The sequence below is a fragment of the Pleuronectes platessa genome, chromosome 8 (genome assembly GCF_947347685.1).
Source record: "Pleuronectes platessa chromosome 8, fPlePla1.1, whole genome shotgun sequence".
NCBI classification, from domain to species: Eukaryota; Metazoa; Chordata; class Actinopteri; order Pleuronectiformes; family Pleuronectidae; genus Pleuronectes; species Pleuronectes platessa.
Genome location: NC_070633.1, coordinates 23,943,581 through 24,074,889, shown reverse-complemented (window position 1 = coordinate 24,074,889; position 131,309 = coordinate 23,943,581). Strand labels below are relative to the sequence as shown.

General features: G+C 40.9%; 3 long non-coding RNA genes across 3 annotated transcripts; 2 read left to right on the top strand and 1 right to left on the bottom strand.

Annotated features, from left to right (window-relative positions):
* The first annotated feature begins 306 nt into the window (after window positions 1-306).
* Window positions 307-2,475, top strand: LOC128446097 (uncharacterized). The gene is made up of 2 exons (XR_008339547.1): window positions 307-509; window positions 1,150-2,475. It is a non-coding gene; the product is annotated as an uncharacterized LOC128446097 (long non-coding RNA).
* A 21,014-nt stretch (window positions 2,476-23,489) lies between these two features.
* LOC128446534 (uncharacterized) lies at window positions 23,490-108,787 on the top strand. The gene is made up of 6 exons (XR_008339589.1): window positions 23,490-23,601; window positions 24,007-24,189; window positions 107,228-107,314; window positions 107,442-107,506; window positions 108,288-108,435; window positions 108,668-108,787. It is a non-coding gene; the product is annotated as an uncharacterized LOC128446534 (long non-coding RNA).
* Window positions 108,788-110,452: 1,665 nt separating this feature from the next.
* On the bottom strand, window positions 110,453-113,373 carry LOC128446182 (uncharacterized). Its single transcript, XR_008339555.1, has 6 exons — window positions 113,255-113,373; window positions 112,666-112,848; window positions 111,961-112,047; window positions 111,769-111,833; window positions 110,840-110,987; window positions 110,453-110,607 (listed from the first exon to the last, which is right to left on the bottom strand). It is a non-coding gene; the product is annotated as an uncharacterized LOC128446182 (long non-coding RNA).
* Window positions 113,374-131,309: the final 17,936 nt, after the last annotated feature.

The following is a 131,309-nucleotide window of genomic DNA, read 5'->3' as shown; positions in this document are numbered from 1 at the left end:
ATAAGCGTTACTTTATGCGGATGACTCTGAGACAGGAGACTGTGTGTCGGCTTGTAAGTTAGTTTCGCTAGCGGGCTAGCGATGCTAACTAGCAGCTGTTCAAAGGAGCATTACGTGTCCTAAAGCTCTTTCTTCAGAGTAGTGTTGTAACGTGTTACAGTGAAAAGTAACCGTGTCTCCCACCTTCAGTATTTAAATCGTTAATCTCAGACAGACTTCACTGAATTCTTTTGTTAAATATGAGTAAATCATAGCCTTGTAACTTTACTAGAACAGACAGTGTCATACAGAATTGTAGGCTAATATGCACTACCTATTTCCTAAGCTGAAATGATTATGATCTGATTAACTTTGAATTAATATTTTATTATTACCATGTAAAAGTCTGTTAAGCAGATAACATGGCACATGTATGACTTAACATATCTGTGTATTTGTGTTCAATGTTCCTCTAGGATGTCCAGCGTGAGACACAACTTGAATCCAACCAGACTGAACACTGACTCCAGGTACAGACCTGTTTTCATTACTTACAAAGTATTGCACATAATACATAATGTGTTAAATTATAATGCAATACTTTTAATGTGAAATAGCTCCATACTAAACATTCATTGTCATGGTAGTGCACGTTTTAATCCAAAAGCATATTCAAATACATAGTTGAATATCCACCGAAAATAAGAATACACACTTTGTTCATATGTAACTCTAATAAATACTGTATAAGTTATATTTTGCTCCGGAATTGAACTGTGTTAAAGCGGTTCACATGGAAAATATATGTTCAATTATGTGAAGGGTGATTTTCATTACTATTATACTAATGGAGATTTAGCACTTGCTACACATTGTAAGAGCAGCTGTGCAAAGGAGCACTACGTATCCTAAGGCTCTTTATTCAGAGTCACAGTGTTGATGTCCTGTCACGTGTTACAGTGAAAAATAACCGTGTCTACTAGTGTTTACATCGTTAATCTCAGGCAGACTTCCCTGAATTATTTTGTTAAATATAAATACATTATAGCCTTGTAACTTTACTAGAACAGACAGTGTTCATAGAGAATTTGAAAATGATGTACACTACCTATTTCCTAAGATGAAATGATTATGATCTGATTATTTTTATGTTTCCTCTCATTTTATTAGGGACGGACGAGCCTGAAGGACACAGCTGTGATGACCAATTGACCATGTTTTGTCTCTTATGGCAAAGCAGAAATATTAAACACTGGGTTCTTATCTAAAGTGTATCAAATCAGAAAGCAAAAGATACACATTGTTGTTATAAGTTTTTATTATTTTAACCAACCATAATGAAGATAGAAATTAATTCTTATCCATGCCACTTAGCAATGACTGCCACCACCAAACAGTTGCAGGCCATCTTTATTTAAGGGAGGAATTTAGAAGTGTTGTGTAGCTTCTGATGATGATGCAGTCGTCCACGTGTTGACCACCATGTTGCTGCTGACGACGTCAGGTGCTGCAGTTCCTCATCTATGAAGAGAAGAAACGCACTGTTAAAGAATGTTTTGAGTTGTGTATGAAGCACAACAGATTTCAGATAGAACCGTTGTACTGTGGTCTGGGTTTGTATCCTAATGGTTAAATGCACATATTTTAAGTCGCTTTTGATAAAAGTACTGAAAGAAATACAACATTGTAAAAATAGATAAAATGTCTTTCTACCTCATCTGTAATATTCAAGGTGATAATCTCCCACAGAGCTATTGATAACAGTCCACAACAAGTCTCTCCACTTCCCTCAGTGTGAAAACATAATTATATAATTAATTTGAGAACTGTTTACAACACTGATGTGTGGAGATTCAAATCATATCTAAACTGTCTAATTCACTGTAAAACTCCATGACATTCGCAGGCCATCTGTAGTTAAGGGAGCAACGTATGGAGTGATGTGTAGAGGGCAGAAACTTGGACTATGGGCAGAGAAGGTCTCTGGTTCGTCTCCGGTTCGACTCCACGGAGAGACAACAAAAGACAAACCTGGATTGATCTGTCCAAAAATCCAAGAGTCTCCCTACCCTCTCTAGTGCCCCTGAGCAAGGCACCTCACTCCCCCAACATCTGCTCCGTGAGCGCCGTACATGGTCGCTCACTGCTCTGTGTGTCCTGCACCAGATGGGTAAAAAGCAGAGATTAAATTTCCCTACCTGCATGAGTGTGCCTTTGCATGTCTGTGCATTTGTTTGGGACGAATAAATGGATCTTAATCTTAATCTTTTAATCTTAATCAGTTGTCTTCCAGTTGACCAGCATGAAGCTGCAAATCTCCACCATGTTGCTGCTGAGGACATCAGGAGCTGCATTAATGAGGAGCAGAAGCGCACTGTTATGAATGTTTTGTGTTGTGTATGAAGCACCACATATTTCAGATAGAACCGATGTACTGGGGTCTGGGTTTGTATACTAATGGTTAAATGCACATACTTTAAATCGCTTTTGATAAAACGTGAGAAAGAAATACAACATTGTACACAGATAAAATGTCTTTCTACCTCATCTGTAATATTCAAGGTGATGATCTCCCACAGAGCTGTTGATAACAGTCCACATCAAGTTTCTCCACTTCCCTCAGTGTGAAAACATAATTATATAATTAACTGGAGAAGTGTTTACAACACTGATGTGTGGACATTATAATCTTATCTATACTGTCTAATTGACTCTACAACTCCATGACAGACTAAATTAACGATGTGAAAATAGTAATGGTGGATATATCAGCCTGTATCAGAATAATGTTGAAACATAGTTATTATCACATGCAACTTACACATGTAGCTGTTGATATTAACTTATTAAAATAAAACAAAGTCACAGCCAAACATACGACTCTGCAGTTAACTTGCTTCAATGTGTTCATTAGACGTGTTAAATAAACTAACTTTTATAACAATTTTATATTAAAAAAGCCTTGAGGCATGTAAGTATATGGTGCTAGTTAAAGCAATAGGTTTGGTTGTATGGTTTCAAGGTTACTTACCTCTAGTTCATAGAGCCTCCTGCTGGCTACAGGAAGTGAAGCAATAATCCTTGCCGCAGTGCACAAACGCATGCAACGCAGAGACGAGCGCTTGGTCATTGAACGTTCTCTCTTTACCGACCGCAACAGAATAGAAATTGCCTGTGCTCGGGCCCGTTAGTGCTACAACGTAGCCCTAGTTTATATTTGTTTTTGCAATAATTACCTATATATTAAATGCAAGATCTTACTGTGAATACCATGGAGTCTATACATGACATCTCCATTGTCCCCCAAAATAAAGCCAAATAGTTGTTTGGCCAAAGGATTATGGCGATTTTATCTCTTTCCTTTAACAAATCATCTCCTTCCTTCTCCTTTGCTGCCTAAATGTTCTAATCTCCTCATAATCTTAATCTACCTGGCTGTATTCTGAATAATCCACGTGTCTGTGGTTGTGCACGTGAGCCTGACCCGATCCGTCTCTTTAATTGAGGTCTTATTCCCATCATGTCCACTTTGATTCAGCGTTTGGAAGCCGTAGACGATCTCTTCATTCATTGTGGGTGCAATATGTCCCACTTCTGTTCCATGTTAAATTTATAACCTCCCTCTCCTCCTCCCTTTCTTCATCGGCCCTCGCCGACACGTCTAACTTGTCTTTTTATCTCGATTCTTTGCACAGGCATTGTGTCCTCTGGCAGTCTAAGTAGCTCATTGTTGTGGGGAGAATGTTCCCTCGTGGGAGACACAGCCGGTGAAGAGTGGATTGTCTCAGTGAGATGCATTTTTACTTTGTCTGTCAGTTGTGATGAGGGATAAGAAACACTGTGTTCCTTTTGAGACGCCGCGAATCAAAGACGGGGAGTTGTGAAACGCCTCGTACAAACCATTTCTTTACATATAGTTGTTAAGGGGGGAGAGTTAGGGAAAGATAAAGTTATATCAATTCCCGAGATGATATAAGACCTTGAGGAATGTAAACCCGTCCATCCAGAGTAATATACGCTCCCCGCTGTTTGTCATAGTCACCGAACACTAAATGTGAAATATGGCCGTCCCTCCGACATGTGTATTGGGATTTGAGTTGTTGACATGATGCAGCACTAATGTCACAAAGAAAAATTAGTGTTATTTAATCGACCTCGGCAGAAAGCAGCAATCTGTGTGTGACCTTGACGCTGCAGTTTAATACGTGAAGAGCTTCACGTATCAATTTACAGTGCGCTGCTTTTCTTTTGTACATGCACCAGTGGAGGCGGAGCAGCCGACATATGAAGTACAGAGGTTGTTCATTTCATGGTCACATCATCGGGATGGATGGTGGAGACGGGGGATGGGGGGGGTGTACATTTAGTTCAAAGTTAGAAAACTGTGGGGAAAGCCCATCCTACAGCTTTCTCACTAATCTTCCATTCATCCAGTTAATAATCAATCAGACTCATATCAGCTAAATAATAGTTTTCATACACTGAATAATTTTCTATCTATAAACCGATTGGTTGATTATTTCAACACTAATTAAAGTTATTTAATCATTAAATCGAGGTTTACAAACCTATAACAAGTTTTTAATTGTTTGTCAAATGTAAACATTATTAACAAAAGGAAGTCAGATATTATATGAATGTGACTTGAGTGTAGAACTGGGGATAAGAAGTATTTCATTTTTCTACATTGTTTGTTTTTTCAGCTTTAACATTTGCAGCATTTTCTCATATTTGGGTTTGGATCCACTTCCTCCTTTTGTACAAAATTGAAGGCAGACTATCTCAAACTCCTTCTTGCACATTCAACGCAATTGGGATCAGCACAGTCGTGGTTGTGGAGCTGTGGTATCGTGGTCATTAAAAGCTCTCACTTCCTCTGTGCTGCCTTATAGGAGGTGAGCAAATTACATCACAGAAGACACAGTACGAGGTAAAATGGAAACACATATAGACTAAATTATGATCCCTCAAAATGCACCATTACTTCAGTCCATTTTTCTCATTTGATCTGTTTTAGGTTCCAGCTGTGAAGTTACTAATGGAAGCGCTCTGGAACAAAAGTCACACAGATTTATTGGATATTTGTTTACCTGATACTTTTATTATCCTGACGTCCTGTGGAGAGAGTCAGCACAAGACTCATTAAAGGGATAGTTCACCCAAAAATGGAAATGTCCTCATTATCTATTCACCACTATGCCGATGGAAGGGTGGGTGAATTTTTCATTTTTGGGTGAACTGTCCCTGTAAACTTCCTGCAAAGAAAAAAATCCAACAGAGTTTGTTGTTGTTTATCTGCTCCTCTGGATGCTACACACAGTTCACAGTCCCTTGTTTGTTCCAGTGCTGCAGTTTTTCAAAGGAGCTTTCAAGGGGCCGCTCGCAGTTAAAGGAACCCGGGAAGAAAAGAGGTCACAGAGTAGCTGAGCTCGCCCGCTGCAGAGCCACGAGAGCCCACCAGCAACTCCCACTCTGTCTGTGATCTCTCCCCAATCGCTGTACCCCGCAGCAATCCCCCCCCCCCCAGCAGCTGGCGAGGGCTGTGTGACCCCCGAGGGCTGGTCAGCCTCATGAGGTGGAGACTCCAACACAAAGGGGCCTTAATGATGGTCACAGCGAGAGGAGAAGACGAAGAAGAGGAGCGGCTCTGTGTGGTACGAGGGACCACTCACCACACTCACCGGCTCCTCGAGACAGACTTTCCACCGCGGAGCTGAAATACCATCTTCGGGGGAGAAGAAATCAATAAAATACACTCAGGCTGAGATCTGTGTATGTGACCTGCTTTGAGCCACTGTTGTGTTCTAAAATAGTGGAACAGTTTATCTCGACGTGCTTTTCTAACTTTTGTGTTGTCTCGGGAATTTGTGTGAGTACATTTCTCCAAAGAACAAAGCAGACGGTTTATTGACGGGTCCAAAGTCTGCTGCCAAGTATAAAACAGCAGATGACAAAGCAAACGTACACTTTCAAACTGTCACTCTCACAAGGCGTTCGGTGCATTTTTGAAGTGAGCTCAAAGGATTATTATTTTACCTGTGAAAATCCTTTGAAGCCTCCTCTTGTTAGAATATTTCTGTCCGTCCTTAACATTTTTGGTAATGAAGTTAAAAAAAAGCTCCAATCTCTCACACACTTATGAAAATAACGAGGTTCTGCTTCCTTGAGATTTTTCAAGGAAGTCCTGCTCAAACCCCTGCACCCTGAGATCCCACCAGGACACGTTCTCCACAGAAACTGGATGAATTAGCAATAAACAATAAAAAAGCATCACCTCCAGCTCACTAATGATTACCCTCGATCCTCCTCGCCTTCCTCCACATCGTCCATCGGGGAGAGGGAGAGTGATGTGGGGGGTGCCTGAAGTTTTCTGTTTACCCTTATTGCTTTTCCTGCCGAAGACAATATTATTATCTCCAGCTGCAGGCCTCAGAGCACACAACTTGTAAATAATAAACCAAGCCGGACAGAAGCTGTGAGGCCACTGCTAATCCTGGTATTATTCCACTTTTATTGTTGCTATTTGCTCATTATTTCTCATCTCCTCTGGCTGAAGGCAGCCAGTTAAATTATTTTCACCCTATTGTTTTCTTCTACCACAAAGGCCAAATTAGCATTGCGGACAGGAAACATTTAGAAATGCCTTTATTCCTGTTAAGCCCTCCTTTCCTCACTCTTGACCCCTTTAGCGCCCGCGGGGCATCGCACACTGTCACTGTGGGTGTTAGTCAACGCTGTAACTAATGCTGTGTCTAAACATAATTATGAATAATGTTTTTTATTGAGTTTTAATTCACAACATCCTACCATTTAGGGGAGAATCAGGAAACCGTAGGTAGCAATCTCCTGATCCGAGCCACAACCCTGTCAGATTCCCTCGTGGAAGTTTGTCGAATGAGAACGAGCTAAACCAGATTGATGTTTCACTCAAAATCCAATTTGAGTAGTTATAATCAGACGTCTCATGGTGGCGTTCGAGCCCCCAGAGAGAGCCGGCGTTCTGCTTTTGCTGAGAACGGCAGCGTTTCACCCGGGTTTGACTCTGTAACATTCTTCTTATGGGAGGAATGACTCTGACAAAGCCTCGGAGCTAAACTAGTTGTTCGCTTCAATGTGCTCATTGTTGCTCAGAAGACACCTAAGGATATGCAGCTAATGAAATGGCTGTGAAGGCTCCAACTTTATGGAACATTACTTTCAGAGCGGTATGAATAATTATTTTCACTCATACCACACCTGATAAAGCACACAAGAAAAATGAAACTCTAATTCTGCTAAACCAACTCAAAAGAAAACTGTTTAAGCTTTTCAGCTACTTTCAAAGGAAACTCCAGCGAATTCACTTATTAAAGCATTCGTCAAAAAAAGTTGTGCAAGGCCTTTTTGTGGCTGCAGAGGGAGCTGCACGAAATCTGATAAATGTCCCAAAGTGATGCCACTTGAGTCTGTATCGGTTTAAATTAAAGTACAACAAGTATAAAAATACAATACATCTAGGGGTGTGGAGTGAGAAAAGGGTTCTGAGGTATCTGTGGCTCGCGCCTCATCTCGGCTGAGGGCGTTTTAAAGCTCCGGATATGCTCCTGAAATTATCCAGAGGTGCTGTAAGTGAAACGGAGAATATCCAAGTGGTTGTTCCGCTCAACATCCCAGGTTTTTCCTGCCGGGCCCCTGGTAAAAACCTCTGAGAATCTCAGAGTCGGACGTTTCCAACATGCGGTGGACGCAAGACTGGAAGAATACAAAATCCTCAGGATGGAATAAAGGTATCATACACAAAGTTATCGACTTGGAAAGGCTAAAGAGATCTGACAGCCTTTGGCGATAAGGTCTGATGCCTGTGTGGATTTGCTGTAAACAGAAACATGGAATTCCCACAATGGAATTCATAGGTTGTATCCTGAATGCTCTAAGCAGACGCTGTCCCTCGCCTGAACGCTGCAGAGATTCCAACAGAGCTGTTGTGAACGCATCTTATCAGAGAATCTCCCGCTGTGTTGATCATATGTGCAAGGTAAAGTCTGGATAATAGACTTCATGGACAATCTTCAGAGGTCATGTCTGGAAACATCTCAAGGTCACACGCTCCGAGTATAATACACCCCCGTCTCCAGCTGGACTGTCAGCAGTTGATGTCGTGTTTTTCCTGAAGGAGGCAAAAATATAAAAATATTCAACGCCGTCGATTCTGATTTAGATTCCATGCTTTCATCGACTGAACGTTAATCACAAGATACATTTGTCTCTGTCGGTGTTTGACTCATTTTAAAATGAGCTAAACCGAGGGAGAGAGTGAGAAACTGATGTCGTGATGGGTGAAAAGCTGTAATGACGGCCGTCATTAGTCAGCACTTCATTCAATTAGGAGGGGAAAAACTAAAGAGCAGAAAATCTCAGTTTTAATGGTGATGTGTTTTCCCTCAGGACAAACAGGGGGGAGAGAGTTTTTTCCAGAAAACGGAGTGCACTCTTTTACTGGCTGAAAATTAGCAGGTAGGTTTATACCCTTTTCAGCCTCTAATAACACTTCTCAGTGGGCCCAGTATTTTATAAACCAGTACAGTGTGAGGCCGTCCTGGATTAAGATGACCTAACTGCACAGATCCGGAGTGAACATTGATTTCCAAGAGCTCGCATATCATCATGTAGCCATCCTACACCAGTGATGTCACAGTGATCACCGGGATGGAGCCACAGTGTCGAGGTCCATCTTTGATGTGTACTTTGACTTTTTTAGTTTGGTCGATGTCCCATTCGTTAACAAGGAGGAGGCCAGGTTTACGAATTACATGGCAGTCAGCCACCAGGGGGCAATCAAGCAATAAGGGTTTTCTTTTAGGGGGCTCTCGTGTCATTCATCTTTATAAACAGTTTATGAATTCTTAGTAAGATTTTACATTTAATATATACATTGTTTTACATTTGTTATATTGTTGTCATTATAAATATATATTCCTTATATTGTTTATAAACATTGTTGGACCAGTGGTCTCTGAGTTTCCGTCCTGATGTTCTGTGACGCTTTGTTTGGATTTTTATTTCCTGTTTCACTGAAGTTTCTCACCTTGCGTGTCTCTTTGTTCTTTTACTTCTTGTCTCTGTTTATTCTCCCACTCCTGTGATTGTCTAACCCCCCCGCCCTGATGTGTTTTACCTGTGTCCAATTATCACTGCCTCCCTGGTGTATCTCTTCTCAGTGCTCCCAGTCCCTCTGTGTCAGTTTCCTCGTGTTTTCAGAACCGGGCCTTTATTCCTCTGAGTATCTCAGTCGTTCTTTTTGCAGATGCCTGTTTGTCTGACCCGTCACAGCTTTCATGTAATCCAGTTTATCTTTATTAAAGTATCGTCTCTGCATCGTGCTGCGTCGTGTGCATGGGTCTGCATCTTGCAGCCTGCAGCAGCTTGTATGTAAAAACAGGAAATATGGTTGAATAATTGTTCACAATGAGCTCTGCTGTCAGGTATCAGATTTAAATAAAGTAGCTCGGCTGTTTGGCTGCTGAATAGGTATCGCCGCTGGTTTTTATTTTTCATATTCATTAAAAATTCAAAAGGTGCATTCATGCCAGAAATCGGGGAGAAGAGGCCTCATTGTAACGTAATTTCTTATTCACTCCTTTCTTCTCTTAGAGGAGGGTAAGGAACAGTAGGGAATATTGTGAAAATCTTGACTTTACTCAAACTGTCAAATTTACTCAAGACTGAATCTCGTTCGACGCTGCTAATTGAGAGGCAGCATGTCACTTCACAACCACTTAACATAGAATTTCAAGCGCAATTTCACATCGGCTCAGTAAATGACGTTGGAGACTTGTCGTCAGCTGCAGAATAAAATGCAAATGAAAAATGAAAAATGAAAAAAAATTGCATAAACAAAGTCGGGACCATCAATTATTTAAATCTGGTGCCGTCAGGGAGATTCAGCATCTCAGAGACGATAGGTCAGTTCAAAGGTGCGAGGTACAGAACAAGCACGTTCTTAAAAAGAGTTTAGTTTCCCAGATACCATCACCTGAGGCAAAACAAAACAAGAGCAGGTTGTTTTCACCATTTTGATCACATGTTCCCTTTCATGAAATGGGTGATAGCAACAAAAAATGATTTTGCTATAACAAACCACAGTGATTAGTCATGATTGACTGTCATCGGCACAAGATGTCAGCGCTCGTATCTGAGACACTTTGGCTTCATCTATGGGTTGTGGGAGTGAGTCGAGACCCCTCGTCCATCGCTACGTGAAGTCTATGACTAAAGACAATATCCTTCGATCTCCGCTAATAATGATTTAGGTTGTTATTTGCACGTAGAGAAGAGAAGTGAGATCCGATCACAGGAGACACATTCAGGATGCTTTCTAATGCTTTCACTGCACCACATCACCAGCAATCACAGGCATCTGCCACATCCTGTATTACATTACACAGCGTTCCTCTCTGGGGTTTGACGGCCCGTTGATACTTTATCGCCACCTAGATATTGTGGATATGGAATCAGGGTCTTACCTCGTATGAGACCTGCAGACTCGTACTGATTGTGCCCTGAAGAGGAAACAATTTCCTGGGACAAATTAGACCTCAACACCAACTGAGCATCGTTGGAGCCACGCTGGAGTAAACTAATAAATGATGATATCAAGGTAATTGTCACGTAAATTGATTTTTAAAGAACCCCCACAGTGCCAGCAGGCTGACCTTGACACAATGAACTACAGCATCTTTGTGAGAAGGTGTGTGAGACTATAAATATTGTTTTTTTTTACCATGGCCAGAGATAAATAAAACCTGGGTTTATCTACAACATGTCACTGGGTTCTAATATAGTAAACACCTCCAGACTTCCACATTGACAGCAAGAAATACAGTAACATACTGCCATAAAACTGTGGTGTAGCAGAGTTACTGCACATATTACAGCCATTGTGCCTCGTGGTTAAAAGAGGAGCCCTGGCCTTTTATTGATGGCTTCCTGTCACAGCCGTACCTTTTGAAGAAAGACAGACTTCTGGCGAAGTGGCTGCTCCTGTCACCCTGTTCAAAGGGTCTCTGTGCATCTTGTCACACTTTTCCCATCTCCCATTGTGGAGGGAGCCCTGGCTGGCAGGTCTCCATTGATCTGTTCCAAAGTTGTGATAATTGGGCCATTAAGATCTCAAAAGACACCCAGTGTGTGGCAGGGAAGGAGCCGAACAGTCTGCCGGGAGAAAGGACTCCCAACTTCTGTGCTGCTCTTGAGATGATTCCTCTGCTGTGCCACAAAACACGAGTAATAACAAGATGCTGTTTGTGCGTTGAGATATAAAAGGCAGTCGACTGGATGGAAGAGATAAGCAGTAAATGCGCTGCAGTAGAAAAAACATGTGCTGTTGACTAATCCATAATAATTTTATATTGATCTGCAATTGGCAAAATAATTTAAACCTCTGCTGCCCGGGGAGAATAAATCGGTTTCAAGTGACTGTTTAGATTTGTAGTTGGAGAGTCGATCAAGAGACGGCAAAGAGGCAACATCAGAAAACTAAAATGACTCTGTGATCAAAAAACACAAAAAACACAAAACATTTTGTTGCGGGTGGAAATCAAAGGAGAGGAGTCGTCGTTCTCAAGTTGAAATTAAGCAAGTTTATTCAGAGGTCACAGGTCAGGAAAACGCGGTGTCCAGCAATTGAACATGCATGGGTCTCTAGTTCTATGCAGAAGGCTGCGCAGGAAGAAAGACGCTTAAACAGAGTGCGCACATAGATTATATCCTCTTGGAATATCGCGTGATGACGATGTCGTACGTGCACTCCGTTGTCGTGGTTACCAGAGGTGATAATGTTGCTGTATCAGTGCAGCTGCGTTAGTGTGCTGTCTAGGGGAGAGATTGTGGGTCAAGGTCTACTCACTGTCTCTGTGCGAACTGAATCAGGGAGCTGGGATGTGTGATATAAAGTGTTGACTATGAGTATGGTTTAAGGAATATATGTGGTGTATCAATATGAGTATGTATTATGTGTTTGGTGTATGTCAATAATATACAAAGAGATGGAAAACAACCAGAAAGAAACATCTACAGCCACAAAATGGCCTCAGAGTGATGTGAAATGACCCCAGAATGGCTGCAAATGACGCATTTCTCTTTCGGTCTCTGTCCTTTTCTTTCAAATGTTCCTACTCACTGGCCTGTTCTCGTCCACGGGCAAGTCCAAAACTCATTACTGCAAAACTGGAAGTTAACGTTCGGCTGTGCTCAAGCAAACACACCAATCTGGCTGGCCTGGCAGGGACGGCACGACACACCAATGAAAGGACAGGGAAATAATTTGGAAGAAAAATCAATGGCAACAGCCAACACCAGTGTGGCTCGGAGCCGTGATAAGGACGCTTTCTGCCCCATTAAGTATCTGCACTCTGGTGTTTTTCCCCCTCACAGCCTCAAATACTCATCACCCAGCTGTGTTAAGCAGCTGTATTATAAATTCATATCCCGCACACGCAGAACTCAGTTGGAGAAACAGAATATAGTACGTCTGCGTAATAAAATCAGTGGATTGCATATATGCCAAGGCTGCACACACAGTGCATTCATGGTGATAATGCATATCTCCACAGATTAGAATATTCTCCAGACATAAGAAATGTTTTTTTGGTTGCATGCATAGTACTGTCTACTGATCCCGTACTCGTAAAGTTAAAAGGGAATTCTGGTTTATCATGTACGATCAGTTATGATCACATTCCTATCTCCAAAGTTATATTAGTAATCTGGGAGTATTGGGAGAAGTGTGAGTGGGAACAGGAGGTCAGGTGATGAGGGAGGAAGACGAATAAGCAAAGATGATCTAAACCTCCTAATACGAAGGAAAAAGTTCAAATCTGAAAGTTTATTTTCTTTTCCAAATGAGTTAATTTTTGTGGTTTGTTGAATCTTCCGCTTGGAATTGTAGAAACGTGGTTTTCATAAAATTAGCTTGTAGAAATATGCCGTGCTTGTTTTGATATTCAAACATATTTCAATATTTGCATGCATTATTCATTGTTCTGGCTCAGTAGGAGACTCTGCAGCCGGCGTGTTAACAGAAGTTCTATACGTCTGTCGAGGGACATCTTGGTTCCCCTTTCTGCTGAAACAAGGAAAATAAGAGTTTTATAACCTCCTTTGTTTTATTAACTTCTCTTGAGTCAAATAGCAGGAATTGAGCCATTTCATTAAATGCTGATTGAATCACTGTTCTGAGTTCTTTTTGCTTTTGAAATATTAGATTGTTAAGGTGATTTTGAAAATGTTAACAGTTAAAATGGAGGGAGGGAGTTGGAATTAACGGCTTGATGGATGACTGGCACCTCACGTAGAATATTTGTCACTGCAGTTCTATGTACATATTTAGCTTCATATACATTTGATGTGTACGTTCAAAAGATGTGAAAAGACAGTAATTTAACATGTCAAAATAAAAGAGTACAATTCAAACCGATACATGTAATACCCGAGTACTATTTGCTTGTGTGGGTTCGGTTTGTGTCCAAGGCCCGTGGTCATGGTTTCATACATCAGCTGTGCTATTCAGACCTCAGATCAGATCATCCAGTAGTGCTAGAAAACGTTGTGGTCACACTTACCTTCGCTTTGATTTTTTTTTGCCAGTCATGCTGCTCTTAGCCGTTTTACACTTTGCCTGAGCCCCAGGTTCATCACCCACCTGTACCCGATACCGACCGTGTCCAGCCTGGCCGTTTGTCCGCCTGTCCACGCCGGGGTCTCTGCCAGCTTTACCATCTGCCGGCTTTTGGAACAACTGTTTGCACCGTTTGTCTGCTTGTCCTGCTCCATGCATCAGAGCCCAGTGTGCAGGCCACAGGGTTCCGTTTATCACACAGAGCGACAGAGACAGAATAGGACCTTTTATATTCAAACACTTTACATTTACATCAGGAGCAGGTCCTCTCTACGGAGGCTGCCATGCTTTTTACAGTCGTCCAAACTAAACATATTTTGCGTTGACATAGAGGAACAATTTGTTTTTTTTCCGGTAATAAAGAAAAAACAGAAACGATATGATACAAGGTTTACAGCTGATTTAGTGTATGTAGCACATATCTGTATGAAATAATAATATAATATTTTGTATTTTAAATGAATATGATGAAAGGTCGTAGAACATGTCAGAAGGATTCTATGGTCGCACTTGATGACCTTTCCTCTCCATCTTTGAGGCTGACGTTGTAATTTTGCTTTGGCGCATTTCAGACGGCTGCACTTGCTTCCGACATGAGTTAAGAAAACATAAGACAGATCATAGACAGGTTATGTATCATGTGTTCAAACTGTGTCTCGTGACATTCTTTAATCTTTGTGAAAAATGACCTTAATCAATTGTTAATAAATCATCTTGACATTACCCCTTACCAGAAAGATCTCATTTTATATATTGCAATAAAGTAATAATAATAGTAGTTTCTACTTGCTCACTATGGAAGCTGATGGATTTATCTTAACAATATTCTGAGGTCATGACTTCAGTGCATAGACGTGGGTGTTCATAGATGTATCTGCGTTAAGCTCCATCAATCAAATGCCAGTCATTTCATATAGAAGAAACAGCAGAATGAAGCAGCAGCTAATGTAAAGATGTATAAACACAACTCCACAGCGGCTGCAGGTGACACACAGCACATTCTACCCATCATCTACTAGACTGCTCATTCTTGCATAGTCCCTCCTTAAAACGTTTTTAATTCCATAATGGTTCAAATTGAAAAACCTGGTCCCTGCTCCAGCCCATGCGGTGGACATGTGCACGTTTTACTTCATTTTGGATGTAATTCAGTGGATGTGCTTTCATTGGAGGGTTCCTATCACTACAGTGAAGAGACCTGGCAGGTGCGCGGGGAGACCGGCGCTGCCAAGCAGTTTGCCGTGCCAGCCGTTTCTCATCATTGTGAATTCCATCATTGTCGCGCCTCCGGCAAACATGGATGGTAAAATATCAGCCACAAAAAAGAACAAGCTAATGCAGAGCTCCTTGTGACCAGGGACTGCGTGGCCACCTTGCTTCTTGTGAGAACATGTCCGTCCATCTGCATCTTTCAAATATCATATCTCCATTTTAAATTAGTCTCCCCCCCCCCCGCTCCACCACCACCTCTCATTTAATTACATGCTAATCTGTTAATCTGAATCCCTGAACACATGTTGAGTATAGTCTTCTTCTATCACTTCTCTTCTTATCATCTTTTCCCTGCAGATATACAAACTCATTATTCACATGCATGTTTATTTGATGTATCTAGATCTGAGGTCTTCCTTTCAATATATCGATTTCACAGCAAGTCAATACCTCACAGCATCATCAGCAGTGGAGACTCTTATTCAGAAACATATAAACAAAACACTTTATGAGTTTCAGGGTTAAACTATCATTTCAGTGACCTGCTGACACTACAACACGTTGAATTCGACATATTTGACCTTAGTCTTTAAACGGCAGGTGTCCACATCTGCATGTGACTCATCTTCAACACGTCTTCCAGAGTCTTAGTCATGTCCATGTTTCAGCTACAATAAGATTCAGAGACCAGTTGAATTACCTGTTTGATTATTCTTTGTGAAACTTGAATATCACCACCTTATGTCTGTTTATAAGTAAAGTAAAAACCTTGTGTAATTTGTTTTCCACAAGTGAATGTTCTCTGTTTAGACAGGCGTGGGAAAATGTGTAAAGCAAAGGAAATGAATTAGTTAGGGCAGCAATATTTTTTTAAATCTTGATATCAACTCATTTAAATTTCTAGATAAGAAAGTTCAGTTGTGTTCAGGAGAGGAACAGTATCTCCATTGTTATTTTTATCAGACGGCACAAACATCATTTTGTGCATACTGTGACTATCACGCCTATTCAGCAAGAGCAGATATGGATATTAATATGAGGATTTGATAACATAACGTCTGAAATGAATCTGTTTGCAACAGCCACTCTGAGATACTGAAATGACTTTACGTCAGGAGAATGTTCACCCCTCAGAAAAGAGAAATCCAAGGTGAACCGTCTTCACATCATCGGAGCCGACAGTGTGCGCGGCGTTCCAACACAGCTCTTGATTAAGTGAGTCAACTGCCCCAGGGAGGACACTTTCCTCCTATTGACCCTACTGATGTGTCGTCAGCAATAATCTCAGCGAGTGTTTGATAGGAAGTGCTGCTTTCATCGGGCAAAGGCATCTCTGCTGCCTGACACTCTCGTCTCCAATGCTTCAAGAGAATTGCCAGATGACTTTAAATGAGGGCCAGCTGACACCCTTCAGCGAGGGTGGATGAACCAAACGGCGAGATGTCATCCGAGCAAAGCTATCAGCAGCAGAACATGAAGGACGGGAAACGACTTGTGGTTGAAAGCTCAGTTTGTACAGTTGGTGCAGATGCTTCTATCAAACTTAGTCAGAATCTCATTTCAGGCTTCACTTTGTAGATCATCAGGCTCATGGAGCTGCGTGTCGTGTGCTTCAGCCTCTTGGACTCATCTGCAACAGGATCTCATTTCATATATCAGGATTATTGTAGTAAATAACATTAATTAATATTAATTTATTCTAATTTTCAGTTTCGCAATTGTAAAAATGTTTTGCACAACCTCCTGTGCTGCCATCTTGGACTTTCTAAGAATCGAGAAATGTCCTCAATTGACTGACCTGGTTAAATAAAGGTTGTATTTAAAAAAACGAGTAAAATAACAATTGTATTAATAGGGTTATAAACATTAATAAAAGAACAAAAACAGAAGATAGTGAAATACAATCTGTGTTAAATAGTGTTAGTGGCACAAATTGGGACTTTAAAATAAAGGTTAGTATGACAACAATTTACAATGTGGACAGAAATCTGCAAAAGTGTTTCTTTCAGAAATATTGGAAAAATCGTCCTCATTCGAGCACAATGGTGACTTTGTGAGAGACATTACCTCCTGAGATTTCTACTGGTATTTTAAAACATTAATGTCTGTAATCAAGAGTCTTATCCACGATACAGAAAAGAAATACAGCCTCAGAACAGTTATTCTATAAAAATATTTATTTCATAAAATGTTCCTGTTCGTTGTGTTAATGGCACACACGACAAAAGCTGACAACACTGAACCAGTCACAGGCTTTTTACACATTTTGATTCAGAGTTGTGTTTAAAAAAAAGCCACTTCTTCAAAGCCTCTTTATTATATTATACTTTGTGCAGTAAAAAAAAAAAGTCTAAATGAATCAGCTGGACTACAAACACTTGAAGCAGTGTTTTCCTTGTGTGTGTGTGTGTGTGTGTGTGTGTGTGTGTGTGTGTGTGTGTGTGTGTGTCTCTGTTGAACCCAGCAGTTGTTCTCTGGCCAGGATCTCACCTCTTATAGCTGAAAATATCAACACCAGGAGATGAGAGGATCTTTTCTGATGATACAGCAAACAACACTCTGTATGATTGATTTTCATTAATTTCCAAATCTACCAGTGAGATTTGCAAAGCACAGAGAGATGATAGATTGTCTGTCCAGACATGTTTTTCCAGCGTTGAACTTTTCACACCGGCTGGATGTCACATTTCTTTTTCTTCCTCGCTCATGACCCGATGTGTCTTTGTCTCATGATCTAGAGTTGTGTCATACAGCTTTTCATTTGAGGGGCTACAGAGGTTAAGGAAAAACCATGATGCAAGTCGTCTTCCCCTGAGGTAACAGGAACAGAAAGCTTAGATTAAAGCGCAGAGGAGGCGAGAGGCATTAGCATTACAAGCAGTGGATTTCAGAAGCCAGACAAAGTAATATTAAGACTTAAAATCAGTGTTGAACAATTCTGTAAAACCCAGGATTAGGTCCACTGCTAAAGTTTGTTTCACATTTTCACTTTACACAATGTGCATTGGTACCTATGGTTGTGGTTTGGGTTGGGAAAGATGGGACCAACTTATGGAAGAGCAGATTTATAAAAATACCAACACACTATATTTAATATACAAAAATGAACAGTTTAATTAAAAAATTTTGCAGTGTAACCGTAGTACCTTTGTTCATGTACTGAGGTATTTGTACTTCATCCAACATTTAAAGACATTTAAAAAAACACAAAAAAATGGATAAAGATCTTTCTTTCTTTCTTTCTTTCTTTCTTTCTTTCTTTCTTTCTTTCTCTCACTTTTATCTTATGACCTTTTGAGAAACATCATTGAACTACTGGTTTAGATCAAGTACAACAGTAAAATGCTGCTACCTGTTTGTGAATCAGTATTAATAATGTAATGGATAGATGTATAAAGATAGACAGATAGATAGAAGGAGCAATAGATAGATAGATAGATAGATAAATAGATAGATAGATAGATAGATAGATAGATAGATAGATAGATAGATAGATAGATAGATAGATAGATAGATAGATAGATAGATAGATAGATAGACAGATAGATAGATAGATAGATAGATAGATAGATAGATAGACAGATAGACAGATAGACAGATAGATAGATAGATGTGTTTTTAGGTGGATAGATAGATTAAGATTAGATTTCTCTAAAAACACTTGAGCTGCAGGTAAAGTTTAATTAGCCTTTAACTGAGTACTTTTACAGTTTTGTACTGTTACTTTTCTTTATGTTAATTATCTTTAGGACCTCTATATGTTGTTACATTCACTGCATTAATAGTCTGTGTCCACCAGCTGTTTGTTGTTATATTATGCAGTAATATTCCTGCTCTGAATATACAGCACAGTGCAGCATGGGCAGCCACTTAATTTGTACATTATTTATTTTTGTTTCTAATTAGGCAGCTCTTGCCAGCTATGTTGCTGAAGTGAAGTGAAAGTTTTTATTTATTTATTTATCTTTATTCCCCCAAATTTAATTCCCTCTCATGCATATTAAGTAGCTCGCTAACAAGCGGCCCTAATGATGATCTCACTGGTCAAGTGAGTGCGATTCTTGGATGTCGTGGCAGGGAGACTCTGGCTCCTAATCCCGGCTCTGGGTGCGTGGGTGCTGTCATGTTGACAAACAGGGCTCCTATACCATTTAGCATATCTGTTCATTCAGCTGACATTTACTGTTGGGGAAGCAGATGGCCTGAGTCTCGGTTACAAGTTTCTGACACCCAGAGGATTCGCTGCTTCGATTACACCAGTATGTTCAGCAGAGCTTGTAAAGTGTGCGGCTTTTCCATCACTGACACATGAACACTATTAAAGCGGAGGTATTACAGGCTAAATCAGGCTTTAACGAGGGTATTTGCATGTATGGATCCTGCCATTAAATTCCCCGGCATTTATTTAACGTTCACAAAGTCACAGATGGTCACGGTGTCCAGAGGATTCATATGTCGTTCAGTCCTGTTTGCCAAGTTAACTTTCAAAACTTTGCAGAGTCTCCAAACTTTCTGTTTTGATTATGAGGATAAATGGACAAAAGTCAAGCTCAACTGAGCTTCTTCTCTTTTCTTGTAACTGTGAGTTTGTTCAATACAATTGTTTTCACTCTCCATGGGGCCATTTTGGAAAAATCCAAAACAAACTTAGGTGTTTCAAACACAAATGGTAAAGCTCAGTTTCATTACGGCAGAACATTTTTGGGTGTGAACCGAAATGATAAATAAACAGCATGTTAAATTTCATAAATTGACTTCCTGCAGGTTTGTTCCCTTCACATCCTGCTCAGCGACCCCGAGACCTTTCCTTATTCCACGTGGTCGCTTCTGCTGATTTGACTGAGTTGTGTGAAAGATGCTTGAATTAAAAAAATAAAGTAACAGCCCCTCATATCAAGATTGTAAAACACAGATTACAAATATTCCAATCCTTTAGTAAGCTGTCGTTGCCCTGATCTCGTTGAACGTGCGGGGGGGGGGGGGGGGGGGGAGCTGTGACCAGTGGTAATAAGCATGTGATGAATCCAGACCAACACTGGGCTTCTCTGGGACCCAGTGGTTCACTCAAGATGGAGAAAATTAAAGAGTTGTAATTATATTCTCCTGTGGGGGAGCCGCGGTGACAGCCAGATATTCATCAAGAGCACTGCAGCAGGTGCGACCTGCTCATGCTTCCACAGATTCATCATCTGGGGCCGGCTCTTCTCCTCATCTCTCCGCTGCTGAGCTCCCTTCCATAATCAAGCTGCTCGACTCTCATGACGCATCGATCATCCTCTCCTTCCAAACATGCACAGACATATTGAGCTTTCCCAGCGACCAGGTTTCTACAAAATCAGATTCAGGAGTCTTGCCAGTATGGAAAACACTATTGTCTCTGCCCCAGTTTCCTTATACTGCTATGAAATCATTGATGAGGAAAAGCCAACTCATGCTGGCTGTAGCCAGAAGCAGCTAATGCTGCAGGCAGCAGCCCGTGCCTGACCCTTCAATCACAACCGATGCATCTAGTGCGTCACACTCTGATGTGAGGGCTTTCATTGCAAATGTAAAAGGCCAATTTTAGCGCAGAGCCTGGAATTCAAGTTCCTGGGATGAACATCTTTATATAGACACATGTGTGATGTGTGTATGATGAATTTAAACATGTATATGTTGCTTTTATTTGACCTGGATATTTCCTTCGTGTTTCAGCTCTGTATTATTATTATTCTGTGGTGACTACTATAACAATGAAAGCATGGGCCTGAATATATTTTTGATCTTTACATAAGCAGTATTCATATTAAAGATGTTTCAGTCTTGAACTTGTGAGGATGTCCACAGAATTGGGTCCAGACTTTCTCCTGAGTTTTCCTTTTACACACAAACAACACAGCAGGGGATTCTCTCCGCTGGGACTCGTTCACAGCTCCACAGAAACCCCCAGAGCGTTCAGGTGAGCACGGGGGGGGGGGGACAGCAGCCTGATGCAGACGTAATATGATGTCTGCTGAGGAGATCACGTTAGATTGTTTTCAGCACATCGACACCAGAGTTCACACATACAGCCCCTCCAGAGATTGTCCAGAGGATCTCAGTGCAGGAACGCAGCTTGTGTTTTGAGGGTGAAAATACATAATTGTTTAAAGTCGTGTTATTTTTGTCAGCTTTGAGACGAAAGGTACATTTTTATGCTTTAGTCACGTGTTTTTATTTTAGTCGTTTAAAACTGAAATTGATGAAATCCTTTATTTAAACATCATCAAAACACTTGATCCGTTCGTCTTGTTCGAGCCATCAGAAGATTTGTTGTTGAGAACATTTTATTCCAGTTTTAGCTCAAGAATGAGACGGAGCATTTCAGTCAGACTTCAGCAAACTGCTCTCAAATGAGATTTCATCCGACTCATTTTGGGCTAAAATAAAATGAAAATGCAAATAAGCCACAAGGGTGTTTGGGCTGATGATATTAATTTAAGCAGTACATCCAGACATGAAAGAGAATAAAACAACGAAGTCAGAAAAAATAAAAATGCAACAACATTAGCAAATCCAATGCAATGTAAGTCTTGCGTTACGAGTCGATCATTGAACTTTCTCTTTGATAACACGAACTCTGAGAATCCAGGAAAAAGGAAACTCGACACAGTCACTCAGAAGAACAGCCCTGCAGAAGATTCACTCTTATAAAGTCTGGGTGTTTCAGGACTGTGGTAGGAAAAGTGTTTTATTTTTATCCTGTAATCTTGTTTCCTTCATTTTAATGAATTTGTAAAGTTAATATTTCTACAGTTGTCTCATTATGCTGGTTAATGCTCATTTTTGCCTTCATCAAAGAGATTATGTTTTCTTGGCAGCTTGTCTGTATGTTTTGTTTTGGTTCTTTTGGCAACATTAAGCAAAAACTACTGAACCGTTTTTCTTGAAACGTGGTGGGAAGATGAGATAAAGGCCAAAGAAGAACCTCTTTACTTTTGCAGCAGAATTCATTAGAAGGGTTTGGTTTTTTTATTTCACTTTCTTTAACATTGCATGATAGGATGTTTGACTTGCTTGAGATATGTGCTCCCCAAGTGTTACTCTTTTTTAACACTACATTTTACCGTCTGCATGAGGATGTATAAAGTCACCTTTTCAAACCAGAACAAATCACAGGAGCTGAATAATTTTTCGACATTTTTGTAATTTCAGGCTTTGACATCAGCAGCAGCAGCGAATGAAAGCAGAGAAAATACTCAGATATGAATAATCGACATTTTCTAGGAAACAAGACAAAACAGAGAGACAGGCAGAAATCACTCAAACGCTAGTGGAACATTGACCTTTGCTTGGGGAAAATAATTGAGGGATGAATAGGATTCAAAGAGACAACACAGTTTCTTTCTATCGACAGGTGCTGGTTTTAAAACTAAATCTCCGGCAACTGTTAAGAAAGACCTCCAGACGGATATTTGTGCGTACACTCCTGAGCTGAGCCGAACTAACAATCCATTATCTTACACATATTACACAACCAGCAGTCACCGCCTGTAAACATGGAAACGCTTCCCACAGAAGGAAGGAACATAATCATTTTTCACCCATCAGGAACTTATTGTACCAGGTGTAATCGCAGCTACATGAACAGCGATTAGGTTCCGTTGTTTCGCAGTCACTCTACACATTGTGTCTCTCTCTCACACACACACACACACACAAAGACACGTGATGAGTGAGTGATGAGAAGTTAATAGTTTGGTTTCGTGTATTAAGCCAAATTGTCCTCATTTAGACGAGGACCTGGCTTAGATCTGGACAGTGACAAAACCTCCTCAGTGAGACTTGGAGCTGCAGCACACATTTCGAGGGCGAGTGTTTTTCCTCTGTGCAGGGGAAAGGAAACAGATTTACAGCAACGTGCAGCCTCTCAGAAACACTGGGGCTCTCACGCAGCTCTCCTGAGCACCAGGGAAATTTGTGGATTCTACAAAAAAACCTCCTTTAGCCTAGAAGTGTTCACGTTAGAGGAGAATACAGTCAAGCCATAGCCATCGTGTCCCTCTTTATAATCCTTCATTTGCAGAAATCTTGCAAAGGCATTAGCGAGATGCTCAATATGCAACCCAGTCTCATCAGAAAATGTTCAATGGCAACGTTGGTCCACTTGGACCGACGTTACCATCTCACAATCTGGCCTCTCAGATTGTGAGATGGTAACATTTAGTCCTCCCATTGTTTTGCATTGGCGTGTTCTCACGTCACGTGACTCTCAAGCTCCCGTCTGCGGAGAGGAAAACATGGCGGAGATTCCTTGTTTTTTCAGATAAAAATATAATTTTGTAACTTAGTTTGGGCATAAAAATACATTCTGACACCATTTCTAGCGAGAAATGTGGTCTTTGCTTCCACAGTCTTCAGCCAGTTCGTGCTTATGATAAATATTTTAATAGTTATCACGCATGTTTTTATCGTTGCTATGATGGTTGCCATGGCACCACGGGCGCAGCTTGGTGTTTAAATCACAGTCCCTGCGTGGTGTCCTTCAGTGATCGTGAATGTTATTCATGTTATATAATAGTAATATTTGAGGCTAGATTACATCTCTAATGAGAAGGATCATGCGAGTCTGTTTATACCGAGGCCGGACCGAGTGCGCGAGCGGACCGAGTGCGCGAGCGGACATGACGTGTGGCTGTCGTAAAAACCCTATTTGTAAACAACCAGCCCTTTAACTCGGGGCTGCGTCATAAACACGGAGCGCTTGGAAGACCACGATGTCATCTTCCTTCTGTCAGGTAAGTAGTTTATTGTTTTTAAAGATCGTTACGATCTAGGTTTACAGTCCGAGTGCGGAGAGAGTCCGTCAATCCACACTATGGACGCTGTTCATCAGCTAATACGCCATTGTTAGCCACATGCTTCAGCCCACGGTAGCCTGTGCTACCTGGGAGGTGAATACATGGTTGTTGAAAGCAGTTCAAGACGCTTAGCTCATCATTGAGGGACGCTACAATATAAATATAAACATGAATTTGATTTATGAATGCTTTAGATTAATAAGGAGTGTATTTGTCTACCATTACTCCACAATATCAGATCAATTTGGTTTAATGTATAGTATGCAATATGACAATGTTTTCATGTTATGGAGTTGCGATTCATTTTATAAAACAATTGCTATGTTCTGTTTTTTAATCAAGGAGGATCAAAGTGAAGCTACAGGAGTTTCATTAACGTCAACAACTTGGACCGAACAGTTTGTTTTGCTTGATGAAGAGCAGGAAGGGCAGCCTGGAGAGAAAGAGAAGCCGGGTTGAGCCCACTAACATCATCCACGTACCACGAGGAAGATGAGGGAGAGAAATGATCCTACCATTAAAGAGGTACTTTTAAGTTACATACCAGAAAAAACATTTTATATAATTTGCCAAATATACATTTTTATTAAATCCCCAAAGTACACTTGCTGAAATACAAGTTAATATCACAATGAAAGAATTTTGATCAATCATGCTTCCCTGCTGTGATTGTTTAACTAGGAAAACAACTTTTTCCACAGGAAGGCAAGTAAATTTAAGGAATACATGTGCAAAGTTTTCCTCTGTTATGTATAATGATGACCCCCATCAAACATAATGTTAGCAATATTTACACCTTTTAATTTATACTGTTTATTTCTGTCTACATGTGTGAATTTGCCTTCATTAGTTTCAGAAAAGAGCGATGATGTATCGGTCAGTGGGCGGCAGCACGAGACTCCGCAAACTAGTCTGTAAGCAAAGTAGACGAAGGCATCGAGGTTGCGGCCGGCCATCATTGTTATTTTGCTTAAGGGACTGAATATGTTTCATGTAGAAATCATAGCATTTCCCTTATATCTACCAAAACTGCTTGTTTCACAGACTGCAGTTTTGTTTTGATCCGATGTGGTGTGCAAATACAACCGTATCTGCAATGGGTTGTGGGGCATTAACATTTGTAACTCTAATTTTGTTTTGACAGACTGTGAAAAGAACGTTGAAAACATCACCACTCTACAGGAAGACACAGTCCAGTAATGGGTGTCAGAAGTTCAGTAGTGAACGACAGGTACTGTGGGAAAATGTGTGTCATTGTTGTACAATGTCCTTTGACTCTGTTTAAACAAGGTCAACACAAAAAGGTTTGATTGTAAACTGATATCGGTACGAATTCATGTTATTCTCCTCGTCAAAAGAAACAAACAATCCAAATTACCTGCAGAAAGCCCTTGATGGACGCTTCAGCTGCATCGTCAGACTGGTGAGACAGCAAGATGCCAACTTTAATGCCAATTTATTTGTGTAACATTCTGTGACCAAATGTATAGATAACTTTTTGTAGATTGTAAAAATAGATAACCCATTTAGTACAAAAAAACTACACTAGAATTACCGCACTGCGTTGTATGACTCCGCTAACCAGAGCAGTGTCCGTCTACATATTTCTACATATTTTCTCTCATATAAATGACACTGTATCTCTTGACAACTGAAACCATAAGATGAGGTCAGTGTGGCCTTGACCTTTTTACTTTAAGACAAATACAAAGTTAGACAATCCGAAAACATGCAGTTATGCCTCCGGCGACTCGCTATTGCAGAGGCATTAAAACCGTAGTGTAGTAGATTGGATTTTATTGGTGTTACATTGGACATCTTGTATGGGTACACCAAAAAATATATTTGGTTTCACATTCTAGATGGCAATAAGCAGAGTCATCAACTCAGGAAAAATATTTCTGTAGAAAAGAAAGCCTTGTATGTGTGTATGTATACATACACACAAACGCACAATTGAGACGTTTTTGTCTTTTATCATATATTCTCAGGCAGTACTGACGCATTTACTGAGGGGGGACGTGAGGGCCTACTCTGCGTGCTCAGAGTTCAAGCCCAGCAGGCTGCAGCGGGCCCGACATATTCTGGAACAGCAGCACAGTCTTTAGATGACTCCTCTGAAGATGAAAACATGGCGAGGTACTTCTCCACTGATGAAGAACTGTGAGGGCTGTGATTAGCTACACTCTCTTGCTACAATGCTACTCATGCTACTCCCTGGCAGCCTTAGGAAGGCATTAGCTTGCTGTTGGGTAGCTGTTAGCTTCAGCATTTTTAGTTTTTAGTGGCCTGTCTGACGTTTATGTTAAAAAAAAATCAGAAGGAACCATCTTCATAATTTAACACTATGGTTTGTTTGTGTCCTTCAGTTCTTCTCAAGAGAAGCTGTGTGCCTCAGCTCCACGGTCCCTCCTGCAACCTCCGCTCCTGATGCTAACCTCATGTCTCCATCACACCAAGCAGCAGACCTGGATTGACAGACCTTTCTCCAGAGCTGCCCCCTCCCTCTGAAACCCCCCTCTCCAAAACACTATTTGTGTAGTTTTTAAAGTATTTTTTGCATGAGAATTGTTGATCATAACATTTCCAGCAGATGCCTTAATATAATGTTTGTGCACAATAAATGACATTGTTCATAACATATTGGTATTTCCTTGCACTTCTACACCATGGTATTGGCAGATAAGATGCTGATTACATTAAAGCAGTGAATGCTCTTCTTTAAGCAACATAAACAAACAATGATCCAATGGATCTGAAGTAGAATGGGCACATTACATTCTGTAGAGAATGCTTCAGTTATGGAAGTCAGAAAATAACTTTCTTTTTCTGAGGTTCCAGTCATTTATAGTCACAGCAAAGCACACAGGTCTGGTTGTCTAAGTGGCTCCCATATCATTGTTTAAGATGTGTAACATCAAGTTTGTGTTTCAGTGTAAAATTAGTCATTAGTCAAGAGTTCACCCTCTTGTTTACACTAAAATTAGGTGACCCAGATGTTTCACAATGCATCTGATAAGGTCTTATGAGAAACATTCTTAACATTAAAGAAATCAACACAGAGGGTAGCAATAACTGTTTGACTTTAATCAGTAGCTGGTAATCGGCAGCCTGACTTATTCAAACACATTAATACTACAATGAATGAGGCAGGGCCTTCTATCAGAAATCAACTATATCGTCACGTTATGTTTCTCTTGAGCACATGGAAATTACCTTCAGCTTCCACTTACTGTCACCTGAACCATACTGTTATTTCTGTATCTACAGTGACTTTTAGGAAAACATATACTAGAGGGCAATGTATAAACATTAATACATCTTATTTATATAGAGCTTTTCAAGAAGTGCAAGTACTAAACTGAGGGAAAGCTAATACAAACAATATATATATATCTTATTTCCATGTGCCAGGACAGCCTCACACTTGGATGTCAACCAATTTTAGAACACATTTGCTTATACTGGAGATCTTTTAAATTAATGTCCCAGAAATGATTTCTGATGGAAACCCCTGCCTTATTCATTGTAGTATTAATGTGTTTGAATAAGTCAGGCCGCTGATTATCAGCTACGGATTAAAGTCAAACATCTATTGCTATCTTCTGTGTTGATTTCTTTAATGTTAAGAATGTTTCTCATAAGACCTTATCAGATGGCATTGTGAAACATCTGGGTCACCTAATTTTAGTGTAAACAAGAGGGTGAACTCTTGACTAATGACTAATTTTGCACTGAAACACAAACTTGATGTTACACATCTTAAACAATATGATATGGGAGCCACTTAGACAACCAGACCTGTGTGCTTTGCTGTGACTATAAATGACTGGAACCTCAGATAAAGAAAGTTATTTTCTGACTTCCATAACTGAGGCATTCTCTACAGAATGTAATGTGCCCATTCTACTTCAGATCCATTGAATCATTGTGTGTTTATGTTGCTTAAAGCAGAGCATTCACTGCTTTAATGTAATCAGCATCTTATCTGACAATATCATGGTGTAGAAGTGCAAGGAAATACCATTATGTTATGATCAATGTCATTTATTGTGCACAAACATTATATTAAGGCATCTGCTGGAAATGTTATGATCAACAATTCTCATGCAAAAAATACTTTAAAAACTACACAAATAGTGTTTTGGAGAGGGGGGTTTCAGAGGGAGGGGGCAGCTCTGGAGAAAGGTCTGTCAATCCAGGTCTGCTGCTTGGTGTGATGGAGACATGAGGTTAGCATCAGGAGCGGAGGCTGCAGGAGGGACCGTGGAGCTGAGGCACACAGCTTCTCTTGAGAAGAACTGAAGGACACAAACAAACCATAGTGTTAAATTATGAAGATGGTTCCTTCTGATTTTTTTTTAACATAAACGTCAGACAGGCCACTAAAAACTAAAAATGCTGAAGCTAACAGCTACCCAACAGCAAGCTAATGCCTTCCTAAGGCTGCCAGGGAGTAGCATGAGTAGCATTGTAGCAAGAGAGTGTAGCTAATCACAGCCCTCACAGTTCTTCATCAGTGGAGAAGTACCTCGCCATGTTTTCATCTTCAGAGGAGTCATCTAAAGACTGTGCTGCTGTTCCAGAATATGTCGGGCCCGCTGCAGCCTGCTGGGCTTGAACTCTGAGCACGCAGAGTAGGCCCTCACGTCCCCTCTCAGTAAATGCGTCAGTACTGCCTGAGAATATATGATAAAAGACAAAAACGTCTCAATTGTGCGTTTGTGTGTATGTATACATACACACATACAAGGCTTTCTTTTCTACAGAAATATTTTTCCTGAGTTGATGACTCTGCTTATTGCCATCTAGAATGTGAAACCAAATATATTTTTTGGTGTACCCATACAAGATGTCCAATGTAACACCAATAAAATCCAATCTACTACACTACGGTTTTAATGCCTCTGCAATAGCGAGTCGCCGGAGGCATAACTGCATGTTTTCGGATTGTCTAACTTTGTATTTGTCTTAAAGTAAAAAGGTCAAGGCCACACTGACCTCATCTTATGGTTTCAGTTGTCAAGAGATACAGTGTCATTTATATGAGAGAAAATATGTAGAAATATGTAGACGGACACTGCTCTGGTTAGCGGAGTCATACAACGCAGTGCGGTAATTCTAGTGTAGTTTTTTTGTACTAAATGGGTTATCTATTTTTACAATCTACAAAAAGTTATCTATACATTTGGTCACAGAATGTTACACAAATAAATTGGCATTAAAGTTGGCATCTTGCTGTCTCACCAGTCTGACGATGCAGCTGAAGCGTCCATCAAGGGCTTTCTGCAGGTAATTTGGATTGTTTGTTTCTTTTGACGAGGAGAATAACATGAATTCGTACCGATATCAGTTTACAATCAAACCTTTTTGTGTTGACCTTGTTTAAACAGAGTCAAAGGACATTGTACAACAATGACACACATTTTCCCACAGTACCTGTCGTTCACTACTGAACTTCTGACACCCATTACTGGACTGTGTCTTCCTGTAGAGTGGTGATGTTTTCAACGTTCTTTTCACAGTCTGTCAAAACAAAATTAGAGTTACAAATGTTAATGCCCCACAACCCATTGCAGATACGGTTGTATTTGCACACCACATCGGATCAAAACAAAACTGCAGTCTGTGAAACAAGCAGTTTTGGTAGATATAAGGGAAATGCTAATATTTCTACATGAAACATATTCAGTCCCTTAAGCAAAATAACAATGATGGCCGGCCGCAACCTCGATGCCTTCGTCTACTTTGCTTACAGACTAGTTTGCGGAGTCTCGTGCTGCCGCCCACTGACCGATACATCATCGCTCTTTTCTGAAACTAATGAAGGCAAATTCACACATGTAGACAGAAATAAACAGTATAAATTAAAAGGTGTAAATATTGCTAACATTATGTTTGATGGGGGTCATCATTATACATAACAGAGGAAAACTTTGCACATGTATTCCTTAAATTTACTTGCCTTCCTGTGGAAAAAGTTGTTTTCCTAGTTAAACAATCACAGCAGGGAAGCATGATTGATCAAAATTCTTTCATTGTGATATTAACTTGTATTTCAGCAAGTGTACTTTGGGGATTTAATAAAAATGTATATTTGGCAAATTATATAAAATGTTTTTTCTGGTATGTAACTTAAAAGTACCTCTTTAATGGTAGGATCATTTCTCTCCCTCATCTTCCTCGTGGTACGTGGATGATGTTAGTGGGCTCAACCCGGCTTCTCTTTCTCTCCAGGCTGCCCTTCCTGCTCTTCATCAAGCAAAACAAACTGTTCGGTCCAAGTTGTTGACGTTAATGAAACTCCTGTAGCTTCACTTTGATCCTCCTTGATTAAAAAACAGAACATAGCAATTGTTTTATAAAATGAATCGCAACTCCATAACATGAAAACATTGTCATATTGCATACTATACATTAAACCAAATTGATCTGATATTGTGGAGTAATGGTAGACAAATACACTCCTTATTAATCTAAAGCATTCATAAATCAAATTCATGTTTATATTTATATTGTAGCGTCCCTCAATGATGAGCTAAGCGTCTTGAACTGCTTTCAACAACCATGTATTCACCTCCCAGGTAGCACAGGCTACCGTGGGCTGAAGCATGTGGCTAACAATGGCGTATTAGCTGATGAACAGCGTCCATAGTGTGGATTGACGGACTCTCTCCGCACTCGGACTGTAAACCTAGATCGTAACGATCTTTAAAAACAATAAACTACTTACCTGACAGAAGGAAGATGACATCGTGGTCTTCCAAGCGCTCCGTGTTTATGACGCAGCCCCGAGTTAAAGGGCTGGTTGTTTACAAATAGGGTTTTTACGACAGCCACACGTCATGTCCGCTCGCGCACTCGGTCCGCTCGCGCACTCGGTCCGGCCTCGGTATAAACAGACTCGCATGATCCTTCTCATTAGAGATGTAATCTAGCCTCAAATATTACTATTATATAACATGAATAACATTCACGATCACTGAAGGACACCACGCAGGGACTGTGATTTAAACACCAAGCTGCGCCCGTGGTGCCATGGCAACCATCATAGCAACGATAAAAACATGCGTGATAACTATTAAAATATTTATCATAAGCACGAACTAGCTGAAGACTGTGGAAGCAAAGAGCACATTTCTCGCTAGAAATGGTGTCAGAATGTATTTTTATGCCCAAACTAAGTTACAAAATTATATTTTTATCTGAAAAAACAAGGAATCTCCGCCATGTTTTCCTCTCCGCAGACGGGAGCTTGAGAGTCACGTGACGTGAGAACACGCCAATGCAAAACAATGGGAGGACTAAATGTTACCATCTCACAATCTGAGAGGCCAGATTGTGAGATGGTAACGTCGGTCCAAGTGGACCAACGTTGCCATTGAACATTTTCTGATGAGACTGGGTTGCAATATGATACTGATCACTCTGCAGCTGAACAATAGATGAAGGCAAGAAGACCAGTTCTCAATAAGAAGCATGTGCGTTTGAGGTGTATTCTGCAAAGAGACGCCAGAATTATCTGAATAATCAGATTAAAATCATCAATGGAGTTATTTTACACTCTGAATTTGGTACCGAGGATGTTTCACCTAGAAGTTATCTAAAAAAAGATCATCAGAGATGTTCACAAGTCAAAAGGTTTGACATTATTTCCATTTTTATTTCACCGAAATCAGTGTTTCTCATCTGACTGTGTTTGAGCTTCAGGGAACTTGACAATAGAGATAATGGTGCGTGATAAACCATTTTTCTGTCTGCAGCCACCGTGGCTTCATCTGGGATACGTTTTATATCTTCATGATCGACAGCATGACTGACGACGCCTCATGATGAGGGACGGTTTATTCTCAGCACAGACTCCAAATGGAGCCTGATTTTGGCAAAACAAAAATTTGGCAAACAAGGATACTTTAAAGGCCTTTTCTCTCTCTCTCTCCTCAGGAGAGGAGATGGACGAGAGATGAAAAGATGATTTTCATCCTGTGAATCAAAAATCTATATTTTTCAGAAAAATTATTCAAAGATATACAGGATGTATTTGTTTTTCTATTGTGACAGAAAATGTCGATATAGGTGCAGCAGCATTAAATTATCAATATTGTGTTTACAGATGTGTGTAAATATATATGTACATAACGTGCATTCAAGCCTTTGTAAGCCAAAAACATAAGGTATTTAGAAAGTAATAGTATTAAATATATAGAATCATTCTGATTTAAACTGATGGGAAAATACTATATGTACTGCTGTGGATAGCATCTTTTCTATTTTTCATAATGATCTGAAATCAGTTCAGTCAAAATTTAACCGAATCAAATAACCAAGAGATGACTGGATTAATAAATGTTTATAGCTTTTGTGGTGTTTTATAATAAGATGGTTTAATGAATACTCCAGACCATACTACAACTGTCGATAATTCACTTTTGCAAAAATTCACTTTTGCAAACATCATTAAATGAATCTTTTTAGATCAGCAATAAAGAACATATCGGCAAAACCTTTTCCTCTTTTCCATAATTCATATTAAAGAAGTTGAGTGTATCTCTCTGACCTGAGGGCAACTCTGCTGTGAGCTCAGGTACTTTCACCGGCTCCATATTATTCATCTGTCACCAATGCTAACCTGAAGTAATAAAGTGATGATAATTCAAGACTCAGCAATGAGACATTATATTTACATTTGAATGTAATTCCCTATTATACTTTGAGGGATTACATAGAGCAGTTATTGAATTTGAACCTCTTTTACATGCAGTAGAATTAGAACAGAACACTTTACAAAGGTATTTTATTAAAATTTAATTATGCTGTGTGTTGGTGTGCTAGTATTGGAGAAATGTTCTTAGATTACAAACGCGGCGTGGTTCCCCACTTCAAGCAGGAGGCTGGTCCAAAGTGGCCGGCCCACCTCCTCGTGCTGAGTGTGATTATGTTTTGGGGGCAAATGTTTTGATATAAACAAGAAAAAAATTGTCATTTTGGCCGCTTGTCCTGCATGAAGATGAAATACTGTATGACACATCCTGTCATTTGTTGTACTACCAACCTGTTAAGTGCTGAAAGTAAAGACGTGCAGCAATTGTCACACAACAAGAGCGTTCATGGTTTGATCTGATTCGGCCAGCAGGGCCTTTCTGCACTGACAGTTCTTGTTCTTTCTCTGAGTGCTGCGGTTTCCTCCTCTAAACACACGCAGGGCAGATTTACTGGCGACTGTTGGTGTGAATATGTTTGTCTCTATTTGTCAGGCCTGTGGTCGGCCGGCAGCCTCTCCAGGGTGTAACCCCCCCTCTCGCTCAGTGTCCGCTGCGGGTGGCTCCGGCTCTCCATTTTGGTGCAGCCCACCCACTGGTCTGTTCATTATTTTTTGCCAATTACTATTCACCTTTTCATCTGCTCCGAGCGACTGAATAGAAGACACATTATGGACATCATGGACAAATTGCCGAGCACAGTTGGATTTCAATAACAACACAATGAGCTTTGGCACAAAGCAAATCATCATACCTGTTACTGTCTGCTGGGCGACAATAAGCCTCATTGGTTGGCAATTGGCACAAGAAAATAGAACATCATCATGGCTTTGGCTGATTGCTTACATACGTTGTATAAATAGAAATACAATATACAATCAAACTGGCGGAGTTGTACTTTACATTCATGCAGTTTTCTAATTCCACTGAGTTTTTACCCCACAGCTTTAGTTACTTTTCAGGTGACAGTGTAAACCCTGTTTCTCCAGATGTGTTGATGTTAAATGTTAGTGATGAACTGAAGGATGAAGGTTTCCTCTAAATGTTCAGAAAATTCTAAAGTAAAAGCCTCTGGATCAGCTGGAAAATGCATCGTTACAAAGCTGAAAACAAGTAGACATTTTAGATGCAGACCGAGATTCATGTTTTTATATGTTGTATATTCGCTACAGAATGATCTCTGACCTGCTAATGGATAAGTGTAGAGGGAATGCTCTTTAACAATGTGTCTTCATCTTCAGGTACAGAACATGCCCTTATTTGGGCATGTGGGACGTCATTTAACTGAAGTCATGGGCGGAACCAACCTCTATATAAATGTGTGTACGACCCCGGCAAGTCAGATTTTCACTATTTGGTTTTTGAAGTCTCTGAGTTTCTAGAGCTCGTCCTGACCTGTAACTTCTTGTAATAAACTTTGTTATACTGCAAGTACTGGGTCCGCGGATTCCTTCCTTCAACATCATCTTCAAAACGACTCTGCTGCTTTTATTAAAGGACACCAACAACCTGATGATCTTATATAATATGATTCATTGCTGCAGATTAAACTATCCACAACTGCCTAAATAGTTCTCATGAGCTGAACCTCAAACAGCTACACAAACCTTAACAGCAGTAAAATCTAACATTCACATTAATGCAGTAGTGATATTAATCCTGAAGTCTAACCTCCATTACTTTTACTTTCATACTTAAATTAAATTTTTCTGACTATACTTATTGCACGTCGCTTTGGATAAAAGCGTCAGCTAAATGAAATGTAATCTAATGTAATGCAATACTTAAATAGGTCAACTTAGGTAAATTTTATAGGACTTTTACTTGTGGAATTAATATACTTTTACTCAACTAAAGGATCGTAGTACTTGCTACACAACTATTTCAGTCTTCATATAAACACAATCCTTACATGATCTATGACTCATCATCTGCGTGCTGTGTTCCGAGCAGCCTTGCACCACGATCTGGATGAGTACGCTGGAAGACAGGGAACAATCTACCCAGAGAGATTACACCACAGAACGAAGTAAAAGGCTGGTTATCTGACTGTTAGCAAAAAGGATATTGTTTTCCTTCCATTGCTCATAACAAATTAACACGTTAAAAAAAAAAAAAAAATCCTCTTTTCAAACATTCACTGAGGTGCCCTCAAGCAAGGCACTCAAATCCCAAATGCTGATGTTCAGTTGCCAAGAGAGGAGTCTGTGCCGGTACCTCCTGGATGTGAATGTGTAAATGTGTCTAAGTGTGGAGCGGGGCAGAACATTAAATCTACTCCACTGCTTGAAAAAATAAGAAATGTCAACAGTCGGGACTTACTTCTTCAGGCGTTATCTCCCCTCCCTCTTTCAAATCAAACACTTCCCTGAGTATTTATTTATTTTGATCCCACCTGTCTTATTTCACCCTGCAGTACATTATAAGTGAGGCGGAGGCCCCTGGACCTGAAAGGCCGGGCGGTGTAACTGACTCCCAGGGGTGCAGTGCCCGTAACCCAGGTCCTCTCTGATGTGCTGTGATTATAATCAGAGGTTTTACCTTTTGAACAACACGGGTGAAGCTGAATTCTTTGGCATTCACAAAATAACAGCGGTCACTTAAGGCCAACTCAAATTCCTGACATTTAACAAGATGCCTTAGGCGGGATTTGACTCAGCCTCACAAGCCTAATTGCAGTGTTGGGTAGCAAAAAAAAAAAAAAGCATATTTAGTCGGATGAAGAACTGTAAAGCAGCGTCAACAGCAATCTCAATTAAAAACACTTCATGAGCAGATATAGATTATAAATAAACCCACTCCTTCAAGCATTTGGCAAAAGTGAAAGAAAACTTCACATTGTCTGTTCTGTGTTTCTGTACCGAGCAGGAGAGAGTGAGGGTTCTGCTGCACGCCCCCCCCCCCCCCCCCCCCTCTCAACGTCAAACCAATGAAACATGAATCATAAGTGTTCAATCTCATGCGAGTCTGCATGTGAGTCTACAGCAAATTGCTCCTCCGTCTTTCCACACGGACCCGTCACCGTAATAAGACTTCAAATTGGATTAAAGGTCCATTCTTTATCCTTTGACAGAATTTCATTTCCATATCTTTTCTAAAGTGTCAAATTGAACCTCCGACCATACATCTTCACAGGAGATAACAGAGAATTGGGACAAACATCAGAGGTCCACAACAGTAATGGATGGATGATGGGGGCTTATAGGTCGCTACCTGAGACAACTGTGAATGCTGGTTTGGGTATTGTTACGCAGGCAGCTGTAGCATCTGCACTGAGTGTGGTGGGGTAGAGGGGGGGGGATGCTCCAGCAGTAATTATGCTTTCCCAGCAGTCAATCAGTGTGTATTCCTCTACCAGTCGATACCTGTCGCTGTCGGTGTGACACGCTCACAGAGGATGTGCAAACATTACAGGAGCAGGAAATTAAGCAGAGATATTTTCTAACACGCAAGAATGTGGGCTTTTCATTTTCCACCCGGGTCATCAGCAGTCATTATAGCTCCACTTCAGGAATTAAACCAATGCTTTCTCTGCTGAAAAAGAAAAGAGGAGTCTGTGTATTATTCCTTCTTCTCCCTTAATGGATGTTGAGCATAAGCCATCTGCGGGAGTGCCGGTAATAATTGGACATGGGGTAAAAGTCCTCACTTGTACAGTGTTGGTTATTACAACGATTCTGATGTAAGCAGTTTTGTTCTGGACGATCGTCAGTTTATATTTAAATCCTTTACACATCCTCCCGTGACAGGTGAGACAATGGAAAAACAATGTCCAGATCCGAATGACTGGAGACTGTGTCCTCGCAGGAATGTGTTCAATTACCGTGCCCGCAGTGCGTGGCTAATTGACTCCGTGCTGGCACAGTTAAAAAGTAAAGGTGCCTCCACAGGAAGGGAAAGGAAAATATCTTTTGAATCTGGTATTGATGATGCATTTGCAAACTTTTGTCATTATATTAAATACATACATACATTTGTACTGGTGGGGGTTCGCAATGCCCCCTCACACAGGAAGGTTCCCCGTTCGAATCCCTGGGGTCTTCCTGTGTGGAGTTCAAAACAACGGGTAATTACTGCATATGAAGAAGTGAAGAGTCGTTTGGCTCTGCATGTCGGCCCTGCTGTGTGCTGGCCACTTGTTCAGATTGCATCCTACCTCTCGTCTGACGTCAGCCGAAATTGGCTCCAGCTTCCCTCAACCCTCAAAGGATCAGCTCTATAGATTATGAATGATGTATGGATTGATGGATGCATAATTGCATGATTGTTGTTATGACTTTCAAGTCTGTACAAAGCCTTCTTTTCATATGGGAAGGTTTATACATCATGTGTGTTTTTAGCCGTTAACCCCCCCCCCATGCATATTAAAAGCTGACGCTACCATCAGGATAACACCAACACGGATTTTCACAAACACTTGTGTACCCTTGCTGCTGTCGAGGCTTTTTCCCTTCCAGTTCATATTGGACAGAAATCCTGCACGTGAGCATGAGAAATGGATTAAGTCCCCGATCTGTGGTCAAGCCCCATTCAGAGGGGATTGTGGTTGCGGGCAAAGCACTGACTTACACATGTGCAAGGAGGGGAGACAGCGTGGGAGCGAGCAAGAGAGAGAGGGAGAGAGAGAGAGAGATAGAGAGAGAGAGAGAGAGAGAGACTGCATGTTTGAGAGAGCGAGAGGGAAACTTTTTTTTTTTTTCACTTTAGTCCTCAATTGGTTCTGCTGCTTGTTGCCTGGTAACCACGATCCCCTTTGAAAGACACTCTTCCTTTCTCAAAATATCTCTAAAGATATATTCACACTCCGTCTACTAGACACTCTTATCAACAATAGGGCAATTGTCTCCATTTTGGAGAGACAATACATAATTCCCCCGGCCCCCCCCCCCCCCCACCCCCAAGATGGTCTTGTTTTGCTTGGGCTTCCAGCTCAGCTCCCTGAGTAGCCTCGGTGCCTAATGGAAGATAATGACTGCTTTCTGGCTGGAGAATGCTGGTTTTGCTGGTATGTTGGACGTAATTGCTACAGCAGCAGGTGACACATTGTTGGCTGGAGGTGAGCTGAACATTTTTGATAACTCACTTTAGGTGGTATGGTATATAGTGAGTGCTGTATGCTAATCAGCTGATTACTGTCAAATCAGACATTCCACGCAGTCGGCTTCGGCGGCAGGTCGCTTTTAAAATAGGGAACTCATTTGCTCTCGAAGCCATTTAAGAGAATAGAAAAGCAAGAGATGGAAATCAATTCAGGAGTATGGTATACGGAGGAGCATACAATATTTCGATTCATAGCACATCAACACACAGGCTCCTTATGAACTGCAGCAGAAGTCATCAGCTTTGCAGCACGTCTTTCATTTCAATACATTTATTCCATGAAACACGGATCAATCTTTAATGGAAACAGCAAGAGAATATGCTTTATGTCATTAATGTGATATAGTGGATTTCATTAGATTTTACTGAGAATCTTTGCTGGTTTCTCCTTTTCATAATTGCCGGAAACAAAATGTTCATACACATTATAGTCGTTAGTTAGTCCTGGTGAAATGTGGGATTTATTACCTTGTTAATTATTGAGTATATGAAGAATGAGAGATACCAACTTTGCAGTGTGAAAAAACAGTGTGTAGACATCTCTGTACTTGTGTTGTGAGGAGATCAGGGTGAGTTCAGGTGGTTAGTGACTGTGTGGGGTGATCCGAGCATTCACTCTCTTGCACGCCCAGCTCTTGAATATGATAATAAACCATTGCAGCAACAAAGACATATCCCCACTAGGGGATTAATTAAGCACCTATAGACCCACCAGCACCCTGCTGCTGCACGGCTGCCGCCAAACTGGTTATTATGATCAACAGCAGTAAAATGTATCAGCAGGGCTCACTGACACATCCCCCACTTTAGTTCTGTAAAACAGCTGGGGAGATCCTCACAATGGAGCACTGAAAAATCACATTTGCTCCATTTGTTCAAAATGATTATCATGGGAATTGAATAATACCCATTATAATATTTCGGTTTGAAACTCACCAGGCTTCTACTCTTGATTTGGCTGAATGCATAAAGCACAATGATGAAACTCTCTTCAATCAGAGGACACTATAAGCACTGCAAAAGTTGTAATTCAACGTACTTCAATTGATTCCTCCTCTGGTCCCCTGTCTTGACGGTTTTTAGTTGATGTGCAGGCCATGTGAAATATGATGTAGCTACTAACCTTAACTTGTTTTTATTTAAAAGGGTCAATGTACATTAATTGATATGAAAACAACAGTTCATATACATGTATTCTTTCTCTCCTACACTAATTGTATGTGCAGTTCCAAGCAGGTTGATGTTAGACAGAGAACAAACAACAAACAAACTAACAAATATAACCCAAAAATGTGTTGAAAGCTGTGATGCTCCTTAGTTCTATGGGCAGTAACATCTCTACTAGTTTCCTGAAGTGACACGAGGAGACCATCAGGATTCTTTGATCCTGATGGTCGTCTGGTTGTAGCAGCCAAAATGAGGAGCAGCTCCGTTTGATAATTATTCAATGCTTTATTTAATGATCTTGCTCAATGTTGATTATGCAGATGATTTGTTTGATTGTCCAAATTTGAGCTTACACACAGTTAAGTAATGTTGCAACCAGACAAAGATAATATCAGAGGTGCTATGGAACAAGCCCCAATGACATGGAGTTCTCTGGACTTGTGTACAGATAATTGTGTTTTCCTAATGTGAAAATATTTGGCGATTCCTCATTTAAACACGATATCCCTGAAGAGGCAGTAAAACTGCTCTGTGCCACCGACTATGTGACAATTTGCTCCCAAAAAGCTGGAACTAAAGTTTGGTTATTGATGGAACCGGTCCTTTCTGCCCGTAACCACTTGAATACTGTTGTGCAGATTCAATCCGCTGACTAACCTGTCAGGAGGTATAGATTGCCAGAGGAAATGGCGTGAGTGTCGACAGAGGGCTGGAGTGTGAGCGGATCAGACGTGGTTGTGATTGGGAACTTGATCAAATGCAACCGTGGTCCAGTCGAGAGAGGAAGCACTGTTCATTCCCATTGCTTGGGGCTGAATGGGAGACAAGTTGATTTCCTTCTCAGTTTGCCCCGTGAGTTTGAGGGATTCAAAGCCTGATTCACATCCGTGTTGGTAAAAGCCTTCTGCTTAGAATGTCTCCGCAAAAGACACGTGTGAGCTTAACTGAATCAAGATTATTCAGATTTTGCTTAATAAATCTACACACACCATAGAGAGCGAGTTATTTTTGTTCAGCAACTCATTAAAAACATGCTTGAGGCTATGTGATTGTATCACATGTTTTTGAGGGGAGTATAAGTGTTGCATGCTCAGAAATAGGGCATCGGATCCGGCAGTAAAGTTATTCTATAGCATGAGGGCTGAATTATAAAATACAAACTGTTCCCCCACGTCTGAGAGAAGAAATTGTTGAATTTTCACACGATTAGAATGGAAATTGTAAAACTGATACCCTCTTAGTTTCTGCCCCACTAATGGGACAACAACATCAGCTCTACTGTTTGCAAGAAGCTGGTTTATGAAACACTGTAACTGTTTGAAAAGCTGAAGAGATTACATTTTACAATAATCAAAAGTTAATTTCAAGCATACTATATGTTAAAGCATTCAGATAGTGTGATGATTCAAGGTTTTTACCTTGTTTTTGCACCAAAATCTAGAATTATAGATATTAACTTCTGTTACTTTACAGATTTCCCTTTTATTTTCAGCACAAATTCAAGTGAAGCATACTTTAATATAAGCAGACAGTTGAAGTTGTTCAATGCTTGGAACTTGGAATCTGCAATTAAATACACACAAAAACATACAATTATTTTTATAGTATGTAGTAAACAAGTGAGTCAGATAAATCAGTTCAAAATCACTGTTTCCATTGGCAGTGAAACAAACCCATTCTATAAACTACCTCTCCTGTCCATTCTAATGGAACATCTCAGCCATAAAAGCAAGTTCTCAGTTGCCATAAATGTCCCGATGCAAATGTTTTGGCCAATCCATGCAAATAGTTAGTAAACACACATCAGCCATCTGGGTGCAGACAGCAAATCTGTCTGTGTGGCTATAAGGATCAGACACTCTGCATGTAAGTGAAGCCGTCGTTGTCACATGCAAATGAGAATTTAAAATACATTGTAAAACACGATGTCCCTCGGTTGCAGTTCTAACTTGGGCCAAACGAGCATACAAATCATTTTAGAGTTGAATCATTTGTGTCGAGTTTGTCGTTTTCTTTGGTGTTTACATTTTTCAATCATTTATTTATTGACATAGTAATTGCCTATCATGAAAATGTACAAAATGATTTAAGCCTAGGAGGTTATGTTTTATGTCTTTCTGTTGGTTTCTTTGTGTGTTCCTTTGTTTTCCAGCAGTATTATGAAAAAGTACTGACCTGCACCTATAACATTTTGGTGCAGTTCTGGTTAAAGAGGAGGAATTCATTTCCTACAAATTTACATTAGTTATGTAAATGTGTCGCTTTTCCAAGAAATAATATGCAGATTTAAAAAATCAGACATATATTTATTGTGGTTAAATCTATGAGTTTGTACAAATTTGCGAGTAGATTATGAATCTTTTTTTTTCTTCCTTTTAGAGCTTGACAGGCGCAGAGGATTGTTTGGCCTTGGCTCTGTTGTGCATCATTCTAGTCACTTCTTTTGATACTGAGCACACACACACTCCTATACACAGCATTTCAGTGACAATTTCACAGTCCCCCTTCATGTTTTGAAACGAGCAAAAGTGGACTTAAGGTTGCAACGAGCCAACACTAAGCGCTGGATCCCAGCCGATACATGTACCTTGAAGTCAACATCATTATCCTCTGACACACCAGATGTAAGCTGCGGGTGTAAGTGCCATTGGCCGCATGTCTAATGCAGCATTCTGCAACCCTTCAAACCTGCGACCGCTTTCAAAAGCTCTTTTGCTACAACAACAAACTTTGAGCTACAATCTCTGCTGCAAACCAAAATTTGGATTGTGCAGTCACAGAGTCTGCATACATCTCTGCGGGCAATTAGAAATGTTCATGGTAGTGAACGCAGAACAAATTTGCACCAGTGCTATTTTTCAAAGGCATCACCTCTGCATCCCGGACTTAACGCTTTAAAAAGACAGTTGTGATTGGTTTTTAAAAACACAAACAAGCTGGATGATAATAGGTGTAGTCAGCTCATTCGCCACCGCTGACACAGCACTGTGGAGACATAGGTATGCCAATGCATGACAATAATCTATGGCTCTCCTTAAAGTCTTGCTTGTTTTATAATGACTCCAACTTTATTTTGAGTTGCATTGTAGACAGAATTCTGCTTATTCTCTCTCAGTTTTCTTGAGTATTAAAAAGCTGGGTTATTTTTATTAACATTCATCTACCCCACAGTTGTGTGAGTGAGTGGGCACTTGATAGATCCGGCTTGAAAGCTGACTCTGTGTGTGTGTGTGTGAGAGTAACAAGGAGGAGGTGCCCTTATGGCCCGAGTGGGATAATAAGGTCACATGCTCAGTGTCACCTCTCTATAATATACCTGTTATTAACCGAGCATGTTATTCCACCACTGTAATTTAAGAGTCCACCAACCTGTGACACTGAAGTTATACACGAGTGATCAGAGCACCACAGATTCACGCTGTGGCGTCTTCCATTGGACATGACTGAGCACGAACCAGGTAGAAAATGCTGAGTTTGGCTTGATATCAAACCACATGGGGGGGGGGGGGGGTGTTATGACAGTCTGAGGTTCATCACATCTTGACAAATGGAGTTGTTTACATCCCACATGGCGTGCCGAGGACATGGCACCATTAAGACGGATGGCCTTCATTTTTCCACACGTTCCCTCTCATCTCCCTAATAGAACCAGCGCGGGCTGTCGGGGGGGGGGGGGGGGGGGGGGATGTCGGGGAGGCTTTCATTTACATTCCTGGATAAGGATCAATAACGTTTCTATTTAAAAAATCAATCATCCCTTGTCAGCATGGATGGGATGTGTGATTCTTGGAGGTGTTTCACAATGGATAGTGTGTTTTTTAAGTGCAAATATGGGATGAATGTTTAAAATGAAGCAATGTAGAGAAGATTGTGTCTTAAAAATATAGGCAAAATATAAAATGGAAGAGCTCCATACAGAAATATTGGAACCGTTTTCACCTCTTTGCACTGAGTTGACAGAAGAACTGGCACTTTGTCCACTCCAGATTTAAAATGATGGTCTCTGAGACAAACTGGTCACCAGAGAATGTCACAGACCCCTCAGCCCATCTGTCAGGAGCTAACAGTCCTACAATCCACACTGGGAATTATAGAGCACTGACATATTTTCATGCCATTGTAGTCCGAGCTACCTGTCGAAGCAACAGAAATCTATTCGCCTCACAGAAGCTCGAGGAAGGAGGTTGACCTGAGGCGGGTGGGGCTGTGTGGTTAGTGCTCGTGGGCAAGAAGAGTAGGTGGATGCTCCATGAGCTGGACTGAGGTCACCATCAATCTCTCACCCAAAGGGACAGATGCTCAGGACTCCTCTGGCTGAGGATGATGAATGGTGGCTACCATAAGAGAGGAAACTGCTCCAATATTTGGTATTGTCTGTGGTGCTCCGATACTACACGTTGGACACAAGTATCTTAACAAGCCAGCAGGCACAGCTGTGAAATCCTCAGTCGTCCTACTTACGCAGTGGGACTTTGAAAGATCAGCAAGAAAAGACGTGTACGTCAGAAACTAAGTCTTCTTTCATATTGTGGATCATACAAGAACATTGGTTTAATGCTATTAATGTTCATTTTTACGGAATGAGTTAGCCATATTACAACACAGCACAAATATTAATCTGTTAGCGTCCAAGAGCCGTTCTACTTTATGTGTTAAAGTTATATGGGAGACGTCAGTCACAAAAGGTAAATGAATTCCATCCACCCCCGTTTCCGGGAGAAATCAGGTCAAGTAGAGAGAAAGAATATAAAATATGAAGGCTTTAAAGCAAATGGACAGAATTTAATTGAAAGAATGTTGACATGATTTAAAGAAGTGACAAGATTGGAAGTCCAAAATTTAGGCTTGAGACGATGCAATGGCTGATATTTTGGAATTGTCTATGACCCTATTGCCAAGAACAGAAATAAAATCAATACTAGGTTTAAAGATGACTTATAGTTGTTAAAGTGTCTATTTGAGTTGTCAGTTGGCCAAGGTGGGTAAAACTTTTGGACAGTCCACCAGGCCACTGTTGTGCTGGGATTTCCCCCGGTCCGCCCGATAGCCATGACAGATGGGTCCGATCGACACACTGTGAGCGGCTCAATGAAGAATCAACAGATTTAGTTATTGTGGGAAGAATATAAAAAGTTTTTTCTATTCATTATGAAACTGTAAAGGGACAAATTATACCGTGGCACACCGCCATATTTATTTGGAAACATTACCAACCCTGAACACAAAGCTTACTTCCATCAGTACACACAGCTCCTGTGGATTCACGCTTCATTAAAATTAAAAACCTAAAGACGGGAAGAACACGGGACAAGCTCAATATTGTCTGTCACTCAACGATGAGTCGTCTGTTACAAGCTTGTGGGAGGGAGGAGGCCATCCCTCGGCTTTTCAGAGGGAGATGTCTTGAGGGGTGCCACTGAGAGATGGAGAAAAATGACCCTTCATCTTTGATGGCAATGAGCGAGAGGGAGAGCTGACAGTTATCCAAACAGCTCTCCCTGCAGATCTGTGGCTCAGAATCCGTCACGCAGGCAGTGAGTGTGGTGAACTGGGAGGACAGTGACCCCCATGCCGACAAGGCCCCCAGAAAAGATGCTGTCAAAAAAAGAGACACTTTGCACGTAAGTGATGTCTGACTGCCTCTGGGAGTAAAGGGCTCTACACATGCAAGCATGCGATTCCATTTTTATCTAATAACTGAAAATACTGGCCCGTATTGATTTTTTGGTTTTACTGTGGCAGCAGCAGATGGAACAAAGGCACCGGTCGTGCTTTGATTTGAGCACCGTTAAAAGATAAAACGTCTGAGTGTTTTTTAGAAGTGTATTTACATTTGGTGTGGTTAGAGCTCCACACTTCCTTCGGCAGTACATAATAAATGGTATGTGTGACTTGCCGGTGTAGAGTGCTGCGTGACAAAGAGCTATTGAAGCACGGTGTTGTCAGAAACAATAAAGCATCACACAGTCGCACGTCTCTCAACACATCTAGTGTGTGACAGCTCTGCTTCCTATGCAAATTGCTCAGTCAAAGCAACAGACGACACTTCAGCAAGGTGACGACATTGAGACAAACAGGTTCAAATTAGTCATTATTGGCGCATGTTTACAAATAATACAAATTAAAGTTGAAAGTTGTAAATCCACCTTCAAAAGCCTGTTTTTACATATGTGGAGACTGTACGATGACAATGCAATCACCGAGCCAAACACAGGGCAGATGCTTCACAGCCTTTATCTCCACTCTGTCCTGAAAGGTGAACGTTGTGAAGATGGATGACACCACAAAGCTCCTCTGTGACCCAGCTGGGTTTGAATTCACAAGCAGCCCCTCAACTGGTTACCATTATTTTCCTCCGGCGTCATCAAATAAAATTAAGCCCTGCTGGTTCACAGAACAGCCCACAAACGTCATCCATCTTCAAAGTCCATTATGTCAGGCAACAGAACCATCAGGCCTCTAAATGGACAGTTTCTCTCAGCTTTGTGTTCCGATTGTCATTATCCAAGCAGTTTAAAAGAGTTAAAATGTTTTTTAAGTTTTTAAGGTAAATATTATGCAGCTTTATTTTGGAGATTTACAACTAAATATTTCCGATCATGTCTTTACGAGCTCACAATCTTATTTACCATAACTTAATCCCACATTGATGTTGGAGGAAAAGTACTCTGACATCTGCAGAGTAGTCATATCAACATCTGCTTATTTCAAGCGTCATTTACAGTAACAATCATAGAATCACTTCAGAATTGTTATTGCTATCGAGTTTTTTCAATGTGCCTTCTGTCTTTTTCTGGTTTATTTCATTTATTTTTTTGTTATCTGATTACAGGCGAGCAATTACTGATGACTAATCCGAGAACTAGAAGCTTCTAGTCTCTTGTGTCTTATGTCGCAGCTGTTCAGCAAAAAGTTAGAGTCTCAGTGGAAGTCGATCAATACGACTGAGTGAAAGCAACTCACCAAATGTGAAGTAAAAGGGGTGATTCCCTGAAGGATTAACTGTACCACACAAACTAAACAGAATATAATGCAGTTACATCGTCGACCCAGAAAGGGCCCTGCATTTTATTTTTGTGTAAATGCCATTTCATGACCAATTAAGTCAGTGGGCGTCACATGAAATTGTATATAAAAGCAAGGGTACTGTACAGAATACAAAATAATAAAAATACAATTACATATATAATTCGTTGTGTTATTTGTACCTTTTTCTTGCAATACACAGACATCTCTGTTGATTGTGTGCATCAATATTTTACTATTTTGTACCCTTGACCTTACCTTTCTTGAAAAATGATATGTATTGAGGTTATCTAAAGGAAGAACTGAATGTTAGAGTAGGGTAGATTGATGAGTTGACTCCATGAAATAGGACTGGAGCCTATGAACTGTACAAAACTCAACCAATAGCAGTTTTATTCTCACTTCTGAATACTGTTAAGAGGATCCAATGCAGAAAGTGCCCCTAAAGGTCAAGCCCGTAATTACACTTATTTTACATAAGCGGAGAGCAATGCAATCATCGCCTGCATGAGGGAAACCCAATCTCCCGGTGAAAACGACTTGGTCTCAGAACTATGCCCTTGCATTATTGCACTTACATTATCCACAGTGAGGCTCAAAACGCCTTTAGTGACCAGTGTCTCTAATTGATCTCTCTCTCTCTGGAGAGTGCTTAGCTGCACAATTTATAGGAGCGGTCACATAATGATGTATGGCTTTGTAAATGTATTCCTCCCTCCATCATGACCCATCTTACTGAAGATTAGCACAGAGTTAAGTTTTTTTTCTTTCTCCCTGGTCAAATACTGAGCAAGAAACTACTCGGTCTTGATTTTTGGTTTATTTTCCGGCTGCAAAAGCGACGGTCAGTTTTGTCACCTTTTTCTGATAAATTTGTGGATTAAATGCTTTTTGAGACAGAGTGAATGTGTTCCCCCCCCGCCCCAAATGATTGGCTGGCATGTGGGATTGGCAGCAAAGTGTTTTCTCAATGTTCAGTCCTCGGTGGAATGCCTCTCTCGGTCAACAAGTCAAAAACCTCCCAACCTCTCGAAACAATAATCATCCCACGGGACCTAGCAGCTTCTTTGTAAAAGCAGTATGTTTGTGTGCGACTCTTTTTGTGGTTCATGGCGAAGTTGCAATTGAAAACATATTTTTTTCCAACCGAACACGAGGTTGGAATGGATTTTGAGGGACACAGTCACACAATGGTGGCACAGAAATGACACTTAGAGAAATGGAATGTACTGTAAGTCGAACAGCACAAGCTCTGCGTACACTTTGCAGAGGCAGACAATAAATAGCAGCGGCTCATATTGATTCAGAATGAAATGTTCAGCTGTTGCTAAGAGACATACGTGGGACAAATTGGAGTTATACAAATGTCAGAATACTAAGGTGGTCAGCTTTTGTTTATTTCTTTTACTTGAGTGCACTTGAGATTATTTACTTTCAAAACCTCAAAACTAATTGATTAGAAAATAAGGATTGCTCTATGAGGACCTCATTGGCCTAAATAAAGTTAAAAGGATAGTCGGACAAAATTTTGTAGTAAAGGCTGAAGTCATAGTCAATTGTGGGTTGACTGAAGAGTGCCAATCGGTTAAAGGGTATGAATTTGGAACACCTCCCTTTTAAAGCAGTAAAAAATAGATACATATAAATGCACAAGAGTCTTTGTGAGAGGCTGTGTGAATGAAGTCATATTTTTCTTACAACTGCACCATGAAAACTGCTCAGCAGAGCTGTTAGAGCCTCAGCTCCGTTCTGGTGACAAAATCAGACAAACACCCTCCTCATGAAAATCTGTGCCAGGATGGCAGCATGAGTGTGAACCCTGAGGGTCCCTGGTAAAGACACCCTGAATCGCTGTTAAATAAAGTTTGCCCTTGTTAATTGAGTGTGGTTAAGAACCAAAGCAATAATGAAGGATTACTGATTGCCTACACTTGGGTATTGGTTCAAAATGCCATGCAGACTAGTTTGCTGTTTAGTGCCAAAAACTAAATTAGAGGCTGTTCTTAATTTTGGGTCTTGATTAACTTGTGGTGTTGCAGTTTTTTTGCCGCCTGTTAATTCATGTAAAATAACCAAGACTATTGAATTTATGAATAACATCATTACAAAGGGAGAAATCTTGTGCTTACCAGCCTACGGCTGATTTTCAATCATACAAGAGAACATAATGTTTTGAATATGACAATTATTCAACTTGCGTTCTTACTTAGTTTATATAAGCTTATTAAATATTATATGCATATCTAAACTGGAATGTTTCCTGTTGTTACCTTTAAATGTGTTTCATGCAACAAAATGAAATCTGTGCTAATGTTGTGCAATAGATTCATGACTCGTTCATTCATGAAGCTTTTTGCTGCTCCTGAAGTCTTTGTTGTCGTTTTAATGTCCTCTTAAGATAGTGTGTCATGTTGATACCTAGAGCAGTGTTTCTCACAGAATTAGATTTAATCTGTGGCAGCATGTGTGAGGAGGAAGAGATGGGGGGGGGGGGGGGGTTCAGGCACATGCACGCAGCACTCTCACACGTGTGCATCCCAAATGACAGGTACAGAGAGGAGAACAGTGTTATGCCAAGTTCCTTCAGCCTGCAGAGAACAGCTGACCGTTGTGGAAACATGCACAGCTACTAAAGCAGAAACTGCCGGTGTCACGCTGAGTTCTACCTGCCTGCTTAGGTTTGTCAAAAGTTTTATGGATTCTTTGACGGTCCAACAGACCAGTGATGTGGTGGGATTTCTCCCAGTGCTCCAGCTGGCCATGCTATTATGACAGATGGATCCACTCTCCATAGGTAATAAAGAAAGAGACAGTGGGGGAAAAGTAGAGCTTTGAGGGAAAAGATGAGAAAAGAATAGATACGAAGACTATAAATGTTTTCTATTCATAATAACAATCATGAGACAAATGAAATTATGTCAGGACACCACAATGTAGGTAATAAATAGTAAACACTGCCTAGTGGGAAAAATATGGACAAAACTCAAGTGACTCACCTAATTCAAGGTCTAAAATTGTCCCTTTCCATTTGGATCATGGCCTCTTTGCTGAGGTGAGGCCATGCAGAATATCAAGCTAACAAGAAGCCAGCTTGTGTATGTCTCGTGGTCAAGGGGTTCATGCTGAGCGGCACAGCACACTTTTTTTGCGAGTCATTTTTTGTGACTTCCCAGAGGCTAGTCTCCCAGATTAGCACAATGGGGATTATCCCGCCCAGCCTGTGTTGATCCCTTCACTGGCTGAGGGAAGCGATGCAACTGCACCCAGTGCAAGGAGGCATGTGAGGAGACACAACTGAGCAGCTTCTCTGTGGCCTTACACCGAGGACAGAAAGTAGACAAATCTGAAATGGCAGCGACAGACAAAATACAGAACTTGCTTGCAGATATTTTGAGGATCTCTGCAGGCAAAATAAATTGCAGCAGTTTTATCTGCTCTACTGACAATAAAATCCTTGCATCCACCTTTCCATTTTCTATACTTCTTATCCTTTTAAGGGTCGTGTGGGGGTTGGAACCAATCCCAGTACATTGAGCTAGAGGTGCTGTACACCCTGAACCGGTTGCCAGGGTATCACTGGGCTGATATCCAAACAATGGTTCACACTCACACCTATGGTCAATTTAGTGTCTCCAGACCGTGGGAGGAAGGCAGAGTGCCTGGAGAAAACCCACACAGACACAGGGAAAACATGCAAACTCCACACGGAAAGGCCAAACCAGACCAGGATTCAAATCAAGAGCAGTTTGCTGGGAGGTGAAACTGCACCACCATGCTGTTCTGACTATAAAATGAAACTCTAGGTTAAGAAATTTTAAAGGAGCGGTTTGAGAGCATGTTGAAGAAAGAGGACTAAATATGTGGATCCCCCCATTTGTCTGCTCCAAAATTGTATGTGGGTCATACCCCATCCCACCACAGAATGTCATATTGGTTCTGCAGGTCTAAAATAATCCTCGACAGACAGACAAACTAACAAACAGCAGTGATAACATCCTTGTCGGAGGTAATACATCTAAGATCTGGGGAAAGGAAATTGGTTGTGAGGGCGTTTGGAGCTCACAGGATGGTTTCAACATGGATCATACACTTACACAGCTGCATGATTCCCAACCGTTCACTACTAGAGGAGAAGAGAACGAGCAAACTGTGCGACCTGCTGACCTCCAGCCAGGCACCGATGTTTACGGTGTTACAGCCGTGAGTGGTGAGTGGTGTTACAACACCACACCTAGTTTACATTCACGGGTGGTACAGAGGTCTGTGTAGGACACCACCAGCCATGTGCATACAGTTCAAAGTAAACTCCACAGCCAGGGTCCATCAGTGTGTATTTTTTTTCAACAGTGAAGTGACAGCCTGTGCATTACAATGGCCTAAAAAGAATGCTTCAAATTTTGGTAGTCTTACTGCAGGTTTTGGAGGGTGATGTGTTCGGCCTATATTCTCTTAGTTTCAGCGTCTTTGCTCGGTGTGCGAGGTTTCTTTGCTCTTGCATTAGCACTATTTGAGTTAGTCTTTGTGTGTTTGTGCTGTGCAGCACAATATCTACCGGAATCCAAACTGCCAGATGTCGGTATATCAGAAATGGTATATGGTGCATGGAGTGAGCAGAGGGTTAAATGTTGCAGTAATTGTAGTCTCAATTGAAATGCAATGATGGTTCTTGTCAGCAGAGATGACTGCTCTATCTCTGGAGTATATTTAAGAGGTGTCAAGCAGGAAACCCCCGTTGCGTCCGGGAGACTTTGGTGACGATGAAAATAATAGCTTTGGACAGCTTTTGAAATTAAAATGCCAAAGGCTTTTATTGGTAATGCACCACAATCAGACGTCACAGCTACATGCCCTTGTCTGTCATTTGAAGTCTGTAAGTAGTGGAGGGGATAAGTTGTGTCATTTCTACTGTCAGCTTTATCCGATTGTGGCTAATGTATATATTTTTTTCTATAAAGCAGAATAGCCTGTACTACTGCAAGTGCATTATGGTGTGTGCTAGGTTATGCAAAAAGTATAACTGGTATCATGATGGGGGGTTGCCTTCTTTAATACATCTTAAATGACACTAATTTACCACTTTATATAACAAAGACAGATAGATCATTTTGTGACTATATAGAGAACACATTTTCTATTTCATTTTTTCATATATATATTATATTATTATATATTCTTTATATTGGTGAAACATGCCTTGTTGATCCAGTCACGTTTGGTTATGCAGATAATCTGGCTTGGAAGTTTGACACAACCCGGCACCACACCATAGAAAAGACAACATACAGTAGTGCTGTAACCTCAGGAGGTACACTTCTGACCCTACCTGGAGGTATGTGGAGCTTCCATGTTGCCTGCTGACATTATGTTAAGGCATTTCAAGGGTTGAAGGATTTTCTAATAAGCTCAATAACATTGCAGGTCTCTGGATATGAACGATACAAAGCGTCATACGTTTGCACTGTAAATGGAATACAGAGTTTTTTCTCATTACATATACTTCAATGACACACAAAGTATCCAGGCCTATTTTTAGGTGATAGTACTTGCTCCCTGATATTTATATGCGTAACAGACCTAAAAGTTACAAGAACTAGGTGGTCAATAGGAGCTGTGAGTCACTGCATAAATTGTGTTTCAGTAGCAGTCTGAAAAAGCGGGGTGTTCCACTCTTAGCCTAGATACCAAACAAGTGTGTTCATCTTTTTTTTTATCCCTGGTAGTATAGGGAATTATTCAATGAGTGTGCTCTGCTCTTGCAGCTATATTTACTGTGTAGTGTTACAGCGGGGGTTTTCTATTCATGCCATAGGAGATATTGTTGTTGACATAAGATGAACTGTGTTGGGTGGTACATAGGAGTTTGCCTGTTTATGTGGTGCATGTGTACACACAACTAATTTGTATTATCATAGTGAGCCGAATGTTTTTTTTGTTCATTTTAATGATGAAACATCTCATAAGTGAATGTTTGCAAAACTATAGATTGGATCAATGTATGACTCACAAAGTCATCTTTCCACTCACTGAGACACAGATATGGAAATAAGCTTGAGATTTGTTTGTAGCAGAAACACATTACACCCACCTTTACACAGAAGTGTGGATTACATTTATATCTCAGTTTATAGTTTTTAATTATTGGTATGTATACTGACTATAGTAGTTCCGTTAGTAGTTGAAGTATTTTGTTTAAAACTAATTACAAGAACTGTCCCTTCAATTCCCAAACAACATTTTTCAGCGACTGTCGCTGTGGATTCAGACCCAGAAATAAAGATGAAGAGTAGCAGGGAGCTGAGTGTGCATAATGCTGAGAAGTGAGCCAGTCACACCAAGGCTGAATCCCATTGTGTGCTCTCTGGACTACAGGGCTGAGCACTTGTTGGATGAAACAGTTCTGAGATCTGAAGGTTGCAAGTCCACAGGAAGCTAAGTGTCTGAGGTAGGAGAGAATGTTCCAGACATCATGAATCACAAAAAGAAGCAAATGTGATCTCAGCCTCCGAAATGTGGAATATTTTATGACTCAAGATTACAAGGCAAGTAAATGGTAGTAAAGGCCCACTTCATCAGACACTAAGATACATGAAATCCTGGTTAATCCTTAATTTGGAGATTATAAAAAAATATGTGTGCAGTAATTTATGCTATTATGGGCATCAAGTGAGCATCTTCCTTAAACAAGTCTTTTTTATAGTTAGGCACTTGCAGTTCTTCAGGACTCTTTAATGAATCACCACATCCCATAACCTCCCCTGTTTTCTCTATACCTGCTCCTGGCTCTGGGTAAATATATACATTAAACCACTGTTTCCCAAAAAATTGTATTATTTATGTGGCAGTAGCTGCCAAGGTGTTGATTACTGTTATTGCTCAGTTAACACGCACGCGGTAAACTCTTGTGCACACTAAAGTGACAGGTACACAGCGAGGGCATGTTCTATACCCACTTCTGCCTGCCTGCTGGGAAATGCCTTCCTGTTGGGGGAACACTCACAGCTAAAGCGGAAACTAACGACATCATGCCAAGTTCTGCCTGCGTTGCTGAAGTTGGTGAAAATGTAATGGAATTTTTTTGACGGTCCACCAGCTAACCAACAAAGTGGGATTTCTCATGGCCGGTCCTACTATGACAAATGGGTCAATGTGTGTGAGGAATAGAGAAAGAGAGATAGAACAGCAGCAGGATGAAGAGAGCAGCACACAAGCAACAAGCTAGAGATCTTTTATGTTGTTAAGAATAAAACATATGTGGGTCATTGTGAGACTGAGGCAGAAGTAATTAGGTCACCATAGTCCAGGTAATAATGGGAAACATCAAATAAACATTCAGATTGAAAGTCATTGTGGCAGGAGTAAAGTAGGAGATTAGGTGACGTAGTATATTGAGTGACGTAGTATATTCTGTTTTAAGGGTGAGGGTTAGGGTTGAATTTAAGGCTGGACAAAAGACGAGACTGTCACAGCAGAGACCGTTGTTCAATTTAGCATTTTGGTCACCATGATCTTAAAGGTACTCGATCTACTAAGTAAAAAGTAATATACAAAGTAAATCGGTTGCAGGGCTTGTAAATATTTAGATGTAGTAAGATAACTCAAGCCACTCATTTTACTTTGGCGTAGATATATAGGACCTTGATTAAAAGGTTCAGTGTGTCGAATTTAATGACATCTAGTGGTGAAGTGGCATGTTGCAGCTGAATACCCCTCACCTCACCCTCCCTGTCCAAACATGAGAGAGAACCTTCAGTTCAAAGTTTGTCCAATCCGGGCCACTGTAATACAACATGGCTGCCTCTGTAGAGAGGACCCGCTCCTGATGTAAATATATATTATGGCCCATTCTAGGGTAACAAGAAACATCAATTTGAATCATTTAGATGATTTCACCCATTAATTAGCTTTAAATTAAATTAGCCTGTTTAAAACATCATGATGCCTTGTACAGCGGTGCGAGGAGAGTTAATCAATCCATGTAATGAGTCTCTCACAAGTGAGTGAGCATGTTGATTGTGATTGTGTCTTGCTAACTTATGTATGATCTTTGTCTAGTGAGAGAAACATCATGGTGGATATTCTCAAAGCCTTCACTGTGTGACAGACAACACTAGCCGCTATCTTTGTGTGACGGTTCAAGATAAAAGGTTAGAAAGATGACAAGTCGTGATTACAATGATGGTCCATTTGTATCACTGTATGAACAGACCAGTGGCCTTAGCAGTGGCCCCACTAAATGTTTGCAATGGGTCTTAACTCTAAATTAGTTTCTATTGCTTCCTCCCTATCTCTCGTGTTCCCACTTTCCCCTTGTCACTCATATCCAGGCATCACCTTGCCAGCCACCTCCCTCAGAGACGTTCGAGTTTGATGGTTTGATGAGACAAAAAGGGAAATTGCCATCAAGGGATTTCCTGATTGATGGCCCTAGCGATCTGTCAGAACAGTGCAGGACATGGGGAATGGATTCAGCATGGCATTTGTAATACAAATTCAACACAGACAAGGTTGGCAGTGTGGCGCAGTGCTGTCTACATACATCTTACCCCACTTAACTACATATGAACACGTCAAGTAATTTGGTATTAGTGTCACGCTTGTCTTCTTTCCTTGTGACATATCAGCGTATGACCAGAATCTGAGGAGTGCAGAGAGCTGGTCAGGAAATCTAGATGTATGGAGACACAGGCTTTATGTCCTGGGTAATGGGATTGAAATAAGCAAATACTGGCATTACCATAAAATAATTGTATATAACATAATCAGATCTCTTTGGTAGAGCCTTCGACAAAAATTCCCTGAAACAAAATGTTCAGTAGAGAGAGGAAATAACTGGTGAGTGCTGTTGTTGATGCTAATTATGTGTCCATATGTAGGTAAGCAATTATCAAATGAAAACCTCTACTGACATTTAACCTGTAGTTCCACTTTTCAAAAGATCACAAACAAACAAAAAGGTTTTTACAGACAAAAGCATCTTTGTTTTTTTTTAATCCTCTATGGACAGGGCTACATTTGCTTTTTAATTTGCGTTTCCATACACATCACGTCTGCCTCGTGGTCTCTGGGTCTATTTGGTGCGTTGGTTGTGCACGTCCTCAGAAACTAATGCTACGCGTCCCCTAGATGCAGTACACAGATAAACAGTGGAGAATACATATCTGGTAGCTTTACTTGTGGAATACTTCAGGAGCATGCTTATTACACAGCAAGCATGCAAACAATTACGCACAGAATGCCCCCGGCGTCTACATGAACGTGTTGGAGTAGGAATAAGACTTCATATGATTTTAAATTGATGTGACTTTCTGCAATTATCCTTTAAAAAGCCGTTCTTGTACATTAACATCTGTGGTGAAATAAGGTAAAAACAAAAATGGCCTCTTTCTATTTCTACATGATGTTTCTTTCTATCCCAATGGCAGATTTGGGAACAGAAAACGATAGCCTCTTGTTCGAGGGGTATTTCAGCAGAGGGAGGAGAAGTGCTCCTCCATTCTGAAGTCTGGGCAATAGCGACGACTGATTTTGTATTTTTCTACAAACCCAGTCCGCAGGAACTCGTCATATTAATTTGCTCCAGGAGACATCACAGTGCAGCACCCACCGCTTCCATATTCAAGTCTGCTTCTCTCTCCCTCGCTCTCTCTCTCCACTCCATCCACTCCTTTCTCTGGATTGCTGGTGTGTGGCAGCATGCTGACTTGCACCTTAAAAGGTCGTTGGCATGTGTGTGAAAGGGACATTGTGCCCAAACCTTTGACCAAATTCTCCCTAAACAGTGGGGTTCTGCCTGCAACCATGATTCACACAGGCTAAACAACCTCAGCCCCGCCGGTGTCCTGCATAGGCAAACTGATCTCAGAAATGCAACAGTGCCCCCACTTGGCCGGAAGGGGAACCGCACCAAACAACGGGTCGATATTCTTGTGGGCACATGAAGCAAAATGGGCTGGAAAACTTGTCAGGGGTTGAATTTAGGAGCAAAGTGGCAAATGCTTGAGGTGATTTGTGGGGATATTTTAAGATAGCTGTGAAGTTGACAGTGTTGCAGGGTCGGCAGAATGTGCAGCGTTCTGGCTAACAAGGTGCAGGGGAGGCCCTCCGAGGAAATAGACATGTCCCGGAGGACGGGGATGAATGCTGACATGGTCAAAATTAATTTCAGCTCGAAATACCTGTGGCAAGTGTGTGTGGTGAATATGTCACAGGAATTGGACACTGTTGCCTTGCATTTGATCTCTGCCAGCTCAATGTGGTGTTACATAGCAGCTGAAATACTGTAAATGCTGAACCAAACGAAAATTCTGCAAGCTTTTCAATCCATGCACATTTAAAAGCGTGCAAAAACCAATCTGAAAATGTGACATCTGACATCATCTCCTCTTTGCGTGTGAGCAGAGACAAAAAATGGCTTTGAGGAGCTTTGATGAACATGGTAATGGATTTTTGCAGTCTTAATTATCCCATTAATAGCTGGCAATGATAATGAACAACACTTATTTTCCTGTGTGTTTGTGTGTGTCTGTGTGTGTCCGTGTGTGTGTTTGTGTGACATTTGAAGGATGACTAAGGTAAGCTACAGGGCAGTTCATTCAGGGGAGAGGAGACATCTTTCTCCTCTAACCATTTGACTCATCTCCTGCTACATTTAGATTTGTGCAGTAGGCAACAAACTGAATAGCATTAATTTTCAATGAGAGCTGATGCTAAACTCCGATGTACTAACAGTGACGAGAGAGCTGCAGTGAACATTCCAGCTCATTCTCCCGGGCGTCATCACACACTCTCACGTGGGAAGCAGATTTTCATGTTTTCTTTTTTAAAATATTCTCAAATTTTTCAAGGTGAGTTTAAAATACAGGATTTGAAAATAGAGTCTTGCAAACAGAGTAAACAGCCAGACAGATTTGTCGGACTAAATTGAACTGATACTAGAAAAATGTCTTTAGCTCTTTATGATGGGGACCCTTAACTTAACTGTTTAGTTTATTTATTCATTAATTCTTTGTTTATTTATTTAACTTCAGTAGTTGGAGAAAAAGGAGAAGGAGAAGGAAGCTTTTATCCGGAGAAGGAATTTGCTCTATCAGGTGCACCATCAAAATAAAAAATTAAATCTCTTGTGTTTTATTGCTCAACATATCACTTACTCTTCTCATTATTTACTTTAACTAACTCAAGCAAAAATACCCCATTGCACAGTAAAAGTACACACAACCTGTTTCATTTGCTATTAGGTCATTCAAGACATATCAATGTGTTATATTTGATAAGTTCTTCACTTGTTTTGTAGGTGTAATTAAGAAACTGGCGACAATGGTAATCTGTAGCCGCCAATTAAAGTCAGGGAAGTAAAGAGTACAATATTCCTGTTTACTTAAGTGGAGCACAAATTAGCAGGAAGTGGAAATTAGAGTACCTCCATTTATATTTAAGCACAATAATTATACATGTTAATATGTTTTGAGATCCATTTCCACACTGATAATAATGATTGTTTTCTCTTTTGATTAATCAGTTACTCAGTTTATTGCTTAATAACTGCTGAAAATTTATAAAAATGCTCGAGGCCCATGGTCATGCATTCTCTTGTTTTCAGCGAGTGTGAAAAGTTTTGTTTAAACAACCGAAATGATCAGTTATCCAAGTTATTGTTAGTAATTAACCACCTAACTTAGCTGACAGCGAACTATTCGTCAGCACGTAAAGTTACTGCACACCGACAGTTGTCAATAATGTTATTCAGTTTGTTGTTCATACGTCTGTGGGACAAAGCATTGCTCATTAATTGTGCATGGTGAATTAAGTGAACCTGCTTTTCATTCAGAAAGGGTACGAGATAACAAAATGCCATGAACCAACTGTCCACTTGCTATTCTGCACATGTCTGCCTATACTTCCAAAACAGTGGCTGTGGAGAGGAGAGGATAGTGCTCATCTGAACCCGTTGGTTATCCTGCACCAAGAATATAGACAGGATGATGGACAGCTGGTTTATTAATGACAAATCAAAAGCTGTGATATATATACGTTTTGTGTACGTCCGATTTACCGTAAATCAGGAACGATGCAGAATGCTATAGTATGGAAAACACCAGACCTATACAAATTTCTGTAAATAATAGATTACTTAGCATACTGTAAGCGTAAAGTCCTTGGCACCGTGAGCATTGTTCTCCCCTGAAGAGATTGTGTGACCTCCGAGGTTCACCATTGCCAACAAGGTGTCTGTCTGAATGTGTTTTGATTATTTCCTCGATACGATTTGACAGATAGGAAACAAACAACAGCCCCCGGGAGAAATTCCTGTGAGGATACACGTGCACGTGCACACAGACACACACACACTGTCTCCCTCGTTCCCACGCTCGCACACATCTTATCACACAGACACACAATTCCCATGTGATTGTCAATAGAGGAGAGGAGGATGGGGGGGGGGGGGGGGGGTTCATTCTCAATTATTTCAGAACCACATCTCTTCATCTGCGTCTCCTTTTCCGTCCCCCTCCCACTCATTCTGAGACCCAAATGACCCCCCCCACACACACCCCACTGCAGCCCCTCACTTATTGTTGGTGTTTGATGTGCCTCAGCTAAGCCTTTAGATACACAGCCTTCTGCTCGCTTTGATAATCTTACACCGTGTCTTCCTCGCCTCCAGTTCCCCTCCAGTGCTGGGTTGCTGCCTGGTCCGACTGGCTCTCGCTGACTGAATGACTGGCTGATTGGTTTGTGTATAAGCAGACTGCAGAGGCCTCCTTCCCTAATTCAACTGGAAATGATCTAAACTGACGTCAGTGTCCTCAGAGCCACAGTGATGCAATGAGGATCCGTTGACTGGAAGTCAGAGACAAAGGCAAATGAGAGATGAAGTTGATACAAAGCCAAAACGATGACTACATCCAATGACCAAGCAAATCTTTTTTTTTTTACTTTCCCTGTTTATTAAATATAATATTAAGTGATGTTCTATGATAAAAGTGAAGCAGTTAAACAAATTGTTTTCCTGTGGAGAAAGATGACTGGAGCTGCTGATAAATGATACGGCACCAGTTGATTGGGTTGTACATTTTGAATTAGATGCTGGTAGATCTGTGTTTTTGACTTTTCAGGGATTACAACGCCTCATCACACACCTAAAAGTTAAGTTCAAGTCAAATTCATAGGAAAAAGATGCACAGGAACGGAAGTGGGAAGTGCGCAGACTGAGGAAGCAATCATTTCTTGAACGGCAACTGCAGACCTTTTAAATATAACTCACAATCAGGTTTAAATTGTCCAGCACGACTAAACTTTTGAACTTTTGTTCATTTGAATTGCCAAATGTTTGGGAGGAATTTTATGCCTTACATGAAGATTCACATGTGCACATAAACCAGAGCCTGAAGAGCAGCTGTAGAGGTGATTTGAAAGCTATGAAGCAGATGGGGTTCCGGACCGACTGAAGCTTCTTGGCAAGCAGGAAAGAGAGTCTGAGTTCAGAAATGAATTGCAGCAACGGAAAAAAAAATCACAGCCATATATAGTGAAGAGAAAAAAGGCAAACCTTCCTACCTGCTAACATACAAATCGCGCACATTGCGTGTCTTTAATCTCCTGCTCTGTAGTGTCTTTCGGGATATCAGATTCCCTGTGTAATAAAATGAAGAGACAGCTGGATGGCTTCTGCAAAACAGTAGTTGTGAAGTAACCGTTTCATCATTCCAATATATGGCTTCATTGATTCACTCTGTTTTTCGCGGCAAATGCTCCTCACTATAAGTTCGAATCCTGTGCACTTCCTATGGGGACATATTCATGAGATACCATTGAACATGAGCTCTGACACACAGTGCATAAGAACATATGGTCTTTTCTGGTCTTTAAAGTGTGATCAAACCCTGTTTAAAATGTCTCATTGAATCAGTGTAGAATGACGAAACCGGCTGCAAACAAACAAAGCACATTTGAGAACACGTTTTGCTTATGAAGCATATTGTTCTGGTGAGTTAAAACCCGGCACAGCTGAGAGAGCCTACAGTTGGATTAAGTCGCCCAAAGGCCCCCCCAATTATCAGGCTTGTGTGCATCTGCAATGCACCACATCCATACATGCAGCAGTCGCCCTCTTCACTTTGGCCTAACAACCCTCCTGTCAGTTCAAAGTCTGTGGAAAAAACATCAATTTATGAAAGATTCTCAAGGACAATCAATAACGTGACTGCTACACTTTTCTCAGACACGACGCACAGGAGGCTAAATTGGTCGACCGTGGTGTATGATGAACCATTTTCGAGCCCAATTGGACTTCAGCGGCCATCAGAAAAAGCTCTTATTCGGCACCGGGTAATGGTTAGCTGCCCTCCCCAGCAATATTAGATGTCATTCAGGGGGCTGCCGTGGGGACAGCAATTACCCTTGTGCTAATGTTACCTGCCCACTCCATCCCCGCTGCCCATTGGCTTCACGATTCCTGCGACTGGCTTAGCCTGGCCACTCTGTTTACAGCGGAGACCTCATCAGACAAAGATCCTCCAGATTAGATCAGAACACTGACCTGCACGTCTGAACGGGCTCAGCCCCTCGGCTAATGGCCACAGCTGGCTGGAGATCAGCGGGACACAAACACGTATATAAAGACAGGGGCACGTACATGTCCAAATGAACGCCTTTTAGAAGGACATGCACTCACACCATCACAATTATATCTGTTTTAAAGACACACACAGACACACTCAGACAAATACAGTAGGGCATGTCTTGCTGGTTTTTTTTTGCCAAATATTCTACTGATGCTATTTTCAGAGTCGGTAAATCCTAAACAAATAAAATTAATATTAACCGATGCATTGTCAGATTCTTAAACGTTCTGAAAGATTGATATTGATTTCCGCTTCAGTGAATCGGTTGTGCACTAAATGAAAATGTGTTGTTTGTACCGGTGGAACTAAAACATCCTCACTGTCAAAATAATTGATGTTTGCCGTGCGACATGCAAACAAACATGCCGTGGTGCGTGAACTCTGCATCACATACAGTATCCAGCGGACGCTTGGGAAATCAGCTTCCATAGCTTGTGCTGATGAAACAGAAGCTTATGGGCTGAATGCTTCTCTGCCAAACCAGCACTCGCACGGTGTAAAGCGTACACATCCTGGGTACAAAGACGCAGCAGATGGGGGGGAGACAAAGGGGATTATTGCACTGTTTCTTCAGAGACACTCAGAATAAATGTTTTATTCACGCCATCGGTGCATGAAGTTCCCATATGTAGGCGCACGCAACACGTGTGACGAAGGTTATTACCCTGAGCTCCTTGACTTCTTAGTCCCCTGTTCTTGTGCCTCACACATGTAGGTGCCATTTTTGCCTTTTTAGAAATCCAAGCCCAAGTCACAACGGCCCCTGCCAGAGTCAGGACCGCGACCCCAATTTCACCTGCAGTGAGTGGATGACTGAGAACAGTCACCTTTGTTCAGGACTAACACTGCATCCGTCCACTTTGAGCACTCCATGAGAGGCTGTGTGTGGCTCTATTGTGCTTACATGACAGGAAGAAAAAAGTGTGTCTCAGTCTGCTTTGTAGAGGATGAATCCTTGTCAGGGAAGGAGGAGGATTACTCCACAGTGGGAGGCTGCACTCTATTTATCTCACTCAGGTCTAAAGCTAAAAAAGACCAAGATCAAATTGTAGAATTGCTTCATTTATAGAAGAAGAGATAGCAGGTGTATCAGAAATTTGAATAATTTTACAGAATCTTGTGAGAAATGGACATATAGAGCACAGGCGTGACAGAAGATGATATTCAATGATAGGTGAGGAGCCTGGGACATGACGCACAGTAACAAAATAATCCATAGTTTAAAGTGGCATATACATTTTCATATAATAACAATTGAAATTAATGATTTGAATCACATTTACAGAATGCAACGGCTACAGCTCCAGAGGATGATTCCCTTAGTGAGCAACATTTAAGAACCAGGAGGAGTTAGACGTGAGTAGTTCACAGGACATTTTAAAACAGGTATTTAAAACAACTGGATGCAAATTGAAGCTGACGGAGAGACGCCGGCTGAGATGTAGTTTTCTTCCTGCTGTCTTGGATAAAGCAGGGTTCATGCGTTTCTGCTTCAGGTGGCTTGTGATCGTTATTTGCTTTGATTACCCCCTTACATTTCGGATACTCACGCATTTGATCAAGTTGTTGTAATGAACGTGATTAAAGATGTGAGCGTTGATAGCCTGCAAACCAGATCCCTCAGCTAGTACATGTATATTCACTCGTGCAGAAGAGTACAGCCCCCCCGGACGGTTAATTTTCTCTATGCAGAGCGAACAACTGCACTAACAGCATGTGTTGATACGCCATGTCACTCATTCTCCAGCTCTGGTTGGCTGTAGGTCTATCTAATGGCATCCAGAGGCATTGTGTGCCACTGTTGACAACACCCCTGCATTAGGATTGATGCTATCCCCAGCTATGCTGTTTCAAAGGTAATTAAGCTAATGGTCTTGTAGACAAACAGAAATAAATATGAGCGTGCCCTCTGTATACCTGCAGTCTGCTCCTGATTCAATTCCCCATTTATCAGTCATCACCCACTTTTGAATTGCAGAGCTGTCTCAGGGAGTGTTCCTCCACTTCTCTATACAGCTGTGCATCAGCTAGAGGATCGCGCCGATCACTTCATTTCACCTTTTGAATATATCTTTGAGGAGGGAACCACAGGTGGCCTTTCAAGTAATCCATTTTCGTGTCCCTTATTTGCATGTATGCATAATTCATGACAAAATGGCAAACCCGAGGAGAGGGTCCAATGAGAGAGCATTATTTTTAGCATGCACCTGGCGTCGGTGCCACCCATCCTGATATCTCAGATTCCATTACACAGGTCTAGTGCTGTGGCGGCGATGGAGAGCTGAAGTGTGCCGGCCCTGAAATGGATTCTCACATTCTGTTCTCCCTGCTCTCTGTTCCCCAGGGTTTCCTCACAATGCAATCAGGCAAATGAAAATATTAACACGCTTTTGAACAAAACATGACTCAGTCGAGGCATCTGTGGGGAAATGAAGGATGCCTTCATCATGCGAGGGAATCAAAACGAGGGATATGCAGAAAGAAAAAAATAACTTTCTTCTTTCACACACAACAAAAGAAATAAAATAAAATAAACAGATGAAAAGAAATTGTACTATTTTTCATTTTGACATATCTTCTGTCAGATTCCTGCCCGTGCCCCCGTCTATCTGTGTGTCTGTCCGTGACTGTTCTCCCTCACAGACTCATCTTCTGTTCACATCAGCTGCATTCAGTTCACTGGGCTTCGCAACCTTGACAAGATAATATTGTCAAACTAAAACAGTAAACACATTTTAACCCTTGAGGTTGATTTTTCTACGATTTTAGTTTGCAGTTCACCGATTGTATCACAGGAGTAAATACAGTGATTCCACACTATTCCAAGATAGTGTGGTTGTGAATCTCATTTCTTTATTCCCATGATCTGTGTCTCTGTCGATTTTAGTTTTTTGGTGTGACATGTAAAAACAGTTGCTCTTATTCAGGAGATGTGAAACTAAATATCTTCACCTTACAACACGTGACATTTCCCGGAGATGTCACGGAAGCTTGTTTTATCCCGTAGTCTTCTTTTAGTTTCGGGGACACGACTCATGTGTGAAAGAATTGGGACAGCTTCCCTTTGGAAGGACATTATCTTGAGCTGAGTCCACTCCGCCGACCTGGTCTGCCGGAAACAGATTTCTTTCCCCCAATTTTGCAGCAGACTGATAAAACCTCCTGATAAAGGTTGAAGTCACTTGTAGTCACATCGAGACTGAATCCGTTTTATATTAATTCTGTGGAGTCATGTTGTACTGGATTACCTGGTGCACGTGGGGAACCTGTGTGTGTGCGATGACAGTAAGTCTATTGTTGTATGAGGGGACAGACTGAGATTGCTATCTCCACGATGGATTGCCAAGTGCAGATGAATACTATTAGGACACGGCCCCCAGCTCGCTAAAGGGTGTTTGCTAATGTATTGCTTCTCTTGGGACCGAGTCTGCTCCAGTTTAAAACTTTGGAATAAATGCATCTGCAAAACATGACAGCTGGGTTTCTTTGTGTGAGAGCACAAAAACAAAAGCTTGTTTTGTCACAATCTTCCCTCTGCATATCTTCAAACGGCCTCGGTGCTGCCTGTTTTATTTCCTAATCGCTTGTCGTGTATTTAAACGTTACTTGGTGTTCTCTTTTTTTTCTTCCTGCCTTTGTAATTGCCTGCCCTGATTAGTTTCACTTGTTTCCTATTTCCCACATTGCATCATCAAGTCTCCGTGTTCCCCTCACTCAATAGACACATTTAAGTGGACACCAATACTCCAATATTAACTCCATTAGGACAATAGTCAAAATAAGAAGCTACCATGTAAACAGCATTATCTGATTAACCTGATCTGAATAAGGTCATACACACAATAATAAATAGAATCAAAACAGGGTTTCTGAACCTAGCCACATTATGTAGATGTGCAGCATTGGTGCAGCAGAAAACAACTGTTACCTACAACTGGAGGATGCATGTCCTCGGTTTGAGGGTAAATAAGTAGTAGCACTTAATGTACATGGTTGTCATGATCAGACTGGGCTCTGTAACATGTAAACTGGAATATGTATGGATTCTGTGAAATTTTTGTGTGGATCTGCATCAGGTGGCAGATCCACAAATAGTTTTCACTTTCTTTAATGTTGTGGGATGGGTCTTTTTTAAATGTATTTGTTGATTTGTCAGACATTAATTCATGGATATTGATGATAAAAAAATCTGGCATTTTTAGAGAGCTGCTATTTACGAGTGTATGCAATTAACAAATCCAAATCAAATGTTGTGTAATCATAAGTGACTGTTGGGGCTTGGTGGAGGTTTAATCTCTTGTGAGTGCTGTTCTACTTCAGGATATGGTCAGTTGTAGTGTTGTCCATGTTAATTTAGTTGCTGTCAGAATGTCTGTTTTATTCCTGTGTTTGTTCCACTGATGCTTTTCATATGTTGCTTTTGTTCTCATTCATGTTCCTGAATTTCATCCAGTGTTTTCGTCTGCCAGTGCATTTTAAACAGGTACCTGCCTTCATGTGTGTCTGCATTTGAGTCCAGTAATCCTAGTTAGAATAACACATCTGGTCAGACTCACAGATGCATCTTCAGCTCGCCTTGTTTTGTTGCTGTCTTAAACAGTTTGCTTATGCAATTAAAGTGTGTAAATTGACCGCACAGTAAAACAACAGTCTCAGTTTTATTCCTGCCTAATGACATTGCTGCTAAGCAGACCCCTTCCTCTAGAGGTGTACTACAGGAAAGAACCTCATTTACTTTTTTTTGTCCGTGCGTGCGCGACTTCCTCCTCATTATTATAATTTTTTTCCCAAAGAAGATCCCACCCTTATCTGCTTAATGATTAACAGTTCAATGAGGAAAATGTTTAGTACATGTGTTGCCCGGCACAGAGCCCAGCACAGATGTTCCCCAGGGAGATGCAAGTGATCCTGTTTCCTGTGCATAAGTGGAGAAAAAATGAGAGAACTACTTTAAGCGGTGGTGGAATTTCATGCTAGAGTGACGACAGCCCTAAATACACGTTGAGATCATAGTCTCTGTGGGCCATGTTTCTCTGTGTGTGTGTGTGTGTGTTTGTGCGTGTGTGTGTACTTTGTGTTTGTGTTTCCCTATCCTGAGGTCAATAACTCAGCCATGACATAAATGATTTATGCTCGTAACCTCTGAAAATGTTGGCTTCAGCACGGTCCAGGTATTGATTGCGAGGTATTGACTGAAGACCGAGGTGTCAGGTTCATTTGGGGAGACGCGAGGGGGCTGCATTAACGCAGTTTTGTTTCTTTGCTCATTAAGTTTATCCTCCGTCCTCCCTGCCTCTGATTCTATTGTTGCTGACAGGAGCTACAAGTGATGTGACTGTAGGTGCCATTTATCTCGAAAAGTTCATTTTCAGCTGGCAGCCGTGCACAATTGAAAAACGCTCTGAACAAAAGCCCCACTCTGTTCCCGTGAATGGCATTAAACATATGGGGTTGGCTTAAAAAAATATTTGCTTTGTCTGAGAATAAAAGCGTCACTTTTGTGTGATCTGACAGCCCGCCTCAAAGTCTTGTCATTCACTTTATTTCTCTTACTTGTCATTTACGCATTTTAACTTCTGTAAAGTCGTTTTGCACACTCTCAGGTTTTATTGCTAGCGTGCCTCTTTTGTGGGGGAAAAAAAGCAATCATGACTTTGGTCTCTCAGATATTTTTTAAAGCGTTATCCCACCTGCACAAAGATATGTTTTAGCTCTCTACTCTCTGGGTTTTAAAATTTCATGTGTGAATAGATAAACTTCTAAACGGCAAAGTATTTCTTGTCTGAGGTTTACAAGCTTAATCCACAATCCACTGATTATTCCAGTACCTAAATGTCAAGGTGCAGCCGGCTATTGAAATAAGTACTTTTTCTGGACAAAGTGACAATTGGTAAAAAAAAGCAAACACAGTCCGCACATGTGGCAAACGCCTGCATTGTGTGATGACTGAATGTTGCTCTCTCCAAACACTGCTGCACATACAACCCTCTTGCCCCAGGACTCAGTGTTTGACTGCTGACAGCTACAACTGCCACTGAGGTTTTATTCAGTCTTATTTTATTTAAAGTCAAAGCTGCCAAAATTCCATCAACAGCGTTTTTTGTTTTGAACAGCAAATACATGTTTTTCTCGATGGATAATTGCCATGAGTTTATTTATTTCTATCTGCTGGTCATGTTTTCCAGTCTTCTATGTGCAGCTTGTGTTCATGCATGTGGGCGCAAGTGACACTTTAAAGTAGCATGATTCTGGTTTTCATTGATTTGGCTGTTGTTGGAAGACATGCTTATCACGAAGCCTCAGGGCACCCGTCTTAATCCCCGGGGAAAGATGACATCAAATGGCTGCACAGCAAGGGATTATGGAGGATGTGGTGGAGCATGATCAACTCCCACTGAGAAGCAGTTGTCCTCAGGTTAGTGCGAATTTACCACAAATATACTATAGAGTGGATTAAAAAAAATACAATTTACAAGTTATGGAATTAATTCCTTCCTCCAATTAAATATTATTTTAAAAAAAAGAGAGTCGACACAGATATTTCACCCTCACTCTTGTTCATGGTGACTCCCACTGTATGAATGTAAAGATTTTGCTGTAGAAATTTAGGGAAAAAAATGTTGATGAAAGTTGGCTACTTTTTCATTATGGTATTTCGTATTTTTCCAAAAAGACCAAAAATTACGCTATATCATGATTAAGATTTTCAAATAAGTAGATGTTAATCTCAATAAATTGTTACGTTATTATTTTAAAGAAGGATTTTACTGCTGAGTGAGTATAAGCAGAGAATGACGAATAGTAAAACATTTTAAAAATCTGGATTTATGTTGAACTTTTTCCCCAAAACCCATTTGCTTCTTAATAAATACATCACAATAATAATAGATTTAAGGTTAATTTCCAATTCTCTTTTAAAGGGGACATATTATGAAAATTCCACTTTTGTAGTGGTTCTACATGCTAATTTGGGTATCGGGCATGTCATGACCGAAATATACGTCATAGTCACACCATGCCCATGTAGGGAGTCTCTCTACATGGCCTTGGACTTAGCGTTAGCTCCTGAGCTAACCGGCCCGATTGAGCCCGGCTAGCTCGCAAGCTAACGCTAGCCGGGGAGCCGGGCTCACATGACTGCATGTGAGCTGTGTCTCTACACTTCCCCTTATCTCCTCTTATAATATATATAGAAACACTGAACAAAGACAATTAGAAAGTGACAGTTAATATCTTCATTACTAACAGGCCTCAAGATGGTAGCACAATATAATAAATCACACTTGAACTCTCCCCTGTATCCTGAGCACATCCCCACTAATTTAAACTTGGAAACCATTAATAATCCCCCCATTGAAGCTGCTCTAATGAGCAGGCACACTCGTGTTGTTAAATATTTGTCGCGTTCTTTCCTCTAATTACACATTAATGGGCCCACGCTGAGTTCATTTGTCGCAGTGTGAGCAAACAGTAAATAATGGCTCTTTATGGGTAGAGACCCGCTGGAGACTCGCCTCATGTAGAAAGGGCCTCGCCTATTGATCTCACCTTGAGTTATTCGGCTCGCGGTGAGAAAAACTGCTGCATGTCAGCTCGCTGCTGGACTTTCTGCTGAGGGTCTTTATTAATCAGTGTTGGCGGTAATCAGGCTAATTCGAGTGCACAGCCGCTTTTTTTGACTTCCACCAAAGAAGTAGGAGGAGGAAACAGGCGAGTTAACAAGGTCATGTATTTTTAAACAAAGACAATAGGTCTGTGTCCGGTGGAGATAAGAACTAAGGCTGGGTGGAGTCTGAGGGTTGTAGAAGACAAGACTTGCATGTGTTGCAGTATTCTTCCATGTGTAAATGTACCATGTTACTGGTTCCATTTCCTATTTTATTTTGTAATTTGCTGTACATTTACCATGGTAAACAATGTGTGTAACAAAGCGTCAGGTGGTGCGATGATAAATCAGTAATTCTTATAGATTTTGCCATTTAAAATATACCATATAAGATACTTGTTATCTAGAAGGTCATCCTGGGCAACACTGCAAATGAATTAACAAGACTGTTTTATGACAGTGTTGGAATTATTTATGTCTTTGACCCCCTACTATCAAATACAGCAAATACCTAAACCTGCACTTAAAACTGACTGAAGTCATTAACACATCCTTTCTCTTTACAATGTAGAAACGAGTAATTTCAAAGACTTAAGACGAAAAAAACACATTATTTACTCTTAATAGTCTTTAAATAACATTAACTAACTAATAATAAGAGGCTGATGGATAAATAAGAGACAGAAGACTGTTTCTATGGTCAAAGACAACACTTGGCTCCATCCAACTCATAATTTTCCCAAATGTTCATCATCTTATGAAGAGGCTTGTGGGTATGGCTGTCCTCCCAACCTACTTTACTGCCTCTCACTGGGGCAAGCCTGTTCCATAATACTGCATATAGTTCTGGCCACTACCCAAGACTGCAACCCAGCTGGAGAGCAGGGTGAGGCAGGGTGAGGAGAGACTGTGGCAGCATATGTACTAATTCCTGTGAGTTGGTGATGTTTGCTCTTGTGTCACACTTCATCACCGGCTCCTTTATTCCACTGTTTGAAGGGGCAGCCCGAGAGGAGAGAACCCCTCTGGGCTCCATCTCCGAGCTGCACCGCAGGGTCTGCCAGGTGTCTGCGGAGACAAATCCAGAATCAAATTGATTTTAAAAGCCAGGGGACCGATGTGTTTACCCCGTGAAGCATGCAACCGCGTGGAGAGCATAAACAAAATGAAGGGAATAAAAGATCGGGCGGGGTTATCGTGTGCGCTGTGACCCTCCGGTAATGACACTCCCCGCCTCTCCACCTGCACCTCGCCAGCTTTCAGAACCCACCCTATCAGCGAATTAGGAAGGTGGTGTGCTGATAAAATTCCGAGTGTTCCTGTAGGTGGAGGTACAATTATCTTTCCGAAGCAGTCATTCCACCCTCTGTCGGGCAGATGTGAATCGCCTCAGTAAGAGGGCTGCCTTCCATTTCCCCTCTCTTCACTGGTTGCTGTTGGCTGATCCCCCCCCCCCCCCCCACACACACACACACACACACACACACCTCAGCCCCGGTCTGTCAGAAAAATCAGCCTCCGGCTTAACTTGCATTATCAGCGTGGTTGATGCTATCTCTTTTTACCAGACTGCCACAAATTGGCTTGTGTATGACTTCTGGGACCTGACTCTAGATTTTGAGATTTTACTGTGAATTACAAGGAGGCACAACCCTTTTATCTATACTTTTTAAAAGGGTAATTGTTCTGAAAAAATGGCCTTCAAATTAGATACATGATACTGATTTTGGATATGTTATATATTTAGTATAAAGCATCAAGATAACTGCGATGACGACTGCAATTTCTCTTATTTTGAAATCTTAAATTACTCTAACCCAATGGATCAAGCTTTCGTCTTCCATACGTCAAAGACTGACTTGTTTTGCTTCACATATTATTTGTCATTTCCACAATAAATCGTTTTCGAGGCTTCCCCTGTAATGAATGTGGCCGTAATAAGAGCGGTTGAAATTGTCTTTGAAGAGAATTGCATATAAACAATTAACGTGTCATTAGTCAAAGTAAATATTGCGATAAGCTTGCAATGCTTTTCTGAAGTCCATCCAAATGTGTGGGTGCCACAGAGGGGAGAGAGAAAAACCTCTTTAAATTAAAAAGGTGTTAGAAGTTTGCTGTTAGATGTTAATCTGGCATTAAGAAGCCATCTACAGAGCACAGAGGCAAAGCTGGATGTCAGTGTTCAGTGATACATTTTATTCATCTCCATGCTAAGGAAGTAATAATCATGCCTTTTTGTGGTGTAGCCAAATAGTGGAACAGCTTGATATTTTGTAATATCCTGGCTGAGACCTCTGTTAAACACATTTCCATAAAAGAAGTAGGGAGCTACACTTATTAGAGGAGGAGGAAGATTTCTCTTCTCAGGAAGAGACGGGGGGGGGGTGTGTGTGTGTGTGTGTGTGTGTGTGCACCATCGTCCTCACAGCCCCTCTGTGGTATCTGTTTCCATGCTGAGCCTGTTTCTGCTCGCCCGCAGAACGAAGGTATTACCGCCCTCCGTTCAGCAAGCTCCTTCGCACATGACAGTTCATTTTCTGCATGATCTCCCAAAAAGTCGATACGATCTTGTAAAGACAAATACCAGATAGCACTGGCTAACTGATGCAGTTTCGGGGGAACACCATTAATCATGCTCTCCTGGGGGGGCGGTGGGGGCGAGGCGCGGGTCTACCCAGCAAGTCTTCATGCATTAATAAAATCACCAGATGATCTATGAATGAATTCGCAGCCGGCAGCGCCTTCATTACCCGTCGGTTCTGCCGGGCCTGGAAGCACAGGTCTGTGTCAAATGAGCAGGGAAGTAACTGGAGAAATCCCCGTTGCTCAGATGATGTGTTTGCTCGGTTATGAAGCCCGAGACACAAATGTCATTCCGGGCCGACCACACTGTGGATGTGCTGCTGGAATAAATGAGGACGCACGTTTTCAGTGATGCATTGAAAAAACACCGACTTGGATTGATTGAACAATCTGAGGCTGGATCACTACGAGTGTGTGAGTCCGTGTGTTTCTCAAGATTCTCTGCATAAAAGCAGGCTGAGCAGTGACCTTCAGTTAGTAGCGCTTCACTTAATGTTTACTTTCATCAGGGATAATTACCAGATGTCCTCTCAGAGATAAGCACCCGAATAAAAACAGTTATCAAACTGCCGTTCAGCAGCTGAATGGGATAGAACCATGTTATTCTACCAGTAAAAACCTTGTGTTGAAGTGCCTCAGTACATCTTTATGTCTATCATACACTACTATGTGAGGATGGATGATTATGACAGCTCCCTTAAAGTCAAAGCCTATCGATCGCCCCCTGGTGGCTGGCTGAAGTATTGGTCATGAACTCCATGTTAGTGGATTGGACATGGACCCAACAAAAAAGTAAATGTTGAATTAACTTTGTTCAAAAGTAGCTCATAACAAGGAAAATGTCTCTTGAAGTTTCTAATATATAAAAAAAAAGATATTAAAAAACCCCAGCAAGTCATGTTGTATTGGGTGTGTGAGGATTTAAAAAAACATCTGATTTGAATTCATCTGTTTGTTGTTTTTGGACTTAAAATAACCTGCAGAGAATAGTTATCAAGACAAATCTTGACAAAAAGATTTGTATGAACATCAGAGAACAGTGATGATATGTGTGATTCCTCCTTTTTCTCAAATTTAAATGATTAGTAACAGAACTGCTAGAACTGAAGTGTGACTGGAGTGTTCAAATGATTTAATCTGAAAAAGCAGCCATCGTGTTCGGCTGTTGACTCTCGTATAAAGTTCTCACAGATAAAAGGTACCCAGCCCTTTACTGGGTGATGGCCATTAAAACACTCATTCACCCCAGCAGTAAGAAAAGCACTTTGTAATGCACGGATGTACTCACTCAATGGTATTATTTTACCCTTGTTCCAAGATTGCACCCTTGTTCTAGATAAGTTCAATTAGCCGCATTAGTCGATGGTCCATGAACGAATTCATCACAAGTTGAATATTTCATCTGAAGAGGACTATTTTGACGGGTTACTAGTCCTGCTGGATAATTCTTTCATACAATTCTGGAAGGGGACTATACTGCAGTGAAATGATGCATTAAATGTCTCTACCTCCAAAAATTCTGACCACTGGCAAAGCCCTGGTGCACAGCTCCCTGAAAACACTGTGCTGCAATGATCATTAAATATGGTTCGTGTCAGTCCAGGTTTATGAATAGAAATATGTTTTATTAAGGCAAGGTTAATAAATTCTAATTTACATATGAAATATAATTAAAGTACCTCTGAGTGCACTGGTTTAACATTTTGCATAAGCACATCTCTTTATTTCCCTTCATAAAAAATAATGTAAGTTAGTAATTGAGGCTCAGATTGTGTCAATATTGACTTCTTCAAATTGTAAACAAAATATTTAACCAAGAGCTTTGAGTTACTTAAAACCATCAATAAAAACGTTAATCTGGCTTTTTGGGGTTTGAGCAGATGGGGAAACCAAATTAAATGTCAGTGAAAGTTAAGCAGACGTTCCAACTCAAAGTTTCTTTCTGCAGATTGGTCATTACTCGTTATAAATGTAACTTTCAGCAGCGAAGATATGGACAAAACGTACATTTGGGTTTCATGTTCTCCCGTCCGCTTAAATTGTTCCGCCACCCAGTGCCATTTATTTTTTGATGCATTGTCACCGGTTCAGTAATGAGAATTCTACAGGGAAGATTCCTCTCATCGTGAGAGACAGAAGCTTAAAAAGCCTTGTTGCTGGTAATGATACAAAAGCCATTAATTCCTGTGCGAGCTGGTCAGGGCTGTTAATGATTTTTAATCTCTTCTTGAGCATAGAGGTGGAAAGAACATTATACATTGAACAGTGGATGTAAATCACTGCAAATATGTGAGGTGTTCGAAGCTGTGTCAGTTTAAAACAAATGGACCAAACCATGTCGCTATTCTTTTCAACATAGGGGGAGAAAGTTCCTAGTTATAATGACCTCATATAACGTCTAGAATCGGGACGATCAGAAGTATTTTTGTCGTGATCCAGCAGCGTTCATATTCGACTTGAAACAAGGTTATTAACACTGTGTTTAAACCCTAAAAGTCCACTTCCGGAAGTAGCTATGCTAGTAGACGTAGCAATGCTAGCGAGCAATCCTCAAGCACCCTTGGACTTGAGTGTGTGCGTTTCTCCGGTGTGTCTGTGAGAGTGTAAACAGACCCCCGAGGAGGATATCAGGGGACATTCAGGCTTTAAACATGATGTAAACGAACCAGTTTCGAGTGGAAATATTAAAATCGGGGTTTGTGGCCACTTGGATGACACCACACGAGCAAGATGGAGGCATGTTGTGTTTTTTTTCTGCTGTTTTTTACATGTGAAGAAAGTTACAGTTACTTTAATTGTATTGGATTTGGCTGCAACACTGTTTAGCCCTGAGACTCCGTAAGTGTTTTGTTGAATCCAACACTTCATAGTGGTGAGAAGATAATGAGAGAATTTAAATTTTTCAGTGAACTATCCCTTTAACGTCATGGACAAAGTGAGGAGGAGACTCCACAGACGAGCGGGGCAAAGTGTTTTACTTCGTCTGACTGAGTACATTTCAACAAATTGTCTGTCATGTTGATTTTGAACTGCTGACGTTTGGCTTCAGCCAAGATCAAATATATTCTGTACGAGAGACTCTGTCCATTGTTCTGATTTATCCATTTGTCATCTGTGCTTCCGTTTTTGTCATATTGGTGAAACAGTTTCATGCTGTGCTGCATACAGTCATGATACAAAGGAAAACAATCCCAGGCCATCTCCCTCTGGAAGAGAAACTGCTACTTGGAGTCTCGACATCGTGACACAGAGCTGAACAGTTTCCAGTGTATCTCCACTTATCATAGTGTGTGAATTGAACATGGTAAATCAGTCCGCAAAAGACACTGAATGGATCTGTTTTCACACCCAGCAGATAAGCATTATAGCCTTAGACGGGAATGAAGGTTTCCATTCAGAAGTCTTTTGAATCTTCCGAGCAGCCCTCCAATTGTTAGCAATTCGTGGCAAAGAGTTATGATGGGATATGTAATGAAGAGCCGATAAGAGTTAAGCTTTCCCCACAAACCTCAGCCAGCCCACACGGATATAGGACAGACACAGAGAGAGGGGAGCCCGAGAAATGGAGCACATACAGTAAGAGACTCGCTGAATGTAAGCTGGAGTCAACAGCAGACAAAAGTAACAGCTGGAAATCAAGCATGACATACAAATGAAATACTGTATATATAATTCAATACAGCCGCAGTTCTGATTTCCTCATGTGTGATTTGCATTTGCTCAAAGGAAACCGAACATACTTTCAACCTACAGCGCGGAATCCGATATGTTCTGAATGCATCTCATCTTTGCATGTGACACATTTGCCTCAAATAGACGACACAAGCTTTGATGAATAATTCATAAGTTCTTTTCAAAAACATGAGCTTATATGGGCTTGATTTTATTTATTATAATTATTTTTCCCGTGTACTAGTTCGACCAATACATTGAGGGATCTCTGTCGGTTTTTCCGTTCTTTGATTTCCTCAACAACCGACCATCCAGTTGACTTAAACTTTTCGTTTGTATCACCGAGGGCTCGAGGAAATACACAAAACTTGTTTGACATCATAACACTGCCCCACAACTTTATCATCATTATCGTAAAATGATGAGGAAATTAATACATTTAAGAAGGACTAATTAGGCCCATACTGCACTATTTGTTTCACAGAACAACTTGGACTGTGATTGCAGCGGGACTGCTTGGCATGTCATGTTGGGGTTGTCCTTCGGGATGCTTACCCTCATCAAATGCTGCTAGAGACTTTAATCTTTAATCTTGAAGACTTTACTCTTGATGATGTTTTCCTGCACGTGGCATCTATTGCACTTCTGTCCGTCCTGGGAGAGGGATCCCTCACATGTGGCTCTCTCTGAGGTCTCTACGTATTTTTACCCTGTTAAAAGGGTTTTTAGTAGTTTTTCCTTACTCTTGCTGAGGGTTAAGGACAGAGGATGTCACACCCTGTTAAAGCCCTATGAGACGAATTGTAATTTGTGAATATGGGCTATACAAATACAATTTGATTGATTGATTGATTGATTGAGAACAAGATCATACATACAAAACCTAAATAGTTTATGAAACATGTATTTTTTAGACCAATAAGGGAAGATACAGTGGAAACTGTTCATTATGATCATAATTACAATGATGGGCCACTTAAATTGAATGAGACTGGGACAGAATTATATTAATACCAATACTTCTTTGAATAATTTGCTAACTGTAATCAAGTACTCTGGTCTTTTCAAACCCAAAATGTCTACTGCAGTTTCTGTGACCCAGACAGACTCGATCCCTGTTATTATAATCCATTGTGCCAATCCCTGAGGTTTTAACAAGGTTTTTTCCTTTTTCTTTCCTGCCTCATAAATACCGTATGAAAGTCAGATTTGTTGAGTATCAGGATTGTTTCTATTCTTGTTCAGTAGCTGTCTTCTTTACTTCCTTTGCTGACGCTTCTCTGAATGTGTTGCTGTGGTACTGCCGCCTGTAGATAACTGGGAATGTGTGAAACCATTGGCAGGATTATTTCCCCTACATCTGTTGTCAGATTTGAAATATATAACATATGGGCCATCAAAGAACCCGCTAGATTTTTCTGAATTTAAAGGACGCCATGCTTTTTGCCAATGGAAAGATTATTTCGTTTAAAGAACATTTGTTCAATTTGAAATATATGACATTCAAACCTTTTTAGAATTTGCTCAATTAACAAACACTGTAGATCCAAGCCAGACATGCTGGTTTTCCTCTGACACAATTTTAATCTTCCTATAGAAATCTGAAAACCTTTGATAATCTTTTGTCACGTATGACCTTTTTATTGTCAAATACCATCGTTTCGATCTCTGCGAGGATCACAGAGATTGCTCCACTTAAGAGGAAGAATGAGCGCGCAATTATCGGGTCAAGATTTAAACATTTCAAAGAAAGCTATAACGAGATAAAACTTTGCAAGGTTAAAAGATAATATGAAAGGTGAGACGCTGAAAAGGTGACACTGTGATCTCCGTGGGGTATCCTTGAATCCCTGGTCTCTGCGTCTACACGTTTTCTCCCTATCCATATATATCAGATTAAAATCCCCATGTATAATAAAAACCATTTAGAAGATAGTTGTCCGCTGCCAAGATATCTCTCTAAAAGGAATTAAGCTTCTGATTAGTTTAAAAATGGCACACAAAAAAAATTACAAAGATGCCCCGAAGGAAGACAGGACCTCCGCATCACCTTCAGAAGAATAAATGTAGATTCAACAAAAACTAATGATCTTAGTACGCCTTTGCATAAACTTCACCTCAGGCAGCACGTGCACCTCAACACAGCGGTCCAGACCTCTTGGCTGTAATAACTCCGGAACACAGATTGAATATTCAACCTACATTGTGTCCTGTAAGGCCTCCGGTTCAGGTCGAGCAGCCGCACTTCTCTCTACTGTTGGCAGAACTATTAAATATTTGCCTTATCTTTGTCTGCGAGGCTCATATCATTTCAAGTGCGGGCTGGTCGTGGAGAGAAATCCCACTTTAGCCGTAAATTTTTACAACTCACTTAACCACACATTCTCTTCCTCCACACGCCCTCGCTTCCCTCTCTCTCTCCTTCCCACTTTCTCAACCCGACTTCCCTCCTTCCCACTCTTCTTCTCTCTTCCCACTCGCCTCGCTCCACCTCCCCCTGCTCTCGGAAGAGGGTGATAAGTATAATCGTAAGTGACTGGTTCAGCTGCTTGAGTTGCCTGAACTACCGAGACCCATGTATTCTCATGATATCCAGGTACGGCTATAAATGCATCCTCACAATTCACACAAGACACAGTCACGTAAACACACACACACACACACACACACACACACACAAACAAACATGCACACGCCCCCGCACTTCAGGTACTTCTTGTTTTCATGCCAGTTGTTAAAATACCATAAACATGACAATATTTACAACAGACGGTTGTTAGTGATCATTTCTGCGGCACTTCAGAGAAGCTCGCTCTGTCTCCAGGGAGAAGAGAGCCGACTAACTGCATATAGTCTTACTGTGGCAGTTAGCGGCTGTATTTGAACATGCTCTTTGTGTGCGTCGCTGTGGGAACATTTGCTTCTAGCTGCGTGATTAAGTGTAGCTGTGCGTATATGTAAAATGTATGTTTACAAATTCTCAATCATTACCTCTCGCACAGTCGCCTTGCTTAGCCTCCCACTAGGCCATCAAGCATTGTTAGCCCTCAGCAACATGGGACAAAGAGGTGAAAGCATGACTTGTTTACTGAATGAAATCGCTGGCTTGTGGACAGATTGAAATTGACTGCACGGCTAGTGGATCATTACCATGGTAGTAACCGGTTTGATTTCTCACTGATCTACCCTAAACGGGGAAAGTGATAATTAATTGTGTGCACGGACAATGATCAGCCAATGGGAATCATTTTTCAAAGAAATGGAATTTAAATTGAATCCCAGAGAAGGTGTTTCGGACGAGAAATCGATCACACGGGAGACGTCTCCCCGTACGCCGCCTGTGTTCAAATGTTGTGAATCCGGTCAGCTTAGCTCCTCTAGATGAAGCTCCAAGGGAGCTCCCCCTCTATTCCACCGCGCAGAATGAGTCACCAGGGGCAAGATGGAAAGCTCTTTCCCTCAACATGGCACCTGCACTTAGTATCTGTCAGTGGCTAGGCCGCATGTCTTCTGGATCAATTAATCAGAAGCCCACCTTTGGAGATTCGTGCCCTGGCCGCCGTTGAAAGGTACCTGCCGCCGTCTGTGCCAGTTGTAACCCTGGCAAGAGACAAGTGGAACAGTTTGGCCGTACTTGGCAGGGGGGCAAGATGGTGTTAATACAGACTTTGGGTGATGATTTCCTTTGAGAGAGATCCAATCCAGTGTCTCAGCGTGGCGCTCAGGAAACAGTTGAGCCTCCAAATGATTTCAGAGTTTCTAATTCAGAAGAGCAGCAGCGGGGGGGGGGGGGGGGGGGGGGGGGGGGCAGTGTTCATGCCAAGGAGTAGCCTTCCATTATTGTCTCTTGTCACCGAGGAAATGATAGGCCTATTGATTAGAGAAGCCGACAGTCAATCATGACATCCAGGGCGAAAGCAGCGGTTACACGTCTCCTTCCCTCGGTTAACCATGATACAATACACAATTCTACAATCATATGGAACTCAACTATTTATCCTCTTAGTGGATAAGATGCAAAACGTCTCTTGTTTGGCTCTGATTCATATAAAACACAGAATTTTCAGAGTCATTACAACGTGTCAAAGTGATGGAGTCAGATGCACACGCTGCTCTGATACATTGCTGCCATCTAGTGTTAATAATCACTTGTGCAGGTTGATGAGCAGTAAAAGTTACAATTAATTCATGTACATTTGATCATTCTAATTGTTTTAAACCCATAGAATTAATATGTGACTATAAAGAACGTACAACCAACACCAGTAGAGGGCAGAGGAGAGCTCCATTGAAATTACATTTAGTTTTTAAGTTATGGGGCTGTTTTCTAAGGTGATGATACATCTTTACATTATAATTTATGATTTGCCTTAAGCAGGCTGTCAGACTTAATTCTTAGGGTGTATCCAGTCTCTAACAACTGAAAACATATAGTTCATTTAGTGGTTTGAATACAATTATTCCTGTATGACCAGCTTGTCTCATCTTGCGGACACTATGACATTAAGACTTTGGTGTAATTTGTCCTCACTTCGTCTTACTGCCCGTTTTTCATCTCCATCTTTCTGCACACAGACTCTTCCTGCGTCATCGGTGGCAAAGATGAATAAGCTCACATTTTCTCCAGTACGCCATAGACCACGTGGAAACAAGCTGCTCTCCAGCCCTCGCTGAGTCATTCATTCAGCTTGTGCTGCTTTGTTAAGTGAGACTCTTCACTTCTTAGCAACGGAAAAATATATATTTGTTTCATTTCAGTAAATCTGCTGCAGTAAATGAGGAGTACAAATGTCAATTGGCATTGGAACATCAATAGGGACTCACTTCTTATTATGTGTAGAAGTTGTAAAATAACATTGATTTAAACTTTCAAAATGAGTTTAACAGTAAGAGTAAATGGCCTTGTATTTATATAGCGCTTTTCTAGTCTTGATGACCACTCAAAGCGCCTTACAGTACAGTTTTCCATTCACCCATTCATACACACATTCATACAGTGCATCTATTCGCAGCACTTTGTTATTCTATGGGGGGCCATTCAGGGTTCAGCATCTTGCCCAAGGACACTTCGGCATGCATATGGGTCAGACTGGGGATCGAACCGCCGACCTTCAGGTTGGAGGACGACCACTCTACCCCTCAGCCACAGCCACAGAGTAGTACCTTTGCTACTGATTTGACATTCTCTCATCAGAAAGAACTTTATTCTGTGTCACACACTAATCCACTCGACTATAAAGATTTAAAAAATTTAAATATCTTTCTCCCTACTTCTAAATAATAATAAATGTTTGATCCTACTCTTCCTCAATTCCAATAAAAGCGTGCTGCTGGCAGTAGTGATTTGACGCATGTTTTCATTAGGAGAACTGTCATGTGATTTTGTCTCAGGAGCAGCGGTGAGAGCAGAAGTGAGAGGCCAGGAAATTCTATCACTTGTTATTACAGTTACACATTAACACATCCTAGACCTGTTCCTCTTTCTTCCCGCTCTTTGTCTGCTTGTTGTTTCTGTCTCAGCAATTTTCTGTTAGACCTCCTTCCAGCACCAGACGAACATTCACTGATCTCCAGCGACTCTGCTCCTGCTTTGACTCCTCGTCCGCTCTTCTCCTCCACCTGCGTCTCCTCATTTGTCTTTGAGACCGTGACGCGGGGAATCGCCTTCATCAGGCTTTTCTATCTTCTTCATCTCTGGCCTCTCCCTCACAGATCTCCCTCATTTCTTCTCCTTCCTGTCCGCCTGTCTCCTCCCTTTCTCTCTCTCTCTCTCTCGTCTTTCAGAACCATCCAGGCCTCTCTCCCTCCATCTCCTCCATTCGCTCAGACGCCTTCTTCGGCTCTCGTTTCAGCCCTGTTTTATTATTCTTTTCATCCCTCTCCTCTTTCATCTGCCTCTCCAGTTCACTTGTTCACAGATTTTTGAAGTCTTGAGGTCATCAAGAAAACTTCTTCAGCTCCTCACTTCCTTCCTCCGACAATTCTCTCTTCTCTCTCTCCCTCTCTCTCTCTCCTTCTCTCATTTTCTCACTTCATTCAGCATTTGTCCTCAGTAGCTCCCCCATTCGTCTCTGTTGATGTCATTCTCATTTTCCCACAGTTGGACATTTTACATTCTCATACTGTACTTTTTCTTTATCGAGAGTATCCTATGTTGGTGTCTATTTTCCCTTTGTTTGTTTTTGTCTCTTCCTTCTCGCTGTCGGCGTCTCAGTTATAATGTAATTTCAGTTTTTCAGTGTTTCTGCTGCAGTGGTCTCCACGTAGCCTCTAGTAGTTTATCCTTTGATTGAACCTCTTGTCTTTTTTGCTGTGCTCTTTTTTGCCTGGTTTCCATTGTCACGATTCTCCACTTATTACTGCTTTCCTATGTGTGTGTATGTGGGTCTGTGTGTGTGTCTGAAATACGCATGTAGAATGTACTAATTTCTTCTGAGTACTCATTGGTCGGAACATCATCACAGCTCGTTAAGATCCCATCACAAGAAATCTTTAAAACAGATTTTGAAGACAGCAAAATGCAGCCCAGTTATCCTGGAGTGCACAATCAGTGAAGTCTTTTCTCCAAGCTGACAGCTTCTGAATTGAACATCAGGAGGTACACTCCAGTAGCCGCTCGTTGAGAATCACTGATCAGGCACAAAGTCTGATGCACAAAACACATGAGAGCAGCCTTTAAAAATCATGAACATTTACCGATCCAACAAGCCGAAACTCCCACCATTCATACTATCCATATGAAGCCCAAATATCCTGGAGACGAACTCTGCCATCTTGCATCAATGGCGTCACTTGGAGCTGTGTGAGCACGGTCCTGACGATACACATCGACCAATCACAAGTCAGTCTGTCATTGATGATGTTTCACCAGTTGTTTTAGAAATGATAGAAAACATTTAAGATCATATATTTATTTGACTTTTTGTCCCATCCACGAACATGGATGAGGTGGGGTTTATGATCTATTCTGCAGCCACTCTACAGTTATAGCCACTGTAACTTTAATTACAGTCTATGAGTTAAGCACATTTAAAACATATTAATTAGACTTTCTGAATTTTGATGATTGAAGTTATATGATTTCTGGAGAAGCTTAAGAATCGTAAGAGTGGCCAATTCTTCTTTAACGGATTTGGCCACTTTTTTATTTTGTCTACAAACACATCCCCATCACATGTCCAGAGCAACACATCTTAAAGCTTTGAGGACTAAACAGCAATGGCAGCCGATCTTTTCTGCTACCCACAGATAGCGACACAATGCAATCGAACATGCCACAGTGGCTGTGTGATGATCTGTATTCTGCTGCTCCGCTCCAGATGACGGTTTTCAAAGTTCAATCAAGGATACAAAATCAACTCATTATTGTCCCCCGGCCAAAATTATACAAGAAGTATCGCAAATCATTTAGCACATGAAAAAAAATGACTAATGCCTTAATTACTTAAAGCGCTCATGCGTGATTCGATGACTCTGATATGTTCATTAGTTTGAGTATGAAAACTAAGACGAATTAAGAAAGTGCAGTGAGTTAGTCATGGAAGGATTAGTGGTAGAAGGTCAAAGGTCAGCCACAGTTCCTATTAGTTTGGTTCTTTTCAGAGTTAATTCCCTTATTTTTAAATTTTAGACACCTTAATTCTCAGGTGCATTTATTCTGTAACTACCATGGCAAAGACATAAAACCCTGTTAGAAACATATTGATTTATGCACAAGAACAAAATTCAGATCCTGCCTCGATTTCCTCTGATTCTCTGGTCGACAGATTAGTGGAGAGTCTTTAGCGACTGCGTTGGATGACAGGGAGCAAAATACCACGATACGGAAGATCGAAGTCACTCTGCCACTCAGCTCTTCAGAGCCACGGCTTTCCACTGTGTACAAAGCTCATCAGATGAAAGTACACCAGATCGTTTCAATCATTAATGGAAGCTAAAATAAAAATGAAGGCTGTTGAAAAACAAAAAGAAAATGATGTGTAATGTGTTCTGAGGTTGATTTTTAATTCTCTTTATATAAATTATGTGGATTTATTACGTGAATGGCAGTTGAGACCATTCTATTTGAACTGTGTGCTCAGATTATTCATATCTAGCATGATGTAGACATTTATTGAGTTCGGTTAAATGTTAAATGTTGCGCAAAGGGCTTAACAGTGCAATTCACATTCACACATGCAGGACTTTCTTTTTCTTTTCAAACACCGTTCACACACTGCAGGCAGAACCCAAGGACACCTGGGCTGTGCAGACTGGAGGAGCTGGGGCAACAAAACAACAACGCTCTTGTTAGTGACTGACCCACATCCTGCGTCTGTAAAGGGACTTGTTTCATATTCCCTGCATGGATGTTACATATAAGGGACAAGCATTCATAAGTGCATGAATCTCAAGTGGGAACAGTCTAATGGCTTAAGATAACAGTATATAGGAGAAGAGGGAAATATATGTGTGAAGAATAACCTCTCCAGTTTCCCTATACGGTGACACCATATACACCAAGTATAAAGATATAAAAATATATATTGTTTTCTCATTGTATTTCAGCGTATTCTATCCTTTGTCCATTATTATAGCAGTTTTTTTTTTATTATTTTGTAAATTCCAAGGTATGTGTTGTCTAGCAGTTGGTTGTACCGTATGTCACAAAATGCTGTAAAAACTCCAATAGGACATTATATTGCAATAAAGCATACATGTAATGTGAATGATATCAGAATAACCAGCATATCTTAATTTGATTAATTATGATGTTATTCAGTTTAAGGTCATCAGAAAATGCTGTTATCTTGGCAGAGTCGTATTGAAATTTCTTAATCAGGTTAACGTAGGAATATCATCATTAAAAGGTTGTTAACATCATATTCCCTTGTATATTCTGATATCAGTCCATCAACTTTAATGGTTTAATATCTGAATTTTGACGTACGTGCAAACGTGTGTCGAGCTGAAGCTGCAGAGTAGTGTTCGGTATAATGTGTGAACAGTGTGATGCCTCTGCAGAATGAAAGACACAGCATGGCTTTGTTGTACATGTCAAGGTTAATAGATGTGCACTGTCACTGCAGATCCGCCGAACTCCAAGTGCAGATCTCAGAGCAGCTTCCCTCGTCCGCTCTGAGCAGACGAGCTGACAGACGTAACAATCCTTCGTGTGGCTGCTGCGACTTCTCTCTGAGCATCGTTCAGACTTAAAAACCTGTCCCCTCCGCTGCCACCTCAGCATCAGCACGCAGGCGAAGAGGAACAGTATCCCCAGACACCAGACAGAGGTGACAGGTGAGGACTAAGGCACGGTAAAGAAAGTTGTGCTCCGAGCTTCTAGTGACAAGTTTAAAGCCGTCTATTAGGTTTAGGAAAACCTCGGTGACAAATCTCACAGATTCAATAAATACGACAAACAAGGGAGCGGCTCAGCGCTGACAAATGCTCCCTCTGCACCCTTCAACACAAAGAGAGAGATGTGCTCAACATTCAGATGGTTTCTCTCTGAGTTTATCTCTTTCAACACAAAAGCATTTTGATCAATTAACAGAATGAGCAGAGGAATTGGAAACTATGCTGCACAGAAAATACTCAATAGTAAAGTTGAGTAATTGGATAGGTTGATGTTTGTCTGTTTTTCTCCCTTGTAAAAAATACTTACCTACTTTATTCTTTGCATCAAATTAGAAGTTAGAAAATGGCCACATGCTACTGTACTTGACTCTTGTACATCTCCCTAATATGTCCGCCATCAAATTGTGTCCTTATTGCTAAAGAAAGTGTCAGAGACTTAAAAAGTCCTCAGAGCTCATGATTACGCCTTCAAATTGCTTTTTTAGAACAGACTCACTATTATAGAGGACAGAGAAAACCAGTTACTATTTACTCTAACATGATCTATATCAAAAATAGGTAGAGACAATGATCAATGAATTATATAATGATTAATTATGATAGTATTTGTATCATTATTAAATAAATTGCATGAGCGTAGCAAATAGTCCAGGATAAACAAAAGTAGCAGAGCAGAGCACGTTGATAAAAACAAGAATAAGTTGCCAGTTATTGTTCATAAATGGCCTCATGAGTTAGTGTTGTCTCTGCCCCCCCCCCCCCCCCCCCCCCCCCCCCCCCCCCCCTGAAGAAGACTGGGTGGAATTTAAAGTGTATTTCAAGCCGAACCTGACAAATAAATGAAATTTCTTCAGATGAAACAGCGATTTTACTGAGTTGTTTTATCAAAGGATCTCCTACAGTCGTCAAACTATTTAGTCCATAAAGATAATTTACTGAATCGTAAGTATCACTGCTCATGAGTAGAATCTGATTAACCCGCTCAATCCCGACACAGCCACTGATATGAATTATACATGCTTTTCATCTGTTCTTTCACTTTTATTGATTAACACAAAGTAAATTGCATGTGTAGTAAAGGTTTATCTGATTTCACAGTTTTATGATTCCGTCTCATCGTCTCTGCAGCCGCCTGAAGCACAGAGTCTTTGTCAGGATGACTCTCACCAGCTACATTAAGCAGCACATATACGTACCAACCTATATTAAACCTTCAGTCATGTGGGTTTTGAAATAAGAGCACAAGCAGCAATAGCTTTAATAGCTGCGGTCACGTGTTTAGCAGAATGCATTATTCCTGAGAGTCTCAGTGGCACAGCAGCACAACAGAAGGCAGAGGCCTCTTCAAGTGTGATTTGGTTGTTATTACCAGCTGAAAGGGAGCAGAGCAGAACACAGTGACAGTATTAAACACTTCTACCGCCTACAGGTTTGAGTTTTTCTTTATCTCGACTATGAACATTTTTCTTTAATCTAAGATCGTCTGAGTGATCCCTTGAGTTTTATATAGCTGAAAGGATATTGAGGCGTGTTTGGAACTCGACACTTGATCTCTCAGCTCCAGACTGGATAAGGAACATGTGGATGGGGAAAGTGAATAAAAAATCTTTTCTTTTACTTTCACTCTAACTGTGAGCATTTGTGTTCCCTGAAGTCTATGAGATGTTTCACAAAACAAGGCAACAAAACAAAATCTGACCGAAAAACCACACATCTATGTCAGTTATAATCAAAAACCCACGACGCATCTCCACTTGTGCACTTCTACTTTTTAACTTGGCCCATATCCCATCCACTAACATGGAGGAGATAGGATTCCTGATCTATACTGCAGCCGGCCACCAGGGGGTCGATCCAGAAGTTGTGGCCTCACTTTTAGGGAGCGTCTATTGCCTCCATGTTTTTATACAGTCTATGATCCAAACTGTAATAAGTAAACGTGGTATAATCCCCTTCGTTAAGTTGGTATGGTGAACATGTTTGAGAGCACTTAAAGCACAAAGGCTGCAACTAATGATTTGTTTTATTATAAGTTAATTGATTCCTTTTTAAATTCTTCATGATGTCTCTTAATACTTTTTTTGCTCTAAAAAAAAGTCCCAAGATTAAGTTTACAAAAAAACAAAGACAAGTATTAAGCATCTCAAACGGCTTTAATTACATGCAGCCCCCCGAGAAACGATTTGGATTATAATTCATTTTGCGTTGCTCAACTGATCATTTATTTCACTAATTGTCTCGGCTTTGCTATTTCTCACAGACATGGAAGTGCAGGGTTGTTGTTTTTTGTGCACTGGGATATGTGGCTCTGAAGCCATTAGATGCATCACTGTGTTCACCTGCCTGCAGCGCAGTGTGCTGGCTGCTCCTTGCTGGGAAAGTAGTGGACAGTGGGTTTATCAGCGATTTAGCTGAAAACAGCTTTTTGCTGCTCTTCGAAATGGGTTGATGATAGTGGTAAGAGTGAAGCAAAAGGTGCTGTGGATGAAAGATCACACAAAATATATATGTTATTATTGTTTATTTTTTTGAAGTGTTCATCTGGACTTATTCTAAAATGGTCTTTGCCATCTCAGCTGCATTAATCAAGATAAAAGAAGAAAAAATATCTCAATTTAATTATTTGTGTTGCATCTTAGGTTCAGCTGCTGTTTAAATACATACCATCGGCCACAACAAATTCAGATTCAAAAGAATGTCTGCTTCATTTCACACCTAACACACAAAGCATGAAGACTCAATAAATAGTATTATGGGATTGATTTAGACCCAATCACACTGTTTGAGCTGTTTCAGGAGCCTGCCACGTGTTGTTGGGATTTAGGTCCAGACTTTGAAACTTTAAGTTTCCTCTTCTTCTAAAGTTCAGTTTGTGTCTCAGATCATTTTCCTTCCATTTATTCTTCAACCTAAACAGTTGGCTGCGTATTCTTATGTGAGAGAATCACATTAGGGCAGGATCCCTGGTTCATCCAATAATTAAAACCATTCAAGTCACATTAAATCAAACCCATAACTAACGCTTGTCTTCCATTTTCTTTTTCTCCTGATATTCCAGGGGGATTATTATTATTTTTTCCTGAGAATATCCTGGTGCTCATGTTTTAAACATCACGTTCTTCCGAGGCCGTCTTCCTTCTTGTATTTGAACTTGCTGTTAGAAACATTTTGGAGGGTTTGACAGTATACGGCCCAGATATGATTGATATGTGATGTGTGTTCTGACTTGCAGAGCTGCGAGTAACCTTGAATAATTCCTCTTATCAAAGCAGCAGTGGCTGATTTTGGGACGCTTGATGTTTCCATTGTTAGTGAACAAGGATCAGCCACAACATTAAACCACATAAAACCCAGACCCCCTCCTGTATGTCTCAAGGATTCATTTGACCTTGTCTTTTATTTTTACATGTTCAAGAACAAAGTTGTCTTAGAAATATATTAGACATGTATTTAAATAATCCCCAAATATCATGATCATTCTAATGGATGCATCAGGAAACCTTTCACAGACCCCCTGGCATTTTGATAAAGATCCACAGTCATATGTGCTCCCAGCAGTATCTGCCCCCATTTAATGGTTGTATCCTTGCAGTGCACGTGCATGTGCAAACTGCAACCTATAGAGGTCACCATTGTTATTGATACAGTTTAATTCACGTCCCGAGATTTAAGGCAGGACAATCAAGCTGCTATTGTTACTTCACAAAGAACGAGCAGTTATATAATGTGAACTCAAGTGGAAAACATCTCTCTGTATCTGTGTCTCCAAAGAATTCAGATGTTTAAAGATGAAATGACGTGTGTGTGTGTGTGTGTGTGTGTGTGTGTGTGTGTGTGTGTGTGTGTGTGTGTGTGTGTGTGTGTGTGTGTGTGCGTGTGTGTGTTTGTGCTTGTGTGCAGACAGAGTGAAAGTAGAGATTACTCAGATAGATCTTTGTCTGGTGAAGTGCTGCCCCCCTGTGGTGGCCAGAATAGAGAACCACAGCTTCTCAGCCACAGTGGCTCAGAACAGTCCATTGATGCACATACACTTCAGCCATTTCAGACATGTTGAATGGACATGGGCTTATTCCGGGGAGGACTGGGGGTTATTACTTTATCTCTCCAGCCAACAAAACTACAACAAATGTAGGGCAAAGTGTTTTCCCACAAAAGTTTCAGAGGGACCATTGCTAAAGACAAAACTGGTGCAGTGTTTAATCATCGTTCTCACTTCTCACTACAGGTCAAGCAAGTGCACACACAAACAAACCCAATGTGTCCTGTGGCTATAGAACTAAGAGGTTACCTTGGAAGTTTCAACAGAGCTTAATTTCACACTGGCCCGAGGGAGACAGGGCATGTAAGAGCAGTGTGTGTATGTGTGTGTGTGTGTGTGTGTGTGTGTGTGTGTGTGTGTGTTATTACTCCCCCTTATAGAGGCAAACATTAAGTCCCTCTAAAGTAAATCAATACATTTTAAATTGGATATTATGATTAAGATATTTTTAAAGTTAAGATAAAGGTTAGTTTAAGGTTATGTTAAGGGGGGTGGAGAATGCATTACGTCAACAAGTATTCTCACAAATATAGAATTACAAAAGTACATGTGTGTGCACGTGGGTGTGTTTTTAAGGGGGGCAGCAGCATGACATGAGGTGTGTGTGAAGTGAACATTTCCCAGCACACAGCTGGTGATGGCTGCCACAGGGGCAGATGGTGTTATGGAGATTTATTCGAGAACTTGGAGAACATGGTGGACTTGGTAAAGATGGGATTTATTTAACACAAATGTCTTTCTGTGCTACTGTTTGTCTTTGAGTTTCCTTCCAGTGTTCTTTGGCAGATGATGAGCTCAAACAAGAAAACATCAAACGTGAGTGGAAATGATTCTAAACCCCGAAGAACAAACCTCTGGCCTCTGTCCATTAACTTCTGTTTGGAAACAGCAGCTAAACGCCTGGCTCCCTCCAGCAACAGTACACACACACACACACACACACACACACACGTACGTCTATGTTACAACACTACCTCTATAATTAAAACTATTACAGCTAAATGAAAACATTACCTATAATCCTGACCTGTCAAACAACCAGTTGGTTTTGGGAGGAGAAGCCACTCCTGTAAATCTTTCTCATTTAACTTGTCAACTTAATTATATTTTGGCCCAAACTGTTAATTATACGAAAGAGATTTAAGACCTTTTGGCTAACTGTTAAAAAGAATCAGCTCTAGCTCCACAACAACGAAATGATTTCCTATTGTCCTTATAGCCAAAGTATCTCCACTGTAGCTTGGTCCCTTATGTCATTGAACTCTATTGTTGTCCAATAACTATTCAATTACACATTAATGAGTCACACCTTTGTACTGACTGACATGTTCCTTCATTACAGTGGATATGGCCAATCTATATTTATTTTGAATTAATTGTACACAAAGCATCTTGCTGCAATAAATACTCTGTTGTGTCATTTGCAGCCAACATTAGTCGAAAACACAAGTGTTTAGCTGGTAATTATTTTTGACGTGTTTTGCAAAGATTATTTTAAAAGCTTGAGGTAAAGTAAGTACTGAGAGATGCTTTTATTTTGATTTGTTTTTGTTTTGTTGACAATAGACAAATTAAAAAATGTCTGCACCGGTAATTTTCTCCCAATAGTCATCACTTACGCTTTAGATTAACAGGATCTATGTCATTGAAAGATTGTTTGATCAGCCTTTACATACCTCTTCTAGTTTTATAGATACTATGTTCACCACTGTCCTGCTTTATGCTGCTATCACAAACAGGGTTTAACAGATTGTTTAGATAAGAATAAAAAGCGTAGAATTGACTTGTTATTCTACTAAGTTCCCTCTCTTTAGTTTCCCCTCGGTGCTGCATGTCTCTGCCACTTGGAATCTCTGTTTATCTTCATGCTGTAGAAATCTCAGGCTTCATTAGAAACAACTCCTGGTGAACTATACATATGTGGTAACTCTAAACTATCGCGTAAGAACCCGTTGCATAATTGTGTGTCTGCGCTTTTGTTGTGTGAGAGAGTACGGGGCCACGGCCGAGCCTTGAGGCTTTGGCTCCTCAAGTGTGGCAATTGATTTGGCCCAATGTACAAGGTCAGACTGAAACAGGCTGAAACAGACACACTCAGAGGGAGCGAGAGAGGAAACACGCAGGAGGCACGTTGTGAGGGAAACACAAGATGGACACAACTCACACTAAATTCGTTTTTTATGGAGTCACAAATCGATGGAAAAGAAGGTGACAGAAGATATAAAATAGAAGAGGAAGAAGGATACAGACACACTTTTATTCTCCTGTTAGAAGCTTTTGTTTTATAGTTTTTCTTCCTCTAGTTGACGGTTAATGAGAGAGGATGTCGCAACACCTACAGATTGTTAAACCCATTCATTGGCAAACGCTCAAACAAGGCCCTTGACTCAGCCTGCTGCTTCCTCTGCAAGCCATTTTGAATCCACCTCCACCCCAACTCCCCCTTCTTCCTGCCATGTGTGATTTATTCAATGTCATTTCTGTTGTCATTTGATCTGTTCTGTTCCCCCTGGGAGTCGTGCTGCTGCTCTACCTGCATGGAAGGAGGGACAGGTGTTCTCTCTCTGTCTCTCTCACATATGAACGTGGGAGGGCGGGCGGGGGGGGTCCCAGACCAGAGTCACCGCCAAACTTAACTTCAAGATTTGAAAAACGTGGTCGTGACTGAATTACATTTGTTTGTAATAAGGGTTTGATAACCACATCTTAGTTATCGTAGCCATTTTTCTATCACTATTTTTTACTTTCTAATTAGGTGATCGGCATCTGACCCAAAAATCCATATCACCAAGCTCTAGTTCATATAAATTCCATTTATACATCGGCCCTGAGCTTTTTCAAACACTCACCTTAGTGTGTGTGTGTGTGTGTGTGTGTGTGTGTATGTGTGTATGTGTGTATGTGTGTATGTGTGTGTGTGTTGAAGCATAGAGGACAAGGAGTTATGTTGAGGCAAAGTTTGTAATTTCAGGCTTTGACGAGTGTGAAGTTGGTCCCAGCGTGGGTTACATCACGTGCGTGCATGTGTGAAGTGATGAGTGTGACTTTTTAGTTTGGATGTACATTGAGAGAGAGAGAGAGAGAGAGAGAGAGAGAGAGAGAGAGAGAGAGAGAGAGAGAGAGAGAGAGAGAGAGAGAGAGCATCGAATAGAATAGAAAACCCAGTTACAAACAGAGAGTTTCTCTGTCACACACACACACTCAGTGGGGCTGCCATCTGTTCTCACCAGTCAAGCTGTCTTGGCAGCCCCTTGGGCCTGGGACACCATCAGGGACTCTCTCTCTCTCTCTCTCTCTCTCTTCTATTAACACACACACGTTTTGTACTGCTATCTTAGTGAGGACACTCATTGACATAGTACATTTCTTAGTTCCTTACCATAACATGAAAAACAATAATGCAGGTGCTCATTTTCTGGCCTTTTTGAACATGTATATTATATTATGATAAATCAAATGTATTCACCAAACCTGACATCTTTACATAATGTTGCATCTTTCCCTCCATGTCCAAACTTTCCTGTATGTCTTCTGATATCTTGTGTCAAAGTTTGAACACTGATGAACTAATAACCTTCTATAGCCTGATGTCCCAGTGCATGCTGGGATGTGCTGCAACTGTCCTTCACCCTGAACAGGTAATTGCATGTGAGGTTTATTCTCCTGTCCTTTTGGGAATATACTTGTCCTGTGTGACGTCTCTTTCCAGGAACGTCCCTTTTGTTTTGTTCCAGATGAACACATGTGATCTGTCTGTTCACCTCTTCTGCCAAAGCAAAGTTTTTCAGTGTTTTCTCAGAAAAACAATTTATTTTCATTAGCTTTAAACAAGTTTATCGTGAGATTTACAAGTTGAACTTTGCTCTGACATTTGATTTATGAAACTGATAAAAACCTAATGACTGTCTCAGCTGCACTGTGGAACAAGTCGTTTTGTTTTGGCTTGTTTTCAGAGTTTTTTCTTTTTAAATATTACTGTCAATACGATTGTAGGTTTGAAACAAGAGCTGTTCAGAGATTCAAGTTACTCCCTTCAACGTCTTCTGTTTGTCCTGCACAATCACTGCAAACCTTGCCCCACCCAACTCTGAGTATATAACCTTTATTCACCTCTTTTGTTAAACATTGGCAGAATAGTGAATTCTACACGCAACCCTTCCAACAGGCACAGTGACGACTCTAGCGCTGTTTGGCTGTGGTGTCCTATAATTAGCATGAACAATAACATCAAGGTTTAATAATAGAGAGGAGTGAGTCGGCTAATTAGAGGCAGAGATCTAACAAAGGACTCCGGTGGGGGAGCTAATATATCACGACGGGGAAAAACTTCTCTGATCCTGTTTTTTCTCACATGAACATGGAGGACGGCTCTGCATCGTTCATCATGTACTGAACGAGAGGCTGTCACAGATGATGCACAGAAGAAATGTTTGAAACACAAGTCTGTGTGTGTGTGTGTCTGGGTGTGTGTAGAATTGGGGAGACATTTTTAAATTGGTGCCGACTTGTTCACAGAGGACTGAAAACAGATTTTGGGGCGAGGGGCTCGGGTTACAGCTAAGTCTATGTGGTGTTATATAAATCGCGTGTGTGGGTGTATGTGTAAAATCAAAGAGAAGCCTGAGCCTGCTTTGAATCTTATCGTCATATAGAAGAGAGTCCCACGCTCTGGATGATACTCTGCATGAACCCAACGCTTCACACACACACACACACAAACTCTTGTCCTTCTGTAGTACAGAGGACATGCACGGCACACGCCCAATTCATTACCATCACAACTAAATGCCTTACCCTAAACCTTACCCTAACCTTTGTCTAAAACTATTTGTAACCCTAAAACCAAGTCTCAACCTTCCAACAGGCCTTTGAAAAAGTAATGACCATCTGGAATGTCCCCACTTTCCCAAAATCTCCCCAGTGCGTATGGTCTTTGCTCAAATGGTCCTCACAAAGACACACACACACACACACCACACACACAATGCCCTCTCACCAGTGAAGTAATACACAGACACACTCAAACACACACACACAATGCCCTCTCACTAGTGAAGTAATACACACACACACACGGACACACACATACACTGCCAGCAGCATTGCGCTTCAATGGCTATCTGAGTGTTTTGAAGTGTGTTTTTTTTGTGTGTGTTCATGGCAACGCATGTTGACAAAAGACGTGACACACGTGATTGATTAGTTGGGCGGATTCCCACGCATTAAAAAACAACCGCTGTAAAAAGGGATTTAATATACTCACTAAGTGTCCGTAAATTGGTTTTGAATTGGACCTTTAACATAGTTGTTATTTGTCTAAACAACATTAAGAGATGAAGGGACGGAGAAGCGATGACATGTCCGACCAGAGTAATGTGTGAAACCACAGAATTTCCTGAAGCAGAAGCAGATGAAGACATGTTACGTCACAGCAAACAAGCTGATGCCTGTGTCCTCGGTGCATGTGGGCTTTGGATGTGGTTCAGTGAATGACGGCTGAACATGCATGTTTGGTTTGGTTAAGTTAAATGTCGGAGAATAAAGACATCTGACAGTTTGTATTCCAAAATGCAGTTGCACGCTCTGCACCTACAGGCTGATATCAGAACTTGTTCCTGTCAAATGGGATCGTTTAGAGTTTTTCTATTAAGGTTTCCCCTGGACAGGTCACCAGGGTATCGTGTTGCCAACATACAGAGACAAACAACCATTCACGCTCTATGTCACACCTAAAGACAATTTAGAGTCTCCAGTTACCCTGCATGTGTTTGGACTGTTGGAGGAAGCTTGAGAAAACCCACAAGGACACACAGGAGTTTAAACCTAGAACCTTCTTGCTGTCAGGCGCCGGTGCAAACCGCTGCACCTCCATGCTTATTGTATTTTGTATATCTTTATATTCACCTTTATTCTCTGGTATGTTTACATTTGTTGCCATTTATTCAGGGAACTACAGTTAACCGACCGAAATTCACTAGCACTACAACAAGTCAGCTTACTTCTCACCCTAGAAACACTGCTAATTGCCAAAAAAATATTTTTGCACCGACCAAAACAGACAGTTTCATGAGATCAGTGGGTGCGAGAATTGAACTTGCTGCTGAAATATCAAATACCAGTTTCAATATGTCAGCAAACTGAAATGCAGTAAGAGAACAGACAAACAAAAGAGCTTGTTTCCCCACTTTCAAGCTTTGGTAGAGCTTCCAACCAAAATGAGGCAGAAACCCAACGAGAACCGAGCCGAAGACAGAAGTGTAACCTTGTACCTGAGGGTAAAAAAACACCTGACCTTGAATCAGAGCATTATAGAGGGCTAATTCCCAATAGAGAAGAAATGGTCTCGTTTAATCGCTGGTTTAATGCGTCTCATTATAGGTACAGGAGTGAATCAAGTAGATATTATATCTTTAAAGCCTGAATCTGCGATCGCTTTACAGGAGCCCATCAAACCCCGTGTCACAGGAAGATTGATTTCACATGGTGGATCATGTCTGTGACTCGGGACTGCACTTTAATACCAGGCTAGAATCAGGAGCTGCTGTAGATGAATAACGAGATACTGATTTCTCAAGCTTTTCAATTATAATCCAATTAATATACTGTATCTCTCTTTCATTTTTTCGAGAGTCAATAGTGTTTAATATTCTCAAAGAAATGGAATGATCACAGCAACAGGAGTGAACTGAGGGGGGCAGAGTGAGAGAGGCAGAAGAGCGGATGACTGGGCTCGGTCCCAGGGCCTCAGCTGCTTGTTGATATCGGTATTTATCCGGTTGGCAAACACATCATCAGCCTAATTAACCATCAAACACTCATCATGACCCCGTGCAGTGAACCTCATGTCAGTCGTTTACTGCTCTGAACACAGAATATGAATTTTAATAGTTTAGAGAATTTACATCTCTTCACAGTGAATTACATCCTTCAGAGCACCGTGAGCTGGGTGAAAGAAATAGAGTGGAACCAGCTGAGCCTTGGTTGAGCCGGTACCTGAGGTCCGCTTCAGTCCTCGGGCCACGGCTGCAGGTTTGATTCCGATGTGGCCCTTTGCTACTCGTGTCTTCCTCGCTCTCTCTCCCACTTTCACGGTTATACTCTGTCCGATCAACTAAAACAAACAAGTAAATAAATAAGTAAATAGAAGAGCCTCTGGCCAGCCTAAGGGTTCAGGTCATTTATGTGCTCATGATTTAAGGAGACACGGTTAGATGTCATATTCCCAGTTAAATATCATTTAATGCAAACAAATGTAGGTTTATTTATTTATCCCAGTGGTCATCATGAGTCAAAATCATCTTTAAACAGCTGAAAACTACGAAAGAAATATAACACACAATAATGTTACTAAATATCTAGTGAATCCTTAACTTTATATATAACTCCTATTACATTTCTTCTTCAAAACTTATACAAAAGATTCAAGTGCAAATATACAAAACCAATGTGTTTCCAAGCGTGTACATCACGTGCTGTCCATGTGAAGGTTCAAATTCAGACTGTGACCGTCTCCTTCATGCCACTGCTTTCATTGATGGCTTCATTAATTCATTGTCTCCTTGTACCCCCCCCCCCCCCCCCCTTCCACCACCATTGTAATGCACATAATAATGATTCCTATCATATAAGTCCTCTCTGCCCTTCATGTCTCCCTTCACTCTGTCTGGTGCATGGGATGGATTTTCCTCTCTCCATCCCTCTCTCTCATCTTGTCCTCTGTCCTTTATTCCTCCTCCTCCTCTATTTCTGTACCACTCTCTTCCTGCTCGTTCTCTCCCTCTCTTTCACGGCAGTTTCTCTAATCCTCTTTCTGTGGTTCTCTAATCTCCACTTTAAGAGGAAACTAGATGTCGGCCTTTCGATGGCCCTCGGATAACTCGGTGAATGAGGCTGTAAGTTTGTGTGGGTGTGTCTGTGACATTTTGAATAATGTGATAACACTTCTGCTTCTAATAATAAAACTAAAATACAGTGATGGTTTGCAGCGTCAGCATCAAGTTCAGGGACACATTTCTCGCCCCCTCGCATTTTCTTTTTCTGGTTCGTCTCTTTTCCACTTGAAGAACTAATCCCTCTTTCTTTCTTTCTTTCATTCATCTGAACTTTGGACTTCTCTCTCTCTCTCCTCAAAATCGAAAAAACAAAGTTTTCCTGATTTATGCTTCATAAATTGCCAGACTGTCTTCAATTATAAATGAGGTGATAAAGACTTGGCTAAGGTCTAAAAAACATCAACGCTGACCTTGATGACAATCAGCAAATGCATCTTTCAATAAGGATTCAGTGATGAAGATCAGGATTAATCAACTGAAAACACGCTAACCAAATGTTTGTCCAGTGCAGATCCTTTAAAATCTAAAACTTCTATTTTGACAAGTCTCAACATGTCACTGGTTTTGTTGGGTTGACTTCAGTATCAACCCACAAGTTTTTATAGTAGAAGTTATTTTTGACAGGTTGTTTTATGAGCATCTGCTCTTGACAACGTTGACCCCTCGGTTTGTCCTTATTCCTGGATCTCATTACTCTCTGTCTACACACACACACACACACACACACACATGCACACACACACACACACACACACACACACGCACGCACAGCAGAATCCAGGCTGGGTTTCTGGACCTCATTAGTTTTCCAATTAGCTGCTGTCATCTGTCAACTGTCCCCTCGGTGACTTGGGGCAGCCATGACACCGCAGCCAATTCTCCGCCCTGATTCATCTCACCGGGAACAGGTGGACATCCTGTTCCCGTTCCTGAGGGAAGTCAAGATGATTCGTCGCTCTGAGAGATCAAATACATGAGAAACATTTTAAATTGTTTAAATATGGCGCCGACTTGGCCCTGTTGGCCTTCTGCAGAAAACAGATCATTCTAGATGAGGCTGCCTCATCAGGCTCTGCCCTTCAGAGGAAAAACAGACTTCCCACATTTTGACAGAGAGAGATTTGGTGTTCAGACTTTAATAGTAAATATTCTTTCACACTGGTAGAATTTCCATTAGCCTGAGGTAAATACAAGAACAAACTAAAACACATGATGTTTACCATCACAACAAAACATGGTTGTTAAGGGCGTGTGTGTGTATTTCTGATACCTGTGTGATTACCTGAATGTGAAAGCTCTTATGGTTTAATGATTACTTGGTTGGAACAACAATATCGTTGACTGACTTCATCTCTAAAACTGGATTTTGAGGCGCGGCCAACAGTCACAAACACGCAATCACAAACACACACGCTCACACAGACACGTACTCACTTATCAGACATCAACCTGCTGTACACACATAATATCTGAATTATAAAACAGGTTTGACTGGCACTGAAGGATTTGAATTACTACTGAGTCTTTTATCAGTTGCATGTATTTAAGCAACATTTATACAATTTACTTTTATTTGTTTCATCTGAGTGTTATAAATCAATCCCCTCTCATAAGGGCAGAAGTTGGCTAACCATTTTATTTCTCAGGTTTGGTTTTTAGTTGTTCACAAGATGTCTTTCTCCCATGATTTTAACCTTATTACAAATTGAAGAATGTCTGTCTCTCTGTGTGTTGGTATTTATTTCTACTTTTTTGATAACTGCTCATCCAGTCGACCTCAGAATTTGTGGTTTTCTGAGGACATGAGGAAGTGCAGTGTCAACCGTGAAGTTTTTCGGATTGGAGCGTTTCTCCAGAAACTCGGACAGAGATTCTTCCCCTTATCCGTGCACACCATGTTTTTCTTTGAAGATGTCACTGATAACATCCTCAAAGCTCCGTGCTCAGGCTTTGTGCTCATTTGGGTTGTTGCATCAGTTCCACAATAAACTTGTCAGGACCGTGAAGAGGATGTGATCCGAGGACTCATAATACAAGTTAAAAAGTGTGTAATGAAATAACAGCTCTCCCTCTCCCCCCCTTCCTCACCTCAGGGCACTGCCATCTGCCCCTGACACTTCTCCACACACACACATTACTAATGTATGCTTATTCTTGCCTTTATGTGTCCATATTATTCTAAATGAACTAAATCCATCTTCTCAAAGGTACTTTATATTTATGACAGATAAACAGTATTACCAGAGAACGATTTTAAGTTTAACTTTTCCATATTTGTTGCCTTTTTTCCCCTTGCGCAAACAACATCCATCCGATACATCATAAGGTCCAGATTACTTTCGCTCTCCTGTTCCCTCCTCCTCCTCCTCCTCCTTCTCCTTCTTCTTCTTCTTCACTCTCGTTTTGCCATCGGATTTGTCTTTAATCAGAGAGGAATGTGTGTGTATCACATTACTGTTTCCCTATCAGCACAAAACAGACCTAATTACGGTGCAGTGTGGCCACAGCCCAGACAAGAAGTATTGTAGTGTGTTTTTGCGTGTGTGTGTGTGTGTGTATGTGTGTGTGTGTGTGGGTGTGGGTGTGTTTGTGTGCGTTACTGCAAAGTTGACCGTTTTCCCAGGGGAGAGTTTGGCCTTTTCACTAGACCAGGATCAAATAGCTCTCCAATACAATGCAAATGTAAGAGCATAATGTATTGTTGGTTTTATGGAGGAGCTTTTTGTCTCGAAACAATTTGCGTTCACCTCCAGTGGCTGTATGATGACGATGAGGACAAAGTATAGGTCCCCCACATGAGGTTGAGTCAACAAAAGTTGGGACTTGAACACGAGGGACTGAGGTTTCTTTCCCATTTCCAACAAACAGTCCCCGTTGTTTTTTGGACAAAAAAACGTCCTCTAACTTTAACAAAGTGCCTTTTTAACACACACCGTGGTTTTTATCGAAACAGATTTAAACATAGCCAGATAGTTTATCTTTGACATCTAAGTCTTAGTCTCGTAACATGTGAATCTTTGAAGTTTGATGATGAATTACTAAGAGCTGCTCTGGCCCTTAGAAGTTTTTAATTCCATTCACACTCCGGTGGTTGTGAGTATCTGCAGGGGAATTTAAAGCCAAACGATGACACAAATCCCCGTTTTAATATCCACTGCTTCTCACAAAGTATTACTCAATGTCTATTGGTTGAGTGTTTAACTGCTCTTATCTCTTTTTTTACATCTTGTCATGAGTGACTGTGAGGATTTTTAGATTTAAAACGAGGAGCTGGTAAAACAAAATGCTAAAAATGTTACTGAGCTCCTGTTTTGGCCTCTATCTGCCACAACCAGCAGGTTTCATTAACTGGGACTTGCAGCTTTGGCCCAGTAGAGGAACAGGAGAAGGGTTTATAACTAAAGCAGTGGCTTTGAAGTTTGCTGATGGATTGCAGAGCTGCTGTTGAAGCTCACTCCAGACTCACATGCTGACGAATCCACCTCCACCTTCATTTGCAATATTTTCTCAAGATTATTTTGCATGTGGCGTCTATTTGCATGAGTTCCCTGCGGACGCTCTTTGACTGAGATAGTTTAACCAAACATTGAGACTCTGAAGCTGCTTCCTCACATGCACTGAAGTCCAAACATTATTCTGGAATTTTCAGAAAGGGGGGGTGTTTGTAAGAAACGCAAATGTGCAAGTCAGTTGCCTCAAAGATTTCCAGGAAGTTTTCCTGCCGGCAACTTTTGACCTTGACAATCTCCTGCTGCGTTCCTCCTATGTATCATCGGTTCATTTATTCAGTTCATGGGGAAGAGAAAAATGCTGACATAACAAAAACCGTGACTATCCCAGTATCTTTCAAAATACCCCCCCACTGGGAAGAATGTATACACTGATAGTTTATAAGAACAAGCTACAACTTTCAATAAAGAGTGATGACTTTCAGATCGTCTGTCTGACACAACATTCTCCTCCTTTCTCCTTTTTCTTATCAGAGCTGCTTTCATTAATTTTTGTTATTTTTTTAAGCTGACAGAACGTGAGAAAAATGCTAATTTAGGAGGATATTTGAAGAATTTCATCACTGATTACAGGTCAGTGATTGAGTAGGTCTCCGAGAAACATCCTCCTAGGGACCAGAGAATTTGATCTTATATGCCAAGGCTTTGAGTATTCCAGCCTGTTTGGCTGGTTTGAACCCCAGCTTACAATATTTGGCCTGTTTTCAATTCTGCTTTCCCATCCAAAAATACAGGTTGGCACAGCAAGCGAGTTCCCATCACTGATGATTACTATGAGATGTGGCCATAAGATCCAGAAAATGCCATTGAGTTTAAAGGGACTTTACTGAAAAGCCTTTTCTCAGAGAGAGTAAAAGATCCACTTACGCTGCAGCCGTGTGGTTTTACTGGAAACCACTTGAGCTCAGGTCCATGTGGCAAAGTTTAAACCAGAGAAATTAAACTCTACGGTAAACTGGCAACAGGGATTCAAACAATAGAAAAGAAGAGACAGGCAGAGAGGCACATTTATTCATAATAACCTCCTTGTTTATGTGAGTTACGTTTTGTTTTTGACAAACCTGTTTTGTAAAATTGCTTCCCAAACAACTTCCCAGGAGTGTCAGTGATGGTTCTCTTGCACGGTATCGTAAACAACTGCCATTCCTTCATCTGTTCCTCGGCTTTGTTTTCACTCTCACTCATTTTCTCTTCATCTGTCTTTGTGACTGTTTATCACAACAGGATTCTCTCTCTGTGCAGCTTGACTGTTTGTTTTGCCAGTTGTCATCGGTTCAGTTCAGTGAATACATTGCAAGTGTTGCTGAAGCAGTAAAAAATGTCAAATAAATTAATGTCAGTTTTTGTATTTAACCACAGAGAAATCTTTGGTTTCTAATGTCCACTTTTGATTTGTCGCCTTGAAATAACATTCATATTTAAAATGTATTGTTAAAATATAAAAAAGTGTAACTACAACACTTGTTATTAAAATGCTAAATGATTTACGGCCTATCACGGTAACATCTTCATAACACCAGGCCATAAGACTTTTAAACTCCTCTGAACTGCATAGCTCCACCAAACCAGCACCGTGGCATATTTGCACTACTGCACAAATTGCACTATTGTTGTTTTATTTTATTTCTCTCTTCATCTGTAAATATATATATTTAGATATATATATATATATGTATATATATATATAAATATATCTAAAGTAAATATATATATCTAAATATATATATTTAGATATATATATTTAGATATATATATTTAGGGCCCGAGCACCGAATGGTGAGAGGCCCTATTGAAATTTAAAGTTTTATTTCTCTCTTAAATGAATTGGCTTTAACGTGCTCAAAAAGTTTCTAAACTTTGCAGTAAATTAGAAAGAGATGAAAATGTACGTATTCTGGAGTATTTGGAAATGGGCGTGGCAAAATGGCTCAACAGCGCCACCTACGGAAAAGCCCCTAATTTAGCATTCACGGATCCCCTCGAAAATGAGGATAATTGTGTATCATGACCAGATGCACAAAAAAGCCTCAAGGAGCATTATGAATTATGCAACAGGAAGCCCGCCATTTTGGATTTAGTGGCCATTTTGGTCATATTCCATATTTTTACTTAGATCTACTTGTCGTAGAGCTTTCATCAGATCAACTTAAAATTTAGACGAGTGTCATCACAACAAAATGGAGAAAATATAGTAAGACAAAAAATATGAGTAAACATAGAAATATATCCAAAAGTAGGGATAATTCTACATATACACAAAGCTATTTAAAAAAAAAAAGAAAGGCAATATAGAGATGGGATCAGAGTTGTGTTCAGAGTTTTTGCGGTGGGACGATCCTCTTAATCTCATCAACTCGCCGTGAAACACAAAATTGCTATAACTTCCGTGTTAATGCTTCTATCTCACTCAAACTACATGTGTGTGTTAACATCCCCCCCTTGAAGATATTCAGATGGTTTTAAGGCCGTGTGACGGTGGCGTGGCGTCAAAGCTTGATTACACGTCATCCAAACAGGAGCTTCTGTATCGAAGACATGGTCTGGTCCAATCAAGTCCAAACTAGACATGTAAGACAAGAGTCTCGACCTGATGACATCTACAAAGACACCGTGTCTTAAAACCACAGCGCCACCTACTGGCTACAGGAAGTGAAGCGTTTATCCTTGCCGCAGAGCGCAAAACGCATGCAACGCGGAGACGTGCGCTTGGTCATCGATCGCTCTCTCTTCACCGACCGCAACAGGCTTGAAATTGCCTGAGCTCGGCCCCGTTAGTGCTACAATGTAGCCCTAGTTTATTTTCTATTTTAAATGTTGATATTCTATTTATTCTATTTTATACTATTTCTATTTAATTTTTTTCGGTTGTAATTACTTGAGCATTGCTAGAAGAGAGCCTGTGACTCAAGCATTTCATTGCCAGCAACTGCTCAATGTTATTGTTGTGCATGTGACTTGAATCTCTTGAATCTTGAATCTTGAAGTCCTGGTGAGTCACCAAACCACCACTGCAGCCACCATGCTAGTAATAGCTGAGAATCAAAAGGGAATTCAGGTCATTGTTAATATTTTGTCCAAGTTAAGATGACAGGGGGTTCTGCATCCTGTAATGTAAGGTTCAGTGCAGACTGAGACTGAATCTAGACAACCAGATGTTTCACACGAGCCAACAGGAGTATAACCTGAAGCTGGCTTCAATAAGACTCTATTAAAACTGAAACAATGAGCTGTGCCAGCCTTGTAAGTCACTGAGGTTCAGAGACTTTGAAGCAGAAACATCAGATTCTTGGAAAACTGGTTCAAAGGCTTTCTGTAGCTGCTTGGAACCAGAACGACAGACGAATAGTTTAAGATTCAGAAATCACCTCCAAAAGCCGTGAAAGTGACCAGCTTCCATTTTTCACCCAAACTGGACACGACAGGCACAAAGGATTTGCTCTGTTCTCATGTAAGTTTTCTCTCTGTTAACACACTGAAGTGCACAAATCACCACAATGAGGGAAACCCTTGCACAGTATTTGAGGAAGATTTGTGGACATGAACAAAGTCAGGTAAGAAAAATCCTTACAAATTACATTAACGTAATTACAAATCCAGTTTAATGTCAATGTGAGTGGAATTGTTTGGTCTTCATGACCATACTGAAAGTACAAACCTGAAATGTGCTGCTTCAACATTAGAATATTCTTAATGCAACAGATGTTTCTGGAGTTTTCAACTCGTGAGATCTTTACGATAACCCTTGAAAGTTGCTGACGTTATCCCATAAATCTCTGCTCGTTGTTATCCTTTTATCACATTTCCCCAGCGCCCGTATCTCCACTGTCCTTGAACCGATAAATCCAGAAATCTGTCCGTTTGTCTGTTTGTCCTTCAATATTCACAACAACCACTCATCTGATCAACTGGGTTTGTAAATGGCAGAGAATCCCGGGAAGGGCAGTCTGGATGGAAAAGTGATTTGGTTTAGACATGATACATTTTCCTTTTACTGTTGAACAAAAATCTATACAAGATCTAAAAAGTAATTTAGTTCTGGTACCATAAATTAACATATTGTATTGCAAGTAGTATAAAAACTATTTTCAAACTATACTCAGCCTTTCCTTTGCCGAGCTTTTCACAACAACATCAACAACACAGATACTTTTTACCATGTGCACAAATAGCTGCTTCTGAAACAACCCAGCAGACAAAACAAAACCACAAATAAATAAAGACAGAAAATGCCACAAAAGAAAGACACCAGATCCCTGGTTGATGAAATGCGTGCCACAGTAACATTATTAAGCCACCGCTAGAGTTACAGAGAGAAGATTCGGGGAGAAGACAGTAACAGGAAACAGAAGATAATCTGAGTGTCTGGCCAGCGATGACAAAAAACAACACAAGAATGGAAGAGGATAGGAGTATGAAGTGTCGGAGGAAAACTGTGTCAACGCCAAGATTCCCCCGGGAGACAGAGGGGGAGACGGGGTACAGGAGAGGACAGGCGCAGCAGAGTGCACGTGAGACTGCGTGGGGTGCGCTGCGGGAGGGTGAACACATTTGCCGGCTATAATATATAATCTGTGTTTGCAGGCAGGGGAGAGAACCGCGGGAGCATCTGACCCTGATGATCATGCACGCAAAGCCGAGTCCTCCTGGGACACATGAATGTGGATGCACGTGAGATGGACTCCGTGTAATTGTGTGTCTGTGTGTGTGTGTGGAGAGAGGAAAAAAAACAGAGTGGAAAAGATGGAGAGGAGGAAATATGAGTCCTGTTCCAATTCACGCTGGGAGGACGTGAGAGAGAGGGAGATTTATACGGCACTCAAGTGGATATATGTACCTGAATGTATTCCTTCACTTTTACAACTTCATTGTTCAATCAGGGTGGTCAACAAGCACTGTCTTAATCTTTATATGACGGATGTTATATGTTGAATAAATCAAAACAAAGTTTCAGCCTCAGAGAAGCTCAAAGAAGCCCTTAGATTGAAAGTGACCTTCCTAAGTCCAAGGACGTGCTTGTCAGAACAAAGTGGAATCCTGTTATTTATCATCTGCACTTTTCTTTCTACCTTTCCTCCAGTTTTTCCTCACACAGGCCGATGTTCTTATTTCTGGTGTGACCTGGAACACACTCTGGCAGCCTGGCAACAACCACAACCTCAACAATAACCACTCCAAAGATATTCAGTGCTGTAACATACCGAGGGTTATTATAGCTAATAAGAAAGTAGAACCTTCAATCAGTTATAAGTGTACGTGTGCGTCAGACATGTTCTCTTGTGTAAGAGTTGTTTTTTTTACAGAAAACTGCCCCAGGATATATAGCCCCGTCGATAATTATCTCCTGGAACGTGTGTTTTTTTGTTGTCAAACCTTAAATAACCACACAAACACTCACACACACACCTCTGTGATTACTATTAAAATGATTAACACCTTCCGATATTTAATGGCACGTTCCATTCTGAATATTACACCTTCCACCGCATGTTTACACTGTTTTTATTTTCTTATTTTTATCGTCCCTCTCCAATGTGCCAGCTATATATGACAGACAATGCAGAGTGAAAATCATGTTAACCACTATCATTACCTCCATAATGTCACATCTCCTCACAGACACCCGGACTGCGAGGTGGATATTTTTCCGTTGCAAAACAAATGTCAAAACAAACGTCTTGGTTTCTGTTTGCGGGGGTGACTCCATAAAAAAACTGTTTTTTCGCTTCTTGCAAAACATGTTGCAGCTTCTCTCTCTGAGGCCCTTCATGCACTCAGGCTGACCCGCCAAACATTAAGATCCAATTTACTACTTTGAAATAATGTTGTAGATTTTTTTTTAAATACATATTTTACTTTTGTGCCATTGTAATACCTGAAACATATACACGTGGAGGTTGACAGAGATTGTGGGAGGTCAAGGTAACCTTTGATAATAACATTTGGTCGGTTGCAATGCACAACTTCACGAAAATACCTCTAAAAAACAAATACAAACAATTTGTTCTAACTCCCTCACACACACACACACACACACACACACACACACACACACACACACACACACACACACACACACACACACACACACACACACACACACAGACACAGACACACACACACACATAAACACACACACTTATAGAATTACCATGCGACGTCACTCTGATATACACTGTAAACACACTCTAGTGACAGATAAATACTTATTATACAGTGGATTACATGAGGGTGTATTTACAGTGGTGGTTGTACAAAGTGCAGAGGAGTTCCACTGCAGGTTTAATAAACATAACTTTGGTTCAGGTTGTTGAAAGTTTCTGCTTTTGGTTGCATCTTCAAGTCATCATGGATTTCATCAGTATTAAACCAAGACAACATTTTTAAAACCTCAACAAAGTGCTGTGAGTACAACCCAGTCTCATAGGAAAACGTTCAATGGCAACGTTGGTCCACTTGGAACGACGTTACCATCTCACAATCTGGCCTCTCAGATTGTGAGATGGTAACATTTAGTCCTCCCATTGTTTTGCATTGGCGTGTTCTCAGGTCACGTGACTCTCAAGCTCCCGTCTGCGGAGAGGAAAACATGGCGGAGATTCCCTGTTTTTTCAGATAAAAATATAATTTTGTAACTTAGTTTGGGCATAAAAATACATTCTGACACCATTTCTAGCGAGAAATGTGCTCTTTGCTTCCACAGTCTTCAGCCAGTTCGTGCTTATGATAAATATTTTAATAGTTATCACGCATGTTTTTATCGTTGCTATGACGGTTGCCATGCCACCACGGCGCAGCTTGGTGTTTAAATCACAGTCCCTGCGTGGTGTCCTTCAGTGATCATGAATGTTATTCTTGTTATATAATAGTAATATTTGAGGCTAGACTACATCTCTAATGAGAAGGAACCTGCGAGTCTGCTCATACCGAGGCCGGCCCGAGTGCGCGACCGGCCCGAGTGCGCGACCGGACCGAGTGCGCGAGCGGACATGACGTGTGGCTGTCGTAAAAACCCTATTTGTAAACAACCAGTCCTTTTAACTCGGGGCTGCGTCATAAACACGGAGCGCTTGGAAGACCACGATGTCATCTTCCTTCTGTCAGGTAAGTAGTTTATTGTTTTTAAAGATCGTTACGATCTAGGTTTACAGTCCGAGTGCGGAGAGAGTCCGTCAATCCACACTATGGACGCTGTTCATCAGCTAATACGCCATTGTTAGCCACATGCTTCAGCCCACGGTAGCCTGTGCTACCTGGGAGGTGAATACATGGTTGTTGAAAACCAGTTCAAGACGCTTAGCTCATCATTGAGGGACGCTACAATATAAATATAAACATGAATTTGATTTATGAATGCTTTAGATTAATAAGATTGTATTTGTCTACCATTACTCCACAATATCAGATCAATTTAGTTTAATGTATAGTATGCAATATGACAATGTTTTCATGTTATGGAGTTGCGATTCATTTTATAAAACAATTGCTATGTTCTGTTTTTTAATCAAGGAGGATCAAAGTGAAGCTACAGGAGTTTCATTAACGTCAACAACTTGGACCGAACAGTTTGTTTTGCTTGATGAAGAGCAGGAAGGGCAGCCTGGAGAGAAAGAGAAGCCGGGTTGAGCCCACTACCATCATCCATGTACCACAAGAAAGATGAGGGAGAGAAATGATCCTACCATTAAAGAGGTACTTTTAAGTTATATACCAGAAAAACCATTTTATATAATTTGCCAAATATACATTTTTATTAAATCCCCAAAGTACGCTTGCTGAAATACAAGTTAATATCACACTGAAAGAATTTGATCAATCATGCTTCCCTGCTGTGATTGTTTAACTGGGAAAACAACTTTTTCCACAGGAAGGCAAGTCAATTTAAGGAATACATGTGCAAAGTTTTCCTCTGTTATGTATAATGATGACCCCCATCAAACATAATGTTAGCAATCTTTACACCTTTTAATTTATACTGATTATTTCTGTCTACATGTGTGAATTTGCCTTCATTAGTTTCAGAAAAGAGCGATGATGTATCGGTCAGTGGGCGGCAGCACGAGACTCCGCAAACTAGTCTGTAAGCAAAGCAGACGAAGGCATCGAGGTTGCGGCCTGCCATCATTGTTATTTTGCTTAAGGGACTGAATATGTTTCATGCAGAAATATTAGCATTTCCCTTATATCTACCAAAACTGCTTGTTTCACAGACTGCAGTTTTGTTTTGATCCGATGTGGTGTGCAAATAAAACCGTATCTGCAATGGGTTGTGGGGCATTAACATTTGTAACTCTAATTTTGTTTTGACAGACTGTGAAAAGAACGTTGAGAACATCACCACTCTACAGGAAGACACAGTCCAGTAATGGGTGTCAGAAGTTCAGTAGTGAACGACAGGTACTGTGGAAAAATGTGTGTCATTGTTGTACAATGTCCTTTGACTCTGTTTAAACAAGGTTAACACAAAAAGGTTTGATTGTAAAGTGATATTGGTATGAATTCATGTTATTCTCCTCTTCACAAGAAACAAACAATCCAAATTACCTGCAGAAAGCCCTTGATGGACGCTTCAGCTGCATCGTCAGACTGGTGAGACAGCAAGATGCCAACTTTAATGCCAATTTATTTGTGTAACATTCTGTGACCAAATGTATAGATAACTTTTTGTAGATTGTAAAAATAGATAACCCATTTATTACAAAAAAACTACACTAGAATTACCGCACTGCGTTGTATGACTCCGCTAACCAGAGCAGTGTCCGTCTACATATTTCTACATATTTTCTCTCATATAAATGACACTGTATCTCTTGACAACTGAAACCATAAGATGAGGTCAGTGTGGCCTTGACCTTTTTACTTTAAGACAAATACAAAGTTAGACAATCCGAAAACATGCAGTTATGCCTCCGGCGACTCGCTATTGCAGAGGCATTAAAACCGTAGTGTAGTAGATTGGATTTTATTGGTGTTACATTGGACATCTTGTATGGGTACACCAAAAAATATATTTGGTTTCACATTCTAGATGGCAATAAGCAGAGTCATCAACTCAGGAAAAATATTTCTGTAGAAAAGAAAGCCCTGTATGTGTGTATGTATACATACACACATGATATGATATGGGTGTCCCTAGACAACCAGACCTGTGTGCTTTGCTGTGACTATAAATGACTGGAACCTCAGATAAAGAAAGTTATTTTCTGACTTCCATAACTGAGGCATTCTCTACAGAATGTAATGTGCCCATTCTACTTCAGATCCATTGGATCATTGTTTGTTTATGTTGCTTAAACATAACTATGTGTGTATGTATACATACACACAAACGCACTATTGAGACGTTTTGTTTTTTATCATATATTCTCAGGCAGTACTGATGCATTTACTGAGAGGGGACGTGAGGGCCTACTCTGCGTGCTCAGAGTTCAAGCCCAGCAGGCTGCAGCGGGCCTGACATATTCTGGAACAGCAGCACAGTCTTTGGATGACTCCTCTGAAGATGAAAACATGGCGAGGTACTTCTCCACTGATGAAGAACTGTGAGGGCTGTGATTAGCTACACTCTCTTGCTACAAGGCTACTCATGCTACTCCCTGGCAGCCTTAGGAAGGCATTAGCTTGCTGTTGGGTAGCTGTTAGCTTCAGCATTTTTAGTTTTTAGTGGCCTGTCTGACGTTTATGTTTAAAAAAAAAATCAGAGGGAACCATCTTCATAATTTAACACTATGGTTTGTTTGTGTCCTTCAGTTCTTCTCAAGAGAAGCAGTACAGGTGTGCCTCAGCTCCACGGTCCCTCCTCTAGCCTCCGCTCCTGATGCTAACCTCATGTCTCCATCACACCAAGCAGCAGACCTGGATTGACAGACCTTTCTCCAGAGTTGCCCCCTCCCTCTGAAACCCCCCTCTCCAAAACACTATTTGTGTAGTTTTTAAAGTATTTTTTGCATGAGAATTGTTGATCATATCATTTCCAGCAGATGCCTTAATGTAATGTTTGTGCACAATAAATTACATTGATCATAACATAATGGTATTTCCTTGCACTTCTACACCATGATATTGGCAGATAAGATGCTGATTACATTAAAGCAGTGAATGCTCTTCTTTAAGCAACATAAACAAACAATGATCCAATGGATCTGAAGTAGAATGGGCACATTACATTCTGTAGAGAATGCCTCAGTTATGGAAGTCAGAAAATAACTTTCTTTATCTGAGGTTCCAGTCATTTATAGTCACAGCAAAGCACACAGGTCTGGTTGTCTAGGGACACCCATATCATTGTTTAAGATGTGTAACATCAAGTTTGTGTTTCAGTGCAAAATTAGTCATTAGTCAAGAGTTCACCCTCTTGTTTACATTAAAATTAGGTGACCCAGATGTTTCACAATGCATCTGATAAGGTCTTATGAGAAACATTCTTAACATTAAAGAAATCAACAAAGAGTATAGCAATAACTGTTTGACTTTAATCCGTAGCTGGTAATCGGCAGCCTGACTTATTCAAACACATTAATACTACAATGAATGAGGCAGGGCCTTCTATCAGAAATCAACTATATCGTCACGTTATGTTTCTCTTGAGCACATGGAAATTACCTTCAGCTTCCACTCACTGTCACCTGAACCATACTGTTATTTCTGTATCTACAGTGACTTTTAGGAAAACATATACTAGAGGGCAATGTATAAACATTAATACATCTTATTTATATAGAGCTTTTCAAGTAGTGCAAGTACTAAACTGAGGGAAAGTTAATACAAACAATATATATATATCTTATTTCCATGTGCAAGGACAGCCTCACACTTGGATGTAAACCAATTTTAGAACACATTTGCTTATACTGGAGATCTTTTAAATTAATGTCCCAGAAATGATTTCTGATGGAAAACCCCTGCCTCATTCATTGTAGTATTAATGTGTTTGAATAAGTCAGGCCGCTGATTACCAGCTACTGATTAAAGTCAAACAGTTATTGCTAGCCTCTGTGTTGATTTCTTTAATGTTAAGAATGTTTCTCATAAGACCTTATCAGATGCATTGTGAAACATCTGGGTCACCTAATTTTAATGTAAACAAGAGGGTGAACTCTTGACTAATGACTAATTTTGCACTGAAACACAAACTTGATGTTACACATCTTAAACAATGATATGGGTGTCCCTAGACAACCAGACCTGTGTGCTTTGCTGTGACTATAAATGACTGGAACCTCAGATAAAGAAAGTTATTTTCTGACTTCCATAACTGAGGCATTCTCTACAGAATGTAATGTGCCCATTCTACTTCAGATCCATTGGATCATTGTTTGTTTATGTTGCTTAAAGAAGAGCATTCACTGCTTTAATGTAATCAGCATCTTATCTGCCAATATCATGGTGTAGAAGTGCAAGGAAATACCATTATGTTATGATCAATGTAATTTATTGTGCACAAACATTACATTAAGGCATCTGCTGGAAATGATAAAATCAACAATTCTCATGCAAAAAATACTTTAAAAACTACACAAATAGTGTTTTGGAGAGGGGGGTTTCAGAGGGAGGGGGCAGCTCTGGAGAAAGGTCTGTCAATCCAGGTCTGCTGCTTGGTGTGATGGAGACATGAGGTTAGCATCAGGAGCGGAGGCTAGAGGAGGGACCGTGGAGCTGAGGCACACCTGTACTGCTTCTCTTGAGAAGAACTGAAGGACACAAACAAACCATAGTGTTAAATTATGAAGATGGTTCCCTCTGATTTTTTTTTTAAACATAAACGTCAGACAGGCCACTAAAAACTAAAAATGCTGAAGCTAACAGCTACCCAACAGCAAGCTAATGCCTTCCTAAGGCTGCCAGGGAGTAGCATGAGTAGCCTTGTAGCAAGAGAGTGTAGCTAATCACAGCCCTCACAGTTCTTCATCAGTGGAGAAGTACCTCGCCATGTTTTCATCTTCAGAGGAGTCATCCAAAGACTGTGCTGCTGTTCCAGAATATGTCAGGCCCGCTGCAGCCTGCTGGGCTTGAACTCTGAGCACGCAGAGTAGGCCCTCACGTCCCCTCTCAGTAAATGCATCAGTACTGCCTGAGAATATATGATAAAAAACAAAACGTCTCAATAGTGCGTTTGTGTGTATGTATACATACACACATAGTTATGTTTAAGCAACATAAACAAACAATGATCCAATGGATCTGAAGTAGAATGGGCACATTACATTCTGTAGAGAATGCCTCAGTTATGGAAGTCAGAAAATAACTTTCTTTATCTGAGGTTCCAGTCATTTATAGTCACAGCAAAGCACACAGGTCTGGTTGTCTAGGGACACCCATATCATATCATGTGTGTATGTATACATACACACATACAGGGCTTTCTTTTCTACAGAAATATTTTTCCTGAGTTGATGACTCTGCTTATTGCCATCTAGAATGTGAAACCAAATATATTTTTTGGTGTACCCATACAAGATGTCCAATGTAACACCAATAAAATCCAATCTACTACACTACGGTTTTAATGCCTCTGCAATAGCGAGTCGCCGGAGGCATAACTGCATGTTTTCGGATTGTCTAACTTTGTATTTGTCTTAAAGTAAAAAGGTCAAGGCCACACTGACCTCATCTTATGGTTTCAGTTGTCAAGAGATACAGTGTCATTTATATGAGAGAAAATATGTAGAAATATGTAGACGGACACTGCTCTGGTTAGCGGAGTCATACAACGCAGTGCGGTAATTCTAGTGTAGTTTTTTTGTAATAAATGGGTTATCTATTTTTACAATCTACAAAAAGTTATCTATACATTTGGTCACAGAATGTTACACAAATAAATTGGCATTAAAGTTGGCATCTTGCTGTCTCACCAGTCTGACGATGCAGCTGAAGCGTCCATCAAGGGCTTTCTGCAGGTAATTTGGATTGTTTGTTTCTTGTGAAGAGGAGAATAACATGAATTCATACCAATATCACTTTACAATCAAACCTTTTTGTGTTAACCTTGTTTAAACAGAGTCAAAGGACATTGTACAACAATGACACACATTTTTCCACAGTACCTGTCGTTCACTACTGAACTTCTGACACCCATTACTGGACTGTGTCTTCCTGTAGAGTGGTGATGTTCTCAACGTTCTTTTCACAGTCTGTCAAAACAAAATTAGAGTTACAAATGTTAATGCCCCACAACCCATTGCAGATACGGTTTTATTTGCACACCACATCGGATCAAAACAAAACTGCAGTCTGTGAAACAAGCAGTTTTGGTAGATATAAGGGAAATGCTAATATTTCTGCATGAAACATATTCAGTCCCTTAAGCAAAATAACAATGATGGCAGGCCGCAACCTCGATGCCTTCGTCTGCTTTGCTTACAGACTAGTTTGCGGAGTCTCGTGCTGCCGCCCACTGATCGATACATCATCGCTCTTTTCTGAAACTAATGAAGGCAAATTCACACATGTAGACAGAAATAATCAGTATAAATTAAAAGGTGTAAAGATTGCTAACATTATGTTTGATGGGGGTCATCATTATACATAACAGAGGAAAACTTTGCACATGTATTCCTTAAATTGACTTGCCTTCCTGTGGAAAAAGTTGTTTTCCCAGTTAAACAATCACAGCAGGGAAGCATGATTGATCAAATTCTTTCAGTGTGATATTAACTTGTATTTCAGCAAGCGTACTTTGGGGATTTAATAAAAATGTATATTTGGCAAATTATATAAAATGGTTTTTCTGGTATATAACTTAAAAGTACCTCTTTAATGGTAGGATCATTTCTCTCCCTCATCTTTCTTGTGGTACATGGATGATGGTAGTGGGCTCAACCCGGCTTCTCTTTCTCTCCAGGCTGCCCTTCCTGCTCTTCATCAAGCAAAACAAACTGTTCGGTCCAAGTTGTTGACGTTAATGAAACTCCTGTAGCTTCACTTTGATCCTCCTTGATTAAAAAACAGAACATAGCAATTGTTTTATAAAATGAATCGCAACTCCATAACATGAAAACATTGTCATATTGCATACTATACATTAAACTAAATTGATCTGATATTGTGGAGTAATGGTAGACAAATACACTCCTTATTAATCTAAAGCATTCATAAATCAAATTCATGTTTATATTTATATTGTAGCGTCCCTCAATGATGAGCTAAGCGTCTTGAACTGGTTTTCAACAACCATGTATTCACCTCCCAGGTAGCACAGGCTACCGTGGGCTGAAGCATGTGGCTAACAATGGCGTATTAGCTGATGAACAGCGTCCATAGTGTGGATTGACGGACTCTCTCCGCACTCGGACTGTAAACCTAGATCGTAACGATCTTTAAAAACAATAAACTACTTACCTGACAGAAGGAAGATGACATCGTGGTCTTCCAAGCGCTCCGTGTTTATGACGCAGCCCCGAGTTAAAAGGACTGGTTGTTTACAAATAGGGTTTTTACGACAGCCACACGTCATGTCCGCTCGCGCACTCGGTCCGGTCGCGCACTCGGGCCGGTCGCGCACTCGGGCCGGCCTCGGTATGAGCAGACTCGCAGGTTCCTTCTCATTAGAGATGTAATCTAGCCTCAAATATTACTATTATATAACAAGAATAACATTCACGATCACTGAAGGACACCACGCAGGGACTGTGATTTAAACACCAAGCTGCGCCGTGGTGGCATGGCAACCGTCATAGCAACGATAAAAACATGCGTGATAACTATTAAAATATTTATCATAAGCACGAACTGGCTGAAGACTGTGGAAGCAAAGAGCACATTTCTCGCTAGAAATGGTGTCAGAATGTATTTTTATGCCCAAACTAAGTTACAAAATTATATTTTTATCTGAAAAAACAGGGAATCTCCGCCATGTTTTCCTCTCCGCAGACAGGAGCTTGAGAGTCACGTGACCTGAGAACACGCCAATGCAAAACAATGGGAGGACTAAATGTTACCATCTCACAATCTGAGAGGCCAGATGTGAGATGGTAACGTCGTTCCAAGTGGACCAACGTTGCCATTGAACGTTTTCTGATGAGACTGGGTTGGTGAGTAACATAACATAAATACAGATTTAATAAAGTAGCAGCTAATATGAGAAGATAAGAAATTGCACATCCAGATATTTATCTAAATTAGAAGGCTGCTCAGAGAGTGCATGCCTAACGCCCTATCTCGCCACGTTAAAGAAAGTGAAAAAGAAATCCTGGATCTGCCCATTTATTCTAATCTGCTCCAAAACACAATGGGGTCATCCTGGGTCACGTGACTACCCTCCACGAAATTTCATTGAAAACGATTCATTTGTTTTACTAACAAACAAACAAACAAACAAACAAACAAATGCAGATTGAAGCCAAACCACAGATTGGCGGAGATATGAAAAACACCAGATATTTTTATTCAGAAAACAAATTAAGTAGGTTATCAGTACATTTAAACAACAGTTGTGCCTTTACAGATCCGTTAATTAACATTACATTTCTTTGTTGTGTAGATAGAAAACCACTCTCCGCACCATATTTCCCTGGTATTATTTGAGACAGGGTTGCAGCAGCTGGCAGTTTTGAACCCAATATTCAGGTTTAGCATAATAGAGGTTTGCAGACTGTTGGGTATATACAACATACAGTATGTGGTGGTTAACAGTTTTTGATGCTCTGTTAGGAAATGATGCCTCGGATCTCTTCACTAAGAGGATTATACTCGGGAGAAGACTCTGATATCTTGGAATCACTGCTGGGGAATTCACAGGATCCTCATAAATCCCTCCGTCGCTCTCAGGGCACAGGACGACTTTAGAATGTGAATTTCTCATGAATACATGTGGATGGAGTGAAACAGTTTGAAAGGATAGTTCATGTTATCATCATACTTTTTAAACCCCTTTAAAAAATAAAAGGAAATATCAACATTCTAAAGTCACATGGGAAAAACTAAATATGTGTGAATGTGAAATGAGCAGTAAAGTAGCTCCTCTCCTCATCACGGAGTCTGTCCATGCTGCAGCTCCCCGAGGCGACTCACAGACGCACATCTGGCCCCATCTGGCTCCGGCAGCAGCCCGCGGTGCCCTGTCATGGGACGGCAGCGGCGGGATGGATCAGGTCGTTTCCTTACTATACCCAACGCATCCATTCACCTTGTTTTCTCACCCCAGAGGCATCTGTGCTGTCTGAGAAATTAGGGAGTGACGCATCTAGTGCACCCTCTGTTGGGATTCATGGCGCCGTGGTCCCACCCATCACGTGGATTGCCGAAACGATAGAAAATGCCATCGCACAGAGGAACAGTGTCACTGCTGGCCTAATCAAGAAGATGAATGTGTGGTGAGATGATGTGTGCGATGCATCACATCATCAAATTTAACTCTGAGTCATTCTCAGCCGCCGGAAAGCCATTTACTTAGTACTAGCGCAGAAAAGTACCTCGTCTGACCTTCACAGGCATGAAGCCCCTGGTGCTGGGTGCAGCTGAGTACAACATGTGTCAAGATGTCAGCTGTTGACAGCAACATCCCATTATGACATTTAAATTTTAAGGATGCACTCTCATTCCACATTCCAGTATATTTCCACCCTGATCTCATGGTCCCAGTGGGCTGAAGCTGGCCCATGTTTTTCTGTTTCACGTCCCACTCAGCCAAAAAACGCTCAAATACAACAATTCTCTGCAGGGTGTTTGTGCAGTTTATTCAAAACCACATGCTCGTGTGGGTTGACCTCCCTCGACTTCCTTCTTTCAGTCAATCCATTGACTGTCTCCATGCAAAATATGTCGCAGAGACGATAATAAAGATTAGACGCTAAATGGCCGTGCACCGAATCCCACGCAGACCGAGCGATGCAGCTAAAAGTGTGTCATGAAAAAGTATGCGTGCAGAGTGGGCGCGGGCCGCTCCTGACGTCAAACGCTTCACAGAGTCGACGCAAGGGGCAAAGAAAAGGAGGCTTTGTTCAACGCCAAATTGTTTCCCATCCAACTCGAAGCCACATAAAAGCGTCAGAATGACTCAGAATTCATAGAGATTCACTTTCGGCCGTCATAGCTGGAAGAGAAATAACAGCTCTGACTCTTTTGTACATCCTTCTGTGCTTCAGACGTATTGTGCTCTTTGGCCTCTTGTGACTCATCAACAAACATGATAATGGATGTAAGCGGCGGACGAAAGCATCTCATTGTTGTGCACCTCATGCGTAAAGCTCTGTGTCGTTCGTGGTTTTGCTATCTCCGGAGCTGCCTACGTCCCTTTGTATTCCATGGGCCTCACACAGAGCAAACTTTCAGGAGTGGAAACTCATCAGGTCAACTTTTATCCCTTGTTAAAGATAGAAAAAATCTTATTTTCATCGTACACTGTTTGTCCTTTGAGGGCCCGGAACATTTTTGTAGTTAAATACTCAGCACAAACAGTCAATGAGTGAATTCCCATCCAACACTGTTTTATTCACATTAGCACAGTGTACAATTGGCACATTTCAATGAGCATGCTGTAGACAGCTGATGGAAATGGGTCTGGTTTGATTTCTTAACTATGAAATTGTTTCTTCCTCAGTCAGCTATGCTACTGTGGGAACTCCAGGGTGGCACTCAAGTTGGCCGGCTTGCCAACCAGAACAATCAGAAATCAGAAGGAGGACACAGAGGACATGAGGGGAGGGGGTGACGCAATGAGGGAAGAGGACAGGGTCCCACAGAGGCTGACGGAGAACAGTGTGTCTCCCTCCTAGCATCATGGCCACCGTGAGATCATGAGAGACTGAGATGGACGAGCCGCCATTGAGGAATCAGAGGGAATTTCACGAGCGTATAGAGTTCTGTTCCTGACAGAAACATGGCTGCAGGAAGAGATCTCAGATCCCCTTGCTACCATCCACGTCAGGGATAGCGGAGGGAAAGTTTCCACAGCCCAGACCTGTGATCTGTGGGGTTACGTCCATACAACATATCCTGGGACTTTAACCTGCTGACTGTTCATGCAGCGCCACCATGAGGATGGCATCTGTCTTTTAGGGTGAAATGTTGGATAAATTAATTATTACCCAGTAAAAAACTTTTCCTCAACAAGCTGAGTTTTCTGTCAAACTGCTTGTTTTCTTGTCAATGTGTGTGTGTGTCTGTGTGTGTGTGTGTGTGTGCGTGTGTGTGGTCAGCACTATTAGGCCACTGGACATCTGCCCGGCCCGTGTTTGCAATCCCAAGTAGCCTGAGCTGAACAGCGACATAATGAGGGTGCAAAGCAGCTGGTCTCTGTGTGGATGTGTGAGTGTGTCCCTGCCTTTAAATGTGGACACAAAGCAGTCATTAGGTATGTTTGTCTCTGTGTGTGTGTGTGTGTGGGTCTGCGTGTGTGTGCGTGTGTGTGAAGTAGATAGTCAGGACACAGAGCAGCCTTTATAGACAGAACGAAATTCCCCCATTCCTAACTGAGAGAGCTGAAAAACAAGGGTCTGTGTGTGAGTGTGTGTGTGTGTGTGTGTGTGTGTGCGTGTGTGTAGGTGTCCACCCTGGTGCACCTATGGGCTTGTACACAGAGTTGTTCTGAATTTGTGAGGTACATGCATCTGTGTGTGTGTCATAGGACTCTGTGTCTCATTCACAGATGCTTGGATGCTGGTGGTGTTTGCTCGCCCACACACACACACACACACACGCACACACACGCACACACACACACACACACACACACACACTGAGTTTAGACTGAGACTGCATTTTTATGCCAAAGTAAATATCTCAGCACAGCGAGTGGTGTTGTGCAGTGTGTGTGTGTGTTTGTGTTGCTCTGAGTGAAAGATGATTCTGTGAGTTTTGTGAAAACATCCTTCAGCTCTTGAAGTTCAACCGATTGACAGAACTTCCCTTTAAAACTATGCTGAGCCATAAGTTAAGTTTCATCTAAATATTGACTGATGTCCAAATTCTATAAATACAGCAACACTGTGCTGTATCGAGCTCTGTTGCATCACAGCAAGGCGATTGTGGGTTCGGACCAACGATCAGCTGCTGCCTTTCTATGTGGAGTTTGTTTATTCTGACTCTGTGGGTTTATTCTTCCAGGTACACCAGCTTCCTCCAGCAGTCTAAACACAAGCAGCTCAGGAGAACTGGCACTGTCCTGTCGACCTACTAATAAAGGAATATCTTTGTTGCTCAGTGTGTGCCTGTGACATGATGTGTGACAGCCACTAGTGCGACACAAAAAGGTGCAAACTCAAGCAGGATTATGAGACTGGATGCAGTTAGTCTCTGTTGCTTAAACAAGAAATCATAAAAATGAGAGGAAATGTAGAATCCAGAATCATTTATTATCATTTTATTTTTACGATTTCTTACATGACAGGGATGTCGTTATGAGAAGAGACTCCTCCGTCAGATTTACTCACTCCTCCTCCTCTGTGTCCTGCTTTACCGTCTCTTGTGAACCAGTTCATTCATGTTCCCGTGTGTTAGTGTGAGTGGGAACAGGTGAGTAATAACTCTTCACTGGTGCAGGTGAAAACAGATACTTGTCTCTGACATGTCAGTGCAGCTCAGTTGCATCGTTCTTCATCTCGTCGTCTTTCAGAGTTGAAGATTTGAGGAGCAGGATGACGGAGTTAATCACTTGTTCCCGTGAGAGACAAGCAGCCATCTTCAGTCCATCACAGTCATAGAAGGTCTCAGGTGTCAGTGTGCGTACTCACAGTGTGTGTGTGTGTGTGTGTGTGTGTGTGTGTGTGTGTGTGTGTGACACGTGATTAACAGGCCCTGGGTGACATCATTGTGAAGTGTGCCTCATATACCTTAAGGTCATTGTGGTTGGAGTTAATGAGCACAAACCGGTTAATAATTAACCAGCCTCATCAATACCTGATGAATGAACACAATGCAAAGCTGTTGAAAGATTCCTCACAGAACTTAAACATTTAGAACCAACCCTTCAACCAGAGACTCTATGTGGTGCAACTAATACAATTAAATGTTGAATAAGCGTAAAAATATTTCTTAAACTTGTAGGAATCATGAAATCATGTTTTATGTTTGTTCATCTTTTTCTCTGCCCTAAATACATTATTCTTACCATGAGATCTTAGATCAAATCTTTCACCAATCTTTCGCCAAAATAAATCTTAACACAAGGTCCACTTGCTTTTACATTGATCTCAACCACATTTGAAAGCTCTTCTTCCTCATGTGATTACAGGAAGTTGTGAGTAGCAAAGGTTAAAACCTCGGGGAAACAAGGAAGTAAGAGGACGCATCAGACTGTTCTGTGAAGATTATTTTTCTTTAGGAAAGATTGAAGTAAAATCTTATCTCAACCTCAGCCAGAATGTTCTTCACATTACCTTTAATATTAGTTTTTCAACTTTGTATTAGTAAAAATTCATGAACACACAATGTGTCTTGCTTCTTCTGGCGTTTCATTTTTTTTATGGCAGGAAAAAGTCGTTAACATTGAAATCAGAATTGGCACAAACATCCGTCACCTTAAATTCTATCTAGCTGCACCAGATTGACCAAGATATCGGGTTCCCTGAATTGTCCTGTTCTCTCCATCTAGATCCATTAATTATTCCCCATGAATAAGGTTTGAATGTCAAAAACATCATATTTCATCATGTTAGACAAAACAAATCCAGTATCCGCCCTCTGATCCGGATCTGCGCCAAAGTTGAATAAATCCTTCCCTGACCCATGTGATATCCTTCCACCAATTTAATGGTCAAGATGTTTTTTTGGGGAATCTTAGTTACAACCCAAAAAACTGAGTAGGATGAAAACATAACCTCCTTGGCAGGGAGGTATTTTCCATATACTGCTCTAATGTCAGCACATCACATATTAACCTTTGTAATGGAGGACTCAGTTGCAGTGTGGCTGCAGTACGTCACAGAGAACTCTATTCATTTAGTTTCTGTGTCATCGTCTGTGCCCACACCACGTATGTCCTCGAGCTGCAGAACGAGTGGCCTTTCTGCATGCGTGATCTCATAGCTATCGCTTAACATGACACGTGAATTATTCAGGAGAGCGGTCACGTTTCCATGGGTGTGCAGCTTGGTGGCCTATATCGTGTTCTCAGCCTTGATGTTTACGTGCACAGCCACGGACTGAAAATAAATCTGTCACCATTGTTCACCGACCACAAATGAAAATCTGTCGGATCAGGTGACGGACAGTGTTTTGTCCCATATTGTCACATTGTACGATATATAACTCCTGCATGTTTTCACAGGATCTGGCTGGTCTTTCATGAGGGACGCTGACAGGCAGCTCTGGTCAAATGGTCAGGAAATAGATGGAGACACATTTCCATGATGACCCCTGTGTTTAGACTGAACTCTGAGGCCTCGTAGAGAAAGCAGTCAGGAGCACTGGCGGTTTGAGAACAAGTCAGTGAATGTCTGTGGCTGATGAGCCAAAACGCTCCATAATAACTGAGCACATGAGTCCTGTCAGGGGACAACAGCCTGATCTGCGTGTTTTCTTTTAAACTAGATCTGCACGTTGAATGAGGCTGCTTATGATACATGTTAAACGCACTAATTTATCAGGTTTGTCACAACAATATCTTGTAATATATCTCAAATAAATTTCTGCAAATGCATGAATTTGGAATGTTGCTGAGATCTGCATAAGAAGAGTCATAAAACTCTAGAACTGTTTTTTGTTTGTTAGTTTTTTGGGGGTCCAGCACAAGTCTCCTCTACTTTAAACAAACAGGACAATGTGTCAATCAGACTATACTGGTTTAAATAGTTGCATTTTGTTACCTTCACACAGAGCTAGTAGTTTAGGTTTAACTGTGTTTCTATTCAGAGCTCAGCTACACTACAGCTGCTGGCTGCAGCTTCATATTTACTCCACAGACAATAGAGTTATATTGACTCTCTTATCTTTACTGCAAGAAAATGAAAGAGAATATTTCTAAAAACATTCCTTTAATTTCACTTTCTGTTATTCATCAGTGCTCACAATATCAATTTATTATCAACAAAACATCTGGCTAAACTTTATAAGAAAAAAAAAAAGACAAATCCCTCATCCCATCATATCCACCTGTCGCTCACCTATGTGCAGTCACTCCTCATTTCCTGCCTTCCTGTGACCACTGTGGATACCAAAAAGACTAATATTATTAATCCTAGATTACATATCTGTAAATAGTTAAATCAAATGATTATTAATAATTTAAAGCAACAGAAAGTCATCCAGGTTGTTACAGAGAAAACATCAAATCATTTAGTTTGATTTGACGTGACTTGATGACCTGAATGAAAATGACTCTCCAATCAGCAGTAATCACTGTGAATCACTGAGAATCACTGAGAATCACTGAGAACACAGCGATCAGATCTGGATCCAGACAGAAGCATGCGGTTGTTCCTGGAAACGGTAAAAACAGAAGAGACAAAGAAAACAGCCCAGATAGAAGAATGATTGAACTTCGTGATTGACTGAAGTAATTTAGATGAGACAGTGATAATGATCTGAGGCGATGAGGGCAGATGATAATTCCTAGTGACAGTTCAACATGAGTCAGACTGAGACACTACATCCTCCCTGTACAGACTGAAGAAGAGTTCAGGGAAGCACTCCCACTATTTTACTGTGAATAATAGGAAGGTGATGATCTTCATGCTTAGAATGAAATTTGTACATGTAATATATTATAGGACATTTTATGTATTCACTAAACAGGCAGAAGTTAAACAGTTATAACAAAACACGAATTAGTCTTCAGTTTTCCAACATTATAAATAATCAAATACACCTCATTAGGTCATTTATTTTTGGTTGTATAGGCTAAATGCCCTTTCTTTATATAATGTGCACAATGTCTGTAGATGGTACTGTACATTGTCTGTATATTATCTGCACTAGAGTGTCACCAACACAATTTGTATTGATTAAATGAATCTGATCATATAAATAGTATCCACATCTTTATTAATGTTGGATTTTATGAAGTTGTCGTGGCATATTTTTGTCGAATCAAATTTGGGGATGTGGTTTTTGCTGTTATTCATGTGGCCATTCTCTGACCAGGGTCTGTATTAAACTGTGTCTCAGGATTTAACAACATCTGTCAAGTGCATGAAACTCTATTTCCATTACACCTCTTCTTAAAATGTTTGTGTACATTTTATTTTTTCTGATTTATTGTAAAAATTTTAATCATTGATATGATTTTTGCAGGTCATTGGATTGTTGGATAAGAACCATGAAGTTCTTTTCTGTGCAGTTGTAATACCCACCTGGCACCAGCAGAGGTTATTAAAAGCCACTGATCACTTAGTTTACCTATGGAAAGTTTGTATGTGGAAAAACTAAAATAAAGAAGCAAACTCGGTAGATGAAGAAAAGGAACTGAAGGGTTTTGGTTTTGTTTACAGTACCACTGGTATGGAGGGAGTGGGACGGTGCAGCGCTGTGGCCAGAAACACACGCCCTCAGATGTGTGTGCTTGCGTGTGTGTGTTTCATCTCCATGAATAAACATTGTTAATCTCATGACAAATGCAATCTGGATTACTGTTATGTCATGTCCTGCCTTGATTTCTTATCTGTGTGTCCGGTTATTTATGTCCATGTAGATTTCTCATTTTCCCTTTTCTGTCTACATATTTATATATACCTTCTCTTCAGCTCTGTAAAGGAAACTTACTTTGCCATTTTTTCCAAAATCAGATCACAGTACTGATATTTAACTTGTCAAAGAACATATAGCTTAATTTTCCACAAAGCAAGACAGCCATACAATACTGCACAAAAGTAACAACCCCAAATAATATAGAGAATTTGTGCAAACAAATTAATTTATACAATATCTGACTTTTTTGTTTGTTTTCATCTGGAAATCCAACCAAGTTATTGCTCAGTAGCATTAAAAGAAAAGTCAAGATCAAGTTGCAGACTGACAATCCATGTTGGTCTGCAACACTAAAGACTCTAAGCACTTTATACGGTCATTTAGCAATTTGATAAACAATCTACAATCACAAAATAAATCTTTGCAGACCCTTTTAAATAAATATCCTGAATAAATCCTGTTTAACCCTTCCTCTGTTCAGTTTGACGTTGTTGTCTTTTTATTTCATCATATAAATTCCCATACCCGGTCAGCTGTGTCCCACATAACCTGGTTGCACGCAGAGCTGTCAGTTTCTTCAGAATCGTTCTCAATATGGTGTAAAGAAAAAAATTACATAACATCAACATAAGCCAGAATCAGTGTCATGACAACCTTCAAAATAGGACGAGTCCTGGGACTGAACATGTGCTGCCTTCGTGGTGAATGTAACCGCAGTCATGATGGCGTTGTGTGTTTTTTTTCTTGTTGACCTAACGTCTCTGTCATCAGGGACCCCTGCGCATATTTACACACACGCTCCAATGTGCGTTTGTAAAGGTGTCGTCGAGATCCAAGTTGTTGCGTAATAGGATTTAATATTGTTACTGTAACAGACCTTTTTTTTTAAATACCTTTAACTCCTGATGAACTGAAGTTTTCTTTAATCTCATTTCCTTTAATGAGATTTAAATATGCTCGTAGGAGGATTTTGTAAGTTTGGGACAGGCTAGCTTTTTCCACCTGTTTCCATTCTTTATGCTAAGCCAAGTCACCTGGCTGTAGCTTCATGTTTAATTGACAGACTTGAGGATTGTATTAATGTTCTTGTTTAACTCTCCACAAATAAGTGAGTGTCCAGAAATGTTAAAATATTCATTTAGCTGACTTGGGATTGATTATTGAATCTACTAGTTTTACATGTCTCTACTTAATTCTTATTGCTCACGTTTGATCGATGTTTATTTGAATATCAATTTTTACAGTTTTAGGATTGTTGTTAGTTTTTGTTTTAATTGCTGCTTCATGAAGCACTTTCTGATCTGGATTTTGAAAACATTATCATTATTATCAATTTTTCTGTTAGCGGGTTTCACCCCTTACTCTCCAATCACTCTTTTAAGTTTATTAGAAACAACAGTCTCTGTATTATTGTCCCTCTACACATTGGTGTTTCAGCATGGTGAGCTCTCGTGTACGTTCTCCTCTGTGGACATAATGTGCACTCACACACTTCTCTACGGAGAATACATGTCAAAACAGATCGACACTGCATCTCTCTGCTCTCTGCTAATGGTCCATCTGTTTATGTGTTAACTGACATGGATATAAGGGGTTTCGAGACACACACACACACACACATAAACACGCACACACACACACACACACACACACTCACACACACACACAAGCTATGTCTTTCTGAAGCCACTGAAATCCAAACATGCTACAACAGATGGTGTCTCCTCTGAGATGATTTTATGTTGCTGCAGCAGACTAACCTGTGTATATTATCCAGTCACACTCAGGACTGTATAAGGAAGAATAGTCTCTTTCAGTGCGGAGTCCTCGTGAGCATAACTTCAACAGAGAATTTTATTTTGAAAGTATCTATGGTGTGTGGAGTGTGTTTGTTAAATAAATAAACCAGGCTTCACAGAGAACTGCTCTGGAATCAGTTTTTTATTTCCACATTATTTCAAAGAGCCATAGTTCATCATTTGAAAGTCTCGTCTTTAGAGTAGATTATAGAGACGGAACTTATCGGAGTTTGGAGAAACTGAGGTTAAGTGTAGTTAGTGTAGATTTGTGCCGAAAGAAAAGCAATAACAGATTCCTTGGACCAAATGTTCACAGGAATCGTGACATTAACGTTGTGTTATGATAACAAGAGAAAGCAAAGGGAGAAAAACAAATCCGAGCTGCAGTCATCCTCCTCTCACTACACACTCATCCTGTCACCACTGAAATCACTGTGATGTGATCGTTTAAAAGAGCATTTACATCCCTGCCCAGGGCAACGAGCCCCACCCTCCACCCCGACCCAGTCACCTGAGAGGATTACCCTCCAACCCCTGCATGCCTCTTTGACTGCTTGCACCTTGTTTGCATACCTGTCTGTCTGTCTGTCTGTCTGTCTGTCTGTCTGTCTGTCTGTCTGTCTGTCTGTCTGTCTCTCTGTCTGTCTGTCTGTCTGTCTGTCTGTCTGTGTCCTGTGTGTCCATCAGGCTGCTAAGCTGCTCAAAATGTCTGGCTTCTTCTCTAACAATCTATTGCAGGGAACCAACAGAAACAAGGCCACTGCTGAGCATCTCATTATCATCAGCTGTCGCCCGGCAGCATCTGCAGGGCTTCCTGTGTGTCTGTGTGCGGTGTCTCTACACGCCTGCGTTACCCGGCACTTACAAACCATCATTATTTCAATTACCTTCAACACCTGCCTACCTGTCTGTCGTCTGCCGGCCGACCCGCGTGCATGCAAATCCTCCACGTTGTCTTTCTCTCACGAGCTGTTTGCCTTCGGACTGTCACAGGAAACGGGGGCTGAAGGGAAAACTCACGGAGAAGATGCAAATGAGAAGAATGGCAATTTACAAAAGATGTAAAGCGTCCAGCTAAAGACAATTGGCCGAACGGAAAAAATATATCACGGAAAATGCTATGAGAATACACTACCTTTGATAAATAAGGTCTATAGTATCATTTTTGACTTTTACAAGGGTTTATGGACAGACTGCTATAAGAACTGAGGAACTGCGATAGATTGTATAAGATTGACAACATGTCTGAACTTCCTATTCACAAAATGAAGCCAAAATATCCCTGATACGAAGGCTGCCATCTTGCACTGGAGACGTGATTTGCATGTGCAAGGAGATCAGGAAAATGGAGCCGCTGTTGATTTTACTGCATAAAAGAAAAATTAGACCCAAACTTGGTGTTAAAATTAAAAAACCTGAACAAACATCAGTGTGATAAGAACGACCTAGTTCGGTCCATGACTCCCCCATTAACATGGAGAAGCCACCAGGGGGTCATCAAGACGCTTTGGCGCCACATTTGGGGAGGTAACATGTCGTCCATCTTTATAAACAGATCTATGATTGAGATACATTCAGATCTGATGTTTTCAGCAGGGGTAGTTACAGCCAGTGGTTGTTTATCCACAACTCCTCTGTCTTCTCCACTTTCCCCTCGTCTCTCTGTCCCCACATGTATCATCCCAAACTAAACAGCCCCAACACTCTTGACTCACCCTCTGCCATGTTTGACTCTTAGGTAAACACATCAATTTCCCTGTGAATTAGTTTCTGCACTCGTTGCCAGTTGCACTAAAAGCCATTAGTTGCTGTGCAGGTTGGCTCAGCAGCACAAACCGAGTTTACAATCCAGAGTAAGCAGCCTAGAGTTGTGTAAAGAGACATAAGCCTGTAGTCAAGTTGGAGGAATTGTAGAGGTTCCTAAGGACATGGCAGTGAAGCTAATGTCTCACTTCATCAGTTAAGGGAACAAATATTTTCATGATGCAAATTCCCTGAGTGATAATGTGTTTTTTAAAAGTACCAGAATGAGAGAGATCTTTTGAAATCCGTTGTGACTCCTCAGACAACCGACTGTATGTTCTTTAAAGTTGAAGGGATCTGTTAATCAGTTCGGTAAATGATTCATGAAACAAGAGGAAATGCAATAAATGTATGTCCATCCATCTTTCCATCCATTATCTGTACCATGGATTCTTGAGGGTCTTGTGGGGGGAGCTGGAGAAAACTCACTATGACACGAGCAGAACATCCAAACAGAAAGACCCTGGCTAAGATCGGATTTAAACCGGGAACCTTCTTTTATTAATAATGATACATTTTATATGTGTTTCTATTGATATATGAGACATTTACTGTCAACATAACCAGTACATTTCCAGTACGTGTCAGTATCTGGGCCATTTGTAAAACCGCCATCTTGCTGTGCTGCAAGCTGTTGACTTGTGACCAGTCAGTGTTGTATGAGGGCGGAGCTACTGGCAGATATGCGTGATTCTTATGTGTGATAACGCACAGAGCCTCACTCGACCTCTGGTGATGGAGGTGACGTCACATAAACCTAAGCAGACCCTCGTATTCTCTCTGAAAGTATGACACAGGCTTAACAAACCATCTGGTGCGTTGGATCAAGAAATGTTTTATATTTATATAGAATAGTGGACAAATGGAAAGCCCAAAAATATCAACTTCAGTTCAGTAGAGTATAAATAAATGGATCCTGTCAGAAAATGACTTCATGTTGGGACCTTTAACGTTTGTAAAAAATATAATCCAGATTTTTCTGGATCAGAGCAATAGAGCAACTGACCAACATTGTATCCACAGATCTAGGCTGTGAGCTGAGTAACTAAGACCAGGCCTAAATCTGAATGATTCTAGGATCAGTAGAGTTGAATAATATCTAGTTAATTGAGAACAGACTCAGAACATGGACTGATGTGGAGGAGGAGATAATAAATCTCATCATATTTGCTAACAGCTGATCCAGATTTAGAGATTAGAACCAACATCTTGAAAGCATCTGTTAAACATGTGGTGCAAGCATATTGTATTATATATCATAATCTACTACTGTTCTCTGTATTTTAGTGTGAAAGCATCTGAATGTTTATACTTTTCTGTTTATACTTTTCTGTTACTAATACTAATAGCCCAATACACCTTATATTAATACATTATTATATTAATACAACTGTTGTGATGTTCTCTCTGTCCTCGGCACCAACTGATCATGAAATAAATCATCTTTGATTGGCAGATGTGATTTTCATCCTGTCAAGTCTGATTCCTATTGGATGAGTTCATCTGTTGTTTAACTCCTACAGTCTCTTGGATCTAATGGATGAAGACAACAGATGTCTGACTCGCTATCGGCCTCTTCAGCTGAAAACTGGGACCGACAGCTCACCCGTGTCTTTAATACAGAGATAAAAATAAAATACTCTGGAGGGCTTCACAGAGTGTAAATGTGAAGCAGGGGTCACGCACTTCCTGATCGGTCCTGATTTTGTATTTGGCCGAGACTTCAATGTTTTTCCATGTATAGGCTAAAACGAAAATGTATAGCTTCATGTGGTTTGGTCTAACGTCTCTTGTTTGTGTCAGAGCCTCGGAATCCAACACAGTTTCATCACCAGTGTCCTGAAGTGACGTTAAGACAGATTCATAGCTGATCTGCTCACTGTTCAGACTGCACATAAAACACCCATTGGATGACATGTTACAGATGTACCTGCTTGTACTCGTGTAGATACACACCCAAATGTGGACATGCTCGCAGGAACAAATTGTACACACACACACTCGCACAGGTCCGGGCTGTAGACAGACGTTTCATGGCCGCTGATTTGAGTGATGACAGCAGCAGATTGTATCAGTGTTCAGGTCAGCAAGGTGAACACAAACACACACACACACGCGCGTGCTTACACATAGCGAGAGAGTGAACACACTCACACACGCACAAACAAATCCCTCATGATGCAGGACGGAGATGAAGGCTGTTTAATCCGGTGGTCAGAGCGTCCCAGGTGGGAGGGGTCAGAGCCTCTTCTCAGGGCTATCTCTTACAGGCCAAAGGTTCAGCCTGATGCCTTCACCAGATACAATGGATGCTTTTAGTTATATACAAAGGAACTGCACTCCCAGAAATTATGTCACAGCTCAGTTTTAAGGATCTGAAATGAAGTGATGCCCAAAAATATTGATTGAGTATAAAACAAAGCCATGGATTCTGTCAAATTAATGGATTTAAAATAAAATTCAAAGCAAAAAGGAAGTGGTATAAAACATATGATGCTCTATATTTAAAGGAGTTAATAACTATCATTCTGTAAATTGGATTAAAGTTATGGCCCCTGATGCGACTGTGCTCTTACTGGTCTGAGACTCTACACTTCCACATTTCTGGCTGCAGCTGTTTTCAGCTTCACTACCTGCTCAGTAAACACAGACCCAGTGAAGAATGTGATGTGTTTAGCAGCTAAAGAGACAGATATTCCCCTCAGGAGTCGGAGGAAGTCAAGAACATTTCAACGGGCAGCAAGAGACACAACTCCAAATGAAGCATAATCACAGTGCTGCTCTGTAACTACTGGAAGTGTGAACAGACAACCCAAACATTTTAAATTCATCATTCATCACATGGTATTTTCAGAAAAAAAGACAGGCAGCATGACAGACCCACAATAGTGAAGCCAAAATATCTCCCCCTGGTGGCTGGCTGCAATATTGGTCTTAAACTGCCTCCTCCAAATTGGAGTTGTTATTTGATGCCATGGAAAGGTTAACATATGATATACCTAATAACATGTGTTCATGATGCACAGTGTAAGAAGTCATGTGGAGGGGGGGGGGGGGGGAGCTGCAAGTATAGTGTGTGTAGTTCCTCTATAACCACACATCTGATGTACACAACCCTTTGTACATTCCCTGCCTTCTTGTGTTGTGGTTTATCATCATCCATTATGTTTGCTGACCTGTAATCCAGATGGAAACCACAGAAACGTTTAACTGCACATGGATCTCACAGAATTCTCAAATAAATGATGATGTTGTAACTTTTAAAAGCATCAAAACACTGATTGAGCGTTGCCTTTAAGTGTTTTCTTGTAGCTATAAATTACAGTTGTCACCGTTCAACAGTCCTGACATCACATCGACCTTTTACTGCGCGTAAACGTCGCCATGCCTCCAACGTTCCTGAAGTTTTCTGTCACTTCTGATCCAGTGAAACGTGTAAAACGAAGAATCAACACACAGCCCATCAGAGCAGACGTCACTTCACTGGACAATATGAGTATTTTTCTGTTTTTCCATCCCTCCCTCTCCACCCTCTCCACGCTCTCCACAGTGTTTGATTCGCTGTCTGGCCGTGCATGTTAATGAGAGGGGCGACAGCGGGCTGCTTTTAAAAGAGCTGGTGCTGCCTCGCTCCACACAAACACACACAGAGACACACACACATACACACTCACTCACAGAGAGAGAGAGAGAGAGAGAGAGAGAGAGAGAGAGAGAGAGAGAGAGAGAGAGTGATTGGAGATTCATCCAGGCGCTCAGGACGCACAGACTCAGTTGCACAACAAGAAGCTCCAACGGGCTCCAAGCAGCAGAAGGACCCTCAGCGCGCCTCCACTCCGGCTCCATCCAGCTCTCCCTGCAGGCGGATATCATCTGCTCCTCATAAACACTGTCTGTCGGGTGAAGGAGAACCGGATTTTCGAGGAGCCAACAAATCCATATTTTTTCGTCTTGACTTCTGAAGACATGCAGCGGTGCACAGCGGTGCTACTTGTGTTAGTGGTGTCCTTGTACTTCCTGAGCGCAGAAGGTAAACTACACTTCTTCTTTTTGTGTATTGATCTGAAGCTGTGGAACCTCTGTGGAGAAGACGCAACTGAATAACAAACAAATGCAGATGCTTTTCACGCCATGTTTGGTTTGTTCTGTGCGCAGGAATAAGTACAACATAAAATAAAAAAGGTTTGTTTGAATCATGCGTAAAGTTTCTTTCAAAGACCTCATGTCCAGCACAGGGTTGGAAAACTTGTTTCAGATGTGTTTGCTTGCGCGTTGATGCCCATCACAAACAAAACACACAATCCAGGGCTTTGTTCACAGTGATTTGATCCTAGATGTCTCCAAAAAAACAGATTGACAGCTTCTTCAAACTAGATTAGATGGATTGATGGAGCTCAAACCTCCACACGAGCCTTCAGTGTCTATATTGTGACTGTAAGGAAAAGTGAAGCTGATCATATGTGGCTGAGATCTTTAAAAGAGAATATTCATGGAGCCATGTGGAGGACGTGGAGGAAAATTGATGCAACCTTATGATCCTTTTTCTCTATAGTCTTATTTTTACTATTTGTTCCCGCAGCTGTCGAGTTTATGGGGAAAAAGGATGTCTGTGGAAGAGGAGAAATATTTGTATTGGTCAGCTCCTTGAGAAATCTTTCAGTAAAATCATCTGATCATATTTTTGTTAAATGTTTTTTGTCAGTTGGTTAGGAAGTTGTCTTTCTCACCATATAATAACTATATTGTTTTATAAAGTTATGGCCTTGTGCCATCACATAGAAGGAAGAACAAAGAAGTCATGAAGTATTTGGATTTGGAGCGCAGACCCCCATGTCTTATCTAACTGTGTGGAGTGTTGCTGTTTTTCCCAATCACACAGTCACAGTGGTTGTGTGGTTTTATTGTTGTCCGGTGTGTTTGTGGCACCGCCGCTTGCTTGTGACAGATTTAGAGGCAGCAGTCAGGACGGAATGCAGGTGATGGATGAAGGAAACCTTGAGTCAGGTCATCACCTCCCATCACAAAGATGCAACCCAGGAAAAAAAACTAATTTCCTCTGCAGGAATTATTCTGCAGCAGGAAATGAAATAAAAACAGCTGTAAAAACTGAGCCTGGAGAAGACGTTTGATTGAAACACATCAAGATACTTGAGGAGAGAGACATCATGTAACCTCAGCTAATAACCTGCTTGCTCCCTGCTCTGGGATTTTAACAGAGAAAAACAACACAA